Below are 144,179 nucleotides of genomic sequence, written 5' to 3'. Positions count from 1 at the left end.
CTGTGCTAACAAGGAACACGACAGCATCTTTTTTATAAAACATCAACACAGAACACTGTTTAAAAGGACAGACTTCTGAGCCAAGGATATCTATTAATTAATTTGCACTTTAATGAGTAAGTATGTTGCATATAAGTGGGGAGGGCACAGCAACACTACTAAATATCCTCATTTACTGCTTCTGTACTGTACACAATTATGGGTCCAAATGTAATTTCCCAGCTTCTGCTATGAAGTATGTTGGCTAAAAACACTATCCCCCCCAACACTACACAAATAATACAAGTGTCAAATGTCTAATTGAAGATTTCTGTGATTAGCATACCTTTTATATATCTTACTAAAACCTAAGAACCCAAATGATTATATATATATATATATATATATATATATATATTTGTTCAAAATATGAGTATCTAAATATCAGGTCAAGTTTATCTGTATATATTGAACTTATGAGAACAAGCATATTATTGGATTAAGAAACAAGCTTAAGTAACAATGTTCCTAAGGATTTCCACAGGACACTATCTGCAGCATCAGCACAGAAAGAGCAAATATTGTCTTGACTGTAGACCTCCTTCTCTGTTGCATTTTATTTCTTAATTGATTAGAAAGCTGAACAAGACAATAAAGCTTAAATAAAATATTTTTCTACTTACATCAAGCATTCTCAGACATGACTTCTCTAAACCCTGCAAAATTATATAGTTGAGTGCACTCAACAGGGCAAAAATAATATTATTGTGTTCATTTGCTGACATGGTTCAATCTGCATGGTTACTTTGTTATCCCTAGATCTTATGTTCAGGGCTGGGTTATAAAAATAAGAAATGCATTAAAACAATCAAAACCTTTCATGGTCAAAATGTGAACACCCTTCTCAATAGTCACAAATAATATAAAATATCTTGGCGTGACTCTAACTAAGGAAGTGAAAGATCTGTATGATAAAAACTTCAAGTCTCTGAAGAAAGAAATTATAGAAGATCTCAGAAGATGGAAAGATCTCCCATGCTCATGGATTGGCAGGATCAACATTGTAAAAATGGCTATCTTGCCAAAAGCAATCTACAGATTCAATGCAATCCCCATCAAAATTCCAAATCAATTCTTCAACGAATTAGAAAGTGCAATCTGCAAATTCATCTGGAATAACAAAAAACCTAGGATAGCAAAAACTCTTCTCAAGGATAAAAGAACCTCTGGTGGAATCACCATGCCGGACCTAAAGCTCTACTACAGAGCAATTGTGATAAAAACTGCATGGTACTGGTATAGTGACAGACACATAGACCAATGGAATAGAATTGAAGACCCAGAAATGAACCCACACACCTATGGTCACTTGATCTTCGACAAGGGAGCTAAAAACATCCAGTGGAAGAAAGACAGCATTTTCAACAAATGGTGCTGGCACAACTGGTTGTTAACATGTAGAAGAATGCGAATCGATCCATTCCTATCTCCTTGTACTAAGGTCAAGTCTAAGTGGATCAAGGAACTTCACATAAAACCAGAGACACTGAAACTTATAGAGGAGAAAGTGGGGAAAAGCCTTGAAGATATGGGCACAGGGGAAAAATTCCTGAATAGAACAGTAATGGCTTGTGCTGTAAGATCGAGAATTGACAAGTGGGACCTCATGAAACTACAAAGCTTCTGCAAGGCTAAAGACACCATCAATAAGACAAAAAAACCACCAACAGATTGGGAAAGGATCTTCACCTATCCTAAATCAGATAAGGGACTAATATCCAATATATATAAAGAACTCAAGAAGGTGGACTCCAGAAAGTCAAATAACCCCATTAAAAAATGGGGCTCAGAACTGAACAAAGAATTCTCACCTGAGGAATACCGAATGGCAGAGAAACACCTGAAAAAATGTTCAACATCCTTAATCATCAGGGAAATGCAAATCAAAACAACCCTGAGATTCCACCTCACACCAGTCAAAATGGCTAAGATCAAAAATTCAGGTGACAGCAGTTGCTGGCGAGGATGTGGAGAAAGAGGAACACTCCTCCATTGTTGGTGGGATTGCAAGCTTGTACAACCACTCTGGAAATCAGTCTGGCGGTTCCTCAGAAAATTGGACATAGTACTACCAGAGGATCCAGCAATACCTCTCCTGGGCATATATCCAGAAGATGTCCCAACCGGTAAAAAGGACACATGTTCCACTATGTTCATAGCAGCCCTATTTATAATAGCCAGAAGCTGGAAAGAACCCAGATGTCCCTCAACAGAGGAATGGATACAGAAATTATGGTACATTTACACAATGGAGTACTACTCAGCTATTAAAAAGAATGAATTTATGAAATTCCTAGCCAAATGGATGGACCTGGAGGGCATCATCTTGAGTGAAGTAACACAATCACAAAAGAACTCACACAATATGTATTCACTGATAAGTGGATATTAGCCCAAAACTTAGGATACCCAAGATTTAAGATACAATTTGCTAAACGCATGAAACTCAAGAAGAATGAAGACCAAAGTGTGGACACTGTGCACCTTCTTAGAATTGGGAACAAAACACCCAGGGAAGGAGTTACAGAGACAAAGTTCGTAGTGGTGATGAAAGGATGGACCATTTAGAGACTGCCGTATCCAGGGATCCATCCCATAATCAACTTCTAAACGCTGACACCATTGCATACACTAGCAAGATTTTGCTGAAAGGACCCAAATATAACTGTCTCTTGTGAGATGATGCTGGGGCCTAGCAAACACAGGAGTGGATGTTCACAGTCAGCTATTGGATGTATCACAGGGCTCCCAATGGAGAAGCTAGAGAAAGTACCCAAGGAGCTAAAGGGATCTGCAACCCTATTGTTGGAACAACATGATGTACTAACCAGAACCCCGGAGCTCTTGTCTCTAGCTGCATATGTATCGAAAGATGGCCTAGTCAGCCATCAATGGAAAGAGAGGCCCATTGGACTCGCAAACTTTATATGCCCCAATATAGGGGAATTCCAGGGCCAAAAGAATGGAAATGGGTGGGTAGGGAAATGGGGGGCGCTATGGGGGACTTTTGGGATAGCATTGGAAACGTAATTGAGGAAAATATGTAATAAAAATATTAAAAAAAAAAAAAAAAGAATGCAGTTCAGTTGGTAGAGTGTTTGCCTAGCACCCACAAAGTCCTGACTCCCATTCTCCTGTACCACCTGAATGAGGCAGATCAGTATGCAAATGTAGATTTAGAACTTAGGGGGAAAAAGTAGGAAGATTAAAGTAGATGGTCATGGATACAAGAGATTCTATACATATAAAATATCTAATGAGGAAGATAAATATATAACCACCAAGAATAATTTGCACAGTGACAGCAGTAAGCATGATAAAAGCTAGCTGTTGTAAGAATCAGCAATATTCACTTCTAAATGTCTGACAGTCACATTACTTCGATGTGCTTAGCTCTTTGGACTGTTACAGGACCAGTGATATGCTTCTGGGTTGGTACGATGTCTAGAAATCAGGCAATACTTTTAAATTTAATTGAAGTATAATTGATACATAATGACTGTATATGTTTAGTATTTATAGTTTGATGAATTTGAATTTGAACTACATAATTCAGTTATAACAGCAACATAATAACAGTATCAAACACATCCATCCTTCCCAAATAATGTACATAGGTTTTAAGAAAACATAATGAAAGACTCACTTTCTTCATGTATTTTAAAATGCACAAAACTATACCTTCAGGAACAGCCACTTTCTCGTATGTTGAGGTTCTAGAATTTGTTTGCCTTGTGCAACAGAAATTAATTTCTCTCTTTTCTCTTCCACAGCTCCTGAAAACTATATTTTTACTCTACTTTTACAATTTTGATTATGCAAGATACCTCATATCAATTTAAACATGTATTATTTTTCCCTTTGCAAAAAAAGCTAATCTCACTTAGCATATTAATATTAGTTTTTGTATTGTTACCCATATAATTGCAAACAAGTGGGTTTGCTTAGTTATAGCATTAACACACACAAGCACACAAACACATAGACAGAAATCCAGACAAACACATAGTTATACAGTCACTCACTTAATATATTTGTTCATTTACCTATAGACCGATATTTCATTTACTTTGCATAATATAACTTCAGAGAATCCATGGAAAATAATTTTACTAACCATCCAATTTAAAAATGTAATTATATTTTTATATGATGATATGATTTCTTGCTATATAGCAGAAAGTAAAAACCAGTCCATTTGTTTAGCAAGAGTACAATGAAAGGAAACTCAAAGTGCTAAATGTGAGCTGTAGGTATCCATCTGCCTGCTAAATTCAAATCTCGGCCTTGTGATGATACCAGAAAAATCCCAGAACATTCCTATAGTCCACTCCTTCATTCAGAGAATATATTTAACAACAGCACTTGGACTCTATTCAAAAGTAAATGTATTACAGTGCAATTGAAGATCTCAAAGGGATGCCTGCTTTACACATACTAGCATATGGAAAAGCATATAGAAGAGCAATAGGAAAGCCTAAAACGAGAAAAAATGAAAAAACAAAATATTCTCATTTGAATCTAGAATATAGCATGTATGTGCACAACTTGTTTCCTTAATATTCGGGGATCACTTATTGTTTTGGCATGTGAACTGATGTAGCTACAAAGTCTTTAGAGTGCTCCTTGAAACTTCAGCATGGGAAATGAACAAGAGGTAATCTTATACAGGTCTGTCAAAGTAAATAGGCATTGCCCAGCACTCAGGAGACAGAGCTCAATGGCCTGCTCAACTATGTTTAATAGAGCATAGAATCCTTGAGGTTTCAGGCACATTCATTCATATCTATGCTTTCAGCTCTTATGAATATGTAATGTACAGAACAGCACACCCTTTGGTTCTGATTTTGAAATTATTCACAGTTCTTTGTATTTTATAAAAGTCTAACCAACCTTAATAGTACATCTGAAACAAAAGTAAAACTTTGCAATGGATATATTACTTTAATTTTTAACATTATATATTCTTTTAACTCATAACAGATTCAAAGATAACAATATAAAATGATTTCTGTCTACAGTTTCATTTAACTTGATGGCTTTTTATTAAGCCTGGAATAGAATGAAGTACTTTTTAATTTTTTCTATAACAGTATTAAGGAATACTTTGCAAAGTCTTAAAATAACCTTGAGTGAATGAAGTCAAGTGGCTTTGAATTCCATGGCATTACCCTCTTTCTTCTCCCATTTATATAATCTATCACAGTCACAAAGACAAATACTTGGGATGGGTAAGGGAGAACTATTTGGGAAAAATAATGAATACCTCTAAAAATATAAATGCAACCTAAAACTCTCAACAACATCCATTTTCTACTCTTTCTCAATTTTTTTTTTTCTAATTGATAACTCCTCTTGTTAAGAATCAATTGTTTCTATCAGTTTGGCATTTGGATGGTGTTATTCTTATTCTGCTCACATATAAGCAGTCATGACAAACACACCAATAAGATTTTCCAGTGTCAAATGGTTGTCCTGAAAATATACATCTAAGTATTATTATAAGGCAGGGAGGCAGATAGGCTATCTGCAGATATTTACCTCTTCTTCATTTCTGCTAATACCAATACCCGAGGTTTATCACAGGAGCTGTAGTAGACCATGTGCTTCAGCTTCCCTTCTACCCATGCCTCCCTCTCTAGTGGATTACACACCTCTTTCCCTATTACCTTCCTTCCTCCCACTCATTGCTTTATCCTAGCAACAAACCCCAGCAGTCATGCTCTAGGAATCCACAAACCATTCCAGATAAGCTAACTGTAGATCTTCACCTATCTCACTGCTCCTCAGCACTCAACCTCAAAGTCTCCTATTCAGCTCTGTAACAAGCCCTCTTCTTTAGCCTTCTGTTCCTCTCTACCACCATCTCCAGGGCAATCACACACATCTTCCAGACCAAAGATCCCTCCCTTCACTCATTGCTTTCTCCAAGAACTCAAATCCCAGGAGGCATCCACCATAGGCCCCATGGCCACATAGCCCAGAAAAGAAGGTAAGTTAACTGCACATTTTGTCTCACTCTCGATTTTTCCAATAATATCTGTCTTTTTAATCCTTATCTTTGTGCAGAAATTCTCCTACTTCCCCTCACTGCTACCATTCACAAGGGACAAATTAGATCCCTGTGGAATATCCTAATTTTGTCCCTCCAATGGAACCCCCTTGCCTAGCTATTCTCATTCCTAAGTGTCAAATGCCAAAACCTAGAAACACATTGTAACTGGAAATCCCAGAGCTCATAGCTATCATGATGCCAGGAATTTTTTTTTTTAATCATGCAACACATAGCCATCAAACTCTCCTAAGAACTAGAAAGGGCAACAGAAATCTAGAAAAAAATCACCCCTGCTCAACAAAGAGAAGTTCAGATACTGGCCAGTAAAATTACAACCTTTCCAAACCCCCAAACCCAGTATAAAAAGACAATTTTTAACACCCAGGAAAGTAAAAACAGTCTCTACTAGTGCTTCACAACCCTACCACAGCAGACCCTGAATATTGCAATAAACCTGAATAAAAAGGTAAAAGACTGTTAAAAATGAATGTATGAATACAATAAAAGTCTTTTAAAGGGAAAATAAATAAATTCCTTAAAGAAATATAGGAAAATACAAACAGTGAAAGGAAATGAATGAAACTAGTCAAGAGCTGCAATAGAATTTAGTATGGGAAACCCAAACTGAGGGAAATCTGGAAATGAAAAATTTAGAAACTCAAACAAGAACCAAAGAGGCAAGACTCACCAACAGATTACAAGAGATAGACGAGAGAATTTCAAGCATTAAAAACATGAGATAGGAAATTGATACTTTAGTTTTAAAATGTTAAATCTTAAATAAAATAAATAAAAAAGTGAAACAAAGTATTCAGGGACAAAATGAAAAGATCAAATCTAAAAATGACAAGAAAAGAGAAAAAAATCAAAGTATAGGATATATTTTCAAATATCATAGAGAAAAATTCCCAAACCTGGAGAAGAAGATGCCAGTCTAGGTACACAAGTATACAGAACACAGAATACAGAAGACCAGAATAAGAAATTCCCCTTGCTACATCCCAATCAAACTACTGAATGTACAGAAAAAATAATTAATATTGCAAGCTACTGTGGAAAAATAATACATATCATATCAAGACAGTCCTCTTATCATAGCACCTACCTATTCACTGAAGACTATAAAAGCCTAAAAGGACTGTACACATCTTCCACAGAATCTAAAAGAACACAGATGCGAGCCCATAATATAAAATGTTTGAGTGAAAAACTTGGAGAAAATAAGATGTACCATGATAAACCAACTTTAAGCAATATCTATCTATAAATCCAGCCCTACGGAAGAACTAGGAGGAAATCTCCAACCTAGAAATGTTAACCACTTCCAAGAATACACAAGGATTATATAATCCCAGAAAAACTAATTAAATGAGGGAAAACACACACACACACACACACACACACACACACACTGAAATAACTGGAATCAACAAGCACTGATCCTTGATGTCTCCCAACATCAATTCTCAAAACCAATTTCCCAGTAAGATCACATGAACAGAATGAACAGAAATGAAGTGTCCATCCTTCTGCTGCATCCAAAAGCAGCATTTTACCATCAAGGATAAATATCACCTTGGGGTGAAAGGATGGATAAAGATATCCGAGAAAAAGAAAATTTAAAGGAAAAAAAAACTTGTTTGTCCATTTCAATATCTGACAAAATAGACCACGTGATAACGCTATTCAAAAGAGATAGAGGAAACAAGATACAAATGAAAAATTCACCAAGCAGACATTTCAAACCTTACCATCAATGCTTTAAAATAAATAACATTTGTAAAAGGAACACTACTAAAGCTTAAATCACATATTAGCCTTCACATACTCATAGTGGAAAAGTTCAAAAGTCTTCTCTTACTGCTACACACGTCTTCCAGACAAAAATTAAACACAGAAATGCTTGGAATAACTGATATTATAAACTAAATGGAATTAACAGATATTAACAGAACAGTTTAAACAAACACAAAAACCTCAGTCTCAGCACCTTATGACTTTCTCCAAAATTGATCACATAATTAAACACAAAGCAAGTCTAAACAGATTAAAGAAAACTGAAATAACAGGATACATCTAGTTTGGAAAACATGGATTAAAACTGCCTATTAACAACAATAAAAACAACCCACCAGAAACCTGAAAAAATAAAAACTGAATAACTGCTGAACAACAACTACAACAAAAAAGTCAAAACAGGAATAAACAAATTGAAGATATTTTGGGATTGAAAAAAATAAGTATACAATTTATCAGAAACAATGAAGGCACTTTTAAGATCCACCTAGCTCAAGCATGCTGGATCTATCTGTGGGCAGCATCCCACAGCATTTGAGTTCACAGAGACATACCTGACTGTTCTGTCAGATAGCCTGTATATACCTAATTTTAGCCCATTCTTCTTCAATTCATCTCATCAAAAAGATACTAACATGGGTAGGGAAAGCCTGAATGCAAAGGAAGCCTTTGACTCTGCTCACCTTGTGGGATTGGTCAGTACAGTTTGAACCCAAAGCACAGACATTGCTCAGAAACCCTCTCTGTGTGGAAAGGCCAAAACTGGACAAAGGAAGGCAGAAAGGATCATGTTTCAAACATCCACAACAACTTTCTTTGCCACTTACCTAGTCTAAGACATCTGCCAAAAGAGGATTTTTCAGGGAAGAAACAGATCATTTAATAATAATTAATAATAATAATAAACAACAAACAAAACAAAAACCTTCTAGGCAAGAGAATTATTAAACTTATTAGCTCTTCGGATGACCTCCAGGACAGTTCTCTAGAGTTCTATGACAACTGGGGTAGTAAGCCTACAGACTACCATGGCTTGTTCTTGCCCCACATTAAAGGGCCGGATATCAAGGTATGGGCTCAGATCTAGTTACATTGGATTCCAGAAGCCCAAATCCTAGGTAGTGGTAGAGTGGCCACTATGGGCAAACTCTTGGGAAGGATGGATGAAGTGCAGAGCTTACAAGAGAAAATAGAGGCAAGGCATCACAGGCAGGAGGATGTCCACTGGCCTGATCAGGAACTCTGCCTGCCTGTCTTCTTTGTTCCCTTTTGTGCTGTTCCAGACACATTCAACCAAACCTGTCTTACCCACCAGTGGCTGGAAAGCTTTAGAAGGTGAAGATGCTCTGGCCAAATGAGAAGACGAGTTTGTGGACCTAGGGTATATATGACCTCTCTCCTCAGAGACTGTGAAAGAAGCACACTGTACGGTGGGTGCCTTGAACTGGTGTCACCGTGTTAGACAAGGGCTGTGAAGGAGAGAGCAGAGGCTTTTGGGAACAGAGCTGGTTCTTCTTTTCTTCCACAGTTCTGGAGGACAACGCAATGAAAGCCATGCCTCTAGGATACATAGGAGGGAGTTCCTCCTTGACTTGTCATAGGATGGGGGTCCTCTCTTGACATCTGTATTATATGTACACAAAATGGCTCTTGGCCAAGTTGCTGGGAGAGCTTCCTTCTGTTTTTCCTGTGCCAAGATAATCACATAGCCATTTCGAACAAGAGCAAGGGCAGCTTATTGTGGCATCTGTAAGTGGAGAGACAGGTATTAAGAAATGTGCTTTGACTTAAACCATAGCATATTCCAAGATGTGCATACATGTACACACACACACACACACACACACACACACACACTCATTCACCACAGAAACGTTGGACAACTCTGCTGGTGTCCCCCATCCTAATGTTCAGTCATTCCGTCCTGCACTCACTTTAACAAGGCTCAGGGTAGGGACAAACACCTTCCAGTTTCCTTTGTTGTCATTCCCAACTTACCTTTTCCTGCTCCATGCCATTCTGCGAGTCTGCCTCAGCGCACATTGTCCCTGGGTCTTGCTGCTGTGACCTGTTGATTAAATAGGGAAAGTCCTCTGTCTTCCACAGGGGAGCTCATTCCTTAGACCTTTCACTGTGGACCTCACTTGGCCCTCTGCTCACATACCAAGGCTCACTGCTCCTGGGCTGAGTCTCTCTGCAGCCCCACAGCTGATTCCCTAGGCTTCCCCATTACAGTCACAGATGCTGGGGCAGGCAGGCAAATTCGAATGTAGCTTTCACTGGAAAGCAGTCATGTCAGAAGCAATTATCACGGGATGCATCAGTGATTTAAAAAGCCATAGGAAAAGCCAGGCATGGTGGCACACGCCTTTAATCCCAACACTCAGGAGACAGAGGCAGGCAGATTTCTGAGTTCGAGGACAGCCTGGTCTACAAGGTGAGTTTCAGGACAGCCAGGGCTATACAGAGAAACCCTGTCTCAAAAAACAAAAAACAAAACAAAACAAAATAACAACAACAAAAAAGCCATACATAGGAGAAACTCAGCTCCCTAGTCATCTTGGGTCTGCTGTATATATTTGTATATATATATATTTGTATATATACTTTGTAAGGCTCATTCCTATCATTCTCAACGGAGTCCTGTCCAGGCCCATAAAAGATGTGGAGAGGGGAGTGCAAGGGACCTCACTGAAACTACCTCAAGTTTTTGCCTTTAATCTACATTTGCTGGGCACAGGCAGTAAGGCAGTCTGAAACTTTACAGAGTCCCGATTGTACTGAATCATCTTTCATACATAATGATCATTATTTTCTTGTCTCCCTCCATAGTAATGTACAATCTGGGTTGGTGTGTTGACAACGCCTATTGAGGGCAGGTCAGGATTTGTGTTTCTGGGGCCATATATATATGGCCTCTGCAGCCCTAGTGACCACAAGGCCATGACCCTTGTTATACCAGTTGAATTTGAAATTGTAATATTTTTCTATTTTTAAAAAAATCACAATATAAAAAGTAGGCAAGCTATTGCAACCTGTGTGGATATGAAAATTTATGAATTTATATTTGAAGCAAGATTTCTATAACTTATATGTGTTTATATATTGTGTATTTTTATTCGAGATTGAGATGTAGATTATGCTTAATACTAAAGGATAATACAAGACCATTTGTCTAAAACACGCACACACACAAAAGTTTATCCTACCAAGGAGACACTTGCTCAAACATTTCTGCTATTTTCAATATAGCCTGCAACTTGAAACAACCCAGATTTCTACCAATGCATAGAATAATTGCATACATGCACACATATACTAAATGCGCCATATCTGTGTTTTATGTGATTAAAATGTAACCTTAAAACTAACCAAACAAATCAATGAACTTGTATCATAACCGCTCATTGATATATCACAGTCATCTTCCATTTTCAATGGAATATTTTATAATTTAGCATAGTTTTACAGTCACAATTATTACTTAATTCAAGTTGTCTTTTAATGTCAGTGATCATATTTTCCTTTACTGTGCATGAACATTGGGTTTTACAAAGACATTAATTCAAGTTCAACAGGATTTATTAAACATAGTCTACATCTGTACTTCAAGAGATATGAGTCCAGGCTTTTCACACAGAGCTATCAAAGTATTGCATTTTAATTTTCCATTCATGGTTTTCCAGAAGCCATAATCTTGAGTAAAACAACTTTTTCATTCTTATCATTAAGAGACAAGAGGTTTGATTGAATAAAACTGAAACATCTTTCAATTTATCACATTAAAAATTGAGATCTGTGGCTCGTAGTTGCTCAATATTAAGATTCTGGTATGCCAGAGTTCTGTAAAAACACTTCATATACCTTCAAGTACATCATTATATTGTCTATGGTAATTTTTTAAGCAGTAGATAGAATGTAAAGATTAAATAGGTCAAAGAAGGAATACTTCATGAGTGACATTAAAATGACTTTAAATTAGGATTTGATAGCATTATTAATTTTATAAATGAGAACGTAAGTAGTTATGTCTTAATATAGTCAATCAAATTTATATTTTGATACCTCTCCTGCTGCTGCACAGTGAGTGATGGAGTCTCTCTTTTGAGGGTAAGCATTATTCTCATTAACTACTATAAGGACTCTGTAAGTTTTTAAATATTGGTTGGAGTAAGAAAGCTGAAAGCTTACACTTGTCTAAAATGAATGAAGATATAATTATATCTCACTGGTCAATAATACATTACTCAAGATATACACATATAGTAGCGTGGACAGTGATTGCCCAGGACTAATTAATTTGACAGGAAAACCCCTAAATTGTAAAAGGGTGACACTGAGGGTAACTTTATAAACTCAGTTTATAAACTAAAAGAAAGGCATACTTTACTCATACATCAAGTACAAAGAGAAACAAAGGAACAAGTTATTTCACAACTTTGAGAATTGCATGACAAATCTTCCTCTCCTTTTATATTTTATGTACATATATGGTATGTACATCATGCTATGTATAAAGCTAAGGTTAATGCAATGTCTAGTTCTTGATTACCTTCTACTTTAATTCACTCACTGAACCCAGAGTACACTGTTTCAGATAGTCTGGCTAGACAAGCCATTAAGTTTTATATGAATTTGGAATAATGAGATCTTTGATTATCACCCCGACCAGTCTGTCGATATATCTTATAGATAAGCCATTTCCCAGCCTCATCTTTTGTTGTATGGCATCCATATGCCATGGAGAGATTTTCCTTGTGTGTTGTTCTTTCATCAGATTGCTGTCATTTTCTTGTCATCTCAAGCTACTTTGGTTCCAACTCTCTAAGGGGAGAGACCAGAGGAGTTCTTCATAAGCTACTATGGTTCTAACTGTTTAAGAGGAGTTACCAGAATAACTTCTTCATGAGCTACTTTGGTTCCAACTGTCTAAGGAGACGCAGCAGAGAATGATCTTAATTAGGTTAGAATTTGTGCTTCCAGGACACATATTGCCTCAAAGAAATTATCTTTGAAATGTAAGTTTGATCTCCATCATGCATGTGTTTATCCAATTCTGCCTCTCAAGCACATTTCAGAACTAACAAAATGGCAAAATGTTATACTTGAAATTCAGAAGCTCATGTAATGCAATAGTTTAGTTTGGTATACATATTAAGGTATATTGTGTATTATGTCTATATTTTAAAATGGGATCTTTCACAGGAGGGAGGATCATAGCCTTCTTTAACATGGTCCTCACATGAATTCATCTTAAGTGTTTCTTTCTTATATCTTCATTTCTAGCACTTCCCTTCAAGGATATCATACGATTTACCTTATGTTTGATCAAAGAAAGGCTTTAGACATTTCTCAAAATATGTCTTCATTGTGGAACATGTTGAATGCAACATCAGAACAGACATTTGTTCTATAGCAACAACATGCATCCATCTCCAAATTTATTTTCATTTAATTTATTTTTATCTCTCCTTTGTTGTAGGTTCTGTACCAAATGATAAACTTCCATAGTCCTATGTAGCATATCTTTTAATAAAAATATGTTTAGGGGTGAAATAATGTTAGTATAAACTGTTACTTCTTTATAATTTAATTACCATGTACATTAGAGTTTAAATTCATTCCTCAAAGCATTGTATGTTTGCTTAACTTGGGAAGGCTAATCTTTGAACTACATACAGTTAGAGCATTCAATTAATCACCTATGTATTTATTACACTCACCCTCCAAAAAGAAACACAACAGCAGTATGTAAGTATAGAATATGGAAACATAAATTCATGTTCCTATAAGTACACTTATTCATGAAAACAATTCATAAGCATGTGTTAATTACAACTGCAATAGAATTATATTAACCATAGCATGAAAGGTAAATAGCAAAGGGAATGGGTGACACATGTTAAGCTCTAATAGTAGTTAAGTGATTGCATAAATGACCTTAATTTTAAGATGACTGTGACTTCAGACATCAAGGAATTTAAGTGCTCTTGAAGGAAGGCTCTGAATTACCAGAACCAATGAATTGACCAATTGAAGTAAAGCACTACTCTTGCTTCCCATTGACCAGAACTGCTAACTCTTTAAACAGAAGAATTGCAAAATACATGCACTCTTATTGCAGTAATTAATTCAGATTCATGTCAAGCAGCACAGTACAATAGAGAGTGCTGTATTTGGGCATCCTTTAACTACAATAGGAATCACTCTCAAGGCAATAGTGCTGTATTTGTATTTGGAAGCCCCAGGTATGTTCATTAAAGAACTGTTGCCAAGATTTTGTGAAAATCAAAAGAGCATATTGCACAGTCCACAGGAAGACTTTAAAGGCAACATATCTATCCAGAGTGACAAATTAGTGAAGGTATAAAGGCACAGTCCATATTTGAACCCACATATAGGTAAGAAAATGTTGGCCAGTCCCAAGCCGTAGGAAAACATTCAATGGTCAAGTCAGGCTGTGCATGAAGACTCCTGCCAGAAGGAGCCACGTGAACATGGGGGTTAACTGAATTGTAAATGGATCTTACAGGAAAATGAAAGAATAAACACAAACAAAAGCTATGAAAGGCAAGGACAGCAATGTATAAGTAACTCCAACAATCATTTGCAGATACCACGAATGATTCTAAGCTCTTTATAGACACCAACAAAGCTGTTCCTCTTAGCAGTTCCATGAGAAATATAAGGAAAGTATTCAGAATTTAGGTACTTGTGTATTGTTACCTTAACTATTTGAAGGCGGAAAGTGAAAGTCTTACACTCCTCTTCATCTGACAAATAACATTCTGAATTTTATATGGTCTTTTACTGAAGGTAAAAATAAGTGATTAGCATTGCTTAATAGACATTATAACTGGTAGAATTGGCATATCACTTCCAAGCTAATAGCAAATAGGACATTCTAATTATATTCAAGAGATAAACCACAAATAAGCTCATAATTTGAATTAATTGAGTGAGAAATCTTTGTTGGTCTACTAAGTAGCAGCCAAGGCAAAATGGCTCTAATGTAACAGAGAAAAGACAAAGTTTACTAAGAATAATGAACAGTAATGATCACAGCCAACATGGAGGTCTTTCTAACCGTGATTATAGTAAGACAGGGAATCACATGTCCAGGTATGAGTTTCAGTTATAGTTATTCTTCCAGAGTTTTACAGTGTGTACTGATTATCATTCTCCCTTCACGTCTCTGAACTCCCAGTGATCCCACACAAGGCCACATCCCACACTTGTCTTATAATTTTATTGCTGTTGTTGTTGTTGTTTATTCTATGGTTTATTGAGCTTAACAAGTACCATCCGTTTCACTTTGGATTGAGAACTAATAATTGGAACCTAGAAGATCTAGAAAAGCATTGGTATTTGAAAACTATAATCTTATAATACTTGAGTCCCCTATTGATGTAATGTTCAGGTGTGTACTCAGGTAGGCAGGTGAAATTAAATTTACTGATGCTGAAGAAGTAAATTTTACATTTCCATAGAAATGTGGCTTTGGGAAAAATAAACCATCTGTTAAGGGAACTAATAAATTATTATGAAATATCCTGTTATTGGGACATTAATTAGAAATAAATTGAAGTCACTAGGAAATTTCCACCAAGTTTAGATTCTGAGAGTTTTCTCTTAGGAACTCAATTTTTTAATAATAACTAAAATATTTTCAACACTCTTTAAGAAATGAGCTGGACTGTCTTTAAAATGCGGTGAAGAATAAGAGAAAGGTTCATATTTTAAGTGACAAACTAAAAATTAGAAAAATGAAAGTATATTTCAGGTGCTTTAAACATCAGCCCCTTAAATTTTCCATGACCATATGATAGTGAAGATGGAAAAAAAGAGCAAGAATAAATTAAACAAGGAAGAATAGAATGAGGATGCTTGATGAAGGTGATGAAGAATATGATGGAAAAATGATGATATTGGTGATAGCAGTGGTGATACAACAATGGGAGCAACAGGTCATGAAGCAGGCTAAGGAGACACATTGCACATAGAAACCCAGGGTATTAAAAAGACGCCATGCACCCCTGTTTCTCCTTCAAATACATACTCTGGCTTTGGGCAGGATTGAGATGTGTCCTAGAAGATAGACTGCCCTCAATTTTCATCTTAATTTATTGTTGCTAGTTGGTATGACTTTGAAAAAATTGTAATATAAGTTGAGGGTTTATATGGATAATAAAAGGAGAGAATTATGAACTAACCAGTACCCCGGAGCTCTTGACTCTAGCTGCATATGTATCAAAAGATGGCCTAGTCAGCCATCACTGGAAAGAGAGGCCCATTGGACTTGCAAACTTTATATGCCCCAGTACAGGGGAAGACCAGGGCCAAAAAGTGGGAGTGGGTGGGTAGGAGAGTGGGGGTAGGGTATGCGGGGCTTTTGGGATAGCATTGGAAATGCAAATGAAGAAAATACCTAATAAAAATATTTTAAAAATATTTTTAAAAAGGAGAGAATTTTAAAACTCCTGACATTACTGCACATGCATATATGGGAATATCTCCATGCCTTGATTTCTTGTTTAATGATTAGAAGAAGTAAACTGTTTGACCCTGCACTTTGACATATAGCTCATGACCTCTACTCTGATTTCAATATACAATAAATGATTAGTTTGGCCACAGAGTCCATATTTGGAAGGTATGAGGATGACCCAGGTTCAATGCTCAATTATGACCCTAGAGTTTTCTCAGTTTATTTTTTTCTAAAATTGGAGTAAAACAGTTGCTTCTATATGCTTCTAATATGAGGCTCTGGCAATAGATGCTGACCAACTTTTAGGTAGTATCTTTTCCTATTACACAAGGAAGGGCTTTAGCAATTTAACCTTCTCTTACTACTATTCCCACTTCTATTTCCTTTCTCTTCCATTGGTTCATTCACTCCCCTTATACTTTCAACATGCACTGGAAATAGTGCATTATCATTATTTTTAATTCCTTTTTCTAATTTTCCTTGAATTAATCATTGCTTTTGTTTACATCTAAAATGATATATAACCCACTTTCCGGTTACCCCTCCACAAGCTTCTAATCCCACAACCTCCCTTTCCTCCCTCCCCTTTGCTTCTCTGAGGGTACTCCCTCAAACAGCTACCCTCTCCCGCCCCACCCCTCCATTGTCCCCCTACACTGGGACATCAAATTCCAGAAGACCAAGGGCTTCCCCTCCCATTGATGTCAGACAAGGCCATCCTCTGCTACCTATGTATCTGGGGCCATGGGTCCCTCCCTGTACACTCCTTGTACTGTATTGATTCTTTGGAATTTCCACAGAGTGTGCCCTGATTGTACTCACTTCCCAGCTCTCTCATGTTCATCACCCAATCTTTATGACTCCACCATCAGAAAAAAAAATGAAAAATGGTAATAAAATTTTTAAATTAAAAATAAAATAAAAATAACAAGCCTAGCTTGTTTTATTTATATACTCACAGGAGCAAAGTCAAGCTCTCAGTGATCTTCCTCTTAAGTAGAACTGTGTCCTTACCACCACCACCACCACCACCACAACTACCATGACTATGATCACCATCATCACCACCATCACCAGCATCACCAGCATCAACCAGCATCACCACTGCCACCACTACCACTACCACCACCACCAGCAACAACCCTGCAACCCAGCCAGAGGCTATCAGTTGTGAAGAGATATACTTCAGCATCCCTTTCATGCTATGGCTTCCTGTTTTGGTTGTTACTCTTTTTTTTTTTTAATTTTTACAGGATTAAAGATGACAAATGAACAATGTAATTGGAATCCTTTATGATTCTAAGCAATAGCAGCTAGAAACAGTGGAAATGGAAAATGGTTGTCAGAGAAGAAAAAGAACAACTATCGTTTTAACTCTTGTTCCCTGTAATTGTTCCTTACTGAAAGATTATCTCTTTCATGCACATCTATTGCACCATTGCCATCATGATGTCTAGAATCCATGATAAAAACCTTAATTTACAGGGGCAAATTTGTTGCAGCCTTCCTTCAAGATATATCCTGGGTAGTCAGCTCCATTATTGAACTACTTAAGAATGTTGGAAGAACAACTGATTTTGTGGCTACAGTTGGAGGAGTTCAGAGAAATCTCTGGCTATTCAGAAAATGATGTGGAAGATCATGTGCCTGGCAATCAAGGAATCAGTGCTCTGGGTGGGAAAATTTGGAGGTTCCATTAATTAGATTGACTATAACTGATTATCCAAATTATTCAGAAAAGGGGACCTGTGTTAAGTTTATAGGAAGGGAGAAGTTTTATAAGGCTGGAATAAAATGAGTCATAAGACTAGCAATGGTGGTTAAGGAAAGAAGCAGTGGTCATCTCAGGAAGGACTTAAATTATGGCTGGAGAAAAAGGTGCATCTCGGTGACGATAGAAAGCCACATCACTTCTTAGATTAGAAGCTGCTTCCTGAAGAAGGATGGATTATAAAAAATATATTCTAAATTAGTTGTAGTATATTATTTTGGGACTGGGGATGTTAACTAAAGGGAAGTGAAGTTTGTGAAAGTAAAAGTAACTTAAATATAAAATATCACGAGTACTATAAACTTTAAATTTGGAAGGAAACATAGTGCGGAATATAGAGATTAGAAAGAAGTAGCTGGGCATGGTGGCGCACGCCTTTAATCCCAGCACTTGGGAGGCAGGTGGATTTCTGAGCTCGAGGCCTGCCTGGTCTACAGAGTGAGTTCCAGGACAGCCAGGGCTACACAGAGAAACCCTTCTCAAAACAAACAAACAAACAAAAACAAAAAACAAAAACAAAAAAGAAAGAAAGAAGTAAGGATGTTAGATGATATAAAATAAATGCAAGCAAGTTAAGGAGCACTAAATCACTGTACAGACTTTTACCAAGAATCCATGAACAGGAAGGGTGTTTGAAATAACCTTAATAAATATTCAGACAGGTACTTTATTCAGTATCTGTGAACCAATGATAAATAATACGTTAATTTTAAAATACTACATAGAAAATTCAAGTTTTAGACACTCGGGGTTCAAAACTTCCCCTTTCTTTTCCTTGGTTTTTGTTTCCTTAATGAGACCAGGATGAAACTTTTACTCATTTGCTCCCAGTTAGTGATAGTCTCAAGATTTCAATGATCCTTATAAATATTGAGAACCTTCTCCAAATTAAAGAGCTCAACTTAAGCAATCATGCATCGCTTTCACTTCACTTCAAGTGAGCTCTGAATGAACATTAACTTCTAAAATAATTCGCAATATTAAAAATATTGACCTCCCTTGGAAGACACAAAGATACTTTTGCAAACACCATCAAAATTCTCTGAAAAGTTGAATTTAGGGTAATTGGAAATGCTTTCTCCAGGTATTTTATCACATTCACTTAAGTGGGGCTGGAATTCAGGTACAAATAACTCTGATCTTGCACTCTCCATGGTCCATAAAACTTTGGAGCAAAGAAGAAAGGAAGTGGTCATTCATCAAGCTACCTAGGGGAAGGGGAGGAGTGTGCCAAATTACTACTCCAGTCTGCATTAATGCTGACAGTTCAAACCATGAACTTTTAAACTATGTTGCTATTCTTGCATTTAAAGGTCATTTTCATGTAATGACCTCAACTATGAAAAATAAATCTTAGCCCATGGATTTTATAGAGAGAGAATGAAGAAAAATTAATTCAAATGGCTTTTGCTAAAATAAGTGCCTACTTTCTCTGTAACAGATGTGCTCCTCTGTGGGTTTTTTTTCTTTTTACATCATTTTTATTAAAGTGCTTGGATAAGTTTTCCCTAGATTTTTCAAATTGCCTTCTTTAAAGAATACCTTAAAATAATATACCAATATAGATCTCTTAAGAATTTTTTAAATTATTATTAATGGTATTACCATTAATAATATTCATTAATAATAATTAATAATTCTGTGACTTATTTTGAGAGATGTTCCTTGGTAAAGTTGGATATTAAGTAGTATTCCTAGCAAGACATTTTACATGTGAAAATGCTCATCTTCATATTTTGTAAGTAAAATTCACAATCACAATAATAGTAATTATGATAACAACATATTGGTAAGTAAATTGCTACACTGTTATTCTTGACTGTGACAACCTGATTGTATTATAATATGCCAACTTTTATATAAGTCAAAAAACTATAAATGTAGCAATGAACTAAATCAGAATAAATAAATAAATAAATAATTTTAGTAGGCACCCAAAATTCTTCAAATTGATGTGTGAATGGCTAAGGCTTAGTAAATATCTGAAGTGGTGGCAAAATTACTTAGTGAGCAAAGATAGCTCTTTCGAAGTTATAGGATGGGAATTCAATCCTCCAGTATCTACATAATGGTGAGAGATAATCACCTTCAGAAAGTAGCTTTCTGACATCGACGCATGTGCCTTGAAATGTGCTGTCCTTTGCCCTGCAAGCCATAAAGAAACCTTTAGAAACAGAAAGTGATTCTTTCTTCATAAAGGGGGCAACAAACCCTGCAATTGAGAAACAACACTGGAATTCCCTTATGGGAAGGCCCATGTTTTTATGCTACTAAATTTAAACTCTAATTACATATAAAAATAGACTAAATGAGTGAATTAATTTGAATAATAAAATGTAAAAGATTTTCTGATGCCAGAAAACAAGATAGAATGTCTAATTTCAAGACTTTGTGCTCTAAAATGTGGGGTTTGCCTTCTAAAACAGTTTTCCCTCCCACTCTGTCTTTATAGCTATACCTAAAGTAGGTCAACCAGGATCAACATATCAACTTATGAACTAAGATTGAGGAAACAACACAAGTCATTTGTTTTTGCATCTTTGTCCAAGAGAATCGTTAGCCTTAACTCAGTGTTGATTTGTGCTTCTGAACACTCTGGAATTCTCCACCCACATATGTCCACCTTATAAGCACACAAATAGCAGTCAAGCCAGTGCTTTCTAAAGGGACTGGCATTGTGGTTAAAACTGAATCATATATTTAAACACCTCTATGCTTTATTATTGAATATAGATCGTCAGTCATGTAGACTCTTCTTTATTCACCAGCCTAAGCTCTATTAGCCCCTAACAACTGAAAGCTGACTTAACTCAGCTCCCACAAAGGAAACACTGGCTACATATAGCCATTGTCTGCATTTTATTTTTATTATTCCATATGGAATCATTTTATTTATTGGGTAAAATTTATATGTGATTGGAGGAAACAAATAAAGAGAAAATCTAGTTTGTGGATAGTCTTTTTGTCCTTTAATAAATCAGATCTGTGTCTTGTTTCCTGTCCTATTATTTGGGATCCTGTCTACTCTTTCCTATTACTCTCTTGTACACTTTTGGCCATTCACAGCTAACACTGTAATATGATACCTGCTGTAATGTACTCTGACAAGAAAATTAGCTTGAAAATTAGATGCAATAAAACAATTTCAAATTGAAAACTGTCTTAAAACAAAGATTATTATTTTCAGCAAAATATCACCTTATAGACCCAAAGTTTTAAAAGAACTGGACATGATAAAATAATCATAAATCTTTGTCTTTCTCTATCCTAGTCACTGAGCCAGAGGTGGCCCTAATGACAGAGACAGTAGTAACCTCATATTCATAGGACTGGACTATGAAGCTAGCAAGAAATTACTGGCCCTTTGTCTGTCAACACTGCCATTGATTTTCAAAGTATCAGTTGATAATACTGCATCTGCCACTCACTAACAGTCACCGAGGATAGCATATATTATCTTTTTTAGTCCTTCTTGTGTGTCTGGAATGGAAATAATCACACTTGCCACATGAAAGTGACATGAGGATTCGGTTAGCTAAATCTAAGCAATAGTACAGTGTGCCACATTTATTGACCATGTCAATAAATAGTAGCTTATTATGTAAACAGGCTGAAAAAGTACTTGCTGTACCAAATGTATGCAGAATATCTTATGTATTTATGACACCTCTTTTGACAAATCTTCCTTTCTTTTTAACTAAATAAGTGAAGGTCAGAGTCGAAAGTTGTACAGACTAATACTCAGCTCTCTGAGTGAGGGCCAAGCAACTGAAATTCATCTGGCTGCAAAGGCCATTGATTCACCTTAGCTCAAAGTCCACAGGGTGAAGTTGCATTATTGAGCCTGGACATTGGATACCCTCTGACCTCATTATGTGTGGACACTAGTGATCTTGGGGCATGTTATCTAAAATCAAGGCATGGAGGAGACAATTTTTTTATGTTACATGTACCCCAGGCAATATGGTTCTATTGTTAATATAAATATATGCATGGTACAAAGCAGCACCGAGACCATGGTAATATCTCTCTCTGTGTGGGTCCTCTCACTGGCTCAACACTGTAATCCTTGTTCTGCTTTGCATTCTACTGGAGAATGAGTGCTTATTTTCATAGTAATACAGTATTCTGATTTCTCCTGTGGATGGAAAAAAAAAAAAACATGATTTCAATTGTTGGCTTTGTAAGCTATAATCATGTAATTGGAAACAGCTGTGCACACAAGAAATCTAAATCCAAAGTAGTTTAATTAAAACATATCTTCATTGACAAAACCCACTCATAATGCTAATAGTAGTATTTGCTCCTAAAATCAAATAACCAGTGTCTCAGTTATGTCTATTTCCAGATATTTTTACTTTTTAAAAGAAATCTTAAAGAGAATCTTTTCCTCTAAAATTGTCCCAATGTCTCCTGTAACAACATCTCCTCTGAAGATGCAGATCAATAAATTTATAAATTATACCTCTAGATTTTACAGTGGATATGAGTGTATGTACAGTATTCTTCTCTTCAAACTTTAGGCACTCAATCCTACAGTTCCTAGTGCCCAGTCTAAAATTGCAGTAAACTGAAGAGAATGGCTTTAAAGTTTTTGAACAAGCCTGGTGTGCAGTACCTAACTAAAGAGAAAGACTTTCAGGTTTTTGAACTCCTGGTATGTAGCTCATAACTGAAGGAAGATCCCAGGTAGGAGCTAGGCTCACAAAAAGACTTAACCTAAGTCTCTTTTTGGAACCCAAAGTCAAAGAATTGCTTTGGCCATCTTTTTTTTTTTTTTTCAACCATTTCCTGGATACATTTTCCCCTTACACAGTCCGATTTCTTTCATCCCTTAATGGATATAGAATCCAAAAGGCATTGCCTAAAACTCAAGATAACAGAAGGAAAGTTTTAGACTGCCTTTTACTGTGTATGGTTACCCTTTTCCTGAACTTTAAGCTGCTGTCCATGACATTGGAACTCTGATCAGTACCCATTTTTCTTTTTTTTTTTTTTTTTTTTTGGTTTTTCCAGACAGGGTTTCTCTGTATAGCCCTGGCTGTCCTGGAACTCACTTTGTAGACCAGGCTGGCCTCGAACTCAGAAATCCGCCTGCCTCTGCCTCCCGAGTGCTGGGATTAAAGGCGTGTGCCACCACGCCCGGCTTAGTACCCATTTTTCTTATACTGCACATTCCATAGTTCTACTACATTTTCATAAATTCTTCATTTGAATTATGCTTTGTTTAAAGTAAAACCCTTATAGTAAATTCAATTACTCTATGTAAACATTTGTTGATTTAGTTATCTTTACATTAGAAGTTAAAATGTAAACAGATATGCATTCACAGGTACACAGGGTATACACACATACAGACACACAAATGCACACACACACACACACACACACACAAATGCACACACACACACACACACACACACACAGTACTTTACAAGATAAAAGAATGTTTGACATTAAGAATAGCAACCAAATCCTCCAGAGCTAAACCACCAACCAAAGTGTACAAGTGGAGGGACCCATGGTTCCAGCTGCATAAGCAGCAGAAGAAAGGTTTATCAATGTGAGGGGAAGCCCTTGGTCTTGTGAAGACTCAATGCCCGAAATTAAGGAAATGCTAGGGTGATGAGGTGGAAGTGGGTGGGAGGGGGAGCACCCTTGTACAAGCAGGGCTAGCAGATAGGAGCTTTGCAGAGGGGAAACTGTAAAGGGGGATAACACTTGAAATGTAAATAAATAAAATAACCAATAAAATGCTAAAAATAATGTAAAAACAAAAAATAGTAACTCTTTTCCAGGAATTATATCACATTAGAAAATAAAATTAAGAAACATTATCATTTTAAAAAGCACCTACTGAATTCAATACAATGCAATAGCTTTGTCATATGACACATTAATTTACTTGCTATGTCTAAATAGTATGTGTGTGTATTTTCTCCATATTTCTTTAAAAAGTGTTGTGATATCCTTTATTGTCATATTAGATCATAAGAGACAAGCTATTTAGAACATTATAACTTATAAAAATATGAGATCATTTTAAACATGATACCAATAATTCTTTTGGAAGACATTTATTTCAATACATTGTTGACCTATTTTAAATTTTACAAAGAAGTGTAAAGACACCATCAATAAGACAAAAAAACCACCAACAGATTGGGAAAGGATCTTTACCTATCCTAAATCAGATAAGGAACTAATATCCAATATATAGAAAGAACTCAAGAAGGTGGACTCCAGAAAATCAAATAACCCCATTAAAAAATGGGGCTCAGAACTGAACAAAGAATTCTCACCTGAAGAATACCGAATGGCAGAGAAGCACCTGAAAAAAATGTTCAACATCCTTAATCATCAGGGAAATGCAAATCAAAACAACCTTGAGATTCCACCTCACCCCAGTCAGAATGGCTAAGATCAAAAATTCAGGTGACAGCAGATGCTGGTGAGGATGTGGAGAAAGAGGAACACTCCTCCATTGTTGGTGGGATTGCAAGCTTGTACAACCACTCTGGAAATCAGTCTGGCGGTTCCTCAGAAAATTGGACATAGTACTACTGGAGGATCCAGCAATACCTCTCCTGGGCATATATCCAGAAGATGTCCCAACTGGTAAGAAGGACACATGCTCCACTATGTTCATAGCAGCCTTATTTATAATAGCCAGAAGCTGGAAAGAACCCAGATGCTCCTCAACAGAGGAATGGATACAGAAATTATGGTACATTTACACAATGGAGTACTACTCAGCTATTAAAAAGAATGAATTTATGAAATTCCTAGCCAAATGGATGGACCTGGAGGGCATCATCTTGAGTGAGGTAACACAATCACAAGGGAACTCACACAATATGTATTCACTGATAAGTGGATATTAGCCCAAAACTTAGGATACCCAAGATATAAGTTACAATTTGCTAAACGCATGAAACTCAAGAAGAATGAAGACCAAAGTGTGGACACTATGCCCCTTCTTAGAATTGGGAACAAAACACCCATGGAAGGAGTTACATAGACAAAGTTTGGAGCTGTGATGAAAGGATGGACCATCTAGAGACTGCCATATCCAGGGATCCATCCCATAATCAGCTTCCTAACGCTGACACCATTGCATACACTAGCAAGATTTTGCTGAAAGGACCCAGATATAGCTGTCTCTTGTGAGACTATACCGGTGCCTAGCAAACACAGAAGTGGATGCTCACAGTCAGCTATTGGATGGATCACAGGGCTCCCAATGGAGAAGCTAGAGAAAGTACCCAAGGAGTTAAAGGGATATGCAACCCTATAGGGGGAACAGCATGATGAACTAACCAGTACCCCGGAGCTCTTGTCTCTAGCTGCATATGTATCAAAGATGGCCTAGTCGGCCATCACTGGAAAGAGAGGCCCATTGGACTTGCAAACGTTATATGCCCCAATACAGGGGAATGCCAGGGCCAAAAGAATGGGAATGGGTGGGTAGGGAAGTAGGGGGGCTATGGGGGACTTTTAGGATAGCATTGGAAATGTAATTGAGGAAAATATGTAATAAAAAATATTAAAAATTTTTAAAAAAGTAGTGCAAGTAGCTTTTAAAGAAATTTTACAGTATTGAACACGTACACTACAAAATGAATTTTTCAAGTCAGGATTCATGAGTTTGATCAGTCACAAATCTAATATCCTAATGGGTTTCAATACATATGCACTATAAATTTAGTCATTAACTGATATTGGAGTTCACTTTCAGTTCTGCCTTCCAATCAACTTCTTTGGTTCCAATGTTGGTTAAAACACTGGAAGAAAAGCTAACTTGCCACCTCAGCAACGCTTCTTCTTCATAATAATAACATTAAAATGGAAAATTTAAGTTTATTTAAAAGATATGATATATGAATTCTGTTGTTCTGTCTTTCTGGTTTGAGTGTAAATGTTATAGTGACCTACGCAGTCTTGGCTCTATTTGAATAAGATAAACATACTGGCATCATGTGGAATTAGTGAGAAATTTGAGAATCTACACAAAAGAATGTTATTATTATTTAAAGGTCAGAGGGGAAATGACATCAAAACAAATTACAAATCAGAGTTCCTCTTGTCAATATGCTAAGCATACCAGTTTTCTTAGTATAATAAAAGTCTACCCACCCTCAGTGGCTACATTATTTTCAATACTGCTTTGAGTGATTTTGATTTGAGTATAATGATTGGCATTTTCTCTCATCATTGACAAGAGTAGTAGATTATCACATCTCAAATGACACTAGTGGTGGCAGAGTTAGATAGCACTAATGTATTTCATATTATGCCATGTTCTAAAGATGTGGAATGCAAACTCCATGTGGGGATAAGGTGGGCCTACACTGCTGACTACAATACACTGTTCTGATCTGACATATGCTATCAGTTTATCTCCTGTTTGGATGATTTCTTGTTTCAGGCATGACTGTGTCAACTCCAGCAGTTCACAACTTTTAATACTTCACCTGAGTCCTAAAGCAGAACTTAAAAGAATCAGGAAAAATGGAATGGTTTCTTTTCAGAGGGAAAAAAAAAACCAGGAGGAAATTTCCTAAGAATTTAATTTTAATGTTTTTTCTATAGACCACTTGGAAAAGTTGTGCCCTGCCCAGCGCAGTGTGGCCTTGGTGGGACCAGCATGACATGGTTCTTGCCGCTGGGGCAGGGAGCCTGGTGTGAGCCTCCATTTGTGTTAAAGGCTGCTGTGGGAATAATGCTTGTTTGTGTAATAATGTACATACTTTCTGGAGTCATAACTGCCAGTGAAGGACTCTTTCCTCCCTGTTAACATTAATGACTCCATGATAATTAGAAACAGCACAAAGACAGGAGTTGAGGGTTTGTCTATATCTCAGCAAAATGGTGAACACTGGGACCAAACGGTAATCTTGTGGAAAAGAATTATAAAACCATGAGCTTGAATATACACAATTTCTTAACTATTCAAAGATATAAGAATGCAAAATAAATTATGTATGACTGGTTTCATGAATCTAAAGGAACAAAGGCAACGACACTATGAGCTACTGTGTCAGAAAGATACAAATTTAGATAGATTCCTGAGTTCAGGGACAGCCTAGAACAGAGCAAAGGTAGGTCCAGGCATGGTGGAAATTGTAATTTCAGTGCAGGGTCCCACCAAACTAGGTTATTGTCAGTGCTTAACAAAGGCAGACAGATCTCTTTAATTCTTTTCCAATAATAAGAAAAAAACATATATGTCTGCTGTCTCCTAAGAATAAAAGGGCTCGGGTCAAGTGGTGCTAATTTACAGGATATCAAAAGGAAGCCTGGAGTAAATGACTAGATTATTATGAAAAACAAAAACAAAAACAAAACTTGGTTTTGGTGTGCATGAGATGAGCTAGCAGAAAGCAATAGCAGATCTTCTTTACAAGTTTCTCCAAGGAGAGTGCAAAGCTGTCTGGAGATGTCTGGAGAGTGAAAACAGCTCTTCATTATTTTCCTCTAATAGCATTCCTGACTTGGATGGAAGATATAATTTTTTATAGTAACTTTTTTGACATTGGCCATAAAATCAATGAGCTATCCAGATAGCTTTTACAATTTTCACTAGCAGAGAGAGCTGCCTCAACCAGAATATTTTTATAATAAAAATTTTAAAAAAGTTGCAAGCAGAACACACAGAGAGAGGGGAAGAGGGAGAGTAGGATGGAGAGAGGAAGAAGGAAAGGGAAATGGAGAGAAAAGGGAGATACAGAAAAAGAAGAGAGAAGAGAAGAGAGAAAGACAGAAGACAGAAGAGAATAGTGAGAGAGTGAGCAGTTTGTAAAGCTATCCCCGCCATCTCAGCAGAACCTAGGCCACCAGCTTGGACTCATGATTTGACCATGAGGCTCTTATTTTTTGCGGCTTGCAAACAGCCCTTCTCTCAGGAACCCCTCTCCAAGCTGAGGCTGATCCTTGGCAGTACTCTATTACAGAAAAATGAAGTAATTTCGGTGACATCATTATTAGAAGTCAAGATGTGGTTGCAAGGCAAATGGCACCCTCCATTTTGTATAATTCAGATATAAATCGAATGTGTAATGTTTTGCCTCAAAATTAATACACTAAAAAATTTGTCCTCAAGTGTAGTGATTTGTATGGAAAGGTGTATAAGAGGAAGGGCAGGTTTGTGGCTCTGTACATAAGAGCACTCACACGTACACACACACATTGGACTAGATCTTGTGAGGAGAAGGACTGTGTCTCATGATAGTAGGATTTTTATAAGTCAGGCTGGCTCCTGATTTTAGAACCAGCATCTGGATTTCTATTTTCAAAAATAATATCTGCTTTTTGGTTCTCTTTAGTTTGCATACTGTTGATGCCTCTTATTAAAGCATAGCTGATGCTTTTGAAAAATCCACTGTCAAGAGGTCATCTCTGAACCCATATACACAATTAAAATTATATGAAGTCAAGCAGAATACACACACACACACACACACACACACACACACACACACACACATATATATATATATATATATATATATATATATATATATATATATATACACATATACACACACACAAATACATATATACATAAAATAACAATGAAAAAAGTAGCCATGAATTTGAGGAGAATGGGGAAGGTATATTCCAGGTTTTAAGGTAAAATCAGGAGCTAGATAGATGTTTAAGTTACTATTAAGTAGATTCCGGTTTAGATCCAGACTGCAATTCCCAGGGCTCATATCAAGGGGGCAACTGCCTGTAAATCTTGGCCCAAGGGGTCCATCACCCTTCCCATGCCATGAACACTTACACATATATATAACCTGGCAGAATACATTTACTAACACACACTCATGCACACTATACATAAAAAATAATAAAAAATAATTTTAGTCACATCAGTTAACTTCATAAAAATAATTATATTTGTTTCACATTAGCTTGAAAATGACGAGTTATCCTAGTCACTGGCAAAGTTCCATGAAGGCATTTGGAGACATACATCAGTGTTCCACTGCTCTTGACTGAATTACCACAATCCAGAGGCAAAGGAAATATCTCATAAAACGCAGGGATTGTACAGAAAGCTCTAGAGTTCAGTTGGTCTCTACGCTTGGATGACAGTTTCCTATGATCTACAAAAATGTTTAAAGTCATGTGAGGTCCCATTTATCAATTGTTGACATTACCAATGGGGAATAAGAGGACACTGAGAGAAGGATTGGGGTTTTCTACACTGTCTTTCATCACCTTTATATTTAAAGCACTAGACCATTAAAGCACTAGAATTGTGCAGCTATCTACACTCTATGCTATTATGTCTACTTCCCTATCAATAACTCTGATGTATAACTTGCCAACTTCTATCTGGGCTGCTTGGAACTCCAATCAGGCAGCCCTCTTGGCCAGTATTCATGATTCACTAACCAACATGGAATATTTTCTTCTCTCCAACTTCTCCATTTCCCTTCTTCTTGTGGTCTCCTGCCTCAGACTCCCAAGCCCAGTAACCAAACTCCACATGCATTTCTTCTGCCCAGCTAAACACTGTTGGGATCTTTATTCAAGCAATTGTTTTAAATTAAGGAGCAAAGTAACATAGCATTGCCCCATGTGAACTTCCTTGTCTCTGATGCAAGCAGGACCAGTATTTAGCATTATAATATATATATACACTTTACAGAAGCTTTTCTGCTTTATAGGGTCACATTTAAAATTTGTTGATCTTAGTTAAAGACTGAATCTTAGGTGTTCTCTTCAGGAAGTTGTCTGTGCATGATTTCCAGGCTATTTCTACTTCCTATTGATTCTACATGGACTTGAGTTTTGAGCAGGGTGATATATATGTATCCATTTACACTCTTCTACATGCACACATCCATTTGGACCAGCACCATTTGTTGAAGATGCTTTCTTTTTTCTAATGTATGGTTTTTGCCTTCTTTGTCAAAAACCAAGTGTTCATGGGTGTGTGGGTCTATTTCAGGGACTTTGAATTGATTCCAGTAATCACTCAGCCTATTTCTATACCACTACCATGCAGTTTTTATTACTACTGCTCTGTAGTATAGCTTGAAGTCAGGGAAAGTGATGCCTTCAGAACTTCTTTTACTATTCAGGATTGTTTTTAGCTATCCTGGGCTTTTTGTCTTCCTTATGAAGGTGAGAATGACTCTGTCAAGGTCTGTAAAGAGTTGTATTGGAATATTGATGGGAATTGGATTGGATCTTTTACCAAAATGGCAATTTCATTATGATAATCCTACAAATTAATGAGCATGGGAGATCTTTCCATCTTCTGTTATGTTCCTCAACTTCTTTCTGCAGCGACTTGATGTTCTTACCATATCGCTCTTCCTCTTGCTTGGTTACACCACTGTATTTTATATTAACTTTGGCTATTATAAAGGGTATTGTCTCTCTAATTTCTTTATCATTTGTATAAACTGGTAGCTACTAATTTATTTTTAGTTAATTTTATATCCAGTCACTTTGCTGAAATTGTATATCAGATGTATAAGTTCTCTGGTAGAATTTTGGGGGTATGCTGTCATATCATCCATAAATGACAATATGATACTTTGACTAGATTCTTTCCAGTTTGTATCCTCTTGATATTATTTAGTTGTCTTATTGCTCTGGCTATAACTACAAGTACTATACTAAAGAGACAGGGAGAGAATGGCCACATTGTCTTGTCCTTGATTTTGTGGAACTGCATTTAGTTTATCTCCATTTAATGTTATATTCGCTATTTGCTTTCTGTTTATTGTTTTTTATTATGTTTAGGTATGTGTTTTGTATCCTTGTTCTCTCTAAGACTCTGAGCATGAAGAGGCTTCTGTATGGCAAAGAACAGTATAAATGGGACAAAACATCACCCTACTGACTGGGAAAGGATCTTGACCAACCATTTGACAGAGGGCTAATATCCAAAAATTATGAAAAAATAACGATGTTAGACACCAATGATCCAAATAACCCAGTTTAAAAAAAAATGAGATAGAGAATTCTCAAGAGAGGAATCTCTAATGGCTGAGAAGCACTTAAAGAAATGTTTAAAGTCCTTAGTCATTAGGTGTGGGGCAGTGGACCATGCCACCAGACAGAAGAACTGGTAAGGTAGAGCAGATTAAGGAACCCTGGCAATTCTCATAATTGAGAACATTAGGGGTTTAAATCTACCCCTGACCAGGTTCTTGTCCTGAAGTATTTGACCATGACACTGCACTAAGCAGACCATGACAACTGGTCACAAAGCAAAGAAACAGAGTTCCCTATGCTAATGAAGTATTTAGATAGGTCCTGAGGGTCCAGCTAATAATCTTTCCTTTCTAGGCTTCCCCTCCTGAAAAGCATATTTAGTCTTGAGTTGACCCTGAGTAAGTAGTACACACCTGTTCCACCATGAGGTAACAGTTTGTACAATCAAGGACTCTCTCTCATCAAGGACCTCTGAGGGGGAGACCTTCATCATACAGAGCAACACCTAAGTCTCTGTCAGAAGACCTCTCCACACTTCTGGAACTCACCCTGAGCTAAACTGGATTTCCCCTGCACCTCCCACCCTGGCTCATTTCAGGCCCTCAGACCTTGTTGGCAGTTCCACACAGTCCTCAGTGGCATCTGGGTACACAGGAGGATATAGCCCTATTTCAACTCTTCAGAATTCCCATCAGCATCAGGATACACAGATGTTTGAAAACCACAGGCTGTGTCCCATCCTGCACCTTTTCTCACCTGGAAAAATGTGGGCTAGGATGCATAGCTTATGCTATGTTTTGTACTTCTGCCCCCTCACCCATGTCAGTGTCCCACAAGCCTGGCACCCCAACAGGGAGAAAGGCATCTTGCTTCCCCAAGCAGTGGTGATCTGATGTATGAACCAAGAAGCAAAATCAGGAAAATGCAAATCGAAACAACTGTGAGATTCCATTTTTCACTGGTCAAAATGGCTAAAATAAAAAATCCCAGCACATGGGAGGCAGAGGCAGGTGGAATTTTGAGTTAGAGGCCAACCTGGTCAATAGAGTGAGTTCCAGGACAGTCAGGGCTACACAGAGAAACCCTGTCTCTAAAAACAAAAAAACAAAAAACAAAAACAAAGCAAAACAACAAATAAACAAACAAACACCAACAAAAACAAACCTCAAGAGAATGCATATGCCAGAAAGGATGTGGAGCAAGAGGAACACTCCTCCATTGCTGGTAGGAGGACAAACTTTACAAACACTTTTGAAATCAATTTTTAAGTTTCTCAGAAAACAGGAAATATTTCTACCTCAAGACCCAGCTATACTACCCCTATACCCAAAATATGCCCCACTGTACTACAAGGACACTTGCTCAACTATGTTCATAGCAGCTTTATTCATAACATCTAGAAACAAGAAACAATCTAGAAGTCTGTTAACTGAAGAACAGATAAAGAAAATATAGTACATCTATACAGTGTTATACTATTCAGCTATTAAAAACAAAGACATCATGAACTTTTCAGGCAAATGGTGAATATTGAGAACATCATCCTAAGTGAGGTAACCCAGTCCCAAAAGAACAGGTATGGTATATATTCAGTTATAAGTGTAGGTTAGCCATAAAATACAGGATACCTACAATACACTTCCCAGACCCAAAGAAACTAAACAAGAAGGAAGGCCCAAGCCAGGGTGTTCAAATCTCACTTAGAAGTGGGGATGAATTTGTTGCAGGAGGTAGATATAGGAAGGGAGCTGATGGGAGAGGGGATGGGAAAGGGGATGGGGGCAGTTCAAGATCAGGTGTGAGGAGGAACAGGGAAGGCCAGATGCCCAAAGGAATGAATGGAAACCTGCAAATGGAGGGGGTGGGAAGTTGGAAGCATCTCAAGGACATGCCAGAGACTTGGGATAAGGGAGATACTCAATAATCAATGGAGGTGACCTTAGCTGAGAGTCAACATTGGGGATAGAACCTGGGGATATAACCCACCTCCTATAGCCAGACAGGAACCCCAGTGGAGTGGTAGAGATACCAATACCCCACAGGCACACCAAACATTCAACCCCTAGTTTATCATTTCTAAAAGAAATGCAGGCACGGGGGATGGAGCAGAGACTGAGGTAATTGCCAAGCAATGATGGACCCAACTAGATACCTCAACCTCAGACAACTTTCACCATTCAATATTAGTGTGTACATATATGTGGGTGGGTCTGGGTGGCTATATGTAAATATGAAATGTATATGTAAATGTGAAACAGTCAAAGAGACAAAATGAGAGAGAAAGAGAAACAGAGAATAAGAGAGATAATATGAGAGAGAGAGAGAGACAGAGAGAGAGAGAGAGAGACAGAGAGAGAGAGAGAGAGAGAGAGAGAGAGAGAGAATACATAAGTTGTATCGGCAGAACAAAGGTTTTGGAGTTTCTTCCAGAAATGTCTACTATCAAAAAAAGTCAGGACCAGTTCATAGTAATACAGAGAGAATAAAAACTATTAGGTTACCAGATTCATTAAGCTCAAACTTTAATATTTGGCAATCACTGTTGTTTAATTACCAATAGTGTTTCATGAAGAGTGTGACACTATGAAGAACTACTTATCTATGATGATGCAAAGGTATGTTGATCTTTTGGGTTCCTTCAAAGAACTCACATGAAAATGTAACATTCCTCCAACTGCAGCATTCTGTCTGGGAGACTAATTTTCAAGAAATCCTGAGCCATTCTCAGTTTAATTCTCAATTTCGTCATCCTTAACCTAGCTTTAAGTAGGATGATTTGTGCTCTCAATTAGCTGTGTCTAAAATATTCTTCTGTCACCCAAATTATTTCTAGAATATTTCATTTTAGTTTAATATACTTTTTAATAGGATTCAAATCACAGAATGCTAAATGTGTAAACTTCTTATGAATTAACATCATTAAAATAGAATGCTTGTACACTTTAATTGCATTATCTAATTTTGTTAAAATATATTTTGAAAGAGAATGATGTTTAAGTTAAATTTTTGCTGTGGTGCCTGGTTTTTCTTTGCCTTTGCCTAAAGCATTTTCAGATAAAACAGGCTCTGTTTCAAAATTAGTAAGTGGTGTGTGTGTGTTTGTGTGTGTGTGTGTGTGTGTGTGTGTGTGTGTGTGTGTGTGTGTGTATTTACATCACCCACTAATCCTGATACTCTATCTTTCTCTGGTCTTTCCTGGAATTTATTAAAACCCTTGCTATGTTTGTGTCCTTGGGTAAATCTCCTTATCTCTAAGCATCTAAGACTTCAATTCCTATACATTTTAAATGAGACTGTCTGTTCTGGACACATTTATTTATTATAGAGGAGAACTTTAAAATGGTGGTAAGCAAAGGGACACACTCAAACACACCAAGTGTCCATAGTGGATTAAGTTACAGCATTTGATAGATAGTCCCCAAATGTCCCTGAAATTTACTTCTTGTTTCAACCACGCTTCCTCTAATCTCAGTGATTTCTTAAGAAGTCACAAAATGTGTTCAGGCATAGTGGCTCTACTTGTACTGCCACCATCATTGTGGTTGAAGCAAGAATTTTTTTAATGCAGGGACTTTAGGGGATCTCTCTCAAGACTGCCACAAAGTCTTTTTTTTCCTAAATGTAAGTGATTTCCATTTTCCAAAAAAAAAGTGTCTTATGAACCTGATCAGTCCCCATGCTTGAATTTGATGACTAATTCTAAAGAAGTGACAGTCCCACTTGAAATGTATCACCACTCAGAAATGAATTATCTAATAAACAAGTTCCATGGACTATATAAAACATATCTCATGTATGCTAAGCTTGACATGTGGAAGGAAAGACAAATCAGTACAGAGATGCCCTGGGATATCACACCAGTTTCTGATTTACTGAAAGAAAAAGCTGTCAGTTCACTGGAAGAAAACATCATGTGAGAGAGCATAACTTCTTTAGTCCTTAAATTAGATTTATGGTTCAGAGTACTTGTGTCAATATATTCTGCAAATGAATAAAATGGATAGCAAACATCAGATTAATACAGAAATCTCAAAAAGAAGCAAGATTTGTGAGAATCTTCTTGATAATTATTGTTGGAAATATTCCAGACCTCTATTAATAATTGAAACCAAATTTTAAATAAGATTGTTCCTATGATCTGGTTACTAAAACCTCCAGACAAGAAAACATGAGCTCAACCTGGGGGCCTATTCCTCATGTCATGAATGTGACGCTAAATGAAATAATGCACTGCAAGGCCAAGTTTGCATATTTATAGCTGTCAACCATAGCCATTTTATGTTTCATGTTTATTAGGAATAGGTAAATAGCTGAATAAATCATCGGCTGCTTTTAACACAAATATAAATGAGTAATATAAATAAGTAATCAGGGTGGCTAATTAGACTAAAGAAATTCAAAAGTTAATCACAGTCACAGTTGCAAAAACAAAATTATTTAATAGATTCATGTTTACAATGTTTTTAAATGGGGGTCACAAAATTTAAAAATAACAAATTGAAAGGAGATGAGCAATGTATTTTTGATGGTTAGATACTGGTAGAGGCTTACAGAATTTCATAATGTACTCATATGGGAGATACTCGTATGGCCAAACCCAAGTAACAACATAGGTTCATTTCATTTCTTATAAAATAATAGAGTTTAAAATTGCGCTCCTCATCAGAGCCTGTAGTGGTCATGGCTTTCTGGGCATTTCTTAAAGTGTAACCAGGAAGATAGAGAAGCAATTTAAAGTGTGTTAACTGCTTAAAGCACACACACACACACAAAACCCCTTAATGAGGTTTTAAATCAATGCTTATTGATTGCTAAGATATTTATAGAAAACATTGGGAAAAGCAGCAATCAAAACAATACTGAGGCACACAAGCAAAAGCAAAGTTTAGCAATAAATGAGTCCACTTTCCTCTTCCCAACAAAGCTCTCAGCAACTTGGGACTCTCATTTGCATGTATGCCTTTCTCTGATGCAATACATGGCAAAGTGGTAAAGTTTCCCATCACTGCTTATTTACTGCCCACTTGTAGACAAAGACATCTTAAAATAGATCTTGCAAGTAGAGAAACTGCATTCATCCAGCCTGGAAAATTCCTGTTTACCATCTTATACCTAGGTATGATTGAAAATGCAAATGACTGCAATCAGAGACATCATGGAAAAAGGCACATATGGTGAACTAACTCTCATATAACCTACACCTAAAATGGAGAAACCACCTCCACCCTGCCCATAGTAGCCAATTTCTCATCCTCCATTTTAGAACTACAAAAAATAAATCCTAGGCAAGAATAAGCAAGGATTTTTGATTCACAGGACTATGCAAGTCCTGCTCCTGTTTTGCAGTATCTCTACTCTGTACTTATAAGTAACTGTGTTTTGTGCTCTGATTTCTGTGTTCTTTTCCACTGTTATTCTCTCTCATCTCTAATTTCTTCTGTTTTCCTCCTAGATCTTCATCTCTCCCATTCTTTCCCTCTGTGTGTTGTTCAGGGTTCTCTAGATGAAAAAAATGGTAGAATTTGTATATATAGGGTTTTAAAAATTATACTTGCTTACAGACTATGGTTCTGTGAGTCCTACAATGGCTGTCTACCAATAGAAAATCCAAGAATCCAGTAGTTGTTCAGTCCTCAAAGTTAGATGTCTCAGCTGGTCTTCAGTATATGCTAGAATCCCTAAGAAGTATGCTCTAATGTCAGTGAAGGACTTTCTAGAGAAAGAAAAAGACAAACAGGCAAAGTAAGAATGAGTTTCTCCTTTTCATGCACTGTATAGAGGCTCCCAGCAGAAAGTACTGCTAATGTTAAAGGTGGATATTCACACCTCAAAAGATCCAGATTAAAGATGTGTCTTCCCACTTTAAATTGTTTAATTAAGATTTACTGAATTTAATAACTCCCTGAGGTATCCTCAGCCTCTTGAGTTTTAGTTAATTTTGTATGTAGTCAGCTTAGTACCATAAATAACTGCAACAATTTCCTTCATTCCCTTTCCTCCTTCTTCACACACTCTCTCTCTCTCTTCCTTGTTTCTCAAAATAAACAGATTCTGGACCTTGATATATATATATATATACACATATACATATATATACACATATATGTATATATAAAACTATATATAGTCATATATATATAGTCTTAATTATAAAACACAATTATATGGTGAACACATCTAAACTAATTTTAAATAAATAAGGAAAAATGTCAAAATTATAAAATTTATATGAAAAATATGAAAGCATATAACTTTACATATATGATACAAATATGCAATATGCATACATATATTTTAAAAATTTATTTTAGATATAGTAAAGGAATCAAATAAAAACTTGACATTAGCAGCTACTGCATCGCTTAGCTATTTATGGATATCAATTCCTGTGTTTAGATTTGATATTAGCCTAACACTGAAAGAACAGAGGCATGTTCTAACATGTTCTACATTATCACCATCTCTTGGCGTATCTTTTGTATATGGTAGAAATTTTATTAAAAATTCCTCAAATATTAAATTTATTTTCAAAGAAATTATTTTAAAGTTAAATGGTTAAATTTACAAGTACTTTAAAGAAATATATATTTGGGAAGTAGGCTCAATGCTCAAGACTTCAAAACACAAGACGATCTTATAATAGCACATAGTATGAATGAAGACTAAAGATAAGCTATTAGAGAAATACAGCCACTAAACAGAATATTACTTTCATATTTACATGTATTTTGGGCTTATTGAAGCAATCTTTGGATTTTTTGTTCTTTTTAATTTTTAATGTTTTTCAAAAAAGATTAGTTGTTATTTACTGCCCTCTAAAAATATAGATAATTCATTGTGTTCTAAGTTCTAACCTCAAGCCTGTTTGTGATTGATAATTACATTTACTCATTTGTGTTTATTATAGGTGTTTACATTTACTTATCAAATAAGATTTACCCATATTTAACCTACTGATCATATTCCAACAGCATATTTTAATTAACTTGGATTTCAAGAAAATGGTCTTACTACTTTGACAATTTTCTACTAGTCCTTTTTAATTCCACTCACAATAAATATTATCTAGTCCTGTGTGCAATTGCTTTCTTCACTTTGATTACAGGGTCTTTTGTTAAGTAGAAAAATGTCCTCTTATTGCAGTTTAATTTCTCATTTACTTCAACAATATTTTGTCTGAGTGAATGTGCTATGTGTACATATTGTAATAAATTCTTCTGCACTGTCAAGACACATAAATATTATCTCACATTTGCATTTAATATGATGTAAAAGATTTAATTGTCACAAGTAGTGTTGATTCTATGAAATGGTTTTGGATGGTGAATGGGCAAAGATCTTGTTTTCCCTCTGGAACAGCCCCTTTATCTCTGTGCACCTTACTAAATATTTTGCCTTTCCCCAAAGCCTTGTAATGCTCACTCCATAGGATGCACTCTTCCAAGTCATTTACAGTCTTCAAAGCTATTGGCAGTTATTTCTTAATTAAATTCCTCAAACTATGCCAATCATCTTTGTCATTGGTGTTTTCAAATTAGGACTCATGGGCCACACCCCACATCTTCACCTTCCCCACTTCCTGTGCTTTGTCTCCAGCTTCTCCCTCCTTCTCTTGTCTGTCTCCTCTTGACCTTCCTCCTCCTCCTCCTCTTCTGACTGCTTTTCCTCCTGAACAGAAGGAGTGAAATTTTGCATCCATTCTTCTAGAATCTTTTGATTTGGACTCTATTTAAATTTTAAACTCTTATAACTACGTTTTTGAGGCCCACAAAATTGAATTTACTCTTTGTGAGGCTCCAATGACATTTCAATTTAATCATGCATGAATTTCTTCATTTCTGCACAAATAATCACCTTTTCAAATATTTCACCTTTTAATTTCCTCTGTTTTCTTACAGAACAATAGAATGCTGCAAAGACATCCTCTCCTTTCTTGCTCTGGTTCCCACTTAAGTCTGGACTTACTTTTCGGTTCATTGATTTCAGCCTCAAAATGTACAGTACTAACTGTGTCTGTCTTTTCTTTCCAATACACTATTTAAATGAAACATGCCTTTCATTTGGCTACTTTTGTATCCACATTTATATTTCAGTTCTTTTGTGATTTCCTATTGTATCATTTTCAATCAAGAAAAGCATCATTTTTCTGAAAAGTGTAGAATTTCATTAACTGGATTATGCATGTTGTATTAATTTCAGTTTTGGACAAATTTGCTTTGTCTTTTCATTTAATATTTACAATTTTACACTGTATAATTTTGTGGTGGAACAAGTTTGTGCTGATTGATAATACAGCATGCTCATATCTTTCTCCTGATCCCACACTCCTCCTTTTGCTTAAGTGCTGGTCCATTTATAACCTGTTGATTGACCAATGAATTTGACCCTTGGCTTCATAACTCAGAGTCATGACACACTCAGCATGAAATCAGCTGACATCACTGCCTCTCTCACTGCGTTTCTCGTCTAGACTGTGAGATCATTTGTTTTATTATAGAATGTTTCAATGTTTTTAAAAAACTTATCTTGTAGAGTTTATATCTAGCCAATGGGTGTGACGAATGCAAGTATAATATGGGACAGGAATTCAAACTCTGAATTTATGGTGTTTTCTGAGTATAAATCTCTGATTAGTTTGGTTAACTATGCAAATGATGCATTAATGTTTATGTTACATTCCCTGCTGTTCTAACATTTAAGATGCATCCTACATTATAAATAATAAATTTTACTCTGCTATATTTCATATTTCTCAATATCTTGATTTAAGTTTCAGAGGGTCTGTGTCGTCTTCTACAAGTTTTAACAACTTGAATATCATCAGAAAACTATTATTTCTTTTACTTTGATGGATACCTAGCTTTATTTTACAAAAGCAAATTTACTTGCAAAGGAAGATAAGAGTCACATAACATCAGGTCATTATCAGTTTATGTAAATATTTATGAGCTCTGAAATGTATCTTAATGACTATAGGAACACTGGGATTCATTCTTCCCATGAAAGTTTCCATACACTAAAGCTTACTTACTGAGTAATCTATACCTACCTTTTCATATATGTAACCATTTGTTATAGATAAATTTGCATATTAATTGCATTTCTATATTTCACATTTATATTAACCTATATCTCATTGTCTTAAAGTATTATTTAATGTGATGCAAAATTATGGTATGTGAATAATTTAAAGGGGTCAACACCTCCACCTTACTACCTCTACAAATTTGGACTTGAAATTACATTTTGGTATTAGATTATTTTTGCATATGGTCCTTTTGAGAAAATTTAGGCCTTTATTGAAGCAAAACAAAGAGGAAGCCCTTTACAATGAGAGAATTTTATGCTAGGAACTCTTTTTAAAAAACTAAATGTAGAAATATTCTTCTCTTTTGATTGAAGACAAATCTCCAGAAAGGAATAATTAAACAGATTTGTGAGTTTCAAGCAACTGTGCTTAGGCAATAATGGCATGAATATCAGGCCCTGCAATGTCATTTCTTACTTCACCCATGTGTTCAGCCTATACAAGTTCATGGCTCATGCCCCTGGGCAGTGTTCAGCCTTTCCTAGATTTGAATGTTGTCCCATTCATATGCTACTCTTCTCACAACTAAATTTTGTTGAATATATGCTGCCTAAGTATTTCTGTTTACTGAAACTGAGACAAATTGATATACAGATAGATACTTGAACATTTTCAGAAAGATGGCTGTTCTTTGTGTATTTGAACTTATTCTATAAAATTCTAGGTTACTCGTTACTGTCTTGGGCCTCATTTCACAATGAAACTATGACTCAGTATTATAGTTTCCATAAATGCTCAGGCACAATTATGTGGATTAAGAATTTTGTCCACATGAGAAAAACCAGTTTTGGAAACTGTTAAGGTATATTACAATGCTATTTTTATATCCTAATTAAGTCCCGGTCCTATGTAAAATATTAAAAAAATATTTCTATTTTTTAATTTTATTGATTATTTTATTTATTTACATTTAAAATCCATAACATATTATTATATGTGAGAAATTTAATAAACAGAATTTCAACCTGTTCAATATCGAATCTTCCGTGGTACATGCCTCACAGTTTAGTTTGGCTTTATTGTCCTTTGTTTTACTCAATATTTAAGAGAGAGTATGAAAACACAGAGAATTTACATTTTATTTATTAGTTTATTTGCTTTACATGGAAGTAAAATTGCTTTTATGCAGCAAAATTCAAAGACGAGGGTAGGTATCAGTCATTTCCAGTTTGCAAAGCAGAGAGATTCTAATATGCTGGCGAGTTCCCTCAACCTGCTTATAAAATTGCGTGATATTGTAAAAGATTTTCCTAGTAGAATCCATAGCCAAGAATAGTTTTCTGCCTGTAAGTAATCACAAGAATGTTAAAATATTTCCCTTCCTTGGCCAGCATGTTCTGCTGTACATGCTTCTTCTATGCTTCTCCTGCAATGCCTGCCTGTAGTAGGCTTAGTCCCAAGTACATGGTACACTTAGGAGGTAGTAGAGGCTTTTAGAAGTAGGTAGTAGTGGTAGGTGCTTAGGGCCTGACTCCAGTCTCTTCTTTCAATTACCCTTAGACCAAGAAGTGAGCAGGTTTTCTTCATCATCACAGGACGCTACAGGCACAAAATCACAGGAACATCCTCCTTTAGGCTGAAACAGAGAAAATCATCAGTGGAACAAAACTCTCTGTTCTTTATAAGCTGATTCTATCAAGCATTAATTATAGCAATAAAACGATGGCACACTCTCCCAGAAAGTAACATGAAAACGTGGGTCTCAAGTGTAAATTGGGATTAACAAAAGGTGCAAAGCATTACAATATTCTTTCATACTAACAAAAGAAAATTTGAAAAATGGAAAGTTCAAATCTTGGTATTAACAAACATGCAACCATTTAGATCAAATTCAATATCAAGCTAATTGCATTTTTGAAGGCATGTCTGATTATGAGAGATGCAAATTAGACATTTCTATTTTTCTGACTCTTGTACCTGGGGAGTGTTCTGCTTGGATGAAGGAAGCTTCTGTTTGATATTAAAAAAAAAATTGGAACTGTTCCTAAGCATCAAGATATTTAGGTTTATCTGCACACTGCTCAGAATGCAGGCAAGCAACAGCAAGAATGATTGCTTAACACTTGAACGTCCTTAAATTACAGTCTTTACAAAGCTGCTTCACTGAACTGGTAGATTTGTTCATCATTTTATTAGACAAATTGGCATACATAGAAAACATACAGTATATTAAGCCCATAGAGTTAAAATATTCAGCTTGAGTTTGTACAATGATTATGAATATCCCAGCATCTAATTTAAACTGTTATTGTTATAAATAAATCATTGGAATACCAAAACAACTCTTGTTTATTATTCTCATTGTTATTTTTCTCTGTGTTGGCTACATTATTTATTCATTTAATAACCGGAACTACTAAGCCCATACATGTTTTTTATGAACAATCATAAAATTTTGTTTTGTGGTACACTGAGCCAAAAATGTATTTCAAGGTTACTGCTTTCCAACAGCTTGTAGATCTTAATTACTAGTTGTGTGAAACAATATCTAAGATATGCAAGGGTGTGTTTGGACACAATTACCCCACATGTATTCAGTCATTCAGACTTCTAGCCAAGTGTTCTTATAGGTAGATGTAAATTAGGTTTTATATGGCTCATAGGAAAAAGAATTGATCTATCTTTGCAGAAGGTCTCTCAAGCTAAACACAGTTATGTTTGAAGATTTGTATGACAATTCACATTTATTACACACATGAAATCCTATTAAACTCTATTGACTATGCACTTATTTTCATCCACTGAACATAAAGTGATCAACTGTTAATAATGAAGCAGTTCTCATTGTGGTCACAGTCCATTCATGTTTAAAACTTAAAATAACTGAAAACATTTTATTATTTCAGAGCATACACATAGCAGTACACACTGAAACAGAGTTACTGTTTTGAGTTCAAAGGATCACAATATTAAAGCTGTTTTACCACTTAAACCCATTTGGTTCTGAAAAACATATGCTCCTTCCAGTTCAAGTTTCCCTTACTAGATTCAACTGCTTTCCTAATGTACTATCATGAGACTATTCCATTTTTTCATATTTCAACACTTTCTATATGAACACCCTGTATCTGATCCAACATTTATTTGTCATTACAATGGCAAAGATTTAGTAACAGTCAGTATAAATACACTTAAAAAGGATCAAAGGGAGTTGTTTCTATATACACACTACTGATAGTAAATTTTAAGTTTTAAGTAGGCCATAAGAAATGCAGATATCTAGCTATACATTATTCTACATGTGATTGTCAGTGAATTTTCTGAATAAGGTTACCATTGGAATGCATAGACTGAGTCAAAAGAAATGGTTATCTCTACTTGGAGTAGATACACTATAATCTGCTGGAGGCTTAAGCAAAAATAGTAAACTAAGGTGACATTTGTTCCTGGTATTCAATTCTATTTTTTTTTAGCTGAGATATTGACCTACATTCAAAAGGAACATATCACTATTGGCTCAGTGGGTCTCATGTTTTCAGAGTCAGAACAGAAATGTATGACCAGAGAGCTGGTCATAAGGATTTTGTAATTAAAGAAGCTTATTATTTAAAATAAATATTTTTATATGTTATATATATATAATATATATATATATACCTGCATACATGCACATACATAAATATATATATATTTATGTATATATATGCACATACATAAACATATATAATCCTATTATGTATGTTTATATAGGGACTGATGAGTAACATACCTATTGACAATGAGTGATGAAGAATCTACCAAGGATCTACACATATATGCCTCCCTGATTTTCTTAAATCACTAAGTAAGAATATTAATATGAAATAGTCTCATGGAGTTCCCTATAATTATTAGGGGTACACCACTTATTAGTCATGGCTATGCACAGACACTACATTCTTCACATGATCTTAGCCAAAATGTCTATTAAAAAATTAGGCAGATAATAAATCCTTCTAAATAAGAAATTATTTAAATATATATTTATATTCTCTTATTAACTCATATTGTTTTCTAATGTCTTATCTCCTTTATTTTATAAAATAATTTAAAAATGGGGTGTTTGATTTGTCTATTCATGTATATATGAATATATATGAATATATATACATGTTGTATCTTGTTCAATTTTTTAAATTAATTTATTCTTCTCCCATATATTACTTCCTACCACAGTTTCCACTTCAAGTCCCCATCCCTGTAATACACTCCTCCTCCTTTCCCATATCCCTTCAGAAAAGGGCAGGCTTCCCAGGGATATCTATCAAACATGACCTAACAACTTGCAGTAAGACTAGGACTAGGTATCTACCCTTGTATTAAGTCTGGGTGAGTTCAGTAAGAGAAAAAGGGAACCAAAGGAAGGCAATGGTGTCTGTTAGGAGTTCCACAAGACTAAGCTACACCATCATAACATATAACTGGAGTACCTAGGTCAGACCAATGCAAGCTAATTGTTCATTCTCTGTGAGCCCACTTGAGCCCAGATTAGTTGATTTTGTGGGGGTTTATTTGGGATGTTCTTGGTACCTCTGGTTCCTTCCTTTCCCTCTTCCCCAGAATTCCCCACCTCTGACTAATAGTTGGCTGTGGGTCTGTGCATGAGTTGCCATCAGTTGCTGGATGAATTCTCTTTGATGACTCTTATGCTAGACTCTGACCTAAATTTTGCCAGACACATTTGATTCTAACATAAATCTCTAGATTATCTAGTCTGCAGTTCCTAGCCCTCTCAGCAGTAGCAACAGTGCCTTCCTTCATTGTTTGGTTACTCCCAAAACATCCCTCCTATTCATATCACTCACATCTGCCCCAGTCTACCAGGGACATCTATTCTATTTACCTTTCCTAGGATGATTCTTGCATCTCCCTTAGAGACCTCCTTGTAATGTAGCCTTTCTGGGTTTGTGATTCTGTTTTTTATTATTATCAAAAAGGATCATCCATCATGATCAAGTAGGCTTCATCCCAGGGGTGCAGGAATGGTTTAATATCCAGAAATCCATCAACATAATCCACTATATAAACAAACTCAAAGACAAAAACCACATGATCATCTCATTAGATGCTGAGAAAGCATTTGAAAAATCCAACAGGTATTCATGATAAAAGCCTTGGAAAGATCAGGAATCCAAGGCCCATACCTAAATATAATAAAAGCAATATACAGCAAACCAGTAGCCAACATCAAACTAAATGGAGAGAAACTTGAAGCAATCCCACTAAAATCAGGGACTAGAAAAGGCTGCCCACTTTCTCCCTACCTATTCTATATAGTACTTGAAGTCCTAGCCAGAACTACTAGATAACAAAGGAGATCAAAGGAATACAAATTGGAAAAGAAGAAGTCAAAATATCACTATTTGCAAATAATATGATAGTATATGTAAGTAACTCCAACAATTCCACTGGAGAACACTTAAACCTGATAAACAGCTTCAACGAAGTAGGTGTACATAAAATTAACTCAAACAAATCAGTGGTCTTTCTCTACACAAAAGATAAACAGGCTGAGAAAGAAATTAGGGAAACAACACCCTTCAAAATAGTAACAGATAATATAAAATACCTTGGTGTGATTCTAACTAAGGAAGTGAAAGATCTGTTTGATAAGAACTTCAAGTCTTTGAATAAAGAATCAAAGAAGAACTCAGAAAATGGAAAGATCTCCTATGTTCATGGATTGGCAGGATTGGTATAGTAAAAATGACTATCTTGCCAAAAGCAATCTACATCCCCATCAAAATTCCAGCTCAATTCTTCACAGAGTTAGAAAGGGCAATTTGCAAATTCATCTGGAATAACAAAAAACATATGATAGCAAAAACTATTCTGAATATTAAAAGAACCTCTGGTGGAATCACCATGCCTGACCTCAAGCTGTACTACAGAGCTCTTGTGAAAAAAAAAAAAAAAAAAAAAACCTGCATGATACTGGAACAGTGACAGACAGGTAGATCAATGGAACAGAATTGAAGACCCAGAAATGAACCCACATACCTACGGTCACTGGTCACTTGATCTTTGACAAAGGAGCTAAAAGCATCCAGTTGAAAGAAGACAGCATTTTCAACAAATGGTCCTGGCTCAACTAGCAGTTATCATGTAGAAGAATGTGAATTGATCCATACTTATCTTCTTGTACAAAGCACAAGTCTAAGTGCATAAAAAAACTCCACATAAAACAAGAGACACTGAAACTTATAGAGGAGATAGAGGGGAAGAACCTCAAAGATATGGGCACAGGGGAAAGATTCCTAAAAGGCTTGTGCTCCACATGTCTCTAGCTGCATATGTATCAAAAGATAGCCTAGTAGGCCATCTATGAAAGGAGAGGCCCTTGGTCTTGCAAAGATTATATGACCCAGTACAGGGGAATGCCAGGGCAAGGAAGTGGGAGTGGGTGTGTTGGGGAGCACGGCAGGTGGGGTGTATATGCAACTTTCAGGATAGCATTTGAAATGTAAATGAAGAAAATAGCTAAATAAAAAATGTTAAATTAAAAAAAATCGACAAATAGGACCTCATAAAATTGCAAACTTCTGTAAGGCAAAGGAAACTGTCAATAAGATAAAAAGGCAACCAACATATTTGAAAAAGATCTTTACCAATCTTAAATCTTATAGGGGGCTAATATCCAATATACATAAAGAACTCAAGAAGTTTGACTCCAGAAAATCAAATAACCCTATTAAAAATGGGGTAGAGAGCTAAACAAAGAATTCTCAACTGAGGTGTACCAAATGGCTGACAAACACCTAAAAAAATGTTCAACATCCTTAATCATCAGGGAAATGCAAATCAAAACAACCCTGAGATTCCACCTCACACCAGTCAGAATGGCTAATTTCCAAAACTCAGGTGACAGAAGATGCTGGCGAGGATATGGAGAAAAAGGAACACTTCTCCATTGCTGGTGGGACTGCAAGCAGATACTACCACTCTGGAAATCATTTTGGCGGTTCCTCAGAAAATTGGACATATTTCTACCAGAAGATTCAGCAATACCACTCCTGGGTATATACCCAGAAGATGCTCCAACATGTAATAAGGACACATGTTCCACTATGTTCATAGCAGCCTTATTTATAATAGCCAGAAGCTAGAAAGAACCCAGATGTCCCTCAACAGAGGAATGGATACAGAAATGTGGTACATTTACACAATGGAGTACTACTCAGCTATTAAAAACAATGAGTTTATGAATTTCTTAGACAAATGGAGGGATCTGGATGATATCATCTTGAGTGAGGTAACCCAATCACAGAAGAACACACATGATATGCACTCACTGATAGGTGGATATTAGCTCAGAAACTTGGAATCCTTCTTAGAAGGGGGAACATAATACCATGGAAGGAGACAAAGTTCAGAGCAGAGACTGAAGAATGACCATCCAGTGACTTCCCTACTTGTTGATCCATCCCATAAACTACCACCAAACCCAGACACTATGACAGATGCCAACAAGTGCCTGCTGAAAGGAGCCTGATATAGCTGTCTCCTGAGGGTCTTTGTCAGTGCCTAAAAAATACAGAAGTGGATGCTCACAATCATCCATTGGACAGAACACAAGGTCCCCAATGAAGGAAGTAGAGAAAGTACCCAAGGAACTGAAGGGGTCTGAAGCCCCATAGGAGGAACATCAAAATGAACTAATCAGTACCCCAAGAGCTCCTTGGAACTAAACCACCAATCAAAGAAAACACATGGTGGGACATGTGGCACTAGCTGTATATGTAGATGAGGATGGCCTAGTGGATCATCAGTAGGAGGAGAGACCCTAGGTCCTGTGAAGGTTCTATGCCCCAGTATAGGGGAATACCAGGACTGGGAATGGGAGTGGGTGGGTTGGAAAGCAGGTGGAGGGGGAAGGGATAGGGGATTTTTGAAGGGGAAACTAGGAAAGGGGATAACATTTGTAATGTAAATAAAGAAAATATCTAAAAATAACAATAAAAGAAAAGAAAAAAGGAATCAGTAGGATAATGGATTTATTTTTACCTACATTCTCTGTTGACTTAACCTCCAATTATTTCTCCTGTTGGAAATTTGGTATAATATCCCTGAGATTTTTATATGCAATAAATACAATTATGGAATGATTGGAATGTTTTCTCAATTTTATATATTAATTAAAGTATGCAAAAACTCAAATATATAAGATATAATCTATATTATACATGATATATAGGATGAATACATTAAAATATATTCTTATCACTGTTAAGATAAAGAGAAAACACTTATGAAATAGTGCCAGAAAATTTTTTAAAGTAATCTTGAAAAATGTCATCACCATATTCATTTTGTATCTCTTTTACACATCCTTTCAAGAATATATTAAAAGAAGAAAAAAAGAAAGAAAAGGAAATACCTATAACTGGATAGTAGATCGTTAGGGATAGTTAGAAATAAATAGTGTGCATTTTGACTTTTCTCTTTTTATTATTCTGTGCATTTTATAAATGCAGGATTCATTACTTTTTTAGAAAAGTGAGTAAACACAATTACTGTAATTTCAGGTATTACAACCTGCATCTACTACCAGACTCTGTGTTTAGCTTTAGACATGATTTTTCTGGAGAAACAGCTCATGGCACAAGGCTTGCACCCATTGTCACACCCATTGCACAAGCCTTATTCTGAAGAATTATGGGAGTGCTCAACAGGCTTGATGACATCTGAGTGAGATCTCAAGGACCTGTTCCTAAAATTAGGTAAGGGGCAGTGAACATTTCCTATATGGTGAATGGTAAAGCTGATGGACCATATTCATACATTCAGCCTTGTTCTCATGACTATATATTATGTGCCAAAAATCCTTCCAGGCATTGGGAATATATAAGTGAAATATGTAGATGTGTGAAATATTCAGTCTCTAAATGTTTAGCTCAGATAATATAGCTGAAGAGTCAAACTGAAATCAACACTCAAAGAGTATTTAAGCTATATTGAATAAAGAGTCACACTACAGGAACAGATGTCTGTCTAAAATGCATCATTCAACAAAATGATCCCTATCCAATGGCTATGAATTGAAAAAAAGATATTTGATAAAGACACCAGTTGTTTATTTGAAACAATATTTGCTAATGATCACATTTATTTTTCCATATTGTCCTAAGAAACATACCTAAAAATAAATAAGAATAACCATGTTCTGTATAATCAGCTACTGATAGATACAAGCTGGTACCAGTGTTTTTGATTCACTTGTGAGCAATTAAAAACATTTCTTAAAATAACAAATATACAGGGTTTTTTGTTTACTATTTAGGTGTGTGGTTATTGAGTAATTCCCCAGATGCATTAACCTACACTTTCTTGGTTAAAAATACAAATATATCAATGCCTAGTGTAGGTGGGTGCCATGACGATAGATGTTGTGGAGATTCCAGCCATGAAAACAAGATCTCAGAGCATTAGTTCTTATTGAATAACATCATACTTATAATTTAGTATATGTCCAACCAGCCTAAAAAATAAGAAATAAAGCGTTAATTTCCAGATATCTCTAATAGACTTACTGTACCAGCCCTTACATGTAGTATAATAACTTTTTGATTTTTTGTTTTGTTTTGTTTTGTTTTTAACTTTTGTTTTTTTATTAGATGCTTTCTTAACATTTCAAATTTTATCCTTTTTCCTCATTTCTCCTCCTAAAACCCCGATATCCCATCCCTCACCCCCTGCTCACTAACCAACCCACTCCTTCTTCCCTGTCCTGGCATTCCCCTATACTCAGACAAGACCAAAGGCCTCTTCTCTTATTGATGTCCCACAAAGCTATCCTCTGCTACATAAGTGGCTAGAGCCTTGAGTCTCTCCATGTGTGTTGGTGGTTTAGTCCCTGAGAGCTCTGGGTGTACTGGTTGGTTCATATTGTTGTTCCTCCTATGGGGCTGCAAACCCCTTCAGCTTCTTGGGCCCCTTCTCTAGCTCCTCTATTAGGAACCCTTTGCTCAATCCAATGGAGGGCTATGAGCATGTACTTCTGTAATTGTCAGGCACTGGCAGTGCCTCTCAGGAAACAACTATATCAGGCTCCTGTCCGCAAGTACTTGTGGGCATCCACAATAGTGTTTGGATTTGGGAACTGTATATGGGATGGATCTCCAGGTGGAAAAGTCACTGGATAGCCTTTCTTTCACACTATGCTCCAAATTTGTCTCCATATCTCCTCCCATGGATATTTTGATCTCCCTTCTAAGAAGGACCAAAATATCCACACTGTGGTCTTCATTCTTCTTGAGCTTTATATGGGCTTTGAATTGTATCTCGAGTATTCCAAGCTTCTGGGCTAATATCAACTTATCAGTGAGTACATATCATGTGTATTCTTTTGTTATTGGGTTCCTTCACTCAGGATGATGTTTTCTAGTTCCAGCCATAGAACTTCATGAATTCATCGCTTTTAATAGCTGAGTAGTACTCCATTGTGTAAATGTGCCACATTTTCTGTATCCATTCCTCTGTTGAAGGACATATGGGTTCTTTCCACCTTATTCTCAAAGATTAAAAATTGACAAATTGGACCTCATAAAATTGCAAAGCATCTGTAAGGCAAAGGACACTGTCAATAGGACAAAAAGGCAACTAACAGATTGAGAAAAGATCTTTACCAACCCTACATTAATTAGAGGGCTATTTAAAAACAATGAGTTTATGAAACTGATAGGCAAATGGATGGAACTAAAAAATATCATCCTAAGTGAGGTAATCAAATCGCAAAAGAACACACATGGTATGCACTCACTGATTCAAGGATATTAGCCCAGAAGCTTGGAATACTCAAGATACAATTCAAAGCCCACATGAAGCTCAAGAAGAAGGAAGAACAAAGTGTAGATACTTTGGTCCTTCTTAGAAGGGGGGACAAAATACCCTTGGGAGGAGATACAGATACAAAGTGCAAAGCAGAAACTGAATGAATGGCCATCCAGAGACTGACCTGCTTGGGGATTTATCACATATACAGTTTCCAAACACAGACACTATTGTGAATGCCAACAAGTACTTGCTGACAGGAGCATGATATAGCTGTCTCCTGAGAGGCTTTGCTAATGCCTGACAATTACAGATGTTTGGCAGTACCTTGAAAAATTGGACAAAGTACTACCTGAGGACCCAGCTATACCAGTCCTGGACATACACCCAGAAGATTATCCAACATGTAATAAGTATACATGCTTCACTACATTCATAGCAGCCTTATTTATAATAGCTAGATGCTGGAAAGAACCCAGATGTCCTTCAAAAGAGGAATGGATACAGAAAATGTGGTACACTTACATAATAACCCTTTATATGTGTAATATACTTTATGCAATATAGAATTTTATACTCTCTAAAGTTGTTTTTACTCACCTATTTAAAAGTGTTACGCATTTCTGTAGTAAGAGTCTCCTTTTTTGGACTTTTTTTCTCAAGTGACTAGACAGACTAGCATGAGAAAGACCAGAAAGTCATTGGACATCATTTTACTGATTAATGGATTATCCTGTTCTAATGAAGAACACAGAAATTACCAAAAATAAAATCATCCCAGTATTTTCTGCTGTTTAGTAGCAATTCCTTCCAAGGGAAAAAAGGAAACTCCTTGGAGGTAAGTTCATTAATATTTGAATGTTCTAAAGGACAGTAATCAGTACATCCTGTAGAGAAGCTCTTTAAGGCTTGGGACATCTAAAGAAATGCTCATTAACACTTAGAAATTTAATAACTCAACACCTTCAGCAAATCCCTAAAACTGATCAGATGGCACCTGACCCTTTCATCCCTAAGCTCAAATAAACCTTATACTGAGATACACTATCAAAGTATAAGAGATACCTAGAACAGGATCGTCAGTCAAATGACCTGTGTGATGTGCAAACCAATTAATGTGATTGAAGAAGACTTTCCTCAATTTGTTGAGTTGTCTGCTTGTTCTACAGTGACCTTCAGTTTTCCAGCTTTCATGAACTAATGATAATGAACACATGCTTGAGTGAGCTTTTGGTGATGCAGATATCTTTGTATCATCTCTTCAGCTCTGAATACCTTAGTACCCATACTATTTTGAATATCCTCACTGAAACTCATTGGTTCCACCATGTGGACTTTGTTGATATCAATACTGTTGATTCTGTCTCTAAAGTGAGTATAGGTTCATACTTGTCAGAAATATTGTCACACGGCATATGTTCCTTGAATTCCACTCCATTTTACATATCATACCTGCAATTGACTTAAGGTGGCACTACATAACTTTACATTTCAGAAAATTCTAAAAATGCAAGCAAGAACAGCCAATCTTAGACTTTTGAGACATGTACTTACTTTAAAATGTACTTTCCTCAACCCCACACAGATAAGAAAATTTTGTTTGACATAATTTGTTTTGGGAAACAGACAGATATAAAAGTGTTTGCTTAGTACCATACTCTACTAGAAAGGTAAAAGCTTGCAGAAAATGTAAATTCTAAGTCTTGTTATATTTTTTTAATTGTGAAATTATCAAAATGCATGGGTCAAATTTTTATACACAGTCTGATGGCTCAATGAGACTATCTTTATACACAGTATGACAGGTATACGAGGCAATGAAGACATTGCACCATTTCTTTATTTAGGTCCTCAGTCATCGCATTATTCTACAGTGTAATTTTAACATTCAATTAAAATAAATATATGAAAGAAAAATGCAAACCACCATTAGAAGTGCATTTGTTTCCATTACAAAACCCAACTTCTTTATTTGATGGTCTGCAACTCCTCAACACTTCCAAATTTTACAAAAGTGATGACGCATCATAATTAGATATCTAGGTAAAATATTGATGCTTAAAATAAATAAATAAATACTGGAATAGTCGTATCTTATATTTATACTTCTGATGCTTGACAGGGATATCCAATGTTTAATGGATTCAAACAAGAGTGAGGATGAATGAAGAGAAGGAATATAAATAGGGGATTGCAATAAGATTTTCCACTTGAGGAATGAACAGAGATTTAATAATTCTTGACTGCTCATTTTTGTGTTGGAAAAACACTATTTGGCATTTTACACTGACCATGATGTTGACACTTATCATCTGACAACAGGATTCTTCTATTCTGGATTCTTAGCCATAAAATTAGGGACATAAGACTCATGAAATAGCTCCAGAATCCAAAATATATGACACTATATTTTAACAATGACAGAGGTGGATAATCCATTGCTGATACTTATTTTTGAGAACAGGACATAATTAAAAAGATATCATTTACCAAGTTTGAAGTTCTATCTTAGTAAAAAAAAATTATAAGCTCTATGGTTTGGGGGATTTCTAACAGTGGAAACAGATATACTTTTCTCTTGAGACTCTTGCTCCTATTATGGTACCTTGTACATTCTTGATATGAGGACATTCACCTTATTTTAATTTATCTCATCTTATCCTGTTTGGCTGTTATCCTGTTGCCTTGTGGAGTACTGTACTTTGTATTTTGTGAAGAATAAAAAGAGGGTGTATATATACACACACACACACAGATACACACACACACACACAGATACACACACACACACACACACACACACACACTGTAGCAAAGAAAATAGAAAAATAAATCCACATCATGATTGGCATCCATGAAAATATTAGAAAAACGTCCAATGCCAGTAAGAGCTGATTCTTGCCTAATGAAACCTTTGAATAAATAAGAAGTTTGATACAATCATTGAAATTTATAGATAGAATGGCCCTTATGGGTCAAATGCAGCTATTGTCACCCAAAAAGTGGCATCCTGGATGTTGGAGGGCACATTAGTTGAACAGAGTGCATTAAAGTTATCAAGCATTTGTTGTTTCAAAAACCTTATCTAATATTTTACATGATCTTATCAGCAATCATAAGAGATTTCTTACTTGGCATTTGGGGGAACCTAACACTATACAGTTTTTAAATAGCACTTTAAGAATGAAAAGGAGTGTTCAGTTTTCCTTTAACAACTTGGCATGGGTTTGTTTCCAGGTGAAAACACTGATGTCAAATCAGTTTGACAATATGAGAAACCACAGAGAAATTATGCTTCACTAATTAAATCCTTTAATCACTCTGCAGAATAGAATTGAGGAAGCTCAACTTCAAAAGGAGCATTACACCATTTTTAATTTACATGAGTGCCCCACAATAGACCAAATACTTGGTACTTATTTCTCAACAGTATTATTCTGCAACAAATGATTTCTGAACAACACTCACATTTTTTAATGGATTAAAATAACCAAAATTACACTAGAAATCAGATTTTATAAAAACACTCATATTTCTCCAATAAATTAATACCTACGATACCTCACAGTGATCCACACATATTAAAAATTGAGCTGATAAAACATTATTTCCTTATTTATTTCCCCCTATTTTTATTTTTTTATTTTGTGGATTATAATATAATTACAGCATTTCTCTCATTCCTTTCTTCCATCCCTAATCTTCCATATAACCACCCACCACACAGCCCTCTTCCACTCCCTCTCATATAGTCCATCCCTCTTCTCTCTCAGAGGGTAGAGGCTCTCACTGAATATTCCCCAACCCTGGCACATTAAGTCTCTGGAAATCTAGGTACATTCTATCCCATTGAGGCCAGACTAGCTAGCACAGTTAGGGGAATGGATTCAAAAGACAGGCAATGCCTTTAGGGATAGCCAGACCCAGCTCCAGTTTTGGGGGGACTCACATGAAGACCAAATTTCATAACTATCACATATGTGTGCGGTGCCTAGGTCCAGCCTGTATATGTTCTTTGGTTGGTGTTTCACTTTCTGAGAGCTCCCAAGGGTTCAGGTTATTTGACTATATTAGTCCTCCTGTGGAGTTCCTATACACTTCTGACAGTGTCCCCCCCCCCAACTCTTCCATAATGGTCCCCAAGCTCCATCCCATTTTCTGCTGTGGGTCTCTACCTCTGAGTCAATCAGCTGCTTGGTAGAACCTCTCAGAGAACAGAGTTAGGGTTATGTTCTAGAGTTCACTATATTCTCTCTTGAACTTTTCTAAGTATGACATTAACCTAAAGACCCATCTAAACCACACCTGGGCATATACCCAAATGATAATCATCATCCCACAAAGACAGTTGCTCAACTATTTTCATAGAAACTTTATTCATAATGGCCAGAAACTAGAAATAAGCTAGATGTCCCTTAACTGAAGAATGGATATAGAAAATGTGGTACATAAATTCATATCCATAATGGCATACTATCCAGCTATTAAAAACAAAGACATCATTAATTCTGCAGGTAAATGGATGAAACTTGAGAATACCATCCTGACTGATGTAACCCAGTTCCAAAAGGACATAGATGGTATATATTCAGTTATAAGTGGATATTAGCCATAAAATACAGGATGCCCATGCTACACTCTAAATACCCAAAGAAGCTAAACAAAAAGAAAGGCCCAAGTGCAGATGCTTGAATTTTACTAACAAGGGGCAATAAAATAATCATAAGAGGGAGATGGAGGGAGGGAACTGGGTGGGGAAGGAGATGAGGAGGGGTATGCAGATTCTGGATCAGGTTTGGGATGAACAGGAGTGATGGCCAAATGTCCATTAGAATGAATGAAAATGTGCAACTCATTGGGATGTGGAGGTGGGAAGCATCTCAAAGACATGATAGAAACCAGGGATAGGGAAGGCACCCAAGAAGCAACAAAGATGACCACAGCTATGACTAAACCTTATGGACATAGATTCTGCCCTTTAGCCAGGCAAGAAAATTTCTGGATCAGAATTTTTGTGTTTTTATTAGAAGTTTTATTTATTTACATTTCAACTCTTATCCCCTTTCCAAGTTTCCCCTCTGTAATTCCCTATCCAAATCCCCCTCTGCTTGCTTCTGTGAGGGTACTCCCCATACACCCATGCACTCCCAGCTCACTGCCCTAGCATCCCCCTACATTGGGGCATCAGGACTTCACAGGACCAAGGGCCTCTCTTCCCGTTGATGCCAGATAGAGCAATCCTCTGCTACATATGCAGCTGGAGCCATGGGTCCTCTTTGGTTGGTGCTTTAGTCCCTGGGAGCTGGGATCGGGGGGGGGGGGGCGTCTGGCTGGTTGATATTATTGTTCTTCCTATTTGGTTGCAAACCCCTTCAGCTTCTCCAGTCCTTACTCTAACTCCACCATTGGTGTCCCTGTGCTCACTCTGATGGTTTGCTCTGAGCATCCATATCTGTTTTGGTGAGGCTCTGGCAGAGCCTCTCAGGAGACAGCTAAATCAGACTCCTTTCAGCAAGCACTTCTTGGCATCAGCAATAGTGTCTGGGTTTGGTGTCTGCATATGGGATGGACCCCTAAGTGGTGCAGTCTCTAGATAGCTTTTTGTTCACTCTCTGCTCCACTCTTTGCCCCTGTATTTCCTTTAGACAGAAGCAATTCTGGGTTAAAATGTTGGAGATACATGGGTGGCCCCATCCCTCAACCAGGAACCGTGCCTAACTCCTGGATATGGTCTCTACAGATTTTCCCTCCCCTTTGTTGGGTATTTCAGCAAATGTCATTCCTGTTGGGGCCTGGGGGCCTCTTGCTTTCCTGGCATCTGAGACTTTCTGGTGGCTACCCCAGCCCTCCCCAACTCTCCATTGCTACACACCTCTGTTCAATTTCCTGACCCTCTGTATATTTTTGACTGTGGAATGGCAAACCCAACCTTTCATTTGATCCCTGCTCTTTCAACTAGAGGTGGACTCTGTGTGTTCCTGCTCCCTACAGTTGGGCATTTCCTTTAAGGTCCCTCTCTTTGAGTCCTGAGAGTCTCTCACCTCCAAAGTCCCTGGTACTTTTTAGAGGGTCCCCCCACCTCCCAACCACAAACGTTGCATATTTTTATTCATTCAGCTGGCCTTCTCTCCTTTCTCCCAGCCCCCCAATACCTGATCATATCCCTGTTTGCTCTTCTCCCTCCCCTCTGCCACGGTAGTTCCTTTCTTGCTCTACCTCCCAAGTGGGATTGAAGCATCCTCATTTGGACCCTTCTGTATGATATGCTTATAGACAGGAGCCTAGCATGGCTGTCCTCTGAGAGACCCAACAAGCAGCTGAATGGGACGGACATAAATACTTACACCCAACCATTGGACTGAAGTCAGGGGCCCCTGAAGTTGAGTTTAGGAAAGACTAAGAGAAGCTGAGGAAGAGGGTGACCCCTTAGGAAGACCAGCAATCTCAAGGCATTAAGCCACCAACCAACCAGAATACATGAGCTGGTCCAAGGCTCTGATACATATACAACAGAGCACTGTCTGGTCTAGCCTCTGTGGGAGAAGAGCTGCCTGTCTCTTGAAGGAACTGAGGTCCCAGGGAGTGGGGAAGCCTGGCAGAGAGTGGCTGGACATCCTCTTGGAGACAGGGGGAAGGAGGAATGGGACAAGAAACTGTAGGAGGGTAGACAGTGAGAGGGGCAATGACTGGACTGTAAAAAATAAAAGTTATTATAAAAGAAAAAGAAAAAAGAAAGGAATGAAGAAAATATAGATAGATAGATAGATAGATAGATAGATAGATAGATAGATAGATAGATAGATAGATATTTTTCTAAATCCAAGGAATAGGGAGTTAAAATTTTTGTTCATCTGTTAGAAAGCTGATATTTTAAATGGGTAATTTCTACAAAGGATTTCAAGTCCATAAAGTAGTGTACTACCTAGAGAATTCGTATACTACTGTTTCTTTTGAACCATCTAATATGCTGATTGTACAATTCAGAAGAAATTTAAGTCTCTCATGCATCTTCATTGTCTTTGTTCTAAAATATATTCCTTGCCCATATAATGACCTAATCTAGAATGATGATTAAAAAAAGAAATTAAAATGTTATTGAATTATTCTTGTATGACTGAAAGGGATCATATCATAAAGCTGGCATCTTCCATGCACTTAATTAGATTGCTGATTTTGAAATTAAATAATTTTGTAAGATTAGGTGTATGAATTTAGATAGAAAATATGTTTTTACAAGTTCTAAAAACTCACAAAACTTATGAGTACTTGCCCTTATTTTAGTAAAACACATCTAGAGATTACCAATCCACTATAATTACATATAGTAAACTGATTATAATCTACAATTCTGGAAACTAACACATGAAATATAACTCTTGGAATGCCATTCACCACATGAAAAATAACAAAATGAATGAAGAGACATGGAGAACAACTTGTTTCTAATAGATACTGTCAAATACCCTTATGTACTTTTTAATGAATTTTGCTTGTTCAAAGAAGCAACTCAACAAATAGTCAATATTTGACTTAAACTCAGGATTCTCCTGCCTCAGCCCCACAAGTGCTGGGATTCTAAGTGTGTGACACCAAATCCAACTTATTTTTTTTTTTTTCGAGACAGGGTTTCTCTGTATAGCCCTGGCTGTCCTGGAACTCACTTTGTGGACCAGGCTGGCCTCAAACTCAGACATCCACCTGCCTGTGCCTCCTGAGTGCTGGGATTAAAGGCATGCGCCACCACGCCCAGCCCAACCTATTTTTAAAATGTTTAAAAATAACTTTTTTTCAATAAAACTTAGAAGAATAAGAATTATCTTTTCTCTATCAGATGAATTAAATAGAAAAATTGAGATAATCTAAAATATTTACACTTCTGTGAGAACATTGGCATGCAAAAGAGAAAACAAAGCATTATAACAAAGTTTGAGTGACTATGATTTTCTGATTCATGAGTGAGATGTTGTTTTCCACACATAAGAAGGAACACTTAGCCTTCATTAAGGAGAAGGAATATATATTGCTGTATATGTATAAAATCATATATAAAATATCTAGATGATCAACTCTTCTATTATGCAGAATTATTGGAAAGCCTGAACGAAACATAAGCCAAATTTTCAATTCCATTTGCCAGAATACATTTGAAAATTCTGGGAAAAGTTATCAATTATTTCATAGCACAAATCTTGACTAAACTTGGCATAGATCTTTAAAGGGGTATATAACTGTCTATAGTGACAACTTAGAATTAGTTGGCCCAAAGGTTCTTTATGCCTATGAGTACTGATAGAAAACATGTAAGCCTAAGGGCTACCTTAACAGAGAAGATTTGAAATGAACAATGTGAGGAGAAAAACAGAACTATCTATGGTCCCTTTGAAATAATATAGCAGTGAACCCTCTGAAAGTTTCAAAATATATATGCACACACAATTTACAAGCATGCATTTAGAGGAAGTGCAAGCCAGATTGAAATTATGGAAATGAAAAAACCAAAATACCAGTTTCTAGAGGACAATAAGCAAGACAAATTGCAAAGAGAAAATATGAATAACTATGTCAAGCAGAAACTGGGAGAAAGGCAGGAGTTCCTAGTTAATAATTACTTTGGATAAAATATTCCCAGATGATCATTTCTTTCCTGCACAATGTCAGAGCTGCATTTAATGGTTATCATTTGTATCTGGCAGTCCACAAAATTAAGTAGTTCATTCTGCAATACAAAATTTCAAGAGCTTTGGAATTTCCAGCTTTTAAATTAATCATTCTCTTATTTGTGGCAATGCATACTTTGGTTCACAACACTTATCATGAATTAAATTCTCATTAAAACTTATTATGGCTGGCCATGCTAAATAAGGATAAAAAACCAATTTTCCTTCAATGTTCCTAATTTGTCACTGAACATGAGTTTATACATATTTTCAACTTAGGCACTTTACCTTCTACACAAATTAAATCTTAAGACTGTTATTCAAAAATACCTGGAGCTGCACTCATTGAGAATATAGTACATGTTTCATCAACCCTTGAATTAGGTATAGTGTAACTATTATCTATGCTTCATTATACATTTCATAATGACCTTTCCTAAACCAAACAGGGATTTTTCCTATTTCCACACATAAATATTATCTCCACATGTTCTAGTTGGAATATGGTTCTCTTCCTTAAAAGCTTGAGGTAAAATTTGACACCATTATAGTGGCATTGACTAGTAAGAGATTTTTATAAAAAATCTGAGTAATTTACAAATGTTAGTGAAGTCCTTAACAGAATGGGTTAGATATAAGACCAAGTTGTTATTGAGTGAGGCTGTCTCCTGTTAGTTTGTTTGTTCTATATGGATCTACATGTATAATTTCAAGTCTTATAAGACAAAATGAGGAACAATTGATACTTTACCTGATCTTAGATAGGCAGCCCCAGAGAATATGAGTTAAACTTTATAATCATATTTTTAAATTACCTGGGATGTCTGCTTTGGGAAAATCAACCAGGATGCAAAACTCAATATTTTGGCTTAGATATAAGTTAAAAAAGTTTTATGGTTTGGATATGAATAGATTCACTTAACAGGATCGTATGTTAAAGGGTTATTTCTTGGCTGATAGCACTGTTGTGAGGTAATCGGAGGATAATGGTACTAATATCATCACTAGGTGAATGTATTCCGGGCTTCAAATTTGGATGTGTGTTTTGGAAACAGAACTTCATTGGAAGAAATGAGTATCTTTAAAAGGTTTCCATGAAGGTATCCCTTGCTTTTCATTTCCCCTAGCTTTTCAATAGTTTCTCTTCTGTCTGTCATGAGTTGAACCATATGTGCTCCCACATAGGTTTAGAAGCAATGGAATCAAGCCTCTGAAACTATTTATATATATATATAAACATATATATTATATAATAACATATATTTATATTATATATATTATATATATATATAATATATATATATACACACAGTTTTGAAGCTTTCTCTCAGGTATTTTGTCACAATAAAAGAAAGATGGTGTTTCTCTGCTATCTAAGAAGTTCACTTGGCCCATCTCTATACTCTGTGGTGGGTTGAATGAAAATGGCTCCCATAGGTACATCAGGGGTAGCACTATTTAGAGGTTTTGTCTTAGAGAAATAGGTGTAGCGCCTTGTCTGAGTAAACATGTCACTGGCATGGACTTTGCAAGCCAAGCTCAGTGTCATTCCCTCTTCCTGTTCCCTACTGATTCCCTTGTAGAAGATCAGCCACCTCTCCAGCATCATGTCTGCCTGCATGCCACAATGCTTGCCATCATAAAGATAATTAAACTTCTGAACCTGTAACCCAGCTCCAATTTAAATGTTCTCTTTTATAAGGGTTGCTCTGGTCATGCTATCTCTTCACAGCAATAAAAACTCTAAGACAATTTCTCTTCCATTGTGAAGTGGAAACATGAAGGTTCTTTGAAAAGTCAGTTGTGTTGAGTCACGGTGTTTTGCTATGCTCAACACATGAAGGAGTATTTTCCTGAAGCAGACATGGGCTAAAGACTAAGGCAGACTCGTGAAGAAACATTTCACCAAAGCAAAAACAGGAGAAATGATGTTTTGCTAAAGCAAGCAGATGAAAGGACACATGATGGATTCTTCGCTAATGACACACGTATTGGTCGGTCTTACACTGTGTACTTGAGCTCATTTGTTGGGACTCCATAGAGGGAAACCCACCCAAAACACTTCTTATGGTGGGCTTCAGTTTCTTGCTGCTTCCACTCACTTGGGCTAATGGCCATTATGTCAGCTGAAACAGATTCACATGCTGAAGCAAGACACATGCTGAGGAAAGACCCATGGAGGACAAGCGATGTTTGGAGGGAGTGTAAAAAGGAACTGATGGGCAGTGATAGAGGCTGAGCTTGGACTGCTTACAGAGCTAGCTGTGCAAGGCTTGCTGGTCCCCTGTCTTTGCTGATCTTCATTTTGTGGAAAGAGAACAGTTGAGAACTTTCCCTCCTGCTGACTTGTGCCATGGCCGAGGCCTGGCTGTTCTTGGTAGGTAATGTCGGTGCTGCTGTTAACCTAACTCTACCAAACTGGACTACTGATATATCTGCAAAGTGTTTGCAAATGGATCTGGTGCTTGTGCTGACTCTTGTCAACTGAACTGCTGATATCCTGACAATGCAGTTTGTTTTGCTCCAAAGAATCCTTTCAAAGGGGTCCACTTTGCCTGTATCCTTTCTTTTTCACTACCTCTGGTTGTTAGTGGGCTAAAGGGAGTTTAAAGTATTTGTAAACCCTCATTAAGAATAAGGTTTGAAAAATTTAAGGTTACACCATTATATATTGAATTGCTTTTAGTTTGTCCCATCTTTGTTATTTGAACCAAAATAGGTAATTCTGCATATATGATCTCCCAGTATTTGTTGGTCATATATGATATATATATATATATATATATATATATATATATATATATATCAATATATATATGAGATTTTAAAAAAACACACAAAGTGGAGCTTGCTATGTACTCAATATTGTGTGTTTCTTACTTCTGGGACCATCACTTATGTAAATTCTAATGGAGTATATGACTTCTGCCCCTGACACCCTTGGGTTATTCGGAATATGTACCTTTCTGGATCTCTATCAAAATGGGTGGGTTTCAGTGTGCCCTAGAACATATGTCAGAAGATTAGAGGGCCTTGTGGGACCTCAAATGAGAGGAGAGACCCTTGGTCTTCTGAAGGTTCAATGCCCCAGTATAGGGAAATTTAAGGGCAAGGAGGTCAGAGTGGGTGGGTGGGTGGAGGTACACCCTCATAGAAGCAAGTGGAAGAGGAAAGGATAGGAAGTTTCCTGGGGGAGAGGGGGCCGAGAAAGGGGTAACATTTGAAATGTAAATAAAGAAAATATCCAATAAAGAAATGGAAAGAACTGGGGAAGTACATGAATGACAAGTAGAAATTCATTTATCCTGTTCAAGGTGTAGCATTAAAATGGGACCAGTATAGATGAAGTAAACAATTGGTTGTGCCTTCCCTAGATTCAACAGAATTTCCTGGTGGGAAGTTTGTGGGTTATTAAAAAAAAAAAAAAAAAAGATAAACTCGAAAACAATGGGTGGCTTTAGTTTTGGCATCTGAAAAGGGTCACCAAGAACTTAGTTGGGAAACAACAAGGGTGATAAGAGTTGGAAGAAGAACTTTAGAAGTTCTTTGAGAGGGACAAGGTTTACAAAAATACTAAGCAGAGAAGAACTGGATGGTGAATTCAACCCATTTGTCATGTATTTCCACATGAAAAGGTGGTATAAACTGATCACTCTTACTTTGCCTTTCTTAACCATTCCCCTGAACATCACCAGAAGTGAACTTTATAGAATCAGTGATATTTACTACTTTGCAAAGCATAAATCTTCACATGAAGATTTATTTGAATTGAGTTGTATGATCCTTTAAAATTACATTTTGCCTCTAACCTGCTCAAATATTTGGCCAGAAAATGGCCTTATCAGGTAGGTCATCATGGCATCTCTTCTATGCTGAACTAATAATACATTTTGGAAAACTCCATTTAAATGGTACAGATAATAATCTATGTCTACTCTCCATGGCACTCTCAAATGCACTGGAAGATGAGCCACAGGGGAAGCCCATATGTTAGAAAGGCATGCTTCATTTAGCTATTTCAACATGATGGCTGAGGGCTACTATAGATGGAACTGCTCAGAAAAGATTACATATCTTGGCTTCTGGCAAAGGAAAAAAAAATACATAAAAGAGATGGTGCTAAGGGCGAAGAGCTTTATTGAAATTCTACAGCAGCTTTACAGGAACGGTGAGCTCCTGGCTTGTTATCAGGTACCTGCATTTTGGGCCTCCTGACACTCTATAATTGAAATTCACTGCCTGGCCTTTAGTCTATAAAAATGGTATGCTGTCATTAGCACTGGCTGCTCACTGTATTCTCCTGTCACTCCTTAGGCCAGCTTAAACCATCTCAGATGAAATAGCCTATTTCATGTCAGACCTCAGAGTTTGCAACTATTAAAGTGGGAAGCTAAAGCAATGTTTAGCAATGTGTTAAAGACTAATACATGAGAGTTGGTGGAGAAATAGGAGTCTTTCACTTTCAAAATTCTGTTAAAAATTAATGCCCTTACTTGGTACCATCTCTATTACACTGCTCCTGTCAGAATGAAAATTATTACCTTTTTAATTGCATTTTAATTTAACCTGCTAATGCCACACTCTCTACCTTACACTTGAAGAAGTATTTGAATGTTATTTCTGCAATAAGACATGTTAATGTAAGAATTACAAACCCATATTTCACATTCATAATATGAGGAATTGAGGCAATTTAACATTAGCCAAAAGAAAAAAAAAAGAAAGTAATGAATATCATACTGCTCATTTTTATTAAAACACCTGCATAAGGAGAACTGTGGCTAGTCCTTCCTTTGAAATTAGAAACGACTGTAACACTTGGTGCTCAGTGTTACATTGAGGTAGTCAGAGAAATGTTGTTTCCCTGGTAACCAATGTTAGAAGGAAAGATAACTCATTATCAATAGACATAGGACAGTCTGGGTGTGGTTATTATAGTAATTAAATTATCTCAGTTTACCAAAAAGCAAAGAGTAGATAAGTATGAATCTTCTTAGTGAGCTAAAATGCCAAACTACAAAACATTAGAAAGCAAGTTTGATTATCTTCTGCTATTACACTTCAGTTTTACATTAAGTCCCATGAAAGAGAGGTTTTTTTTCAAAGTAGAAATAAATAAAAAATATGAAATGATTTTGGCAAAATTAAACTCTGCTATTTATGGACAATAGAAACATGAACAGGTCTTAAGGATTATCTTTTCTCCTGCCTGTTCATACCTATTTTTTAATATTTCAAAGACATTTTACATTTTTAGACAAGCCAAACCACAAGGAGATCAAATGTTGGAATAGTTATAATGTCTTAATTGGCTTCTGTTTTGATGCCTTCAGTACTCCTCTCATGACACATTTGCTATTTGCCCCATTCCTTTATGCTTAAATTCTATAGTTTGGGGCTGTGGAGAAAACTTAGTGATTAAAGCATTTGCTTCACTTGTGTGAGGACCTAAATTGGGCTCTCCACAATGAATATAGTCATTTTTTTCCAGGATTCTAACACATTCATACAATTCTACATTTCTAGAGACATAATTTAGAAAAATTATTGGTAAAAATTAGAGTTGTCATAAAAAAGCTTATATCAACCTTAAGTCTCTTTCAAGTACTGAAATAACGCATTTATTTATTGATCAATTTATGAATTAGAGTTATGTGCTCTCTGACTTACATATTTTTCATAAAATTAGTGCCCTAATTATGCTATATCAGTTATGATACAGCATATATATATGTTATGATATATATTGCTATATCAATTATGCTGTATCTTCATGTTCCAGTAATTGTATATGAGTATGTAGTTCAAAAATAGTTGTATAATTTTCCTTGTTCAAACTAAATATAGTTTGATTTGGTAGAAAGATTATTAAAGAGAAAGCACAAGCTATAAATTATACAGGTTCTACCTAAATTCTAAATCAGTTGTTTTCAACTTTCCTAATGCTGTGACCTCTTAATAGAGTTCCTTATGTTGTGGTGGAATCTATTTTTATTGCTACTTCATAAGTATAATTTTGCTACTGCTATGAATACTAATGTAAATATCTGATATGCAGATGGTCTCAGAAACCCCTGTGAAATAGTTTTCTTGACCTCCAATGGAATCATGATCAAGAGGTTGAGAACCCATGCATTAAATGAAGCCCCCAGGTTATATTTTCTATTATTTCGAACTAAAGAAATTAAGATGTACTTAAATGAGATAAAGGAATAAATTTTGGAAATAAGACTTCGGTAAAAATTAAAATCACCCACAAAATAGCTGTTTATATATTTACAAGCCCTCCCTAAATGCAGAAAGAAGATAGTTGCATAATTCATTGTTCTTTTGTACATTTCTGTTTTGGTGTAGAGTTGGAAGTCATATCTTTCTGGGTAGTTCTAGTTGGACTTGCCTTTATGATCCTTTTGCCTCAGCCTCCCAGGTTCTGAGATTGTAGATATGAACTCATAATCCCTTCACAAACATAATAACTTTATCTCTTCTCTTATACTCTTGACTATGATAGATCTCAAATACAAACTGCCTATTAAGTATCTAAGGAAGAATATGCACTTAATCAGTTGAAAATACAAAGCTTATGTGACCTTTCTGCTAGGTTAGAACCTCAGTAGAAAGAGGGTTAAGCAGGAAAAGGTTGATCTTTCAAAGAGGAAAGGAAAGAATAGGATTTGAAACATGGTTCTTCTGGGGAGGGGCAAATGTCATGCCTTTGCTCACATGGCTCATGTCAAAGATTTTGCTGAATGTTGGGAGCCAAAACTAAATTCTTTATAATAATCCACGTGAACTACCAAGTCTTAGGATATAAAGTTGGACCTCCTCCCCAAGGTGACTAAGTCCAGAAAAAGGTCACCAACGGACTGTTCCCAGATGGACCCCCTCCTCAAGCTGACTAAGTCCAGATGAAGGTCACCAACAATTACCACAAGATGACGCCAGACCTGACTGACGTAAACAGCAGATGTCATAACCACAAGATATACTTTTAGATATCATTGTAGTCACCAAGGAAAATTATCACTGCCCCCTCCCCTGCGCTTCTGTATAAGGGTTATTTCCCCTTTTTGTATAAAAACTGTAAGTTTTGCTGAACACAATGGGGCCTTGACAAGATTCAGATTTACTCTGTGTCTTTTCTGTGCTTGGCTTCCGTTTCTCTCTCACCCCCCATTAGGTTTTAGGAGGAGTCCCCTCGGACCCACGAATAACTGGACCTGCTGGATGGGTCAGCTGAAAGGACCCTGATACAGCTGTCTCTTGTGAGACTATGCCAGGGCCTAGCAAACACAGAAGTGGATGCTCACAGTTAGCTATTGGATGGATCACATGGCTCCCAATCGAAGAGCTAGAGAAAGTACCCAAGGAGCTAAAGGGGTCTGCACCCCTATAAGTGGAACAACAATATGAACTAACCAGTACCCCCTCAGAGCTCGTGTCTCTAGCTGCATATGTATCAGAAGATGGCCTATTCAGTCATCAGAGGAAAGAGAGGCCCATTGGTCATGCAAACTTTATATGCCTCAGTATAGGGGAATGCCAGGGCCAAGAAGTGGTAGTGGGGGGATGGAGGGAGTGGGGAAGAGGGTATGGGGGACTTTTGGGATAGCACTGGAAATGTAAGTAAAGAAAATACCTAATTAAAAAAATAAGAGTAAAAAAAAAGATTCCACAAAAAAAAATTATCAACCTATTGCTGGTCAATGATAATATATAATTTTGTGGATTAAAAAATTGAATTAAAAATCAATTTCCATCAAAAAAAGAAAAAAGAAAATCAAAACGGATGTTATAAAAGGAAAGAAAAAGTGGGGGAGAGAGGAAACGGGGAAATGAAAATACAGGAAGGGAAAAGGAAAACGAAAGAAGAGTGGAAGGGGGACATTGAAAATGAAGGAGAGAAAAATAGACAAAGGGGAGAAAGGAAGAGAAGTTATGGAGAGTTGGGGCTACTTAACTTATGAGTACCTATTTGTTGTCTTGACTCTACTTTCCTGCCCACTTTTATTTTGTAGTTCTTAGAGATTCAACTTTAGTTTTATAAAAAGCAAAGAACAGCGGGCAGTGAAGGAAAGGGCATGCAGCCACTGGTGCAAAATTCTGCTGTCCTCAAAGCTTGGGAATGTCAGTTCTCAAGTCAGTGCCATCTATGTGAAAGAGAGACACCCTGGGGCACTGAACCAATATTACTCTGTAATAAAATATGTTTTCATTTATGTTATTTAAGTTTATAAATCTGTTTCTCCCAACACTTGGAGGCAGGGATGCTGCCTTCGCCATATCTGTTCACATAGACCAAAAGAGAGGTCCTGAATGTTGCAGTGGTCCCTAGACAATGATGCAAGAATGCCTATAGAGGAAAACAATGGCCCTTAAAAAGATGAGGGAACCAAAGTAATAGGCAATGGATAGACCATATTCTATGAGACCTTTGTGCATTTCTACAAAGGGATGTAAACTATTTCAAATAAGGACCAGAAGAATGACTGTGATTAACATGGCATATGATAAACCTTGTATTTATGTTTTAATTTTATTGAGACAGCATTATGTATATTAGGCTGGCCTGAAACTAACTAGGCAGCCAAGGATAACCTTGAAGTTCACACCTACCTGCCTTTACCTTCAGTTCCTTTTGATATTATGTTTATGTCACTGTGCCTGACATTTGTTTTGGCAGCAGTCAGTAATGAGAATTAATGCAAACTACATTCCCAGCCCTGATAAACCTTTCAATTCTGATAAAAATCAAAGCGAATTTAGCTATATCTTTTATGTGTGACATGATCCTGTTCATAAAGCTCCTATAGATATAATCAATGAGATATATATCCCATCAATGAAAAACCTGAAATATAGGATTTATGTTGTACATTTTTCAATCCTAAGACGTCTATTTGTGGGTTAGATACAAGCAGGTTTCTGTGAGTTCAAGATCATTTTATCTACATAGTTTAGGACATCCAGGGCTATAAATGACAAGAGGTGCTTATAATGAAGATTAACTAGAGAATATGGTGGTGGCAGTGTTGGTAGCTGTATTGATGATAAGTAAATAAAATTTCAAACCTAGTGTATAGGCTCTGAACAGTGTCAGTATGGTAAGAGCAAGGTGCTAGACTCCTACAATCTGAATTCACTGCTGGTAAAGCTGATATTTTAGCTAGCATTGGAAAGGGAACCATGCCTCAGCCAATCCCACTCCCTTACATAGTGATATGTCTGACATGAAGATATAGACCTGTCTTAAAGAGACCATGCTCTTCCAGTATTTTCTACTGAGGTGATGTGCCTCTATGGATGAATAATCTCTCTCTCTCTCTCTCTCTCTCTCTCTCTCTCTCTCTCTCTCTCTCTCTCTCTCTCTCTCTCTCTTTCTCTCTCTCTCTCTCTCTCTCTCTGTGTGTGTGTGTGTGTGTGTGTGTGTGTGTGTGTGTGTGTGTGCATGGGTGTGTGTAAGTGACACTTATTTTCTGATTTCCTATGTCAAATTACAAAGGATTTATCATGCCCACAGCCACAGATTTGGCTGCTGTCAATACTGCTTAAAAAGCCATTTTACCAAGTATTCTTAACATGAGGATTTTTTTTCCTTCTATACAAGCAACATGTCACGACTTGAGTTCTCTCACAAATCCAATTCAGAAACAATCTTAGTTTATTTTGATTCTTCTTTTCATTGAACATGTCTATATATCTTCAGCATCAATGTCCAAATATCTTCTGCTATAGCTTCCTTTTTCTTTGACACAAAAGAACTAGCATCCAGCAAAATTGCCCTCCCCATATAAAAAAAAACAAAACAAAAGATAATAGAGTTTTTTCTCTAGTATGAGGTGTTGAAGTGGGGCGATATAGGTAAAGACATCATATTTTACTTCCATGGTTTTGTTGTGATAAGTGGAGAGGTAGTTGCTTTTCCATCACTCCTATACAATAACATGAAATCAGGGGGAAGAAGAGAAGTGGAGAAGCCTTAAGGAAACTAAGCAAAGGATTTGTTGGTTTCTGACTTACCTTATCTAGTGCATGCATGTGCACACACACACACATACACACACACACACTTCATTATGCAGCTCAGTTGTGTGTGTTTTGTTGTACAATCAAGCTACATATTCAAGTTAGCCTCCCACTCTGCTTCCAAAGTGCAGAGATGAATGATGTGCCCTGCAAACTTAACCTTACTCAACATTGATGAGTGCTGCAGAGCATTACATATGCTCCTTACCCTATAGAGATGAGAATGTATGACCCAAACAACTCATGAGATAGATTCCCAAGAGAAAAGACTGGCCTTGATCTGATTCTTCCATTTCAGGTCAACCTTGGTACCCAACATCTACAACTGCTTGAAAGGCACAAAATTAAATGGGATAATCTACACATAGACTCTCATGTGACCATGTTTCAGAATACTCATAATTGTCACATCCTTCTGGAAGACTATAATGATGACACAGCAGAAGTCACAGAAGTGAATGCACTAACTTCTATAGAATACATTTTTGTCACTGGTGCAGACCAGTGAACATCTTGTCTAGAACATCACTCATTGTGTGCCCATGGAAAATGTTGTATACAGTTTCTTCATCTATAAAACTGAAATAAGGATAAGGACATAATTACAAATACATAGGTGAAAACCTAAGGCAATAATTTAATGTAACAAAGCCACAACTGAAAACTACAAGACTTCTCAAAAATCTCAGAGATATTAGTAAGGTAAAGTTGTGTGTGTGTGTGTGTGTGTGTGTATTTCTGGTCTTCATTTCAAAATAATATTTAAAAAATAATTGTTTAAAGGTGGCACACGCCTTCAATCCCAGCACTCAGGAGGCAGAGGCAGGCAGATTATTGAGTTCAAGGCCAGGCTGGTCTACACAGTGAGTTCCAGGATAGCCAGGGCTATACAGAGAAACCCTGTCTCAAAAAACAAAACAAAACAAAACAGAACAAAACAAAACAAAACAGAACAAAACAAAACAAGCATTGAATTTAATAGCAACTTCTGACTCAGCCATTTAAGATTTTAATTAAAATAACTTAATGTGACCTGAAGGGCTTAATGTCTTACCTGTCAATATCCAAGGACAATAGAGGCAACAGTATACATCAGAAATGACTTCAGCATTATCAGTTCATTAAATGCTGCAGTGCATAAAATCATATGGCTTATAGGGATTAGTAAATAGAAACAAGTTGGGTGAGGATATTAATTGATCCAGCAGTTCAATATTATTTAAAAATATATTTAATCACTAATGTGAATGGATCAAAGAAGAAAATACTGGATAAAGGAAATTATCTGCCACCTAATTTTCATTGTTCAGTTCCCGGCACAATTGTGGTAAATCTACACAGAACAGATTCTTCTTCGTTTTACTAGTACAAATATGGTAGAACAGAAAGTTTTAAATCATTTTTTTTGGAGCCTGTTATCTTAGGCTAAATACTAAAAATTGTATTCCAGGACAGTGTTCCATCTAGCACCAACATCTCAGATTTATTTTGCCATTAATATCCTCTCCATTTCATATTGTTTTATTTGTTTTATTCCCACATGTGCATATATGTTCTTGTGAGTTCCTGCCATGTGTTTGTGTTGCCTGGAAAAGACAGTGTTAGATCCCTTTTCAAGTTGTAGTGACATGGACACAAGAGCCACCAAAGGTGGGTTTGAACTAAGGTTCTCTGGAAGAAGAGCAAGTACTTTTAAATACTTCAGTCTGGCCTCACACTTTAAAAGAAAAAGAAAAGAAAAGAAAGAAAGAAAGAAAAGAAATACAGCTTGGCTAGTCTTTCTTTCATTTCTCACCATCTGAACCCACTGGGATTCAAGGGTATGCTCTTCTCCTGGCTGCGTTTCATACAAGCGGAACTGTGGTGTTGGCAATGGTTTCAGCTTCATGTCGCCACAAACCGCAAACTCTGCTATTGTCTGTAGCCTTTATCTTTACCCATTTTTTTTTCCACAGAGGCCTGTTGTGTAAGCATTATCTATGGCCATTGTTCGGCAGATTCTTTCTCAAGTTTATGGCAAGAAATTCTCCATGTGTCTTAGTTATGGTCAACTTGGTAAGAACAATAATGTTCAATTTAATCCAAAAGAATGTTCATCCACTCTTTACAGTTCTATATGTGAAGAAAACTAAAAACAGTGATACATTGCAGTATTATGCAGTTTCTCCTGGCAAGAAAGATGTGGATATTTTTATTGGAGACAGAAAGCTTTGCAGAACCTCTACCCTGCCCCCCACCCCCCAAAAAAAATCCAGGAACACCCTTGCCCTTAGACAACTGGATATAACCTATCATATAACTATTTTTAAAATGTTAAAAAACAAGTTTATCCAGGCAATATGAACTATTAGATCCTCATACCATTTGTTAAGAATAGTAGCCTAAAATACTTTTAGAAAGCTAAGGGCTAGCATAGGGAACCTTGAATACAATGAAAGAATGAGAAATACATGATGACATTGATTTAACTTCCACTGTATTATAAAATACGATTCTCTCTAATGTGTATGCAAAATTATTTTAGTGCCCTTGAAATTCACTTGAAACTAGTCACATATTACTTTCTATTCCATACACATAATTCAGTGTACTGATATTTTAGGGACATTGTATTTTCTCTGGTAGACTATCAACACTATGATTGATAAAATGAATTATAACTAATTTATGAATAAAGGAAGGGGATGTATTAATTAGGGCAACACAAGGAAGAAAAGTAAGTAAATGAAACAAGGAGTCTGAGTCAATCTTTTGTACGCCATGAGATTTGTGTTTAAACCAAGGGAGAATTAAAGAGGAGGGAACAAATGACGAGATTTTCTTCAACATGGGCCCCGGCCATCATTTTGTCTGTAAAGTGGTCATAAGACGTCCCTCCTGTTTGAAGAGATAAAGTAGTTCTTGTCAGATTATAATTTCTTCTGCAGGATACACCCTCTCATGGCGGACAATGGACCAGTCTGGTGGCGAGATCTATTCTGTGATGTTTCAGTGTACTCTGAATCCAAGGTGACTCTCCTTGGGGAAAGGTTACGGGCAGGGAATTATATTTGTATCTTCAAACAAAATAATGTATATTAAGAAGTGCAATTGGAACACAGCAATGTCTGGATTGACTATTTTGACTATATATATATATATATATATATATATATATATATATATATATAATTCATTTCTACAAATTATTTTTACTTTCTCCTTAATAGAATCTGATTGATATCACCGCATTCACAGTAACAGCTTTGAATGAAGTGGAATCACTTTCAGAGTTGTGTGAAACAGTACCGCACTCAAAGATAAAGAATATTTCAACTTCATTATAAAAAGGAAAGAACATAAGGATATGATTTGATTAAATCTAATTGCATTGCTATTTCTCATTTTACCCTGTGCTCTGAAGTTATCATGGATATTTTTGCACAGTAATTATTTTTAGAGATAAGACTATATCTATAGAATTCTTTAATTATTTTAATTTTTTTTTTTAATTCTTGAGTGATCTGTGGCCATCTTGGAATATTGAAGGGGTTGAAATGCTTGATGTTTTGTTCTTTTAATGTGTGAATTTGAAATATAATTATATCATTTTCCTTTACTATTTCCTCCCTCCAACACTTTATATTCCTATAACTCATTTGTTCTCTCTAAAATTCATGACCTCTGTTTTTTATTTTAATATATCTTTATATATTCCTAAAAATATAAATGCAACCTATTCTATCAAGTAATGTTACTTGAATGAATATCATTTCATAACTAACAGAACTACATCTACTTCAACTATAGCTAGCCCATCTATAGCACATCTCCTGTAGCTAAAGCTTAGAGAACATAAGCCAAAGGAGATAGGAAAGTCTGTAAGAGCCAGAGGAACATGAATTCTCTTCTGAAAATATGTCTCCTAGAAATGTAAGGAAAGCTAAATGTTTTAAGTGTCAAGGTGGTTATCTAAATGAGACCTGAACTAGAGCAATATTAATAGATATGCTAACACAGAAAAGGGAAATCTCACATGATTCCAAGTCCAATTTTCCCTTTTATTGAAAGTAAATTATTTTTTCACATGTATCTATATAATCAAGCCAATCAAGTTTGAATTTCAGTTTAACATTATGTTTAAAATAAGTATATACTATCTTTATTTTCATGAGTTATTCCGATAATCTCAGTGTCATGCTTTTAATCTGTGATTTACATTTAACATTATATATACATTGTATATAACTTACTTATTCTATTTCTATCTCCACAGAATATAATGTGGAGAAACTGATGCAGTTTGCATACTTTCAAATATGATCACACTCTCCCATTATATTTTATAAAATTCAGCACAAAAACCTTCTTTTTTTCAGCATGTATGCTTTGACAATGTGCTGAGCCTGTAGTGGCTGTGGTGGGTACAGAGTGACATGGTTCCTGCCCATGGGACTAGGGCCCTAGTTTGAGTCTCCAGGAGAGTAGAGAACTGCTGTGTGCATGAGGCTTCTTTGTGTAATAATATAGGTATTTTTTGGATCCATAGTAGTGGAGGACTCTTTCTTTCAGAGGAATGTCCTCCCTGTTAAGGTTAATGCCTCCATGCCCTTAGGGCTATGGGAAAGAGCTCTAAATATATTAAATATGTAATTTCCCAACTATATAAAAATTAAGGATGCAATATGAATTATATGAAAGATTAAATGAATCTAAAGGAACAGAAGTAGCTACACTATGAGCCAGCTTGTCAGAAAGATACAAAGATGGCAGATACAAATGTATACAAGTTCCTGAGTTCAAGGTCAGCCTGGGACACAGAGTCTAGGCCCAGGGGTGGTGGAAATGGTAATTTCATGGCTTCCACCCAAATAGTTTACTGTCTGTGCTTAGCAGAGGCAGACATATATCTGGATTCTTTTGCAGCATTAAAAAGAAAAGTGTGCCTGATGTCTCCCAAGAATTAAGGGGCTAAGGTCATCAGATAATGATTCTTAAGATAATTAAAAGGAAACTTGGAGTAAATGGCTGAACCTGTGTTCTGAAGGAGATAAGCTATCCAGAGAATTTTTAGGATAAAAAGAGAGAAGTCCTTGGAGAACACATACAAGCAAACAGGACATTGGCTGAGAAATCTCTTAGAATAGCAAACAAGCAGAATATAGACAGAGAAATCTCCATAGAGAAAACAGAACCTAAAGAGAAGCAGACTGGAAAAGCTATTTCAAGGGAACACAGGTCATCAGCTTTGATCCACGATCAGACTTCAAGTCATTCTTCTTGCTGCTCACAGATAACCCTTCTCTCAGAACCCCTCTCCAAACTGAGGCTGGTCCTTGGCAGCAATGGATATCAACACATGGCATGTTAGTTATCTAAATAACTACACAATGATTTATCAAAAGAATATGGATGCCGAGGATGCAATGATGAACACTGTACATTCATTTATGTCATTGAATTTAGGGCAGGTTTTTGTTTCTTTTGTTTGTTTTTTTCAAAGAACTAGGATGAGCTACCATTCTATGGCAATCCAGCTGTCTCACTCTTAAGCATATATCCAAAGGATTTCCTATCATTCTACTAAAATACTTGAATATCCATGTTCATTGCTACATAGTCAAAGAAGACAGAAAATTCAAATAGGATAAGTGACCATCATCCATTGAATAAATGATGGGAATGCAATACATTTACACAATTGGAAAATAATTGTACATAGGAATAAGGAGGAATTTCACAGGAGGAAACTTAAGTGTCTGACAAAACTGAGTGTCTGGCTATAAGACTATTTGTAAAAAGGAGCATTATAGAAACAGGATTGGAAAAATTGCCATTGGAAAATTGTTCCTTCCTTAGCTTACTCTTTCCATTGTAGTCTATTCTTTTGTTGTCATTTATTTATTTATTTACTTATTTATTTTTACATCCCAGATTTTATTCCCCACTTCCAGTCCACACTTCAACTGTTCCATATCTCATACTTCTTCCCCAAGCCCTGTGTCCATGAGGATGTAACCATCCCCAACCCAACCAGACCTTAGAAAGGCAGCACCAAATTAACTCAGTGAAAATGCAAATCTTTGCAACATCTTATCAAATAACAATGATACAAAGATCAAAATCTCAAAGATCAAATACAACACATAAAGCCAAGTAGACAAAGATTTCTTCAAGAAGTTCTCAATTATCTTTAATTTTGCTAGTTATGAAGGTATTTTTGTTGTTGTTTTGATTCATTTTAAAAACATACAGCAGAGTAGAATAATTTAAGCAATAGCTGAGAAAACAGTAGGATGGCAGGAACATTTGGAGAAATGGACTGACCTTGGTAAGCAACAGATTTGGTAAAAGTGTGGGCAAACTTGCCAACAAGATCTGGGGTTAAATCCTGTTTTTCCATTTTTATGCTCTAAAAAACTTAGTCTGGAGCCATGATATCTGTAATATTCAGTTTCTTAAATTGGAGACAATAAAACTGAGTAAGTAAAGTAGAAAGTTACATGATACAGGCAGTGTTTGTTAGAATTACCAGATTGGAACTTTCAAAAGGTGTGTGTGTGTGTGTGTGTGTGTGTGTGTCTGTGTGTTTGTGTGTCTGTGTGTGTCTTTCTCTGTGTGTGTGTGTGTGTGTGTATGTGTGTGTCTGTGTGTTTGTGTGTCTGTGTGTGTCTTTCTCTCTGTGTGTGTGTATGTGTGTGTTGTATGTGTATTACAGGAAACTTTCTACAAGAGAAGATTCATTAACTTAAAAGGACTTAATGATTGTGAAGAGGTTGGAATGTTACAGGTCCAGACTGTAATTGCAATTGATTCTGGATTTCCTTTTCTTCCCCAGTAGACCTTCATTGCCACCTCTAAGAATGACTTAGCATCTTTGTGATCATTGTTCCTGTTAATTCGAGTTACCCTTTGTGGGTTGTTAATCTTGTTAGTAAAGAATATATAAATAGAGAAAGGAAACTTCAGGTGTATTTCATTAGAATTTAGGAGAAACATCTGAAGAGGTAAGCTGTAAATCTTGGCATTTACCAGGAAGAGGAAGACAGAGAAGACAAGAAGAGAAGAGAAGAGAAGAGAAGAGAAGAGAAGAGAAGAGAAGAGAAGAGAAGAGAAGAGAAGAGAAGACCATGTCTTCTTAGTTTAGCATATGGAAAACCTGCAGGTTCAGCAGGGGAGCTGCAGGGCAGAAAGGAAGAGGCTTCAGAGAAAGCAGGAGGCAGTTCAGAGCGCCAGGGAAATAGATAGTTTTCTATTATATTCTATTTTTTATATTCTATGACTTCTATTCTAAAGGAAATAGTTCGCAAGAGCAGAAGGGGGTAAGTGAGCATAAGGAACCATACTCCCCCTAAAGCATTGGAGTGCAGGCACAAGATCTATGTAGTATATTGACATGCCCTCTGCCCCTCCCACATCTGCCACCCAGATTTTTCATCTGTATGACCTGTCCTCTAGATGAATCCCAGGCGAAGAAGGGCATTCCTTGTTCACTTTGTTTCTGCAGCCCAGCTATGGAAGGCCACCCACTCTTTTTCTGTAAACTGAGTTCTTTCATGTCATTCTTGATGTAGGTTTAGTTTTTCTTACATATCTATTTTTCATTCACACAATTACTTTTGGAATGTTGGAACTGATCTCTTAGTTTACCAACTAAAAATCTAAGATTGTCAACTGAGTCCTATGACAAATGCCTGCACATTCTGGCTTAACCCTCTCAAGGGTGAATCCACCAATCCATATAAAGTGTCCACGTTTACATCTGTGCTCTTCCTGGTGCTATAAAAATGGAGCTGTCTCGGCCTTGGAACATGGAACTGAAAGTAAACTCAGCCTTCATTTCTATTCCATGCTCACTTAAATTTGACTGCAGAGTAAACTGCATCTAATCCATTTGATGCTCCTATCAAAGGACATACATATACTTAACTAAAATATAAATAAATATTTTTAAAAAGAATAATATATAATTAAGCTGTAAAATATCATGTAACTAAAGGTCAGAAAGGTAGAATGACAAATGGCAAAGAGAGAACAATATCTATAATTAAAATGAGTGAGCATAAGACATTGGGGATACTAAGAGTGTGAGTATCTATCTAACTCAAAAATATGATCTAATCAGGTAGTTTGAGACAGTTTTGCTCAAAGTCTCTACACATAAAATAAACAGAACTCTACAGGGCCCAAAGAGATGTCTTGGATGAATAAGATCCTGTGTTATATTTAGAATACCAAAATTTATCTCCCACCACGCATGTCTGGCACCTAACATCTTCCTACAATTCCAGCTCCAGGGAATCTGAACCTCACTGGCCTTCACAAACACCTGCAATCCCATGGAGACATACATGTATACATATACATAATTAAAAATAAAAATAGAATACATAGTAAGTTTCTAATGCTAATCCAATCACATGTATATTCACCAACCTGTGAAAGATACAAACACACACACACACATACACAGGTGATAAAAATTTTTAGTTTGTAAAGTTAACAACATAATACTATGTAAATATGTAGTAATATTTAGTATGTGAGATCAAATATATTTACATATGCTTATTTTTAAAAGTTTATTGTGTGAGAGACCCAATTCAAATTTTACTTTTTACCTCTTTTACAATTCAAATTTAATACAATGAATCAACCAACAAAGATATGTTGGTATGTTTTTTTGTATACAAGTGTGAGGCGAAAATTTTGATACTCATTCTGAGGCTAGGGAGATGGCTGAGTGGGTAAGGGCACTGGTTATCTAAGCATGAGCTCAGATTCACAATTCCTATGTAAAAATCCTGGCATGGCCTCAAGCACCTGTAACTCTGACCTGAATGAGGGGTTAGAGCCAGGAGAATCACTGGACCTATTATCAAAGGAGCCTAACCAACAAAAGATGGCTGTGAGCTCCAGGGTTAGTGACAGACCCAGTTTCAAGGGAATAAGGCAAAGTATGGCAGAGAAGCATACTGAAGTCCTCTGCACGTGCACATGAACACAATGTAAGTGCACCCTTAGACAATATGCACACACACATGCATACATCATATATAGTTGATGAAAACTAATAATCTTCAAATTTGTTCTCCAAGTAAGTAAATGAGGTTGGGTAAACTTTTAACCAATTAAATTTTTATATAAAGCAAGGGCTTTTTTTTTTTACCCCAAATGAATTTTTATTAGCACTTATCAAAAATATTTCTTAAATTTATTTTTTAATGTTTTCATTTCTAATATGCTCATGTATGAGATTTCAATAGAAAATAATCTGATTTACAAGAACAAAATTCTGAAAGAATGAGAGAAGTCTCAAACATTTCATCTTCCTTATGATTCTGCTTGAATGTCTCGCTAAACCCTTGGAATTTCAAAATTAATTTTAAAAGTCACCTTTGTCTCTGTTCCACTGTGAAGTGGAGGTATTTCTCCTGTTTTATTGTTTGTTTGTTTTGTTCCTTTCAATTTCTCATTCAATATTATTCTTATTCTTTTCTAATTGTAAGAGTATGACTACCGAAGCATCAATGGAAAACGCTAACACAAGAAAGGAAACTAATCTCTAGAAATAGCAAGAAACTAATCTTCTTTCAACAAACCCAAAAGAAGAGAGCCACACAAACATAATTCCACCTCTAATAATAGGAAGCAACAATCACTTTTCCTTAGTATTTCTTAACATCAGTGGACTCAATTCCCAATAAAAAGACATAGACTAACAGACTGGATAGGTATATAGGACCCAGCATTTTGCTGCATACAGGAAACACACTTTAGTGTCAAAGACAGACACTATGTCAGAGTAAAAGGCTGGAAAAAATGTCAAAGCAAATGGTCTCAAGAAACAAGCTGGAGTATCCATTTTAATATCAAATAAAATTGACTTTCAACTAAAAGTTCTCAAAAAAGATAAGGAAGGACAGCTCATACTGTCAAAAATCTGCCAAGAAGAAAATTCAATTTTGGACATTTATCCAAATAAAAGAGCACTGACATATGAAAAAGAAACTTTACTAAACCTCAAAGCATACATTGTACCTCACACAATAATAGTGGGAAACTTCACCACCCCACTCTCATCAATGGACAGAATCTGGAAACAGAAACTAAACAGAGACACAGTGAAAATTACAGAAGTTATGAACCAAATGGATTTAAAAGATATCTATAGAACATTTTATCCTAAAACAAAAGAAAATACCTTCTCAGTACTTCATGATACCTTTGCCAAAATTGACCATATATATGGTCACAAAACAGGCCTCCTTGACAGATACAAGAAAATTGAAATAATTCGTTACATCCTATCAGATCTCCATGGACTAAGGCTAGTCTTCAACAACAACAACAAAACAGAAAACTCACATACACGTGGAAGCTGAACAATACACTACTCAGTGATAACTTGGTCAAGGAAGAAATAAAGACTTCTTAAAGATTAATGAAAATGAATCCACAACATACACAAACTTATGGGACCTAATAAAAGCAGTGCTAAGAGGAAAACTCAGCTCTGATTGCCTCCAAAAAGAAACTGGGGAGAACATACACAAGTAGCTCAACAGCACACCGAAAGCTCTAGAACAAAAAGAAGCAAATATGCCCAAGAGCAGTAGACAGCAGGAAATAATCAACCAAGAAGAAACAAAAAGAAGTATACAAAGAATCAACAAAACCAGGAGATGCGTCTTTGAGATAATTAACAAGATAAACCCATAACCAGACTAAGAAAAGGGCACAGAGACAGCATCCAAATTAACAAAATCAGAAATGAAAAGGGAGATACAACAGAAACTGAGGGAATCCAAAGAATCATCAGATCCTACTACAAAAGCCTATAGTCAACAAAACTGAAAAATCTGGAGGAAATGGACAAAGACATCAACCAACCAGACATCCCCCATCCACCCAGAGCTCCTGTGGGACACATAGCTCCTGTTGCATATATATATACAGAGGATGGCCTTGCCGACCATCAATGGGAGGAGAGGCCCTTGGTCCTGTGAAGGCTTGATGCCCCAGTGTAGTGGAAGCTAGGGCAGGGAGGCAAAAGTGGGTGGGTAGGTTGGGGCAAACCCTCATAGAAACAGGGTGAGGAAGGATCCAATAGGGGGTTATCAGGGGAAACCAGGAAAGGTGATAACATTTGACATATAAATAAAGAAACTATCCAATATAAAAATAGAATCAATCTGGCATTCTCAAAACTGGAAATAATATGAAATCTATGTAAAAGGTGTGATGGGAAATCTGTTCTGACAATCATGGCTCACAGGGTCCATCTAGGAACAACCAATACAAAAAAAAATTCCTCCTGCTTGTTTACATTGCATGTCTAAACAATTAGAATCCAGAATTGTATCAAGAGGGAACTGTGTCTTATTGAAATGTTCAGTTTATTACACCAACTACAAGAAGCTGACATTTCAAACCACATATACAGTGAAACCCCAAGTTCCTTTGTAAATTTTAAAATCCTTCCAACTTTGGGTAGTTGTGGGTGTTTTACACTGATATGATCTTCCTGCCAATTCTGCCATCTGTTGATCTTGATCGACCAGTTTTTTTTTAAAAAAAGGGAGAACTCAGGGGCAGCAGGAGCTATTTCCATCCATTTATACTGAACCACTTCATCACCCAGCTGCTAGAGAAAAGTGTCCTGGAATTCCCTACAGAACTAAGGAATTGTTGTGACAATCCTAATGTTAGAGTAATTTTTGATATTCCCAATGTCTACTATCCTCAGATTCTGATATCATATGGAGCTATGATTTCCTTGAACAAATAAAAGAAAATACTCAGATGAAAAGAACAGAGAAGAGCACATAATAAAATACCTTCCTCTGATTACACAGACCACAAATTTCACATACTTAGATTCTACCACCCTGTTTAACATACTTCAATTCTACCACCCTAATCCTAAATCTGCATTTTAAGCTTTAACAATTATTTAGCATCACCAATTTTTAAATTTTTATTATAGAGAGCACTCCTAACATGGAATGATTTTTTGACTGTACATTATATTAATGTTGCCTAGAGGCAAGATGCTGTAAAGATGTCTGTAAAGATCATTCACTATTCAGTTTGACTACAAATTTTTGTTGATGAAATCGATCTACATTTCATCTTGCTCCTGTACCCAGACAGCCAGAAGGTACAACTCCTACTTGTATTCTGCCATTCTAACAACTCATGTAGGTTGATGCATACTTTATTAGTATTTTTTTAAGCTGGCTTATTTCACTTCTGTAGTACTCATTGGTCATCTCTGGGTCCAAATATTGTAGGATTTCCATGTTTTTAAGGAAGGGTAAGATTCAATTACATTAAGTGCATCATACTTATTTTTCCTTATCCAACTGCTAGTGAGAATTAGGTTGCCTCCACATCTTGTTTATTGTAAATAGTGCACTGAATATGAGAGAGCTGATATCAGAACTCACTCATTCACTGGAACTGGAATTACTGTTTTTGTGAGCTTCCATGTGGGTGCAAGCAATTGCACATAAGTCATGCCGAAAGTAAGTGTTTTTAGCCTGGGAGACAACTCTCTAGCACTTAATTCTTCACTTTTAGATGATGCTCAAGCTGTTTCATACTTTTCCCCTTGGCTTTGCTAGGGACAGAGTGCAAGAATTTAAACTATTTTACAGTTTTTAAACAATTTGTTCATGTCTTTTATTGTCGACATTCCAATATATATTATTAGTCCCATCCTGGTTTTGAGTTTTGTCCTAAAGACAAGTGATGCTGTTCATAATTTTATGCATTTGTGGGCAGTTTGCAGGTATTTCTGGGAAAATGTCTATGAAAAGTCTTGGCTCATTTTCTCCCACTGAGATTTTCTTTGAAACCACTTAGTTGATATTACAGAGTTTTAAATGTTTTAGATCTGTGATGTGCAAATATTTTCTTCAAATTATTCAAAATGCTTAGTTATTTTTTCTGGCATACAAAGATATCCAACTTAGATATTCAAGTTAGAAGAGAAAGATGTATTTAGTATGGTTGAAAATAGTAGATATTTGTGTCCAATAGTAACTTTGTTTTACTGCTTTGAATTTCAGGGAGGTAGCACATCAATGCTGGAGTATAACTCTCCAGTCCAAACCCAAAGAGAATAGCAGAGAAAGGGTCAGGGCTGGTATTCTATGATTCCTTTTGTGAACAGGCCTCTAAAGGCCACCTGCTCCATCTCACCTTTTAAAGGTTCCACTTTCTGACCGTGCTATTCTTGAGATGAAACCTGTATCATATGGACCTTGGGGAGAAATCCAATACCAAACAGCAGTGTTTTATTGTGCTTTTTACTGGGCTAATGGCTTTCCTTTATTGGAAGAGGCTTTTAACTTTGATGTAATTCTCCTAGTTCACTTTCAGTTTTGATTCTTATGATATAAAATCATTGCTATGATCAATGTCATAAAAGATTGCTTCTGTGTTATACCATCTTATGGCTTTGTTTGTTTGTTTGTTTAAATTTTATAGAGCTAATTTTACAAACAATTAAATAAGAGCTCATGTTAATTCCTCCCTCCTATTCTCTGCATGAAGTCAAACTCTATTTGGTATGAGATCCATTAATTTTGCTGGTTAGCTTTTGGGGCAAGGATATCTTAGGAGAAATGTTTGCAGCTATAATAACCACACGTATTAGCTTGTGACTTCGTTTTATTTTGTCATATTTATCTGGTTTTGCTACAAAGATAAATAAACTTTCAAAAATGAACAGGAAAAATGTGCCTTTTCTTTAAACTTATGAAGATTTTAGAAAAATTTACTCCTTAAATTATTGGTATAACTCACCAGTAAGAATTTCTATTGTTGAATAGAAATTTTGTAAGAATTTTGTTGTTGTTTGTTTGTTTATTTTTATTTCTAGGTCTTGTTAGAAGGTTGTTACTGATTTAATCTGAATAATTTTACATTTTCTTAAGTCAATTCATCACTTCTTAGCAATTTTATTAATACTGAGGTCAAACTTAACATTTTGAGTTATTTACTTATAGTTTTCAATTTTTGTGCTATTTTTATTTTTTATTTATATTCTATTTTTCTTTTTTTTGTTTTTTGGTTTTTTTTTTTGTTTTGTTTTTGTTCTTAATGCGTAACCACTTCCATCCACTCTGAGTTTTATAGTTACTGTCACTTTACATGTACCCTGGCCAATATAGCTATGTGGTTAAGTTGGAAAGTGCTTTATCTATAAACACATTTTAGACATTAACTATAATTTGCAATAATTAGATTTTCAAGAAATTTATAAAACAGATACAAATAATCCTATATCAAGTTCATATGCCCATCTGTAGACATTTTATGAGTTTTACTTTAGCTATGTTTTTTTATAAAACGTCAGAGCAAAGTCATGAAAGTAATGTTTATACAGTCTTATATTTTCATCAAATCCTACCAGTGTCCAGTACATTATCTGCTGCTAATGTTGAATTTTATATCTCTGAACCTCACTCTTTGTACTATGCTTGTTGTATCACCAATCTTTTAGTATGTTACAGGTTCATTTTAGTACGCATGATATTATTTCTAAACTTGCTTGTCCAATTTATTTTATTTTATTTTTTATGGTTTTTCTAGACAGGGTTTCTCTGTATAACCCTGGCTGTCCTGGAACTCACTTTGTAGACCAGGCCAGCCTCGAAATCAGAAATCTGCCTGCCTCTGCCTCCCGAGTGCTGGGATTAAAGGTATGTGCCACCACGCCCGGCTGTCCAATTTATTTTTATTGAAATCATGTTTCATCAATCCAAATGGCACCCACAACAACAAACATAAGCAGAACTACCCATCTTCTGTCTTTAGTATCTCTCAACATCAACAGACTCAATTCCCCAATAAAAACACATATGCTAACAGACTGGTTACACAATCAGTATCCAGAATTTTGCTGCAAACAAAAAACACTCCTCAATGACAAAGACAGACACTACCTCAGAGTAAAAGGCTGTAAAGCAATCTTACAAGCAAATAATCCTAAGAAATAAGCAGGGATTGCCATCCAATTATCCAAATAAATAGACTTTCAGCCAAAAGTTCACAAGCAATGTGAGGAAGGATACTTCATATTCATCCAAGGAAAAATCCTAAAATAGAAAGTCTCGATTCTGAACACATATGCCCCAAATGCAAGGACAACTACATTCAAACAAACAAACAAACAAACAAACAAAACAACATAAAAACCTGTACTAAAGCTCCAAACATACATTGACCCCACACAACAATAATGGGAGTCTTTCAATATAAGCCTCCCACCAATATACAGGTTATTGAAACAGAAACTAAACAAAACAGAGACACAGTAAAACTAATAGAGTTTGTGAAACAATTGGAATATATATATATATATATATATATATATATATATATATGAACCATTTCACCCTAGAACAAAAGAATATACCTTCTTCTCAGTACCTCATGGTACCTCCTATAAAATTGATCATATAACCTGCCACAAAACAACCCCCAATCTTCATAAGAAGATTGAAATAACCCCATGCATTCTATGAGATCACCATGGACTAAGGGAGAGACTTCAATAACAAAAATAAACAAAACAACAAAAAAATGAAAACAAAAACAAGCAAACAAACCCCAGAAAACTCACATACCGAGGAAAAATGAACAGCTCTCTACTAAAAGATAACTTAGTCATTAAAAGAAATAAAGAAAGAAACTAAAGACTTCCTAGAATTCAAAGAAAAATTTGAAACAGCATAATTAAACTTATGTGACACAATGAAAGTAATGATAAGAGGAAACTCATAGCACTAAGTGCCCTCTTAAAGAAATTGGACAGATCCTACAGTAGCTACTTAACAACATGTCTGAAAGCCCTAGAACGAACGGGAAAAAAAATCACCCAAGAAGAGTAGATGGCTGAAAATTTTCAAACCAGGACCAAAGTCAACCTAATATAAACAAAGAAAATGATACAAAGAATCCACAAAACCAAAAGCTTGTTCTGAGATAAAAGCCAACAGGATAGATAAATCCTTAGTGAAACTAATAAACAGCACAGAGACAGAATCCAAATTAAGAAACTTCGAAGTGAAAAGGGAAACATAACCACAGAAATTGAGAAAATTTAAAAAAACAATCTTCAGATCCTACTACAAAAGCCTCAACAAAACTGGAAAACCTAGATGAAATGGATGAGTTTCTAGATAGATACTATGTACCAACGTTAAATCAAGATCAGGTAAATTATATACACAGTACCATATCTCTAAGGAAATAGAAGTCATTAAAAACCTCCCAACCAAAAAGAGCTTAGGACTAAGGTAGGTTTAGCGAAGAGCTTATACCAACTCTCCTCAAACTATTCCATATAATAGAAACAGAAGGTGCATACCTAATTCATTCCATGAAGCCACAGTTGCACTGATACCTAAACCACACAAAGACCCAACAAAAAACTTCAGACCAATTTCACTGATGAATATCTATGAAAAAAGTCTAGTAAACCAAATCCAAAAATACATCAAAACAGTCATTCACCAAGATCAAGTAAGCTTCATCCCAGGGATGCAAGGTGGGTTAAATATATGAGAATCCATTAAAGTAATCCATTATATAAGCAAACTCAAAGAAAATAGCACATAATCATCTCATTAGATGCTGAAAGAGACTTTGACAAAATAGAATACCCCTTCATGTTAAAAGTATTAAAGAGATCAGAAATTCAAGACCCATATCTAAACATAATAAAAGCAATATGCAGCAAACCAACAGCCAATATCAAATTAAATTGAGAGATACTTGAAGCAATACCACTAAAATCAGGGACAATTCATAGCTACCCATTCCCCCTTATCTACACAATTTAACTTTTGGAGTTCTAGATAGATGACAAAAGGAGAGCTTGGGGATAAAAATTAGCAGAGAAGAAGTCAATGTATCATTATTTGCAGATGATATGATAGAATATATTTGTGACATCAAATTTCTACCAGAGAACTTCTCCAGCTGATAAACAACTTCAGTAAAGTGGCTAGATATAATATTAACTCAAGCAAATCAGTAGCTTTCCGCTACCTAAAGGATAAATGAGAAAGACATTAGGAAAACAACACCTTTCACAAAAGTCACAAATAATATAAAATATCTTTGGGTAACTCTAACCAAATAAGTGAAAGGTTATGACAATAATTTTTATGACAATAATTTTAAGGCTCTCAAGAAAGAAATTGAAGAAGACCTCAATTTTATGAGGTTCCACTTGTCAATTCTTTTTTTTTTAACTTGAATATAGTTTTATTATTTATTTATGAACTGAGAAGCAGGCAAAACATATGCACAAGGTTTTGATTTAACACAGTTGAGTTAAAATATCAGATTACAGTGGTATTTACATAAAGATACTGTATAGTTCAAGGTAATAACTGTAAGCTGGGGAAAATAAGTATCACTACTTTGTCACTTGAGCACTTATGGTTAACGACTCTGAATTGAATATTTTTTAAACACACACACAGCACAAGCCATTGCTGTTCTGTTTAGGAATTTTTTCCCCTGTGACTATATCTTCGGGGCTTTTCCCCACTTTCTCCTCTATTAATTTCAGTGTCTCTGGTTTTATGTGGAGGTGTTTGATCCACTTAGATTTGAGCTTTGTACAAGGAGATAAGAATAGATCAATTTGCATGAAAGGAATTACGGAGACAAAGTTTGCAGCTAAGATGAAAGGATGGACTATCCAGAGACTATACCACACCTGGGGATTCATCCTATAATAAGCCTCCAAACCCAGACACTATTGCATATGCCAGCAAGATTTTGCTGAAGGGACCCTGATATAGCTGTCTCTTATGATGCTATGCCAGTGCCTGGCAAATACATAAGTGGATGCTCACAGTCATCTATAGGATGAAACACAGGGCCCCCAATGGAGAAGCTAGAGAAAGCACCCAGGGAGCTGAAGGGGTCTGCAACCCAATAGGTGGAACCACAATATGAACTAACCAGTACCCCCAGACCTCGTGTCTCTAGCTGCATATGTAGCAGAAGATGGCCTAGTGGTCCATCACTGGGAAGAGAGACCCCTTGGTATTGCAAACTTTATATGCTCCAGTACAGTGGATCACCAGGACCAAGAAGTAGGAATGGGTGGGTAGGGAGACAGGGTTAGGGAGGGTATAGGGAACTTTCAGGATAGGATTTGAAATATAAATAAAGAAAATATCTAATTAAAAAAAAAAGAAAAAGAAAGAAAGAAATATCTGGAGAAAAAAAACAAAGAAGTGTGTGTTGAGAGGAGCCTATTTTCGCTGTCCCCTGAAAGGCTCTGTCAGTACCTGACCAACACAAATGGAGATGCTTGCAGCCAACCATCAAACTGAGCATGGGGACCAGAGTGATAGAGTTACTGGAAAGAGTGAAGGAGCTGAAGGAGATTGCAACTCCATAGGAAGAACAACAATATCCAGAGGTCCCAGGGACTAAACCACCAACCAAGTGTATATACATGGAAGGACCCATGGCTCCAGCTGCATATATAGCAGAGGATTGCCTTATCTGGTATCAATGGAAGGGGAGGCTCTTGGTCTTATGGAGGTTGATATACCCCAGTGTAGGGGGATTCTGGGGCAGTGAGGTGGGAATAGGTGGTTAGGTGAGCACCCTCATAGAGGCAAGGGGAAGATGGGCTGTGATAGTGTTTGCAAAGGGGAAACTGAGAAGGGGGAACATTTGAAATGTAAATAAATGAAATAGCTTAAAAGTAAAACATAGTGAAAACAATTCTTTACAATAGAAGAACTTCTGGGGAATCACCATCCCTGACCTCAGGCTATATTACAGAAAAATAGTGATCAAAAACTGCATGGTATTGATACAGAGACATGCAGGTTGATCAATGGCATTGAATTGAAATCCTAGAAATAAACCCACACTTATGGTCACTAGATCTTTGACACAGAAACCAAAAATACACTGTGGGAAAACTAAAGCTTCTTCACTATATGATGCTGGTCTAACTGGCAGTCTGTATGTTGAAAAATGAAAATAGTTTCATACTTGTTACCTATCACAAAGCTCAAATCCAAGTGGATCAAGGACTTCAACATAAAACAAAATAAACTGAATCTAATAGAATTTACATTTGCAAAGAGCCTCAATCTCATTGATATAATTGTTAGTTCAATAGTATAAGAATAAAGCTATTAAATGGTGAATTTTGCATTTTAACTAATTGTCAGTGTCACTCAGGACCATTTATAACATCTCACTGTATTCCACCCATATTGGGCCTAACTCTATTTCTCAAATCATCCAACTTTATTCAGATTCTAGGACTTTTTAGGCTCTACTCTTACAGATTAGTGATGTGTGCCCATACTCTTCAAAAAAAGTGACCTTCTTGCCATCATTAACATAAAATGTTTAAAAAGAATATGTGAATACCATATTTAACATGTCACAGTATTGTGTGTGTGTACCTTTTCCTGCTGCACGTATTAAACTAATGATGATCTTGATTCTTATTCTAACATATCTGTTATTCCACTCCTTTAGTCACCCTTTGATAGAAACATCTAACAGTGATTTCATCTATTTAGACTTTCTAATTACTATGAGCACCCAGGATTCATAAATAAGCAGAATCGTTGTTCTGAATAAGCAAATTATTAAAAAAAAATAAAGATTGATTCTAAACTTGTCTTCCAAAGTTTGTTTGTTTTTTTTTTAATTTTATTTTTTATTAGGTATTTTCCTCATTTACATTTTCAATGCTATCCCAAAAGTCCCCCATACCTACCCTCCAATCCCCTACCCACACACTCCCCCTTTTTGGCCCTGGGATTCCCCTGTACTGGGGCATATAAAGTTTCCAAGTCCAATGGGCCTCTCTTTCCAGTGATGGCCGACTAGGCCATCTTTTGATACATATGCAACTAGAGACAAGAGCTCCGGGGTACTGGTTAGTTCATATTGTTGTTCTACCTATAGGGTTGCAGTTCCCTTTAGCTCCTTGGGTAATTTCTCTAGCTCCTCCAATGGGGGCCGTGTGGTCCATCCAATAGCTGACTGTGATCATCCACTTCTGTGTTTGCTAGGCCCCGGCATAGTCTCACAAGAGACAGCTATATCTGGGTCCTTTCAGCAAAATCTTGCTAGTGTATGCAATGGTGTCAGCATTTGGAAGCGGATTATGGGATGGATCCCTGCATTTGGCAATCACTAGATGGTCCATCCTTTCGTCACAGCTCAAAATTTTGTCTCTGAAACTCCTTCCATGGGTGTTTTGTTCCCATTTCTAAGAAGGGGCAAAGTGTCCACACTTTGGTCTTCGTTCTTCTTGAGTTTCATGCATTTAGCAAATTGTATCTTATATCTTGGGTATCCTAAGTTTCTGGGCTAATATCCACCTATCAGTGAGTACATATTGTGCAAGTTCCTTTGTGATTAGGTTACCTCACTCAGGATGATGCCCTCCAGGTCCATCCATTTGCCTAGGAATTTCTTTTCTTTTTAATTTTTAATATTTTTTATTACGTATTTTCCTCAATTACATTTCCAATGCTATCCCAAAAGTCCCCCATACCCCCCCTCCTTCCCTACCCACCCATTCCCATTCTTTGGCCCTGGCATTCCCCTGTATTGGGGCATATAAAGTTTGCAAGTCCAATGGGCCTCTCTTTCCAGTGATGGCCGACTAGGCCATCTTTCCATACATATGCAGCTAGAGACAAGAGCTCCGGGGTCCATCCATTTGGCTAGGAATTTCATAAATTCATTCTTTTTAATAGCTGAGTAGTACTCCATTGTGTAAATGTACCATAATTTCTGTATCCATTCCTCTGTTGAGGGGCATCTGGGTTCTTTCCAGCTTCTGACTATTATAAATAAGGCTGCTATGAACATAGTGAGTGGAGCATGTGTCCTTTTTACCAGTTGGGACATCTTCTGGATATATGCCTAGGAGAGGTATTGCTGGATCCTCTGGTAGTACTATGTCCAATTTTCTGAGGAACCGCCAGACTGATTTCCAGAGTGGTTGTACAAGCTTGCAATCCCACCAACAATGGAGGAGTGTTCCTCTTTCTCCACATCCTCGCCAGCATCTGCTGTCACCTGAATTTTTGATCTTAGCCATTCTGACTGGAGTGAAGTGGAATCTAAGGGTTGTTTTGATTTGCATTTCCCTGATGATTAAGAATGTTGAACATTTTTTCAGGTGCTTCTCAGCCATTCGGTATTCCTCAGGTAAGAATTCTTTGTTCAGCTCTGAGCCCCATTTTTAATGGGGTTATTTGATTTTCTGGAGTCCACCTTCTTGAGTTCTTTACGTATATTGGATATTAGTCCCCTATTCGATTTGGGATAGGTAAAGATCCTTTCCCAATCTGTTGGTGGCCTTTTTGTATATATAAGTGACCCTAAAAATTCCACCAGAGAACTCCTAAGCCTGATAAACAGCTTCAATGAAGTAGCTGGATATAAAATTAACTCAAACAAGTCAATGGCCTTTCTGTACACAAAGGCTAAACAGGCTGAAAAAGAAATTAGGGAAACAACACCCTTCTCAATAGTCACAAATAATATAAAATACCTTGGAATGACTCTAACTAAGGAAGTGAAAGATCTATATGATAAGAATTTCAAGTCTCTGAAGAAAGAAATTAAAGAAGATCTCAGAAGATGGAAAGATCTCCCATGCTCATGGATTGACAGGATCAACATTGTAAAAATGGCTATCTTGCCAAAAGCAATCTACAGATTCAATGCAATCCCCATCAAAATTCCAACTCAATTCTTCAACGAATTAGAAAGGGCAATCAGCAGATTCATCTGGAATAATAAAAAACCTAGGATAGCAAAAACTCTTCTCAAGGATAAAAGAACCTCTGGTGGAATCACCATGCCGGACCTAAAGCTGTACTACAGAGCAATTGTGATAAAAACTGCATGGTATTGGTATAGTGCCAGACAAGTAGACCAATGGAACAAAATTGAAGACCCAGAGATGTACCCACACACCTATGTTCACTTGATCTTTGACAAGGGAGCTAAAACCATCCAGTGGAAGAAAGACAGCATTTTCAACAAATGGTGCTGGCACAACTGGCGGTTATCATGTAGAAAAATGCGAATTGATTCATTTCTATCTCCTTGTACTAAGGTCAAATCTAAGTGGATTAAGGAACTTCACATAAAACCAGAGACACTGAAACTTATAGAGGAAAAAGTAGGGAAAAGCCTCGAAGATATGGGTACAGGGGAAAATTTCCTGAATAGAACAGCAATGGCTTGTGCTGTAAGATCGAGAATCGATAAGTGGGACCTCATAAAATTGCAAAGCTTCTGCAAAGCAAAAGACACCAAAGTTTGTTTTTAACGCAAAAGAATTCATGAAAAGAAGGTACTATCAATACTAGGAACAAGTGTACATTTAACAAAAACAGGTATTTCACATAAGCAATCTTAATTCTTTTCCCCTTAAAATGATTTTGCTTTTCCACAGGGATGATCAATGAAAGTTTTGTTTTATATTTGTATTTTGGATTGTCCTATGGACTATTTTTAAAGAAGAAATGGATGCACTTGTCTTCCCAAACAAAAAATCTCTTAAATGTTCAAAAGTGATTCTACAGTTTAGAATTAAAAAAAAAAATATTGGATATGTTTAACAGTTTATGCCCACATAGAGTTTTATAATTCATGAGTCTTCTATATTAGAAAAATAAATGCTATGTTATCATGTTCACATGTGATAGAGAATTTAAGATAGAGTAAAAATCAAACTGTTTTCCCAAAGTCAAAAGATTTAATGCACATCTCTCAAAACATCACACACATCTCTCAAAAACACAAAGAAGCTAAAATAATTACGGTATATCAGAATTTGTAAGAAAGTTACTATGTATGATTAGAACACCACCTTAATCATCAAACTTTATGCACCATACATACCAACTCTTTTGTGCAAGTCTGAAATTCTAGTTCTGAAGCCTGATGTTGCCTTAAATGCATCTTATACTGACTAGAACCTTGGTGATTGATTTAGAGACTCACAGTAATCTACATTATTGATTCATTCATTCATTGAATTTTGACTCTGAGCATTAGTCAGTTTTCAAATATGTCTGTGTAGTTAGATAACAAATCAAAAAAAAAATTCACATCCTTGCTCATTAGAATTTTGTAGTGATGAGTAGAAGAGTAAATGGCCCAGGACTTCCCATAGATTAGGGCCATGAAAAATAATACAGGACTCTAAAGAAGAACAATCTCTTGGGTGTTTGCCAAAATTAGAGTGTCTCATGGTCAAGGAGAACACTTGCATGTATACCTTAAACTACCACTTTTCAGAGGAATGAATGTTGTGGCTTTGTAGACATTTATTCCACTATCTGGAAAGAATCTTGAGAGGTAGGCTGAACTGCTGGGAGAAAATGAGCCATGAGGATTGAATTATGTTTATGGATAATATTGTCAAAAACTTGTACAAACAACAAAAATGAAAAAAAAAAGTGTATTCACTTGATTCCCACTTGGTGCTCAATTTCTTGTTTGACATTGAAATACTGATTCATTGCTTCTCAAAATGAAATCATATCCCAGAGTAACGTGTGCTGATTTTGTATTATACAATTTCACTGAATTCATGTACTCTAGCAAGTTTTTCCTGGTATCTATGTTTTTTTATATAAAATCATATCTGCAGTCAGAGACAAGCTCCCTTGTTTTCTGAATTAGATGCTACATAATTAAAAATATTACAGACAATATATTACTATATAGAAAAGTCTCAATAAAAAGCAAGTTTAAATCATGTAGCCAGGTAAGTTGCAGTGGTATATACATGTAACCCTAGGAATCAGGATCCTGAGGCAAAATATTCTAAACCTTAAGACAATACTACTCCATAAACAACTCCATATCAGAGAGTAAATCAATAAATGACATGTACCAGGGCAATGAAGTAGAAAATTGCATTTTAAATTTTGGCATTAAATAGCCTCTTAATTATTTCATTATAGCCAAAATATAAAACAAGTATATTCCCACAGTACACATTCTCCAAACTGAGGATTGCATGTGTTATTTATTTTACTGAAATGCTAAGCTAGATCAATCAAATTTTCCCCTCATAGAAACAAAGTTATCCCCAAATGAAATATTCAATTCATCCCAATTTCTAATTTTTAAGAGGAAATATTTCCACCAGGGCAGTCCTCAGACATATTTTTTGAATGAATGAGCCAAAGAATAGAACTACAGAACAAAAAAACTTGAAACATATTATGTAGCAGTCTGGCACACAGCTGACATTTACGAAATGTTTATTGTCATATATACAGATGCTCTTTAGCTTATGAAAGAGTCATTTCCTGACAGAAGTAAAAATAACATCAGTCCAGAAGCAGCCAATACACCTAATATGGTAGCTTAGCAACACAGAACAGGATGTAGTGATGTTCTCTGCACATCTGACGGTAGAGCCAAAGAGTAGGTGCGACTTAATGTTACTGCCTAGCAACTCAGCAAAGCATCATAGGCCATGACGTTTAAGAAATACAAGCTAATATCAAAATTCAAACTTGGAAGAACAGCATCTCTGTACCATCCATCTTTCATACTGTCTTAAAGTGGAGATATTGTAAGTCAAAGCATCTTAAGATGAAAAACATTTGTATCCTTCCAACAAGAATTGATTCTCAGGTTTACATAACTTAGACCATGGCCAGTTAGAGTTACAGTAGGTTAATTATTTAACATATGGCCAAGAAAGATGTTATACAAAAAAAAAACATAGGCATATGCAAATAATTGTTATTGTTTAATAGTGTGTCACCTCTTCTAGTATGTCTGCAATTCATTCTTCCATTTTGTCAACTAACAATCAACAATCTTCATATCTTTTCTGCGAATTGCATCATGGTACAGGTCAGATATTATAGATTACAAATATACAGACAGAAACACACACAAAGAGACACACACAGACACACAGACACACACACACACACACACACACCAGTGAAGACAGAAAGATGGCCAGCAGAGTTCATATGTATTATATATGTAGCTATTTTACCCTTCTGAACAATCCTAGTGCTGCATCACTGCATCTCCTCAGGTAATTATGGTGTATAACTTAGCCTTCTTATTTCTCATATTTTTTAGTTCTGGAAATGTCTCCCTTTTTATATGCAGAACAGAATAGCATGTTTAGGAGTTTACTGAGAAGTGCACCTCTTTGTACTCATTTTTAACATTTTTAAGCATGGTCTTAACCCATATCAAGGACATAAGATGATAAGACCCTTGTCTGTGATTAAGAAACCAAACACCACTATCTGCAATATCTTCACATCCTCTAGAAAAGATAAAAAGTAATTAAAATGACAAGCAAATATTTTCAATTCACTCATCTTCTGAATGTGAGGATGTCCTCTGGGAAATAAAACAAGAAGTGTCAATTTATTTTTCCACAAGCTATGTTGGAGTTGTGGGTAGAAGCATGAATCAATGGGTGCAGCTTTTTAGAGTTATTCCAATATTGCTTTGTCTGTGCTACACTTTGTGCCTTAATCATACTCCAGGATCAGTGGATAGACAATACTGAATTGCAGAATATGTGATCAAGAACTATTAGACTAAAATGAGAGAAATATTGCGACTGCTATTTCTGAGATTTTAAGTACACGTATTTGAGTCAATGCACTCATTTGTATCAAAAACCAGAGCAAAAGCTGAGGAAGAAAATGGGCAATAACAAATAGGAGGTCAAATGCTCTAAGTAGTTTGATAATTTTCTTCAAACCATATATATAATTCCAGGTGTCAAAGCCAATCTTAACTTCAGTAATATCACATAAGAGAGAGGTTCTTGGTGAATGTTTCTTTCCCTGTGATTGATTGTCCTCTTACCTTACTCTTTCTTTTCCCTTATCTCTGTCCTCTTTTCCCTCTTCCTCCACATTTAACCCTTTCTACCAATATTCCTCCCTTCCTTCTTTTCCTATCTCTTTTCTTCCTTCCTCCATACAAATGCATCCAAATAATATATACATATGTTATGCAATCTCTAGTATATGCAATATCTATGTAAGATATAAGAGAAAACAACAGTATTGTGTGACTATCTCAGTGTTAAGATTAAAACAAAAAATAGTATGTATTTTACTGGCTTTCCCACCACGAAAATATTCTTCCTTCATATAAACCAGTGCAAAGGGTACAGAATCAAGAGTAAGGATATGAAGCACATGGGTAATACTTTAAAACATTTAAGAATTAAAAATATTTGTTACAGATATAAATATTGAAAAATATACAGACATAACCAAAATATGATAAATACTTGATAATTTCTCTCTCTCTTGATATTTTTTACTAATAATAAAATTCACAAGCATAACTCTGTTAGTTTTTTTTTTCCTCCAATGGAAAGAGAAAGGAGGATCTTTTATGTCATGCCCAGATAAACTAGCTACAAAGCTCTCTTGTTATTTGTGCTAAAATTTTTCCCCTTAATCTCAGTTTTGTCCATGACATATTAATGAATGTGACAAGGCCGATATGACTGCTAAGAGTGTGAGGTTCAAATATGGCCAAGATTTTGAGGTTTGATAATTTATTAGCATTCTATGATCATATATTTGACTTTTCACCCTTCTCTTTATATCTCTAGCTGCATCCAAAGTTTTCAGCAATCCCTGAAACATCCATGTGAAACCAAGTGCAAACTCACAATTCTAGTCCCACCTACTCCACATTTAGACATATAATTTCTCTCTGAAAAGACAATTTGAGCACATAACCAACACAAATTACAAAATGCGTATGAGGCATGGCACCTTTAATTGGGTATCAGATGATTGATCCTGAAGAAGTCTCCATGTAGAATATGATACAAGTATTCTCTCTCATTCCCCAAGGCACTTGGCCAGTAGGTGGGTGGGTGGGTGGGGAGGGGGAAAGAAGAGATGACATTTTTATTTTCCAATATAGAAATGAATAGTCACATACAGATATTTGAATTTAAATTCAAACAGATGGAAATTAAACATTAGTTAATTAAGTGTCATTAAACACTCTTGGTTCTCAGTGCTACTAGCTCTATACCAGATGTTCAACACAACAGAGGTCAGTCAATGGGTGAAGCAAAGGTAGAATATCTGGAGCCCTGTAGAACATTCCTCTAGATGTTGAAGAGGAAAACTATCAGCATCTTGTTTTGACATGAACATTAATGAACTATATCTGCTCAATTAAGCTAAAATCCCCTTTATAGAAATTATTTGGGACATGTGAGCACACACTGTTATTGAGAACATTATGTGCCAAATCTGTTAGAATGTAAGAATGATTGGAGCAAATTATTCAACATTAGAACTTGGCCTTTATAGGAAATACTAGATTATCCATCATATAATCTGTAATGGTCTTGGTGAATATGGTTAGATGAATATGAAATAGCCAATGAGGCAATTTAGTTTAAATAATGCACAGTGTAGCTACCAGGTGCTCAGAAATCTCATAGGCTCAGTAGGTCAATTAGAAGGATGGTATTCTTTAAAAAAAGAACGGAACAGACTAGTAGCAACTGACTGGCATAAGTGGAGCAGAATTCAGTAATGATTAAAATATCTCCTTCTGCATAGCTGCAGAATGGTTTTAGAGTTCACTTCAGGATTAATCCACAGGGTTAGAGAATTCAAAGGCACCAAGTTTATTATTTTAAGACAACCGATGCTTAGATATACCCTCCATACATCCATAAATGAAGATGGCAGATAAGATTACATCCTTCTAAGGGAAACATAGAGCATGTCCCATTGAAGACATAACCAGAAGTGAGTGCAGCATGTGTGCCTGTGCCATTGTTGCTCTTCTCCTGTGGTAAAGACTAAAACATCTAAAACTGGAAGGAAACTCTCAACTTCAAATAAAGCTCTGTGTGGATTCATGCTAACCCCTGGGTCATAGCTGAACCTCTTCCTTCTACAGTGATAGTGGACCCCTTTACTACCCCAGAAGGCTCTGCTGCCTTCATGTTTGCAATGGTAATTCTAAGGTGTCACCTAGGATATATTGCTCAAATTAACTGTGAAATACTAATCTAAAACTTGCAGTAAATATAATTACTTTAATGTAAATGACTTTTGTAATGATTCTTGTATAAGAAATGGATAAAGATGTTCCCCAGGTGGGCGTCTATATAGATCTCCAACATGGAAATCTTTCTTGAGGCCCCAGCCTCTGTTGGGAACAAAATAAAGGGGGGGGGTGGCTGGGGAAAAGTTTGGAGGAAAAATATGCCAAGTCTGGCCAGAGTTCCTGTACTCTGGGCAGATGGATGCAGGGAGACTGCCAGGCGCTTTTTCACTCAGCCCCGGGTGAGCATGCCTGACCCACACAGCCAAGAGGGGGTGGAGAAAGGGGCAGCCCCCAACTGGGGACACCCCAGAGCTACCTTGCTAAAGCTCCAGGGTTGCAGAGAGAGAGAATAGGGGAAGAAGTCCCCAACACTGACCAGAGTGTGCAGCGGGTCTTAATCAAGCAGAGATTCTCTATGGTTTAAGGGCTTTATTATAGAAATGCAGAGAAGGTAGAGAAAGACACACACACACGGAGGGGGGGGGCTAGAGAGAAAGAGAGAGGAGAGAGGAGAGGAGTAGACGACAAAGAGAAAGGGAAGAAGAAGAGAGAAGTAAGAGAAGTGAGAGGTGAGAGGAGAAAGGAGTGAGAGAGAGTAAGAGAGCAAGGTAGGGACTGAACACCTATTTTTTTGGTCTTCACTGTTGTTAGGTAACTGGGGAGGAGTTTAGCCTGAAGGTCAGAAGCTTGGGCCATTGCTTACATGACTACTAACCATTCTTCTCTTGTGGGGGCTATGGGAGGTGGTACTTTAGGCAGTGGCCGGAGTTCCAGGAGCATGAGGGAATGCCTACTGTGCCATGTAGGTGAATTATGACCATCCGGGTTCAGACCTCAGGCCAAATGGATACCAGCCTGCAATTCCCCACAACCCTCCTCTATGGAATTGGAGCATCAAGACTGCATAATCTCCAGTTTTGTTGAGTATAGGCTTTTGTAGTAGGATCTAATGATTTTTCACATTTCTCCAATTTCTGTTGTTAAATCTCCCCTTTCATTTCTGTTTTTGTTAATTTGGATACTGTCTCTGTGTCCTTCTGTTAGTCTGCTAAGGGTTCATCTAACTTGTTGATTTTCTCAAAGAACCAGCTCCTTAGTATGTTGATTCTTTTATAGTACTTCTTTTTTTCTACTTGGTTGATTTCAGCCATGAGTTTGATTATTTCCTGCTGTCTACTGATCTTGGGCATATTTGCTTCTTTTTGTTCTAGAGCTTTCAGGTGTGCTGATAAGCTACTAGAGTATGCTCTCTCTAGTTTCTTTTAGGGGGCACTCAGAGCTGAGTTTTCCTCTTAGCACTGCTTTCATTGTGTCCCATAAGTTTGGATATGTTGTGCCTTCATTTTCATTAAATTCTAAAAAGTCGTTAATTTCTTTCTTTATTTCTTCCTTGAACAAGTTATCATTGAATAGGTTCAGCTTCCACATATATGTGGGATTCCTATTGTTTTGTTGTTATTGAAGATCAGCTTTAGTGCATGTTGATCTGATAGAATGTGTGGAATTCTTTCAATCTTCTTGTATCTGTTGAGGCCTATTTTGTGACAGATTATATGGTCAATTTTGGAGAAGGTACCATCAGGTACTGAGAATTTTGTAGACAGATACCAAATACCTAAGTTAAATCAGGATCAGATAAACCATCTAAACAGTTGGAAACCCCTAAAGAAATAGAAGCAGTCATTAATAGTCTCCCAAACAAACAAACAAACAAACAAACAAAAAAGTCCAGGAGCAGATGGGTTTAGTGCAGAATTCTATCAAACATTCAAAGAAGAACTAATACCAATACTCTTCAAACTATTCAACAAAATATAAACAGAAGTAATACTACCCAATTCATTCAGTTACACTGCTTATTCTCCCTTGGGGATGGGACAGTTTCTGTCTAATCAGGAACCTGTCATAATTTTCTTTCATGGGGGACTTCATAAGAAATTTTTTTCGTCTTCTATCACGTTTAATGTTCCAAATACACGTTTGAAACTGTTTGAGTGCATACTACTTTTAGCTTCAGAAGTTATCATGTGTATTTAAGGAGCATTTAACTATTAGAAATTATTTTTGGTGACTTAAAAAATGTCAATACTGAATTGTATATTTTAAAATAAAATTTATTTTAAAAAAAAAGACTACATTTTCTCTTACCTAATTTGCTTTCTACTGACCTATGTATAGGATTCTGATGCCCAAGTTCATGAGCCATCAATCCATTGCAGAAGTAGCTATTTAAAATATAATGATGCATATATAGCTAGAGAGAAATTTATTTGTGGAAATCTCCCCACCTTTTCTGTCCTTTCATGGTTTTAGTTGTCCATCACAATGTATTACAAAAATACAAATTTCATAAATTTTAGTTGCTGGCATTATGAGTAGGGTAAGGAAAGACTTTGCCACCTGGGATGTAAATAATCTGAGCTCATCCTATCAACTTTGTTTCTGCTATCTGCCCCATGTTACTTAGCAGTCAAGCAATTGCATTGGTTTCCATATGAACTGTCTGTGAACTTTGTCATATGAACTGACTTTCCAGTGTTTGTATACAGTGTTTGTAACTGTTCAGTTTGCAACCCCACATACCATACACACATATCCATATCTGATATACATTTGCCTACTTTGTTATATAAACAGAGATGGAATGGGAGTAACAATGGAAGATTGCTCCACATATACAGATAATCTTAGATTGCTTCTATTTACATGGAACATTTAGATACAATTTCTTAGTACAAGCTGTTGCACCTTTCTATTCAAGGCACAGCCACTTTACACACACACACACACACACACACACACACACAGAGAGAGAGAGAGAGAGAGATTTATAGCTCCTATCCATTCTCACATTTTCCCCAACAATTAATATCATCAAAGAAGCGTCTCATGATTATTAAGAATAAACTTGTCTCAAGGAAATGCAGGGACAAAAATATAGCAGAGGCTGAAGAAAATGCTATCCAAAGACTGTCTCACCTTGCAATCTATTACATCTGCAGAAACCAAACCCTGACACTATTGCTGATGCCAAGATATGTTTGTAGACCAGAGCCTGGGATGGCTGTCCTCTGAGAAGCTCTGCAAGTACCTGACTAAGGCAGATCTAGATTCTCACTGCCAACCATTGAACTGAGCCTAGGGACCCCAATGGAAAAGTAAGGGGAACTCTTAGGGAGCTGAAGGGAATTGCAACCCCATAGGAAGAAACATAGTATCAATTAACTGAAAAGCTCCCAGGGACTAAATCACCAACCAAAGAGAATATATGGATGGGTTCCTGGCTCCCGGCTTATCTGGTATCAGTGAAAGGGCAGGTTTTTGGTCCTGTGGAGGCTTGATGCCCCCGAGAAGAGGGATGCTTAAGGGATGGATGATAAGAGAGTGGATGGGTAGGTGGGGGAGCACCTTATTAGAGGCAAAGAGGAGGGGGAGCTTCATGAAGGAGAGGCTAGGAAGGAGGATAACATTTGCAATGTAAACAATTAATAATAATTAGATTAAAGGAACCATCATTTGTACTCTTTCAAAAGTCTGTCAAAAACATATACTCACTAGTATATCTACTAGAACAACTGAGAAAAATACCTTTTTAAATTGTCAGTTAGTTTTTCTCTCCCATCTTTTTTCTTCCAGTAACATTCTTAACTATTATCCATTAATATTCTTTAAGTTAAAGTTATTGTACTTCTAAAATATGCTTATCCAAAGAAACACACACACTCAGAACTTAAGAACATCTCAGATGACTTGAAGTGGAAAATTATTTTTTAGTAGGACAGATCTTCCCAGGTAAAATGGACTTGAAATGGGTACTATTTACCAAGAAATTATGTAATGACTATGAAAGATTTTTAAAAGTTATCCAGAATATTCTGTCTGGACTCCATAGATTGTAATAGCTATGACTTCATCTTTCCAAGACAGAAAGTATGTATCCTGAATACATAATTTCTTTTTCTAGCTCACTAAATTCATACTAAAAATTTTGTAATTATGAATTAAATGAAAATAGAAGTATGACATATTTAAAAGTGATTCATTTTATTAAAAGAATTTTAAAATTAATGAAGTCTTAAAGATGAAAAATTATTTTCAAGAAGCAGTATATCTTTAGGTAAGTCTATATTTAGATCATGTATATATATATATATATATATATATATATATATATATATATATATATATATATAATAGAAAGCATACTGATTATATTTTGAGTGCAATAATGTCAGTTTTAAAATTATATGCATTTATATAAGGTCAAACATTGTACTGAAATGTGTCTTTAACTATTAGACAGGGTAAATAAATAGAACAAAAACAAGATAATAAAAATAAACCATCTGAGTTAATAACTGATTTTAATATAAATCTATAACTTATAAACATTTACAAGTGTTTAAAATAATAGTAGAATAAATAAAATCACAAGTATATGAAAATATAAGAAATGAACAGAACTGACTTACAATATTTGTAACACATACAAAACATCAAAAGTTTTAATATGTAAGTAATTATTTTCATAAGTACTGTAATATATGTGTAGACATATTACTAAGGGCTAATCATATTAGTAAAAATAGAAACAAAAACCAAAGAGAGTAAAAGATTAAAGAATGTATGTCATAAAATATTGAAACTTCTATTATTATTCAAATCAATTTAAGCTTTTAAATTTGTAACATATTTGGTAATCATTTTAATCCTCTCAATGTGCTCCAGTTTTAATGTCTAAACATTGAAATACATCATCTCATAAGATCAGAGTCATTCTTATGCAAACTATCACAATGGGTATCCATGGAATTTTTTTTCTTATTTTATATGTTTTAAATTTTTTATGTTACTACACTTTTTCTAAAACTTTTGTAGATGCTTACATTACATTAATGCTATAAAGAATGACCATTTTATATAACATTCTAATTATTCCTTGCTACAAAATAAGTAAAATTGCATTATAGCAATAAAATAAAGAATATAGATTATATTTCTTTCCTACTTTTATTGTTTTATTTTAATCTTGTTTTCAGACTTCAATATTTGGGAGAGAATCATTGATGTACCAATCATGATGCAGTGGTCCTGGTAGTAAAAACTGTGTGGTCTGTGCTGAATTTAAACCTTTGTTAAACAGTGGCATATTAGCATTTGTTTTGTCACCAAACACATGCAGTTCTAGTCAATAGCAATTATAATAAATTGTTATATTAAAAGCTGTGATTTTTCCTAGTGTTAAGGAATTGTTGCAGTTATTGTGAAAGTTTAATTATCAGACACCTAAATACACTTGAATAGAGCATTTTATCACTATATATGAACAATGTATTGATATAGAATTTAATTTGATGGATCAGGCTAGGTAGCAAATTTTTCTTCCATGACCTGGCTATGCATTTATAACAGAATGAGCTCCCAAGCTCAGAATTATCTTTGCTCTTGTTCATCATAATTGGCATTCTAGTCAAATGGCACTTTATTTTTCTGAGTATAAACAGTAGGAATTAAAGACCACTATTTTTATCTTTCTAGACATGCACTCTGAACTTAAGTTACCTCAGTTCTTTATTCTGTAAGTGAATCTTTCTGTCACTCCTTATAGGATTTTTGCTGGAGGAAGTATTTCTTTCAAATTTTATTCTTATTCAAAATGCATCCATGTAATTAAGCCTATAGTCTATTAACTTCTTCATTTTATGCACTATTAAATTTATTTTTATTTTCATGGTGATGGTTAGATATAAAATGTTTAATGAAAGTAATTTTCGGTATCTACATCTCTTAATAAACCGATAACATGGTGAATATCATTGCATGATTATTGGAAAGAACTGTTCTACAGAGAAAAGGAGAGGTTGGTTATGAGAACATGAGTCACACACCGCGTATTTGCTGCTTGGTACAGAGTGACAGTTTGTGTGTGTCTCTTTTCTGCTGGCTCTCTGGCAATCAGCATCTTTTCCCCATGTGGTTTATAATGACAGAATTGAATTTCAACTGAGAAGAAACAAATGTCTTCATTGGCACCTGTAGTACTACATGTTGAAGGTGAATATTTGAAGAACAAGGTTTGCATTGCTCAAGTCAGTCACTATATTTTGAGTAATATAGTGTCAAATAATGTTGATAGCACACTAAATTTGAAAATTCACACTGTAAATTTGGGACTTTTTAGTTCCTGTGGGCATTTCTTAAATTATGTATACACTCCTAGGGTATTATACATAAATTATTTCCTTGACCCCCATCTGGAACAATGGGCAGTGTTTAAAGTCTTCACATACAATCATTAATATCATATTCATGTATAGTCCTCTGATCTCATTTATTCTCATACCCTGTAATGTGGTATCTAATTTGACTCTCTTTCATGTCTTTGATAGAGAGCATGGCTAAAAGAAGTTATGTAGGAACGTGTTTATGTGTACATATGAATCATAGACTATCATTGAAGTATGTCAGGACAGGAAATCAAGCATGATAAGAAGCAGGAATCATGGCAGAACAATGCTAATTAATTTGTTTTCAAGCTTTAGTTCAGCTACATTTATTATGTATGTCACAGATAACTGTCAAGAGGAAGTATCACTAACAGTGAACTGTGTCCTTCCCTATAAATTAAGAATCAAAAAAGAAAAAAAAAAAAAAAAGCAAAGTTTGAAGGTCTGAGTTTAATTGCCCAGGAAATACTTGGTGGAAGAAAAGAATGAATTTTGATCAACTGCCCTCTGATATCCACATTTACACAATGGTGGTGTATACCACCAATCATTACATAACTAAAATAAAAATAAAAGAATACATTTTTATTGCCATCATCTATAACAATTTGTATTGTATTTATTGGTAAAATTTAGAAGAAAGGGTCTTGGTTCAAGAATGTGTATAATTTCATGTACCTGTGTAGGAGTACTTAGATTTTTTTTTTAAATTACAGTTTCAATGTGTAAAATGATTTTTTCTCTGTAACCAGAAGGAAGTGAATTTCTTGTCTCATAAAACTATGGTGTAATTTAGAAGATTCTGTTGGGTTCTCTTATGCTCCATGTGGGGTAAATTGGGGTAGATCCAAACTTTAAATTCTAGTGGGGAGTGACACACATCTTAAGCCCATCATTTCAGTAACTATATATATATATATATATATATATATATATATATATATATATATATATATATTAACTGTTTTGATGTTATAAAATCCAAGTACACCCTTGTTGGCACTAGTGGTATTTGTATCACAACCAAAATGTTCAACAAATACAAAATGTCTAGGATCTATTTCAGTCCTATAAATTGATGTAAAACCCCTTCTACTGAAAATTTTAATATATTTTAAAGTACCTAATGATATTGATGTTATCTAACATCCTAAGAATAAAAGCTTCCCTTTATTACAAAGGAAATAACTATTACCAACTAGTGCTAGTACTTTAACAGTGACACCAGCAAGAATTTATTTAACTATGTTTACAAAGGAAATTCATTTTTGCTTTGTCCCTCAATTCTACCGTGTAGACGCTTTAGCATTTTGTTGCCCGTAGTTCCTTTCTACTTGCTCTGCATAGGGAAGTCTTCTTGATGACTTATTTGGATCAACATGGTGAGACTGACTCAGGCACTCTGATGCTGTGATGTCACTTTCACAACCAGAAGAACTGACCTTCCCTGAATTTTAATTTCAACTTGAATGTAATGCTCTCCATGGTTCAAGAGCAAAATAACTAATGAGAAAATCATAAAGTCAGGGTCTGATGCTACTTTCTACTTCTCTAAGAAATTAGACAAAAGCAACTCCTACATGGGAACATTATGAACTTCATAAAGAACAGTCTTTGTACATGTTAATTAAAAATATCAGATACTTTGTTTTCATTGGGTATCTCTGTTGTTGATGTAAATGACATGCCTTTGTAAATGAAGGATTATGTGTGTAGGGTATGTGTGTGTTTGTGTGATATACATCTTGGTGTGTGGAAAAATGCATATGGTTGCCAGAATTCCACTTCCTCTGTCTACCTCAATTACATTCCATCATATTTTGTGAGACAGCCTCTCACTGAACCTGGAACTTATTAATGGTTCCTGGTTTACTGGGAATGAGGTAAAAGGATCTGTCAGTCCCTCTACTCAATAAGTGGCCCCCAACATATGCACACACTACTATGGTTACAAATATGTTGTGCTGTGCTTTGAGTTTATATCGGTACTAGAGAAGATATATAGATTTTCATTCTTTCACAACAGACACTTCATCCATTAAACTACCTCTCCAGCACCCCCTTTTAAATATCAGTCTGATATCACACATACACACATATCCAAAGTTGCATGTTCTTGTTTATTCATTAATTTTTGAAGTCGTAGCAGCTGTGAAGCAGCAGGTGATTGTACAAAAAGAAAAAGATGAAAGAAAGAGAGAGAGAGAGAGAGAGAGAGAGAGAGAGAGAAAGAAAGAAAAAAAGAAAGAAAGAAAGAAAGAAAGAAAGAAAGAAAGAAAGAAAGAAAGAAAGAAAGAAAAAGGGAAAGAAGGGAAAGAAGGAAAAGGGAAAGAAGGGAAAGAAGGGAAAGAAGGGAAAGAAGGGAAAGAAGGGAAAGAAGGGAAAGAAGGGAAAGAAGGGAAAGAAGGGAAAGAAGGGAAAGAAGGGAAAGAAGGGAAAGAAGGGAAAGAAGGGAAAGAAGGGAAAGAAGGGAAAGAAGGGAAAGAAGGGAAAGAAGGGAAAGAAGGGAAAGAAGGGAAAGAAGGGAAAGGGAAAGGAAAGGAAAGAAAAGAAAAGAAAAGAAAAGAAAAGAAAAGAAAAGAAAAGAAAAGAAAAGAAAAGAAAAGAAAAGAAAAGATAAAAAAGGGAAAACCTTCCATTCATAAGTGTAGTCAAGGGACATTTCTGAGGTTCTGTCCCTCCAGTGTTATAGACAGAAAACAGGTTTCCAGTTTAATTGATGAAGAGTTCTAATCATAAACTTCAGGTTTGCTTAACTGGCAAACTAGCTTGGTATAGAACAGAACCAGTGACCTAGTGCATTAGGCAGATGCTACTGGATTCATGTATGTGATATGCATAGATTTTAAGCTAGAGAAGAATGAAATGGGCTAGCTTGAGCAGTGCATTTTAAGTGATACTCAGATTCCCACTAGATACCCAAAGACCAAGAAATCAAAGACCAGATAAGTGGCAGCAGTAAGATTGGCCCTAAGAAAACAAGTTTTGCCCTGATATTTGAACTACTGACTTTGACAGATATGAAAGGGAGAAAAGATGTGTTATGTACATGTCTGTGCTAATGAAAGTTCTGAGAAGAAAAGGAGTGCTTACTTACTGCAGTTTTATGCACATGTTTTGCCAGAGTGATTATTTTTGTAAAAAAAAAAAAATCATGCACAGCACAACCAGATATGTAAGAAATAGGACTTAATGCTTTCCCCTTTTGGAGAGCAACTCTGTACATTATCATATTAAAGACTGAAATAAGTCCCTGCAGCAAACATATCAATGTTGTTTCAGCAGCATTTCCTAAACTTAATTACCCACAGAATGCCATTTTCCAGTAATAACTCTTAACTTTCTATTAAGTGCACTCTCTTCCCATTCAAATTTTAGTAGTCAAATTAGTGGTAGAAGTGTAGTAAAAATTTAAGAACACACCCAGATCCTAATTTTAAGAATTTTGCTATCCAAGCAAATAGAGCATCTTATCGCTTAGTGTTACTGATAATCAGTTTCCACATCCATTGTATGCAGGGCAGACAGTGCTCCACTTCAAACCTCTGGACCTTCTGCTTCAATACAGAGCAATCTCTGGTGGATCCTAATCCTCTTGAACTTTAAGAGCCACGACTGGGATAACTTGTATTATTTTTTTTTTACAAGAAATAACTACTTTAAGTAGTTTCAGAGACAGAAATGTCACCTGTCAAAACTCTACAATAAATATTAGCCTTTATGTTTCTCCTCCCTCAAAGAATCCATTCTTCTACCTTGGCAAACTACTTTCTTTTTTCTTATTATAGATAGAGAGACTGTGGATTGACCATGACAATATAAAGGACAGAGAGTTGACAATATGATGTACTGTAGTTGGAAAGGTCAAGGATATGTGCTGACTTGTGAATAACCTTCTATAGTTATAACTATTACAGTTCACTAGCTCTCATTCATCTTACCCTCTGATCTCTGCATTCACTGTCATTTATGTTTACAGGATCTCAGTTCTGTAATCTTAGTGCTGTGAATCAATTAAAAAATACCACACTATACTACAGGCATCTCTGAGCATAGAAACAGAGGGCCACACAAACTCTCCTTGTTTGGTGTGAAGAAATGCTGGATGTAGATTTTCCCTAAACATTCCCAGGATTTTTCAGGTTCCTAGAGCTAATCACTTGCATGTAGCTAACTTTTACTCTTACAGGGAGGCGGAACTGATTATGCTGCCACTTAGGGATTGTGATCATGAAGCAAGAACAATTTTCCAGAAATCTTTCATTGCTGGAGTTGCATTAACCTTTATCTCCAAGATGGTGTGGGCCTCTGTTCCCCTGGATTCATTAAATACTGCATATGACAGAACAGAACTTCTTACTGTTTTTTTATACTGGACAGGCAAAAGGAAAAGGATATTCATTTGAGAAACAATGAGCTGGCCTAAAAGTTTGATTTAAATATCAACTTGGAACAACTTAGAATCACTTGAGAAGATAATTTCAGTTAAATGATCTTCATTATAATATTGGATTGTGGGCTTGGTCATGGAGAATTATCTTTATTGTTAATTGGTTTGGGAAGACTAATCTAAAACTGGCAGTACAATTCCTTAGTCAGGAATTACTGAACTATATGTGACAGAAAAAAAACTATATAAAGGCAAGCTAACAACATTTACCATTCATTATTTCCTGCTCTTTACTGTGGATAAAGTATGAGTACCAGCTGGATTTCCTGCCTTGATATTCCCTGGGAACAAAATAAAGGGGTGTGGGAGGGAGAAGTGGGGGGGGAGTGAAAAGAGGCCCATGCCCCACCAGAGTTTCCCTATTCTCTGGTCAGTCAAGCGTGGGAGGGCTGCTACCTACCCTATCCACTCATCCCTGGGTGTGCATTCTTCTATTCCACTCTTCAGGGGGTGGCCAAGAGACAGCCCTGCCTGGGGACTCCCCCAGAGCTACCTTACTAAAGCCACCAGGGTTGTAGTAGAGAGGGAATAGGGAAAGAAGTTCCCAACACTGACCAGAGTACATAGTGGGCCATGAAGGAGCAGAGACACTCTATGGTTTAAGAGCTTTATTATAGAAATGCAGGGGAAAGAGAGAAGATAGGAGAGAGAGAGAGAGAGAGAGAGAGAGAGAGAGAGAGAGAGAGAGAGAGAGAGAGAGAGAGAGAGAGAGAGAGAAGAGAAGACAAAGGGATGGGGAGAGAGAAGTGCGAGAGGTAAGAGGACAAAGGAGTAAGAGAGCAAGGTGGGGGCTGAAGACCCCTTTTTATGGTCTTCATCATTGCTAGATAACTGGGTAGGAGTTTAGCCTGAAGGTCAGAAGCTTGGGCCATTGCTTACATGACTACTGACCATATTTCTCTTGTGGGGGCTGTGAGAGGTGTTACCTTAGGCAGGAGCTGGAGTTCCAGGAGCATGAGGGAATGCCTATCATGTCATGTAGGTGAATTATGACCATTGGGGTTCAGATCTCAGCTCGACTGGATACCAGCCTGCAATTCCCCATACTCAATGATGAAATGTAGCCTGAAATTGTAAACAGTATACACTCTTCTCCATGCTTCTTTTTTTTTATTGGCTATTTTATTTATTTACATTTCAAATATTATCCCCCTTCCCAGTTTCCCCTCCACAAACTCCCTATCTCCTCCCCCATCCCCCTGCTTCTATAATGGTGCTTCCCCCCATCCACCCACCTCAGTGCCCTAGAATTCCCCTATGCTAGAGCCTCCACAGGACCAAGGAGCTTCCCTCCCATTGATGCCAGACAAAGCCATTCTCTGCTACATATGCAGCTGTAGTCATGGGTAAACTATCAGGAAAACTAATAGAAATATGTAGCAGTAAGCAGTAGGGAATGGGGGAACCACTAGAAATTCCCAGATGCCAGGATGTGAGACACAATGGGGACACAATGGGGATGACATTAGCCAAAATACACAACAGCAAGGAGATAGAACCTGAAGACCACCTCCAATACAAAGACATGGTCGCAATTGAGTGGTGGGGCCACCCATTAACCTCAAAAATCTTTAACCCAGAATTGTTCCTGTCTATAGGAAACGCAGGGACAAAAAGAAATGGAGTAAAGACTGAAGGAAAGGCCATCCAGAGGCCACCTTACCTTGAGATCCATTCCATCTGTAGACATCAAACCCCAACTTTATTGCTGATGCCAAGAAGTGCTTGCAGACAGGAGCCTGGTATAGTTGTCCTCTGAGAGGCTCTTCCAGCACCTGACTAAGACAGATGCAGATACAGCCAACCATTGGACTGATGCCAGGGACCTCAATGAAAGAGTTAGGGGAAAGGACTGAAGAAGCTGAAGGGGATTGCAACCCCATAGGAAGAACAACAGCATCAACTAACCATGATCTTCAGGGCTTCCAGAGAATAAACCACCAACCAAAGAGTATGCCTGAGTAGGTCCATGGCTCGTGCTACATATGTAGCAGAAGACTGCCTTACCTGGCATCAATAGAAGGGGAGGTGTTTGGTCTGGGAATGGGGAGGCTATAGCAGTGAAGAAAGAGTATGTGAGGGGGTAGGGGGAATACACACTCTTATAGGCAAAGAAGAGTGGGAAGAGGTAGGGGTTTTGAAGACAGGAGACTGGGAAGGGGAACAACATTTGAAATGTAAATATAATAATCTTAGTAATCATAATAATAATCATAAAATCTTGAAAAGACCACATAAGTCCATCTTTCTCAACTTGCAATCAAATAATCCTACTCAACATTTCTACACATAGATTAGATGAAATGCATAATCCCTTTTTGGAATGAAATAATTCAGTCCAAAGAACTATAAATTCCATATATATATAAATTCCATTCTCTATTATGAATGGAACAAATGCCATCATGAAATATAGGTTCTGCTTTCTCTGGAAGAATCAATGCCAAAGCATGCTTCTTCCGATTCACCCATGGCTTCATTTATTACAGAAGGGGTTTAATACGCTCATCTCAGGAAAACATTAAACAGGCTAAAGTTATTTTACTTATTTGGTAGCTGATAATAATATCAAAATAAATCACAACTCTAATTCCATCTTTAATTACCTGTATCATTAAATATTATAAATTAGAAAATATAACAAAATTATTTAAAAGGTATTAATAAAGATCACATTAGCCTTAGCTGTCTTTGCTGTTTCTGAGAGTTGGCTTGTCAGAGAAAAGATGACCTGAGCAGCTATTTGACAAGAGCAGGTGGGTTGTAGTTGAATTGAGGGTAGGAGGAGGCACATAAATAACAATCTTTCAAACATCTTTTCACGAATATTGTTTTGCGTCATCTCAATTGCACAATGAAATAAGAAAGTTCAATTTCCTCTTCATTTCCTTTTAATAAAACTTCTGTTCATTTCATTTCTGAGAGAAGATTGAATCTAAATTACTTTGACTTCTCTTAGCCTACCTTTGGTGAACGCTACCAGACATGAAAACTGAGTATCAGCCTTAGAAATAGAGAGGTGCAGCCTCTAGCTTCATATTTAGCTTTGGCTTCTTCTCTCTGCCTTGTAGATCCTGTCATGAACAGTGAATGCTGACTGTATATTGTACAGAGCCCATTCTTTCACTCAGGCATTGTGACAATGACAGAATCCCTCAGGAGACCTGCCTTAGGATTTCCACCTCTCTATTCTATGACAGATATGTTCTCTTTCTTTTTAAGTACTTTTATTACATATCAATTTTTTGCTAATATCTTACAGTCAGCCAGTTTCCCTTCCCTCCTTTCCTCCTAAACACTCCCTCCCACCGCCTACCTCCATTTCCCTTCAGGAAACAGCAGGCTTCCCAGGGATCTCAACCAAACATAGCATGTCAAGTTGCAAAATAACTAAGTACTGTCCGTAAGTCCTAAGTAAGGTAGGAATAAGTGACCCAATGGGAAGAAAAGGGCTCCCAAATACATAAAAGGGTCAAAACAGTTCCTGCTCCCGTTGTTAGGAGTCCCACATGAACACCTAGCAACACATCTGTAATATGTAAGCAAAGGGCCCAGAGGAGACCCAGGAAAGCTCCCTGAATTTCAGTTCATTCTTTGTTATCGCTTATTTTTTCCTTTTTTTATTTTTTAGATATTTTCTTTATATACATTTCAAATGCTATCCCGAAAGTTCCCTATACCCTTCCCCCCGCCAGCCCTGCTCCCCTACCCACCCACTCCTGCTTCTTAGCCCTGGCATTCCCCTGTACAGGGGGAATTATCCCTTATGAGCCCATCTCAGGTGAGTCTTTGGGGTTTCTTGTGTTGCCCTTGTTGCCTCTGACTCCTACAATCCTTTCTCCCCCACTTCTACAGAATTTTCTGAGACTCATTGTTCAGCTATGTATATGGCAAGCATCTTTGCTATAAACAGCACAAATATGTCGTGTTTTGTTTGAGGAAGTAGAATTGGAATTCTATATGCTATAAAATGGTTTTGGTTTGGTGAAATATTCTGGGTTGAATTGAATTTCCGTAAGTCCTTTGACTGAAAACCAAAGCCTCAACAATGTAGAACATGACATTATCAGGAAATAGAGGCACTTTGAATATGTTTACTTAACTTTTAAGTTCATCATGGAGTAAAATATCCTCTTAACATGATTGATGTCCTTATGAAGAGAATTATCTATGAAGATATACCAGTCAGGAAAATGTCATGCAAATTTGTAGTTACTCTACTATGAGTTAAGAAACTTTCATGGTCTAGGAAAGTACCCAAGAAAAATAGTTCTCTCTCAGTTTCAGAAGTAACATGGTCTTGCCAACTCCAGTATTCTACCATTCAGAATACAGACAATAAATATCTATTATTCAAACTCCTGAGTTTGTGATAAATTACTACAGCAACATTAGCAGAAAAACATAGCCAAGAAACCAAAAACAATTCAATTATTACTTGTATTTTATTGCCTAAAATGAGCTAATTTGTTCTTTTCTTATAGGCTACAAGCTCATTTTGCCTAGTCTGCCTCCAAAAGAGCTAGAATTAAAGGTATACACCACTGTGCTAGACATATTTGATTTATTTAAGCTAACAGTTCTACTCTTCACCATTTCATCTCTATTCAGATGAAAATATCAACATTTTATTTCTCATATGGTTGAATGTCAAATTCCCAACAAATACAACAATTTACATTCTGTGGCACAGAATGTATCATTGTGTCCTTGGCCTACTGTCCCTTGTGTAAAGGAAATATTAATACTTGGCCCCAAATATTATTTAGTTCCCTGTAAATGCTTTCTTTAAAAGGTTTTCTCTTAGCACTCGGGAGGCAGAGGCAGGCGGATTTCTCAGTTCGAGGCCAGCCTGGTCTACAAAGTGAGTTCCAGGACAGCCAGGGCTATACAGAGAAACCCTGTCTCGAAAAACCAAAAAAAAAAAAAAAAAAAAAAAAAAAAAAAAAAAAAAAAAAAAGGTTTTCTCTTCAACTGAAATTGGGCTTCTACATAAAAAGTATATAAATATATCTTTTAATATGTAATTTTTGTGCACCATCTACTATATTCCATATACTGTGAACCAATTAAAATACATAGATGAGATTTCCTGCCTTCCAATTGTCAGTCAGAAGACTTATAGTGAGCTTAGATTCTTCTCCATGCTTTAAGATTTAGCACAATAATGCACAATTAAGGAGCACTGTCAAGGGTTAATTCTAAATTATACTTTAGTAGTTACAAGTTGAGGTTGTTTGTGTGTTTGTTTGTTTGTTTTACATTCCAGATTGTATTCTCCTCCTGATCCACCCTCTGACTATTTCCCTTCCCATTCCCCCTCTCTGCCCCCTGTCTCCTCAAGGATTTCCCATACCCACTCTATCAGAGAGATATTTTTAATCACAGAGATAGAGAAATGTCTTCTGCCAAAGTTTTGAGATCCACAATGTTTAGGGATACGATGCAAATAGAAAACTAAATAACTAAAAAATGAACTAACTAACTAACAAATAAATAAAATTACTGAGGTAATAAGAGAACATAGGAGGGACGTTCTTTATTGTGACTCCTTCTAAGCAACTCAGAACACTGCATGGATTAAATAATGATTAGCTCGGCCCAGTACACATGAAATTGAAGAAGTACTGATAGGAAGAACTAGCTATTTGTTTCCTCACAGTAGAGATCACCATTGATGGTGGGAAGTCTATTTTGAGGAAACATTAAGGATTCCACCTTGCCTCTGAGAGATATGAAAGTCATCAAGGGGAGAAAATGGAGTCAACTACTTAATACATTCAATTTTCCATTTTACAGTTTCTTATAAGAGAAAGCAGGACCAATAAACAGATAAATGAACCCTGGATTAATAGAATGGGAAATTTTTGAATTTCCTCTTTATTTAATAAGCTTGTCATAGAATTAACTTGTTTGCTAAAAAAGAATAGAACACCATATAGAAGAAAAAAAAGAGTGCCTGTGGAAAATACGCCTTAGTTATTTATATGTGGGTGGGATTAAAAATTAATGTTGGCATTAAGCTTGAATACAGGCAAACAAAGAACACATGGTAACAGAAATGGAATGGGTACTTTTCTCCATGCAAACAGGTGGCAGAATTTGGTATCATAAAAGTTTCTGTCACACATAACTAATAATCTACACAGTAACAAAGAAACTGACTTATTTCACAAAAAAGGAGAATACATTAGAATTTTGACATTCTCAGCACAGGAAAATTATATAGAGATGTATCCTGCAAAGATCTGGCAGTCCTCCTTGCTAAATAAAGACTTGGGCTTGAGTTAATAAGCATGGTCCTTGTTTTTATTTCTCATCAGCAACTGGATATATATCATATTTCTTTTTTATATATTTTTATTAGGTATTTTCCTCATTTACATTTCCAATGTTATCCCAAAGTCCCCCATACCCTCCCCCCCCCACTCCCCTACCCACCCACTCCCACTTACTGGCCCTGGTGTTCCCCTGTACTGGGGCATATAAAGTTTGCAAGTCCAATGGGCCTCTCTTTCCAGTGATGGCCGACTAGGCCATCTTTTGATACATATGCAGCTAGAGCTCCAGGGTACTGGTTAGTTCATAATGTTGTTCCACCTATATGGTTGCAGATCCCTTTAGCTCCTTGGGTACTTTCTCTAGCTCCTCCATTGGGGGCCCTGAGATCCATCCACTAGCTGACTGTGAGCATCCACTTCTGTGTTTGCTAGGCCCTGGCATAGTCTCACAAGAGACAGCTATATCTGGGTCCTTTCAGCAAAATCTTGCTAGTGTATGCAATGGTGTCAGCATTTGGAAGCTGATTATGGGATGGATCCCCAGATATGGAAGTCTCTAGATAGTCCATGCTTTTGTCACAGCTCCAAACATTGTCTCTGTAACTCCTTCCATGGGTGTTTTGTCTTTGAAATTATAAACATATCAATTCCCCCTTAACTTTCTTCCTCCCAGTCCCTACACTATATACCTCCTTGATTTTTCTCAAATACATGGCACCTACTGTTTCATAAAATGCTGTTATATATGTGATATGTGTGTATGTACAAATGTATTACTAAATAAACAAATATAACCTGATACACACAGACACACACACACACACACACACACACACACACACGCACACACACACACACTGACCACTAGGTATTAGAAAAATCTGTGGTATGCTCCCTTATGAAGACTACTTCTACCACTCTGCATTCTTTACTTGTCTAAGATTCTTTGTGTAGGGTTGAAACCTTGGTTTTCCCATCCACATTTTCATATATATTATTGTTGTTGCTTATCATTTCATATTCAGAAAGCCATATTAGTAAGACTTTTTACTTACACTTCCCTAGCTATTAGAATCGATCTTCCTCCTTTCCACAATGACCTCTATTTAAATGAAATTTAACCATTTTGACTGACAATGTTCTCCTCAAGAGTCAAAGACCATGATATAAAAATCCAAACTCCGGGGATAAGAAATCATCTTTTGAGACTCTGAAAATATTACAAACTATTGCTATTTCCCCTGATTGACTCTGGAATGAAAGAAAATTTTCTATTGTTGACTATACTATCTACTTCAAAGAGTTCCCAGAGACCCTTGAGTAGGAATTGATTTAAATGCTTCCTTGAGTAATAGTTTTCTTGGTACCAGAAACGTCCATACTCTGTTACAAAAGATGAGGCAGTGGACAGTTGTACCCATCTATGGCATCTATGAACCACAAATACTATATGCCTGGTATAATAACTCTGAGAGTACAGTAGTAGAAAGTTTAGCTTGGTGATAACTAAAAGCTTTCAGATTGGATTTAAGGTCAGTAAATCAAAAGGAAAATCTTGTGGGTACTGGAAACAAAACCAACCAACTGTAGTTAGTGACTTCATAGGTCTAGGATGAAAACCAATAACTGACACTTTTATAAAGCAACAAGATCCTCAACTACATTCTAAATGGTTGTCTTTATTCACCCAGAGAAATTTAGGTTTCAGCATTCATCAAAGAACTATCTCTTTGTAATCGAGTAACACAATTACAGAAACCTACAACCAATCAAAATACAGTGATGGATCCCTGGATCAGGGATAAATATAAAATAACCCCTATACTTAAGAGTCAATGATCACTGTGAAAGGGAGAACAGAAATGGATTGGTGTCACAATTTGATGGTAGGAATTAGAATACTTAATCGAAAACAATAAAAAATGGTAAAGAAGAATTCTTGAATTCACTCCTTCCTGTGTCATCTCCATATTTCTATTACTTTGCTCTGCTCTCAAACCTCAAAACAGGTCTTGCCTAGAATGTTTCACCAGGACCAAGATTGCCCACTCTAGTTTTACAGTACTAAGCCTAGTTACCAATGTGCAGCTCACATACTAGTCTATACAGCAGTCATGCCCCCAGACTCCAGAGTCCAGAACACCTGTACCAACTTCAAAGCTCAAAGCCTAGGTCTGGACAGGTAATCTAGTACTGGATTTCCTAGATAGTATCCTGAGAAAAGCACCTTCTAGAACCATTCCCAAATTCCCAGGCCTACCTCCTAAAATGGTCTAGATGGAGCAGGGCAGAATATTACATTAAACACATAAACAATGAAATGAATTCACATGCCATGGTCACATCTCAAAAATACACAGAGGTCACTTCTGGTTGGCGCCAACAACAGTTCACCTTGGGTGCAGAGTCAGCGGACACCCCCAAGGTCCCTAGAGGCCTCTCCAGGCAATCTTAGGACCACCTGTGAGTGGAACACAACTTCTGTTCCATTCCAATCGCGCAGGACCTCAGACAGCATTAGGGAAGCAGAAAACCTAGCCTGACCAGGGATACAAGTCCTTTCTGGTCAGCATCAGCACCAGGTCACCTTAGGCACAGTCAGCTGAAACCCCCAAGGTCCCTAGAGGACAGCTTCTGAGGCAGAACCCATTTCAGACTCTAGACATCCGGGAACCTTCCTTGCAAGAAGAGAGGTGTCCACCCCGCCCAGGAGGGCTTGCCTGAGCACCTGGGGGAGACATCTAGGTTCCCGGATTCCTACAAGACTAGTCTGCGCAGGTGAGAGTGTGGACTACAGAAGCTAACAGCTTCTGGAAGAAGGCCCTGTTTCAGGCTTTCATCTTGTGCCAGGAGGCAGGTTCAAACACCAGATACCTGTGCACCTTCCCTGTAAGAGGAGAGCTTGCCTCCTGAGAGTGCTCTGACCACTGAAACTCAGGAGAGAGCTAGTATCCCAGGTTTACTGATAGAGTCTAACAGAATCATAAGAGGAACAAGCTCTAACCAGAGACAACTATAACAACTAACTCCAGAGATTACCAGATGGTGAAAGGCAAACGTAGCAATCTTATTCACAGAAACCAAGACTACTCACCATCATCAGAACACAGCACTCTCACCTCACCCAGTCTGGGGCACCCCTACACACCCAAAAAGCTAGACCCGGATTTAAAAGCATATCTCATGGTGATGGCAGAGGATATCAAGAAGGACTTTAATAACTCACTTAAAGAAATACAGGAGAACACTGCTAAAGACTTACAAGTCCTTAAAGAAAAACGGGAAAACACAACCAAACAGGTGATGGAAATGAACAAAACCATACTAGACCTAAAAAGGGAAGTAGACACAATAAAGAAAACCCAAAGAGAGGCAACACTGGAGATAGAAACCCTAGGAAAGAAATCTGGAACCATAGATGCCAGCATCAGCAACAGAATACAAGAGAAGGAAGAGAGAATCTCAGATGGAAAAGAGAAGAATCCATAGAGAACATCAGCACAACAATCAAAGAAAATGCAAAATGATCCTAACTCAAAAAATCAAGGAAATCCAGGACACACTGAGAAGACCAAACCTACGGATAATAGGAGTACATGAGAATGAAGATTTTCAACTTAAAGGGTCAGCAAATATCTTCAACAAAATTAAAGAAGAAAACTTCGCAAACATAAAGAAAGAGATGCCCATGAACATACAAGAAGCCTACAGAACTCCAAATAGATGGGACCAGAAAAGAAATTACTCCCGACACATAAAGATCAGAGCAACAAATGCACTACATAAAAATAGAATATTAAAAGCAGTAAGGGAAAATGGTCAAGTAACATATAAAGTCAGGCCTATCAGAAATACACAAGATTTTCACCAGAGACTATGAAAGCCAGAAGAGCCTGGACAGATGTTATAAAGACACTAAGAGAACACAAATGCCAGCCTAAGCTACTATACCCAGCCAAACTTTCAATTACCATAGATGGAGAAACCAAAGTATTCCAGGACAAACCCCAATTCACACATTATCTTTCCAGGAATCCAGCATTTCAAAGGATAATAGAGAAAAGAACAAATAAAAGGACGGAAACCATGCCCTAGAAAAAGCAAGAAAATAATCCTTCAAAAAACCTAAAAGAAGACAGCCACAAGAACAGAATACTAACTCTAACAACAAAAATAACAGGAAGCAACAATTACATTTCCTTAATATCTCTTAATATCAATGGACTCAGTTCCCCAATAAAAAGATATAGATTAACAGACTGGCTACACAAACAGGAACCAACATTTTGCTGCTTACAGGAAACCCATCTTAGGGAAAAAGACAGACACTACCTCAGAATGAAAGGCTGGAAAACAAATTTCCAAGCAAATGGTCTGAAGAAACAAGCTGGAGTAGCCATTCTAATATCTAATAAAATCAACTTCCAACCCAAAGTTATCATAAAAGACAAGGAGGGACACTTCATACTCATCAATGGTAAAATCTTCCAAGAGGAACTCTCAATTCTGAATATCTATGATCCAAATGCAAGGGCAGCCACATTCATTAAAGACACTTTAGAAAAGTTCAAAGCACACAATGCACCTCACACAATAATAGTGGGAGACTTCAACACACTACTTTCATCAATGGACAGATCGTGGAAACAGTAACTAAACAGGGACACAGTGAAACTAACAGAAGTTATGAAACAAATGGACTTAACAGATATCTACAGAACATTTTATCCTAAAACAAAAGGATATATCTTCTTCTCAGCACCTCATGGTGCCTTCTCCAAAATTAACCATATAGTTGGTCACAAAACAGGCCTCAAAAGATACAAAAATGTTGAAATTGTCCCATGCATCCTATCAGATCACCATGGAATAAGGCTGATCTTCAATAAAAACATAAATAATAGAAAGCCAACATTCACGTAAAAAAAAAAAAAAATGAACAACATTCTTCTCGATGATACCTTGATCAAAGAAGGAATAAAGAAAGAAATTAAATACTTTTTAGAGTTTAATCAAAATAAAGCCACAACATACACAAACTTATGGGACACAATGAAAGCATTTCTAAGAGGAAAACTCATAGCTCTGAGTGCCTCCAAAAGGAAACTAGAGAGAGCACACAGTAGCAGCTTGACAATACACCTAAAAGCTCTAGAGCAAAAGGAAGCAAATTCACCCAAGAGGAGTAGACAGCAGGAAATAATCAAACTCAGGGGAGAAATCAACCAAGAGAAACAAGAACTACTCAATGAATCAACCAAATGAGGAGCTGGTTCTTTGAGAAAATCAACAAGATAGATGAACCCTTAGTCAGACTCACTAGAGGGCACAGGGACAGCATCCTAATTAACAAAATCAGAAATGAAAAGGGAGACATAACAACAGATCCTGAAGAAATCCAAAACACCATCAGATCCTTCTACAAAAGGCTATACTCAACAATACTGGAAAACCTGGATGAAATGGACAAATTTCTAGACAGATACCAGGTACCAAAGTCCAATCAGGATCAGGTTTATGATCTAAACAGTCCTATATCCCCTAAAGAAATTCAAGGACTCATTAATAGTCTCCCAACCAAAAAAGGCCAGGACCAGATGGGTTTAGTGCAGAATTCTATAAGACCTTCAAAGAAGATCTAATTCTAGTTCTTCACAAACTATTCCACAAATAGAAGCAGAATGTATCCTCCCCAATTCATTCTATGTAGCCACAATTACTCTGATACATAAACTACAGAAAGACCAAACAAAGATAGAGAACTTCAGACCAATTTCCCTTATGAATATCGATGGAAATATACTCAATAAAATGCTCTGTAACAGAATTCAAGAACACATCAAAACAATCATCCATCCTGACCAAGTATGTTTCATTCCAGTGATGCAGGGATGGTTTAATATATGTAAATCCATCAACATAATCCATTTTATAAACAAACTCAAAGACAAAAATCACATGATCATCTCATTAGATGCAGAGAAAGCATTTGACAAAATCCAACACCCATTCATGATAAAAGTCTTGGAAAGATCAGGAATTCAAGACCCATACATACACATGATAAAAGCAATCTACAACAAACCAGTAGCCAACATCAAACTAAATGGTGAGAAGCTGGAAGCAATCCCACGAAAATCAGGGACTAGATAAGTCTGCCCACTTTCTCCATACCTATTCAACATAGTATTTGAAGTTCTAGCCAGAGCAATTAGACAAAAAAAGGAGATCAAGTGGATACAAATTGGAAAGGAAGAAGTCAAAATATCACTTTTTGCAGATGATATGATAGTATATATAAGTGACCCTAAAAGTTCCACCAGAGAACACCTCAACCTGATAAACAGCTTCCGTGAAGTAGCTGAATATAAAATTAACTCAAACAAGTCAATGCTCTTTCTCTACACAAAGGATAAACAGGCTGAGAAAGAAATTAGGGAAACAACACCCTTCACAATAGTCACAAATAATATAAAATACCTTGGCATGACTCTAAGGAAGTGAAAGATCTGTTTGATAAGAATTTCAAGTCTCTGAAGAAAGAAATCAAAGAAGATCTCAGAAAACGGAAAGATTTCCCATGCACATGGATTGGCAGGATCAATATAGTAAAAATGGCTATTTTGCCAAAAGCAATCTACAAATTCAATGCAATCCCCATCAAAATTCCAACTTAATTCTTCAACGAATTAGAAAGCGCTATCTGCAAATTCATCTGGAAAAACAAAAAACCTAGGATAGCAAAATCTATTCTCAAGGATAAAAGAACCTCTGGTGGAATCACCATGCCCAACCTAAAGATGCACTACAGAGCAATTGTGAGAAAAACTGCATGATACTGGTACAGCAATAGACAAGTAGACCAATGGAATAGAATTGAAGACCCAGAAATGAACCCACATGCCTATGGTCACTTGATCTTTGACAAGGGAGCTAAAACCATACAGTGGAAAAAGACAGAATATTCAACAAATGGTGCTGGCACAACTGGCTGTTATCATGTAGAAGAATGAGAATTGATCCATTCCTATCTCCTTGTACTAAGGTCAAATCTAAGTGGATCAAGGAACTCCACATAAAACCAGAGACACTGAAACTTATAGAAGAGAATGCGGGGAAAAGCCTCAAAGATATTGGCACAGGGAAAAAATTCCTGAATAGAACAGCAATGGCTTGTGCTGTAAGATCCAGAATTGACAAATGGGAACTCATAACATTGCAAAGCCTCTGTAAGGCAAAAGACACCATCAATAAAACAAAAAGGCCACCAATAGATTGGAAAAGTATCTTTACCTGTACTATATCAGATAGGGGACTAATATCCAATATATATAAAGAACACAAGAAGGTGAACTTCAGAAAATCAAATAACCCCATTAAAAAATGGGGCTCAGAGCTAAACAAAAAATTTTCACCTGAGGAATACCGAATGGCTGAGAAGCACCTGGAAATATGTTCAGCATCGTTAATCATCAGGGAAATGCAAAGCAAAACAACCCTGAGATTCTACCTCACACCTGTCAGAATGGCTAAGATCAAAAATTCAGGTGACAGCAGATGCTGGTAAGGATGTGGAGAAAGAGGAACAGTCCTCCATTGTTGGTGGGATCGCAAGCTTGTACAACCACTCTGGAAATCAGTCTGGCAGTTTCTCAGAAAATTGGACTTAGTACTACCGGAGGATCCTGAAATACCTCTCCTGAGCCTATACCCAGAAGATGTTCCAACTGGTAGGAAGGACACAAGCTCTACTATGTTCATAGCAGCCTTATTTATAATAAGGCTGGGAAGCTGGGAAGAAGCCAGATGCCCCTCAACAGAGGAATGGATACAGAAAATGTGGTACATTTACACAATGGAGTACTACTCAGCTATTAAAAAGAATGAATTTATGAAATTCCTAGACAAATGGATGGACCTGGAGGGCATTATCCTGAGTGAGGTAACTCAATCACAAAAGAACTCCCATGATATGTACTCATTGATACCCAGAAACTTAGAATACCCAAGATACAAGATACAATTTGCAAAACACTTAAAACTCAAGAAGAATGAAGACCAAAGTTTGGACACTTTGCCCTTTCTTAGAATTGGACACAAAACACCCATGGAAGGAGTTACAGAGATGAAGTTTGGAGCTGAGATGAAAGGATGGACCATCAAGAGACTGACATATCCGGGGATCCCTCCCATAATCAGCCTCGAAACACTGACACCATTGCATTCACTAGCAAGATTTTGCTGAAAGGACCCTGATATAGCTGTCTCTTGTGAGGCTATGCTGGGGCCTGGCAAACACAGAAGTGGACACTCACAGTCAGCTATTGGATGGATCACAGGGCCCCCAATGGAGGAGCTAGAGAAAATACCCAAAGAGCTAAAGGGGTCTGCAACCCTATAGGTGGAACAACAATATGAACTAACCAGTACACCACCCCCCCTCCAGCTCGTGTCTCTATCTGCATATGTATCTGAAAATGGCCTAGTTGGCCATCATTGGAAAGAGAGGCCCATTGGTCTTGCAAACTTTATATGCCTCAGTTCAGGGCAATTCCAGGGCCAAGAAGTGGGAGTGGGTGGGTAGGGGAGTGGGGCGGAGGGTATGGGTGACTTTTGGGATAGCATTGGAAATGTAAATGAAGAAAATACCTAATAAAAATTAATTAATTAATTAATTTAAAAATACACAGAAAATAAAGGGCCAAAATATTAAGCATCTTCCTATCAAAAATTTTCTATAAGAATGACCTAGATGAACATCAAGGCACAGAAATTAAAAAGAGTCATAAATATTTATTTCATAAAGTAATTGTGAATCTAAAATGATATGGATCAATATCTCAGTGAACAAAATGAGGATAGCAATAAACTCCTGGGTATTGTTCAAGAAAACATCTACATAGGAACGTATTTACAAAGGCACTATAGAGTGAAAAAACTGAATTTAGTTAGAAAAAATAAAAATAATAACCTGGACTAAAATATTGATGGAATTGAAAACCTCAATAACCAGTTAGAAAGCTTAGGAGAAAGCCTTACTGAGAAAGTAGAGCAATAAAAAGACATACTATCTGAAAACATATGACATTTCATGCTCACTTAGACACTTAATAACAAAAATTCCCTTTGTGTTTCTGGGGGGCCTGGGGGGGAAGTGGAATAAAAAAGCTACAAATGAAGCTAAAGTAACTCAGAACTTCATATCAATGGCTGCAATGTAATGGAGCAGAGTGGAGAATGCAGGTTGTTATCATCTGTCATCACATAACAGCTTACCTGGAGGACAAGTTATAATATGAATTCTATGAGCTAATCTCATGCTTTGGCTGTAGTTGAGCTAGTTAGAATCCTAAACTTATGCAAAAGTGTCCAGGTAATGCTGATATTGGTTAGTATAAAATAATGTTTGAAAAGCACTGGGTTATATATTGATGTCAAAGAATGAAAACCAAAGACTTATGTCTCTGTAGCTTCAACTTGTCACTTGTTTGTGGTTTAAGGCCAGTAAGTTGAGTGTTTCTAGTCTCCGATTGGCTTTCCTTGTTGCTGGTCCTGAGCAATGGACTTTTCTCTGTATTTAATAAACATTATAGAGAACATGGTGTGGTGAAGAAATGAGGGGTTTTATTATTGAAAATTGATTCTTCTCTCATGCAATACAATCCAACCACAGATACCATCCTTGCCATACCTCATAGCTGCTCCCACTTTCCCTCTCCCCAAGACTCAGTTCCCAAATATTTCTAACAACAACAAAAAGGCAGCAATACACTCACTCTCACTGTTAGGAATCTTACAAAAACACCAAGTCAACAACAATAATATATCCCAGGGGAATAGGTGTAAACTCATGCACGCCATGTCTTTGTTGTTTTAGTCTCTGTGAGCACTTCTCATTTGATTCACTGTGATATGTTTTCCTGGTGTCCCTTGTCACAGCTGACAGTTTTTCCTACCCTGTTGTTTGTGGTATTCTTGATCTCCCAGAGAAGAGACCTAATGGAGACCTCTAATTTAAACTTTCTGCATAATATCTGACTGCATCTCTGCTTCTGCCCCCATGTGCTGCTGTAATAAGCCTAACTGATGAGAACTGAAGAAGGTATTTGTCAATGAGTGTAGAAGAATATCATTAGGAGTCATTTCATTTCATTTATTTCTTTTGACAAACATCTTGGGTTCTGCTCTATGTCTCTGGGCTATTCAGTCTCCAGTTCCTGGCCATCCAGGCAGTGTAGAACATGACTCCCTCTCATTGCATTTGTCTCAAGTTAAATCAAACATTGGATGGCTACTCCCACAGGGTTATCACTACACTTCTCCCAGAACATCAAACAGTCAGGACAGATTGTAGGTGGAAGTTTTTGTGGCTGGTTTGATGTCCAAGTTTCTCTTTTTATAGCCTACAGAGTACCTTCACACACCAAAGAGACTAGAGCATAGGGTTGAAGGCACCATGTCCACATGAGCTCCACAACTCTATAATGAGCTGTGTGGAAATTGTCCTTGGTAATGGGCCCTGCTAACCGTTTTCAGGAGGCAAACTTCTGTCCTAGCATCTTCCTAGGTCATTTAGGAATCTCTATAGGACATTCTCAGTCAACAACCCAAACAAATGTAACATAGTCCCACCTCTGAATTCCTTGCCTGACTACAAAAGGTGGTAGTTTAGACAGTACTCTCTATTACTAAGAGTCCTGATTGGGGTCACCCTCATAGATTCCAGGAAATTTTCACTACCCTAGATTTCACATTGCCCTACAAATGCTTTCAATTCCAGCTGTCTCTCCTCCCACTCTTTGCTCCTATCTCTCCATTCCCTCAGGTGATCTCTCCAGCTCCTGTCTCTACTCATCCCAAATCCACCCACAGTATCTACTCTGTTTCCCCTACTCAGTAAAATGAAATGAAGAAAAACTTTTAACAGAAAACTTTCACAGAATTTTACAAGGCAAGAATTTACTTAACTGAACTGAAATGGCTCAGAATAGTACTCAAGTCCACATACAGACATTCTAAACCCATATCCATATGCTGACTCCAACATTTTTGGAATATTTATTTGTAAGGTTGAATTCAATATATTGACTGTTTTCATCAAGAAATTACCTAAGACACACAAAAACACAAATGCATTGATTTCGGTCATGAGAATGGAAAAGAATATAGTTTAAAATTAAACTTATACTTCTATCTTAGGTTCAAAAGCCAATCATTTTGGCATAGTAAGGTTGGTTACATTGTTCTCTTAATTTCAGGTTAAATTAAAATATGTTTAGTGCACAGTAGGATAGCAGACTGAGTATATAGAGTTGTTTGTTTGTTTGTTTGTTTGTTTGTTTTATGGAGAGTATAATATAATCAAGTTTATCCTTCCAGTTCCTTCCTCCAAGCCATCCCACATTCTCCTCCTCACTTTCTTTCAAAATCATTGTGAAAGAAATATCATTATGAAAGAAGTTTGATTAACTATTATTAATGTATATGTGCATACCCATACACTCCTAAATATAATCAAATCAGCCTTCATTCAGGGATTTTTTAGGATTTCAGAGTAGAGGCAGAGAAGGAGGGAGAGAGAGAGAGAGAGAGAGAGAGAGAGAGAGAGAGAGAGAGAGAGAGAGAGAGAGAGAGAGGAGAGGGAGAGGGAGAGGGAGAGGGAGAGGGAGAGAGAGAGAGAGAGAGAGAGAGAGAGAGAGAGAGAGAGAGAGAGAGAGAGAGAGAGCTGCCATGCCACAAGAGGTGGAGAAGAGAGACGTCATGCTCGCTTGAGGAGAGTGGACTGGAATACATGGTTGGCCATGAAAGAGCCAAGGGAGTGTGGCACAATTGGCAAACTCTCTGGGTTCAGAACAACCTAGGAAGAATATAGGATTTAGTAAGTGATAACTCAGTACCTTGGGATTATCAGAGGGAGGTTAGGAAGTGACACAGGCATTGATCTGATCAAGGCAGATCAAAATATAAAGTGTGTGTGTGTGTGTGTGTATGTGTGTCTCTTTCATACAGGAATGTGAACCATTGGGGCAGGTAGTAGGAATGTGCCACCAGGATTTACTTAACTTTTTAATTCTATATAATGTGATGGTTAGCTTTGTTTGCCACCTTGGGGAGGGGGGGGCACTGGAATCACCTGGGAAAACTGTCTCTGTGATAGATTATCTATATTGAGTTGGCCGTAGGTATAGGAGTCTATCTTAGTTAAGTCTACTGATATGGCCAAACCACTGTGGGTGGGATAATTCCCTAGCACAAGCAAACCAAGATAAGAGCATATAGGAATCTCTCTATTTCTATCTCTCTATATATGATTTCAACTGTGATTTGGTTAGTTGCTTTAAGTACCTACTTTTGCTGACGTACAATGACAGTTGGTAACCAGAAATTATAAACTAAACAAAACCTAAATCCATTAATTTAAAACTATTATAGCATAAGCTATTATATTATATTAGTTTGATGCAATAGTTGAAATTTTCTAATCATATTTTATCCCCTTGTTCCAACTTTCATGAAACTTCTCACAGCTGAGATGAGAGAAAAAGAGAAAAAAAGATCAAAAGCATTTCTGATAACACAAGAGGGGATGCCCCTGAAGCTCTGGCCCTTAACCCCCTATCCTGGTTTAAGGACAAGATGCCTGACTGAGACATTTTCTGTAATTAAGGCTGATAGGGTCCTCTGTGAGCTCACAGGAGGCCAATTTCCCTGAATCCTCTTCCCCTACGTTGCCAACATTCCTAAGTTTGAGCCCCTGGCCTAGGAAGGCAGAACAAGAGGGGTACATGCTTCTCTCAAGAAGGAGCAACCAGATGAAAAGGAGAGAGGAGGAAATGTCAGTGGGCTTCTTAATGAGATCCCTCCTTGGTGGAAGCCCTCTGGGCTGGAAAACTGCTGTGCAGATCATTTGCTAATGAGCACGAACACAGTTATAGAATATCCTTTAAATACCCAAAGATGATGGGATAATCCTACTCAATGCTATCCCTTATATGATGTGCCAAATAAGACAAAGCATTTTCAAATGCAAATCTGAAGAAGGCAGTGATGCTATACAAAGGTCGTGAACAGGACTAAGTCTCAGATACTTAGGAAAGATTATGAGACTTTGCCTTTTGTATTTGATGGCAGGCTTCAGGTTAAAAGTTTTTCCTCATGTCCTTAATAGACAGTCATCTGACTCAAGCCCTGCTGTTGTGTTCTTTGCCCAACTTGAAGAAAGCCATGATGAATGGAGAGTTTTACCTTTAATCCGTGGATGCTGAGTAACATTCAGCAAAGTTGGCAGGAAGATTTCTTCAGTTCTTTTCTCTATTGTTATTCCCTCTCGTTTCTTCCTGGGTTTAAATTATGCAGAGCCTTTTGGCAGAAATCATAAAGAGAGGATACATATTTCTTTCTCTTTTTTGTTATTTTTTTATTTACATTTCAAATGTTATCCCCCTTCCCAGTTTCACCTCCACAAGATCCCTATCCCCTCCTCTCTTCCCCTGCCACCCACTCCTGCCTCATCGCCCTAGAGTTCCCATATCCTGGGTCATCAGGCCTCCACAGAACCAAGGGGCTACCCTTCCTGTGATGTCAGATAAGGCAGTTCTCTGCTACATATCCAGCTGTAGCCATGGTTACTCCCTTTGTCCTCTTTGCTTGGTGGTTTAGTCACTGGAAGCTTGGGGATGTCTGGTTGGTTGATAGAAGGATATATATTTCTTATTTTTATGAAGTGCATTAGTTGTCAAATGAATGAGATCTATATGATATTGACCAATTCCCTATTAGATCATATATCTGGAAACTCTTAGGTGGAATTCAGTTTTATTAAACATAAATGTACACAGGCATTAAACTTTGACCTTTAAGGTACAACTTTTGAGGAAGAAGGAAGACATTGATTTTGTGGTTCCCTAAGGTCTTGCAAGTTTGTCAGCAAACCATACACACTTAATCACATTCTCTTAATGAGCTGCTGCTGTCAATTTAGTTTTTCATAAACACACCAGCAAGGAGGCATGGAGAGCAGTGATTCCTGAAATCAGTCTGTGATACCCCAGGGTGTCGCCAATTATTTTCAGGTGGGGGTGGAGGATGTCACAAAAGTCTCTGACAAAACTAATTTTAATCCACTTCAGTTTGCAAAATTGCAGCCCATGAAGCACTTTGATTAAGAAGGACATTTTAGAAAATCAAGTGAGTCACAGTAGGGTGTTGCAAATGGAAAAACAAACAAACAAAGATCTTTGGTATAGAAATTCATAGGCAATTACATTTTCCCTGCTTTTGTCCTCACAGCATCTGGCAGCTCTTAATGGGATCCCAATCCATGAGTAGACTCTACAATGAAGCTAAGAAAATACAATACTTTCTTAGTCTTTTGAATGTCCAAAACAACATAAAATACATTTCTGCATATTATAATTACCATTTCTACATGTTTAAAGAGAAACCAGTATGAACTATCTTATATTATGGAAATTTAAGAGTTTAGTGATGCTAAATAATAATCGTCTCAATGCTGCTAAGTTACAATTAGTATCTAAGCTTGCATCACTTTAATGCCAAAGCCCATATTCTTCTTAGTGTTTTTTTTAATACAAATAGGATATAAAACCCCACAAAGAAGATATAATAACTTGAGACTTCAAAGAAAGTGAAGAAAAAGTTACATAACTAGACAAACCTAAACTATTATTGTCTAAGTACTGGAAAAAGTTGAGACACCATGTTGAGATGACTTAATGGGCAAAAGCCCTCGCTGAAAACCCTGGTGACAGGAATTCTGACTCTAGGGCCACATCATAGAAGAAAAGATCTGATTCTCAAGAGCTATCTTCTGACCACTACAAAGGCACTGTGGCATCTACACCCAATCCCCAGGCACACACTCACACAAAATAGTAAATAAAGTATGACAGACATGTTGTAAAAGAAGTATGTTGACACCCAAAAGGTCACTACTGCCTAAGTTGTGACCATAACTGTTGATATAACATCTGGTCTCATGGAGATGTTCCTCACCAGGAAAAATCTAGCAGTGTTTTTAAGAAAAAAATAGACAGTCATAAGAGGCATTTTGACAAGAATTAAATTTGAAGTTATTAAGTTATATGTTAAAATATAATAAAAATGTCAGGGGATTGTACAGAAGAAAAGAAACTGTGATATTTCATGTAAGCTTGAGAAAATAAAAGAAGCTATTATGAACTAGTGTAACTACTACCAAGGAAACTAAGCTAAGTCAACAGACACTGAGGTAAGATGGATGAAAAAATAAAGTAAAAGAAATTATCAATTGTTGATTCCGTCCAATTCAGTCACAGTGAGAATGGATTGCCTGGCGTGACAACTGGGGAGAGGAGTAGTCAAGTATTCAACTTAGCAAAACGTGTTCACGTTCCAAAAAAACAAAAACAGAGGAACAAAAGCCAGTGCTAAAGCGTGGGAGGTCATCACATGCTGTACAATCTGGAGATTTTTTATGGACGCGTTAATACATTCTTCCTGTGAAGCAAAAGAAAAAGACAATCAAGAGCCCTTGAAGTGTTAATATTCAATTCTTACAGCAAAACAAAACATAGCCTATGAAAAAAACACAATATCTTGATTCTCAAAAAATGGATTTTCTGGATTTGAATGCCAATCTTATGTCTTTATCTCCGATTCTAAATAATCTTTGGCATTTTAAAAGATAATTGTCAATCTACTGATTTTTGGGATTTCATGCATCAGCCACATGTGTTAGCAGCACTAAGATTGCTTTTGCTACCTCAAGTCTTCTGTACTAAGAACGAGTAGAATTTTATTGTTTTTTATTATTTATTATAATTTATTATATGCCTAGAACTTTGTGCCCACTAACATTTGCATCTCTGTCATTTATTTGTTATTCGAGTGTTAATTCAATATTATATACTCAAAAGAGTTTTCTCCAGTGAATGCTTAAGTATGATTTCCCATTTTTGTCTCTTAAATAATGTCCTTGAAGTTACCATTACTTAATAATTTCAACATGAATTCTAGATTTTAAAGCCTAATTTTTTCTCTTTATTCTTATTAGACTAAAGTTGCACTAGAGCTAAAGGGAATTCTATAAATGTGCACAATATTATCTTTTCATTTGCTAGTATATTTAGTATATCTAGCATTTAGAATGACTCAAAAGTAGTTCCTATACTAGGAAAATTATGAAACTGTTTTACAGGGATTTAACATGGGAAAGATACTGTAGAGTAGGTAGACACACAGGTACACACACACACACACACACACACACAGAAGAATCCCGAAAATGCAGGTTTATTTTAACAGAGCATGATTTGAGTCTGTGTACAACTCAGACACTAAAACTGAAAGGATCTAATGATGGATTGAGAACACTAGAAAGAGGAGGCAGAATCAACGAGAAGAGAAGTTTACAGAGAACTTTGAGAATATTCAATAATTTATTGGTATGAAGTGTTTGAAGCATGTAATGATTTCTTCCCAGAATGGAATATGTGTACATTTAAATCCTCTTCTCTGTACAGAGCTTATTTTTCTGGTGTATAAGTTGATGTTTCTTAGATCTGAGTATTTAAGCATAGAGACCATGTTGGTAAAACACATTACAGTTGAAGATGACTCATAGTTGGAGGGGCTTATTTTCACAAATGAAATAGATAAGGTTTTGCACAGATAACAGGGTTCTCTGTTTTGAATTTAGTTATATGACATTTTTCAGACAATTGGGTATATTTAAAAGTGTTGAAATGTGAATGGTGATAAGGCTTTGTCTTTCGTGACTCTACTTTCAGATGTACTGGTGATGCAACTCGGCCCACATAATTCTACTGTGAGAGTATAGGTGCTGGACACTACCTCTCATATCTCTGATTGAGAGGTTCAGATATCATTGCCAAGATGAAGAGTCACAAGAGGAAATTGGATATAAATTCAGCCTGATGCCCAGCCATGCTTAGCCAGTTTGGTTAATTGAGCACCAACCAACATGAAGACATATGAGGAAGAATATATAAGTGTTCCTTTATGATAATGACTCCTGGGATAATTTTTCAAGCAGTATTGTGGCAAGATCATAGCGATACAGTATCATGCGACAAATGAAGGCTTGAGAGTTTTAAGGAACTGAAGTTGCAGGCAAGATGATTCAGTGACTAAGGGTTCTTGTCCTAAAAGCTAGCCATATGTTTGCTTACTAAGACATATATATTAGAAAAATAAAACTGACTTCCCACAAATGATTTTCTGACCTTCATATATGCATGTGTGAACACACAAACACACACACACACACACACTTTTAAAAATACACTTGCAAAATGAATAGAGAAATTGCAAATATATGAGTCATGATTAGGATATGAACAATTTTCAAACATGGCTTTATTCAATGTAATATAATTCTATCTAATAATAATTTTTAAATTAAATCATTGAGAATACACATTCCTATTCATTCATGCATTTGTCAAAAAATACAATTTAAAGACATTCCTATAACACGATGTTAGCAAGAAACAATAATGTAATTGCAGTTTTGATATCTGTAGTTTTTAGTAAACTGCTCTGCACACTCTCCCAAAACCTTTAAGTATATCCAAAGACTGTTTATGAGGTTCTGGATCTATTGTCCAGATTATCAATATCGCGACTTCAATGTTCCAACAGTACCATAAGGGAATACATACTTGTTTGTTTATTGAATATTTGATCTGTTGACCAGTAATCTACCTACACCCCTTTCCATTTTTCTCATCTGTAAATCTGTCTTCAAATTACTAGAGCAAAAATCTGGAATATTGATCCTTTTCTCCTTGTGCTCCAGTTACACTATTATTTTTCTCAATATCATGCCTTACTCATAAATATTTCCACTCTCTCAAAATGCTCTCCTGTCAATCACATAGTTTTGTTGTGATGCAAAAAGACTTCACTATTAAATCAGCCATCTTTGTGGGAGATATAAAAGGTGGAAGTAGATGTGAATAGAGCATGTTGTGTCTACTACACACATGTTATTAGATTTTCTGTGGCTAGGAAATTTAAATTCTTTTTTAATGGGGAGCATAAGTATAACTCGTTTGGAGAAGAAAGAAGTAAAGCCCAAGAAGGAGGAAGTTAATATATCTCCCAACAGTTTTTTTCTATGAGCCACAGAATGAGAAGTGGTGCAATCTCAACAGATGCTTGAATCTTGTCCCACTGTATGAATAATCCAGAAGTTAAAGAATTACATTTATTTTTGTCCTCCTCAATTCCTTAGAAATCTGGCAAACAAGTTTATTTGCAAAAGAATATGTTGGCCATCAAAACTTCAATGCTCCTTATTAAAATGAAAGTGCTTAGAAATTAACATTACCCAACCAAGAGTTAACAAGTCCCCTTCAGGGAAAATAAAGAATCACGTAAAAATTCCACAGGAAACTTAGCTATAAATCAGGTCTGGGTAGACAGTATAGATGGAGATTTCTAGCCCTTCTGAAGTCTATTAAAACCCTCTAAATTCTGCCTTAGACAAAACATAAAGGAGGGTTGGGAGCTCTCTGATTCTTAGAAGGCCCATCAATTTCCACATACTAATATTTAATCATTGAAAATGTCTATATATCCAAAATTAAGTCATTTAGGCTTGGTAGAGGGAACACATTAATTTTATATAAACTCTTATCATGACATGGAATGGCATACATAAAAGGAAAATAGAACACTCTAAAGTTGAGTATAGAATATTCTTCTGCCCATTCCTTATCAAAGAAAGTTATAAAGTTGTCTTATGATGGCTTTTGATAATTATTCTTCACATCTTTCTGTCAAAATACTTATGAAGATAACAAGAGATGTGGGAAATCATATCTCTGAAAAGTTCACACTTGGATCTATTAAGTGACACATTGTAAAGGAATGTACAGTGCTTCGAGTCTGAAATGGAAAAACTGGAAAATCGCTAGAATTCTTTAATGCTATTTCCCCGAAAGAGTAAAAGCATGTTTCCTAATTATTTTCTCCAGGAATTGGTCCTTGATTCACGGTTTCATTGTCAATGTCAGAAGTTGAAAACCCTATTTTCCATCTCACACCTAACACTGAATGACAGATTGTTGTCAGATGAGTGTGCTAGTGGTTTTATGTGTATGTGCATCTCTCTCTCTTTCTCTCTCTCTCTCTCTCTCTGTGTGTGTGTGTGTGTGTGTGTGTGTGTGTGTGTGTGTGTATGTGGATGTGTAAAAATGTCAGCCCAAATCTCTTTTTGATTCTCCCAAGTCTCTTCATAATCCCCTTTTCAGAGCTGGTATGATGGCTCTGTGGATAAAAGCACTTGTTCCATTTACCTGGAACATGATTTATTCTCTCACACTCAGAATGCTCACAAACTCAGTGCCTCCAGTTTCAGGGGATACAGCATCCTCTTCTGGTCACTGTTTGTACCAAGCACGAGTATGGTATAAATACATGCATATGGGCATCCATCTCTACACATAAAACAAAAATAACACAACATAAAAATATTCCCTTCTTCCAAACGAGATTCTATTTTTTTATATAAAATACAGTAAAAAGCAATATGTTCAATGGAGTAGAAACTAAAATGTACTGCCGAGCAATGATACTGCGGTTGATAGAAATAAGCCATTATAACTAGTTGGGTGAGAAAAAAAACCCTTCACATAGCTAAGCTAACTCTAAATATTTACCAATGTAGAGCATTAGAAAAACAAATACTGGGGAAGTTAGCACTGGCAAAAAAATAGTCCTCATAAGAAGGGAAGGATTCCATGGATTTCAGAGGCTAGCATGCCCAGTACTGCACTGGAAAACAATGCCCAAATGCATACACTATCATCAAATGAATTTTGTAATCTAACTATTGAAGATGCAAAGCACATAAAATGCTATGACATATGTACATGTCTACAGAAAAGAAGAAAAGAGGTGGCCTGGATGGCCCTTGACACAAAGGGCATTCCTTTTCTTCATAAAGAAAAGTCAGAAACAAGTTGGTTGCATAATTTATATGTATCATTACATTAAAACCAGCAGTTGTTTCATGGGCAAGAAATATATGTTGACTCCCTCATATTGGTTTAAAATAAGAGACTTAGCACTCCCTTGGGTCTTTTAAACATGTGACTTATTTAGTGTACGTAGAATTATTCTGTGATTTGTGGTCAGGAAGCACCCAAAAATGATAATACTAAAGTTAGCTGTTGTCCTGACTGAAATGAAAAGGTCAAAACAAGTGTGACCTCACTTTCCTTCTTAAACTTCTTCAGATGGTGCCTAGTTGTGTAATTGTGATGAACTACTTTTATTTCCACTGCAACAATATATTTTTTTTTAACTTTCACATTCAAAATCTTAAACTGGAAGCTTAACAACAGAGATTTGATGTGGGACTTACAGAAGAGTGGCTCTTACTTGGGGTTGGTTCATTAACTTCTCAGGCACTACATTTTTTACAACATTAAAAAGCATCAATTGAACTTTATCAGTGACCTTCTCTAAAGTTGAAGAAAATTTCAGAATAACTTGTTCCCAGTGTATGAAGTCCTTCTTGATAGTGCCACGCGACTGAGAGAGGCAGGAAATGTCTGGAAACACAGATCTCTAAGTACTGGGTTAATTTCCTATTGAAGAGGAAAGTTGCTGTGCAATAGCAAGATCAAATAGAGCACAAATTGGGGCAAAATAAGAGGCATAGATACCAAAAGGAAATACCATGACTTCATTCAACCTGCAGTTTGTCTCAAACTATTCTAGAAGCCTGAGGCACATTCCCAGCTCTAAGGTTTGCTTGTAAAACTACACATACCACTATAATGATTGTCTGTATATATAGTATGCTGGGAAATTATTCAAAGAGCCAACCATCATCACTCCAAGGCAATCATGTTGCTAGCATTAAAAATGGCTGCAATTACTTCAAACTGAGTCCATTGCAGTGTTTCTTGGGTAAAAAGGTGATGAGGTTCCCCCTGGAGTCTCCATTTAGGTTTCAAAGGTAAAATCCAACATTCTTCTGACTTACATAATGATTTAATGAATAAGCATGTGTGTGTGTGTGTGTGTGTGTGTGTGTGTGTCCTCACGCGCATGCGCGCGCGTGCGCACGTGTGTGTATATATCAACTTTAAGGAATTTGGAATCTCCTAGAAGACAAGTCATTTGCATGCCTATGAGAGTAACTTACATTAGGATAGTCTATGGGTATGCTTGTGAAGGATTTTTTTTTATATGAAGTTAATTGAGATCGAGGGATTTGTCTTAACAGTAAGCAACACCATTTGGTGAACTGAAGTCCTAAAGGGAACCAAAGAGAGAAAATGAACAGAGCACCTCCTTCACTCTTAGTCACCTCAAGTTCTGGTCCTTCCCTCCCTATCATCATAGGCTGTACCATCCAACTGAAATCAAAATAAACCCTGTCTTCTTTATGTTGCTTTTGTCAGGGATACATTATTGCAGTAATATAATGTATTACGCATTGCATATAGATCTGCATATATTTGGCATATATGTGCACATATACGTACAATTATATACTTAATAGCAAAATATGGTTTGATGGTGCACTATCCATACTCAAATAAATTAATAAAGTACTTTGCACTAAGTATTTACCAGTAATACCACTAGTGTATTTATTCTAGATGAAATTTCTGATATTGTCTCAATCACACCATATGGGAATACAATTATTTTTATTTATTTTCTTTTTCAATTTTTCTACTTTTAAAAATCTCTAGATGGTCCATCCTTTTGTCTCAGCTCCAAACTTTGTCTCTGTCACTCCTCCCATGGCTGCTTTGTTCCCAATTCTAAGAAGGGACAACGTGTCCACATTTTGGCTTTCTTTCTTCTTGAGTTTCATTTGTTTAGCAAATTGTATCTTATATCTTGGGTATTCTAAGTTTCTGGGCTAATAGCCACTTATCAGTGAGTACATATTGTGTGAGTTCTTTTGTGATTGGATTACCTCACTCAGGATAATGCCCTCCAGGTCCACCCATTTGCCTAGGAATTTCATAAATTCATTCTTTTTAATAGCTGAGTAGTACTCCATTGTGTAAATGTACCACATTTTCTGTATCCATTCCTCTGTTGAGGGGCATCTGGGTTCTTTCCAGCTTCTGGCTATTATAAATAAGGCTGTTATGAACATAGTGGAGCATGTGTCCTTCTTACCGGTTGGGACATCTTCTGGATATATGCCCAGGAGAGGTATTGAGGGATCCTCTGGTAGTAACTACCATATCCGGGGATCCATTCCATAATCAGCTTCCAAACGCTGACACCATTGCATACACTAACAAGATTTTGCTGAAAGGACCCTGCTGATAGCTGTCTCTTGTGAGACTATGCTGGGGCCTAGCAAACACAGAAGTGGATGCTCACAGTCAGCTATTGGATGGATCACAGGGCCCCCAGTGGAGTAGCTAGAGAAAGTAACCAAGGAGCTAAAGGGATCTGCAACCCTATAGGTGGAACAACAATATGAACTAACCAGTACCCCCCCCCCCCCGCAGCTCGTGTCTCTAGCTGCATATGTAGCAGAAGATAGCCTAGTCGGCCATCAGTGGAAAGAGAGGCCCATTAGTCATGCAAACTTTACATGCCTCAGTACAGGGGAATGCCAGGGCCAAGAAGTGTAAGTGGGTGGGTGGGGGAGTCGGCGGGGGATCGTGTGGGGGACTTTGGGGATGGCATTGGAAATGTAAATGAAATAAATACCTAATTAAAAAAATCTCAGAAAAATAAGTCAGTTCACAATGAAGAATACTAGCGACAAGCTTTGATTTGTTTGTTGTAAAGATAAGTTTTATCTTAAATTTGACAAAATAAAAGGAAAATCTAGTTGTGACTCACAAAAATTTGAAGTTATAAATGAAAATCAACTGCTGAACATTTTCCCACAGAGCATTTTATTCATATGAACAGAACTCATAGATTCAGACTTTGCTATTTTACCAGGAGTTTTACTGTAATACCTTAATACAGCTAACTAAGGTATATGTATTGCTGTTTGAAAGAGACAGAGTAGCTATGAAGGTCTATCACATCTGTCTCCTAGAAGTGAGTTAACTAAAGCCGTATCTCAACCCCGCATACAGATTTTGGAGTGAAATTGATTTTGTTTCCCCTTCACTGCTGTATTAAATAATTTTATGTATTGAAAACAATTCTTATGCAAACTTATCAGTATATATTTTAAGAGAACAGAAACTGTTCCACCCAAAAGTATATGACATTCTCACAGTTAAATGTATGTAGAATGTTCCTAAGCCACTCTACACAGTGCATTCATGATGATGAAATCTCATTTGGAAAGATACATTGTAACTAAACCAAGAGTAAAAGATGACAGTAGATAACACTATATATGCAAATTTCATTCATCCATTCATCTTCTGATCTTGTGCCTGGTCCGGCATTCATAGGTGAAGTCACAGACTTGAGTCCTACCAAATTTTACAAAAAATCATTTTTGAGTTTATGAATGGATGGGCATACATATTAGCAAACCTGGTGTAATGCATGTTAAAAAGTGATGGATGTACACAGGGTGACAATAAATTTTGCTTATTATTTTGTGGATATAATGTGATACAGATATACTATTAATATTGTCAGCTACGAAGCAAATGACATACTACATAATTTGTTGTCTTTTCCTTTTCACAAATTTACCATCTATAGAAGAGGGATCAATGGCTGTAAAAGCTAATATAGTAATCAGACAAGAGGCAAGCTAAAGAAGTGCCCAGATGTTCTTGAGAATGTGCAGATAAATTTCCTCAGAGCCCTTCAGCTCCTTGGGTACTTTCTCTAGCTCCTCCATTGGGGGCCCTGTGTTCCATCCAATAGCTGACTGTGAGCATCCACTTCTGTATTTGCCAGGCACTGGAATAGCCTGACACGAGACAGCTATTAGCAGGGTCCTTTCAGCAAAATCTTGCTGGCATATGCAATAGTGTATGGGTTTGGTGGATGATTATGGGATGGATCCCCAGGTGGAGTAGTCTCTGGATGGTCCATCCTTTCATCTTAGCTCCAAACTTTGTCTCTGTAACTCCTTCCATGGGATTTTGTTCCCTCTTCTAAAGAAGAATGAAGTATCCACATGTTGGTCTTCTTATAGGTGGAACAACAATATGAACTAACCAGTTCCCCCAGAGCTCATGTCTCTAGCTGCATATGTAGCAGAAGATGGCCTAGTCGGCCATTATTGGGAAGAGAGGCCCCTTGGTCTTGCAAACTTCATATGCCCCTGTACAGGGGAAACACCAGGGCCCAGAAGTTGAAGTGGGTGGGTAAGGGAGCAAGACGGGGGGAGGGTACAGGGAACTTTTGGTATAGAATTTGAAATGTAAATAAAGAAAATATCTAATAAACAACAACAACAACAACAACAAACTTCCTCAGAGCCAATATGGAAGGTAGTAGGACAGAAGTGAACTCAAAAAGGAGCCAGTGCAGGAGTCCCAAGACCGTTTGCTGTTTTCTGTTATATAATGCTGATTTGCATATTATGTTAACTCTACCCTTACTGTATTGAGAATCAAAATTACTTTTATACTAATTTTTTGTGTGTGTTGATATGTACGTATGCACATTCGGTGTGTGTGTGTGTGTGTGTGTGTGTGTGTGTGCTGCGCACAAACATGTGCATGCTTGTGTACCTATGTACAGTCCTGTGTATTTAGAGGATAATCCACTACTAATTACCTCCTTCGATACAGGGTCTCTGATTGGCCAGGAGATCACCAATTAGACAACTCAGGCTAGTCCATAAACTCTAGTAACCTGATTATCTCCAACTCTAAAGACCTGAGGTCACAAACATGTGCTACCTTACCTGGCATTTTACTTAGGTTCTAGGGATAGGATTCAAGTCATTCTGTTGTCAGTGAGAATACCTTACTAAATGAGCCTCATACACTAAATGTTCATATTACCTACAATATAATTGCTATAGTTCCTCAAATCAGGATATAAATTGCAGTCTATCATAGATTAAATTGAATTGCTAAATGTAAATTTGAAAAGAACAGATTATATTTAGGCATGCATTAGTATATACAAATATGTATATACATGTATTAACAATTAATAATAATATTAATATTAATATTATTATTAAAAGACCAGGAATGTAGAGATGTATATTGAAGGGTTTAGAGATAGAAAGAAAATGGAGAAATGTTATAATTAAAATACTACTTCAAAATCAAAGAACAACAACAAATTTTATATTTAAACTAAGAGAAAAATATAGATGAGTAATAAATCTTGGACAGGTACAAATTTGCTATCTTTCAAATAACAAAACCAATTAGTGAAAAACAAAGAAACTTAACCTCAAAATATAGAATTTCATTTCTGTATTAAAAAGCAAATCTGAAATGAAAATTGAATGGAGATGTTATGTTATGTAATATTAAAAGCTTTTGTACAGTGTGTCTCAGTCTAGGTCTTCTCCTTGTACAGAAATGAATTCAGTGCAAATAAGATGATCACTAATACTCTTCTAGTTTTTATTTTTTTTAATTAGGTATTTTCTTCATTTACATTTCCAATGCTATCCCAAAAGTCCCCCATACCCTCCCCCCAACTCCCCTACCCACCCACTCCCACTTCTTGGCCCTGGCGTTCCCCTTTACTGAGGCATATAAAACTCAATATTACAGTGAGCTGTTGCAGCAAGTGTTAATTTTTAGAACAAATTCTTCAAACGTTCCATGAAAAGGGACATAAATGCATTTCTCTAAGACCCTCTAGCAATATTTGTCGGGATATTTATTTAATAACATTTGATAGGGCAGGCTGAGCCACTGCACACTTGTTAAATATGACACCATGATTTCAGGCATGTAATTAAAGTCAGTTTTCTACTTGCATTACTTCATTTAACTTGAAGCTTATTTAAGATATTCATTTGAAAGTGGTAAGATAGAAAGAGATGAAAAGATCAGAGAGAGAGAGAAAGAGAGAGAGAGAGAGAGAGAGAGAGAGAGAGAGAGAGAGAGAGAGAGAATATTAAAATTAATGGTATTAGATCATTCAGTGTCTACTGAGCACCAATTTTGTGCCAAGAATTGGGGATACTCGTGACTTCCACTTCACTACTTAATCCACATAGAAGTTTGTAGGACAAGTGCTTATTTTTATTGGACTAGAGAGGAATAAACTCAAAGTGTTGTAGCTGGGAAACTTCTTTACCCCAGTCCTAAATTTTACTGTCCATTTGTATCCCACACAATTGCTGTGGAAAACAGCTGTCATAGAAAATGGGACATAAAACAAAATGCAAAGTCTTTCCTTTCAATTCATGCAATGACCCTTCATAATCTTTAACTGTTGGGTAACACGCTCACTTTATGTCTTGTCCTTAAAATTCTACCTTGTTCTGTGGGGATACGGACCTAAGATACTCATGCTTTTGGTGTTACATGACTTTGTCAAGTATACACCGTCGACTAAAATAATATAACCACCATGTGAAGAAACATGGAAAAGTTTTACATTAGACACTTATGACCATGCAGATAAACCTAACTTGGAAATAACATCTGGATGACTAAGAGGCTCCCTGTTAGAATAACACATCCCTTCAGCAGAGGCTTCCCAGTTAAAAAACAAATAATTGCAGAAAGATAACATTGTAAATTAGGGTACTGATAAACACCCAGTAGAAACAATCCAGGGATCCCGGCATGCAACTGGTGTTCTTGAAGAAGAGGACACTACCAGAAAGAGCAGTGTCCCATTGGGTAAACTACCTAAGTAAAGGGAAAAGAACAGATAGAGATAACATTGTCAAATCAAGCAGGCACTAACAGGATAAGCAGAAACCTACTTAGGAAGTTGTCAGTCAACTGACATTCCTGATTGAACTTTTTGCCCCTGGAGAAGACCCCACTGGCTGCACTTCTAGTTTCTCTTTCCTACTGCAAGAACTTTGTATGTCACAGCTTGGCAAGAACAACTCTGTTGGAAACATTTTACCTCTAGCTGTCCTTAAGAACAAAAGTTTTTCACTCTTGAATGTTTTGCTGTTCTCTCCTTGGCACAGAGTTTATGGCATTCTATCCTCAGAGAAGAGGATAAGTTTCTTGGGGGAAACTTGACACAAAGTTGTTTGAGTTTGAAGTGTAGAGTGGGTGAAATCCTGGTTCCAAAGCCTTCTTCTCTGTATGTTCAGAAAACATACCAATAGAGTATAGGCTGCACACCTATATAGAAGTCTGTTTCGTACCAGTGTATTTTGATATATTTAGTGTGAGCAAAAGGGTATGATTCTCAACATGGAATTGCAGCTGAGAATAATATTGACATAAACACAGTCCAGGCCTATCATAGCATTACAGATTTAGAGCCATTGAGTTGATGGTCAAGCATTATATTTGTCAAAGATTTTCAGTTGACTGCTGTGCAAGAATATAAACTATCCCTCTAGATGTTTAGCTAGTTCTACTGAAGACATTGAGATGTATAATATATTTTATCTAGCTTTTAATTGGACAAGAAAATTTAACATAAAGAATAAAGAAATATTCTATGGTTCAAATGATATAACGTTAAGAATAGTTCATGCTGTTATGGTATCTGGATGAAGAATATGGCTCATACTAAAAATTATAAAAAGCAGATAAGCTATTAATGAATAGTTAGGTATAGGATTTATTTAAAAAGTAATAAATACAGTATTTTGATACTGTATTTATTATTAAAAAGTAATAAATAGATGCAAAGCCAGAGATTTTCTTGGTTATAAAATTTTCATATCCTTAAGCATCAATAAAGCAAATTTATGATGTTGTTGTGTCAATGAATTCTAAGATTTATCACAGCTATTTTCTCATGTTCCTAATTCATTGTCTTCTGTTCTACTTCTAAATATTGGTAAATATTAATATTTAAAACAAAGGTTTTAGCTTTACTTCAAATGTAGCAGTGGGGGTTGAGGAACTGGGTGGGGGATAGCCACTGGAATATCTCAGATTCCAGGAAAGCAAGAGGCTCCCAGGACCCAACAAAGATGATGTTAGCCAAAATATCCAACAAGGGGAGATAGAACCTGTAGAGACTAGTTCCAGTAGAGATAGGCAAGCCCCCAGTTGAGGGATGGGGCCGCCTGCCCATCTCAAAATTTTTAACCCAGAAATGTTCCTGTCCAAATGAAAGACAGAGACAAAACACTGGAACTGAGACTGAAGCAAGGCTATGATTCTCAACATGGAATTGCAGCTGAGAATAATATTGACATAAACACAGTCCAGGCCTATCATAGCATTACAGATTTAGAGCCATTGAGTTGATGGTCAAGCATTATATTTGTCAAAGAGCCTGGTATGGCTGATCCCTGTGAGGTTCTACCAGCACCTGAGACTGGGGACCCTGATGAATGAGCTAGGGGGAGGATTGAAGGAGCTGAAGGGGATTGAAACCCCATAGGAAGAAGAGACTAAACACCAATCAAAGAGTATACATGAAGAGACCCATGGCTCCAGATACATATGTAACAAAGGATGGCCTGATCTGACATCAATGGGAGAGGAGGCCCTTGGTCCTGTGGAGGTTTGATGCCCCAGCATGGGAGGATACTAGGTGGGAGTGGGTAAGTGGTTGGAGGAGCAACCTCAGAGAGGCAAAGGGGAAGCATAAGTGGAAGAAAAGGATGGGGTGGTTGTGGAGGGGTAACTGAGAAGGGAGGTATCATTTTAAATGTAAAAGAATAAAATGATTAATAAAAACTTGACATAGAAAAAGATTATTTGGTTGCTCTAGTATGTATCAGAGACTAAGATGGTAGTATGTGCTTTAAATCTAAGAAGAGTGCTGTTCCCGCCCCCACCCCAAAAAATTATGTTATGGGATACATTTCTTGCTACATTCCAGAATTCTAGCAAAACAGTATTATGTCAACAACCCTGCAAGATACACTAAGTACCAATGATACACCATACCTGGATTTTATATACCTCATGCCCTGACCAGCTTTAAATGAGGTTAAAGTATGCCTGTTGCAACAAAAGGGACATCAACTTAATTGCTCATAGACATTCTATTAGTTACATTGTAATAGTACTATTGAAAAATTAACACCTTGATTTGTAAGGTGAAATAAATCAATATTAAAAAGACTATTTGGAACATAGTCCAAGACTGATGAAACTGGAAGAGAGGAGAATATGGGGAGGGGTAGAAAGAAAAGGAGACATGAATGTCCTGATGGAAACAAGATCCTGAAGGCAATGATCATTAATGATGATTGTGACATGATTCAAATGTTGTGTTCTCAATGTAGAGTCCCAAAGAGTTTTCAAAGTTTTGTGGGCCATTTTGAAAGCATGTCACCAGGTCTTCTTGCCTTCTGCTGCAGGTGCCATTGAACATTATCTATTCTCTCTCCTATCCTCTTTGAAGGAAAGTTGTAAGCAGGGTTGAAAATGAAGGGAATACAAGATTTCAGTACTA

The 144,179-nt window shown here is 36.5% G+C and overlaps 1 long non-coding RNA gene and 1 pseudogene across 1 annotated transcript; one reads left to right on the top strand and one right to left on the bottom strand.

The window, feature by feature from the left end:
• Nucleotides 1-4,678: 4,678 nt before the first annotated feature.
• On the top strand, nucleotides 4,679-9,282 carry LOC115031721 (myotubularin-related protein 12 pseudogene; annotated as a pseudogene).
• A 32,082-nt stretch (nucleotides 9,283-41,364) lies between these two features.
• LOC115031722 (uncharacterized) lies at nucleotides 41,365-129,448 on the bottom strand. The gene is made up of 4 exons (XR_003837371.2): nucleotides 129,385-129,448; nucleotides 128,972-129,049; nucleotides 127,953-128,066; nucleotides 41,365-41,774 (listed from the first exon to the last, which is right to left on the bottom strand). It is a non-coding gene; the product is annotated as an uncharacterized LOC115031722 (long non-coding RNA).
• Nucleotides 129,449-144,179: the final 14,731 nt, after the last annotated feature.

This window comes from Mus caroli, unplaced genomic scaffold (assembly GCF_978045245.1).
Source record: "Mus caroli unplaced genomic scaffold, Mus_caroli_1 scaffold_10, whole genome shotgun sequence".
NCBI lineage: Eukaryota > Metazoa > Chordata > Mammalia > Rodentia > Muridae > Mus > Mus caroli.
Note: the sequence above shows the minus strand (reverse complement) of the source record. Positions and strands in the feature narration are given on the sequence as shown.